Raw genomic sequence first — 144,179 nt, 5'->3', positions numbered from 1 at the left:
CAAAGTTCCCATGTGCACAATATAAACCTTACTGGAAAGTTTCTGTATGCAAAGAGACCAGCATGCTAATCGTTATGGTTGGGGTGATTGGGTTTCTTCTAGCTCTTGCTGAGGTTCAGAGGGGAGACCAGAGCCCAGCCCACTCTGGCCACTGCTGCTCTGCCTCAGCCACTGGCCAGAAGCCAGTGAGGGCAGGGCTGGGGCAACCCCTCCTTGTCCTCCTCAGAGCTTCCTTACAGGCTCTGATGGTTACAAGCTTGTTTCAGCCCAGAACCTTAAGTACTGTAGATCCCTATCCAACTCATATTGGTTTTACGCTGCTTGCTGTTGCAGCTGCACAGATTCTGCTTAATAAATAGTTGATCCTTTTTGGAGCCTTACTGAACTTCCGGCTTCAGAGAGACTGTGGCAAGGAGTTTCACAACTATTTATGAGCTATCCTAAAAATAAAGGTGGGGGAAGAGGAGAAGAAAGTATTTCCTTCTCTTAGTTTCTGAAGCTGCCACCTTCCAGATTCCTAATGTTTCCTCTATTCTACATACTACATGCGAGACAGAGGGAAAGGGTGTAAGCTCCTGCTCTCAATCACCCTCAATTTTTTCATTGATTCCCAAAGGCTGGAAAGATTCAACTTCAGTTGTACTTTTTAATGAACATGAGAAGAGAAAGTAAATACAAACTTTTAACTTTTGTGCATTTTTACATACAGATCAGTTCATCTAGTCTACTGTACACTGGAAGAATGCCAGGAGAAATTAGCCTAATATGGTATTTCAGTCAATATTTAAAATATGTCCTGGCTTGCTTTTTTTGTTACTCTTCAGAACATTAAAGAAGCCCTCACCCATCAGTATTTTTTGTTTAAGGATGGTTAATTCTTCACATTTTATTCAAAACAACAACAAAAAAACTTTTCATAATTTTCATTATATCCATTAATCTGTGCAAGATGTGACACTGTTAGTTACAATATCTTCCCTGTCATGTACCCAAATACCCACATGGGCTTGAATTACTCATTATTTATTTGTACACATTTCTTGCTAAGACATTGTTAGTAATTGCTGGGTATGTGTATTTGCTCTCATTTGTTGTTATGTAGAAAGGGAAACTGACCACAGCAGGGTTCACTGGTGCAAATCTAAAGTTTCTAAGATTAACTCCTGCTTTTTCTCTTGGATTACACTTTCAAAATGCTTTTTCTGAATGTATTTCCCTGTTGTGCCCCAAGTTTTGAAGAGCAAATATCAAACAAACACAAACAAACAACAACAAAAAACAGAGTTCCTCTGTACTGAGAACTGGAATACACTCCAGATGACAGAATTAGCTTTCTAAAAAGTGATCAAGGTGAACGTAGCTGTCTGGGAATCCGAATGCCTAATTAGCAAACCAAATTCTGATGGCTACAGGTAAATCCCCTTGGTGGGATAAGGTTAGGGTTTATGCTGATTTGGGGCTAAGCAAATGAACCACATAGGCAAATCCAAAGCATTATAAAAATAGGTAGCACTTTGAAAAAGTTTAAGATCTGAATTTTCATGGTCCAAACTTGGAAGCACTGTGTGAGGATAGGAGGAGAGGTCAGGGAGTATGGAGAGCTGCGGAATGATTCAAGTGTTGCCCAAACCACTGGGCGAACCAGAGGTTTTCTCTGGCTGGGCTTCACCTAGCATCTTAATCCATGCTAAAAACAAGATGACAGAGTTTACATTTCATAACTTTGCACAAGTTAGTCATTTAAATAAATACTGACTGTCCATTGGATGCATCTCACTCTGGACTGCAGCAGCACAAGTCAAAAAAAGACAGCTCTTCATCTGCAGGTGTGCATTGTATAGCAAACTTGACAAATGGTTTTCCTCCAGCTCGAGAAAGCCACCCAACAGAGAGCTCTGTCTTCTGTGACAGCTGCTGCTTCTCACTGGCTGGCAGCTGGAGAGGAGGTGGCAGTAGAAAGACAAACCTCCCAGAATGAATACAGCAGTGCTGTGCCGGTGCTGCTGGCTCTCTTTTCCAAAGTGAGATTGATAGCAAGAACTCGGAGAGATGCTTGTGACTGGAGGCATGCAGGGCTCTGAACACAATGCTCCTGAGAGAAGGATGTGAAAACAGGAGAGAGGCTGGGAGGAAGAGAATTTGCAGGCAGCCGAAATGGCTCAGCAGTGCTAGAGGGAATAATAGAGTGATAGCTGTTCTGATTTCCTCCCACTTCATATATAAATGAATCAAAACCAGAGCTGTTTTGAGTTGGAGCGGATGATAATTCTTTGAAGTACACTGAGTCTGCTGCTGTTGTTCCAGCTCTCATCTCTTTCTTTCTCTCTCCACCTTGCCAATTTAATGTAAGAGAACTTGCAGTTGTCTTGTCGAGCCAAGATATTACTTTGCTGTGGAGACAGCTTTCACTTTGCAGCTGAGTGTTGCTCATGAAGATCTAGCCTGTGCAGCCCCATGGATTAAGTGAAGTGACAAAACACATTGTTGGACAGAGGAATTGAGATGAGGGGCTCAAAAACATGGTCAGAGGAATCAGAAATCTGGTAGCAAAGGAGCCTCACTCAACAACTTGGCAGGTGCTCTCCCCTTCTCTTGGATGTAACAAATAAGCAAGTCATGCATCACCATTCTAGCCCTTTAGGGCTTCATCTTGTTTCCTTTGTTGCAGTGAGGAAATCACATAACACTGACAGGATTTTCAGCTTGGGGTGTGTGTGAAAGCTCAATTTTTTCTCTGAATTCAAAAGTTCAAGAGGTTCCCAGCACTCTGGATCCTCATTACTTTGTAAGCACAAACAAGTTATCAGGTGATGAGGATTCATAGATGCAGCAGGAAGGAGAGACTGGGGAATGCAAATAAAGATGTGCCCACCTCACAAAATTGGGGGTGACAGAAGGAGCAAGTCCACATATGAAAACTGGATTCTAAAATCAAAGTGTCAAAAAGAGGCTGTGTTAGGCTTTTGTTTCTCTAAAGTGATGGACTCTGAAAAACTACAGGAAGGATTTTTGTTCTGTTTAGTTTTGTTGGTGTTGGGGTTTTTTTGTTTGTTTTTTGTTGTGTTTTTTTTTTCTCTGTTGCAGATGTCTGGGTTTACTCTGTGTTTTTATTTATTTATAGGCATTTCTATGGCACTCATCACCATAGTATGTGGGCAAATCATCTTTCCTTTCTTGTATCATGTAATTAAATCTATACAAAATACATATGTTCTTGGCAGAGGAAAAAGAAAAAAAAGTTAAGCTCTCCTTTTGGAAGGGATTTGTGCCCTGCAATTAAACATTGCTTTTGCAATACTGTGTCTTTCCACATACACATAAGAGAGGAAAAATAAGACTTTGCTGAGTCTGTACCCCACACACCCACTATCCTGACATGGGGCTGTGGCAGGTACTGTGGCAATTCTTGGAGTTGGCACCTGCATGGGGATCCTGAGGAATGCTGCAGCCTCCTTCCTTTTTGCATTGGAAGTTTGAGCAAAAGCCTGCACATTGCACCAACACATTCAACCCAATGGAAGTGTCAATCTGCTAGTACTAAGGCCAGCCTCCTCCTGCACCAGTGGAATGAAGCTGCTGCTGTAGCAGTGCAAGGCCCAGGGATGAGCTGGCAGTACACCAGCAGAGGTGGCCATCCTACAGGTGGGCATTAGCGTGGTAAGGCCTGGTATGGCAACACATCAGTACCCAGTGCAACAGGGTGGCCCTTGGAGCCTGCCTCCCTCCAGCAGAGGAGCTAATCCTCTGGGCCACTGGCACACGACCTGGGGAAGAATGTGGAGGAATTTTGTCAGTGTGAGACCCACATAAGTACCAGCTGTGATCAGAATGAACACATGGCACATTTGTATTGGAGGAAATGAATCTGTCCCTTTCCCTTCTGAGAGCAATTTGTTGCCCACATTTCAGAAGGAAGTGGTAACAGCTCCGCTTCGATGTGTGAAGGGTGTCTGATATAGAGCCCTGGCTTTTCAGAGGCAAAGCAATTGGCCACTCTCATAACTGCATATACTGCGCATACCTCATCTGCATCTTCATCCTCTAAGACATCCAAAACCATTAGTCATTCGTGAAAACCTTCAGCTGTGTTTGTGGGTTTGTTCATCACACCTCAGGGACTGCTCGCATGTTTTATTACCTGGTTGAATCTAGCCCTGCGGAGATGCAGCTGTCCCTGCTTTCTGAAAGCCACATGAGCAGAGCTTGGCACATCGGAAGAGCCAGCAACAAACAAACAAGAGTTACTGCCTTTATCCTGGGTGGGAAAGCCCGTGTGTGGATCTTTGTGAGTGAATAACCACAACACTAATTGAATGCTGAGAATAATCATTTTTCCAGATGTTTGGGTTGTATGTGTTGCTTGTTTTGTTGTTTGTTTTGTTGTTTGTTTGTTTGTTTGTTTTTTCTTCTTCTTCTTTCCTTTTAATGATAATGTTTTGTGTAAGGAGAACATGAAATATTGCTGCTAGAACATGAAAGAAGGCATTAATACAAGGTACCACTTGCCAGCACTCAAAGGCTGGATGAAAGCCTTCTAGCAAGCATTAACAGATCAGACAGCACTTCGCATTCACATCTGTCTGGCTTGGCAATACTGCGGTATTCCAGAAGTCGGTTTTAGACGAGGTGCAAACTTCACCATGGGTCTCTTCCTGCAGACAGAGCGAGGCAGTGTATCAGGAGCACCCGCGGGGCCCGGCGCTGATGAACGGCGACGTGGTGCCCCCGTGAGGACTGATCCCGGTGCTCGAGCGCCGTCCGCAGCCCGGCAATACTCTAGCAATGCTGAAGCCTTTTACGGAGATCTGCGCTCTTTTCCCTTCTTCAGTGGTGGCACAGCCAGCACCCGTTGACCACAGCCTGTTCATCTGAGGATAGAGGCTTCGTCAGGAGCTTGGGCTCTCCCCGTTGTTTTAGGTCAGGATTGGTCTGAGTCAATGCACTGAGCTGGTTACAAGGCGCAGATGGTGCGTGCCCTGAAGTCCCTGAAATATGTGGTGCAGATCACATTAGCACAGCGCAGCTGCCCCTTCAAGACATAGGAGATAAGAAACTTAATGCAGCAGTACTGTGCCTGCATAAACCAGTGCCACACCATAATTCTTAGCTGCATGCTTCACCAATACACAAGATTCTGCACATCATGCTGCAGGATTCATTGTGAGCTTGCATTCAGCTTTTGTTTGCTTAGATCTCTTTTAGTCATTTCTTGATGAGTAAAATAAAACTTGTTTTTTCACCTTGTCCCTCCAAAACTGGCCAAAACAAGAAACAAACTTTCAGTCGCTCCGAGATACCTGCTGTGTTATCCCTATGCTGTTTCGAGAGGAAGCGTGCATAAAGTTAAAAACAGGTTAAGGCACTGATATGAGACTCCAGAGACCTGGCGTCAGTTCCCAGCTCTGCCACAGACTCCCAGTGTGACCTCAAGCAAGCTATTTCCCTCCCAAAACACTTTCATAGTCAGAGAAGGCAAAATCCTACTTCATGTGAGTTTTGCCTTTGACTGTATGGAGCCAGATCTCACCCACGCATGTCAACTTAAAAATAAAGTACAGGCTTAAGCACCTTGCTGAATTGCTGCCAGAGTTTCCCCAGGTTTCAGTTTCCTACACCTAGAAGAGGAACAAAGATCACTTCCCTATTCCCACTCAATTTGCATGCTTAAGCTGCAGCCTGTTTGGCATGGGACTGAGCATAATGACTGGGACCATTCTTACTTGTCTGCCTGTTTCCCTGCCAGGCTGCAGTTCAAGCAAGAACTAGTATTGTCGGGGGCTTTGTGTTTGGCCATGCTTAGCTGGTGCTGTCACACTTTGCCAGCCTCTTTGTGCTCAGAGGGGCTTTCTCCACAGCTAGCATCTGACTGGGAACTAATAATTTGCCTCACTCTACTAGAGAATAATTCAAGTGTCTCTGCCTGGACAAATCGTTACGTTTCTAGTGAGGGGCTCCACTACATGTAATGGCTCCTAGCTTTTTCCCTGAATGCCTGCTGTGACAACAGACAGCTAAGTTTATATAACTGGCTCCTTCGAGAGCACCACTGAACAGGATATTCCTGTTGGCGAAGAGCTGCCTGTTTGCTTAAACCAACAGTTGTAGGCTTCTGCAGCCCTTGACAGGTACAAACAAGAAACCACACCGATAGCTGAGGGGAGAAGGGATTACTACACCTAACAAGAAGTAGACTTTGGCATTTACATGTATATCACGGATATGTCCTACAAGGTAAACAAATACTGCAGAAAAGCAAATTTGGCTATTCAAATGACCTGATTGTTCCTATGATGATGATGTCTCCCGGCATGTATTTAGTAACTCACTAATTGAGTTTTTATGCAACAGGAAGAGAACTTTTCACTGTCTGTTTCAGTACAGTTTCTGACGACACCATCTTTCAAACTTCGCTCATTTATTTATTTTGGAGAACTGCTTGAACAGAAAACAGATTCTAGTCCTGGCTGAGGCTCAGGACAGCCTGTGCAGGCACTCAGGCCTACAAGACCACACAATGAGTGGCACTCAGCCGTGGCTGCTCCTGCATACCCAGGTTCTCCTCATGCCCAGCAGGGCCAGGCAGACAGCAGCCATATCAGAGCGGCTTCCCCTTATGTCCTGAATAGGCAAAGCAGCAGCCCAATGAGCCCAAGTGAGACAGGTTCTCGGAGCCTGAGGTAGGCATGCATGGCTCCGACCTGACGGTCACAGCCAATGCCAAGCCTGTGAGTGTGGTGGAGGCCCTCCAGGACATGCAGCGAACTACTCACCCTCTGCACTGAGTTTTTGATTTCACTATTAGATGTGTGTTCATCTAGTTCTCATGAAGAGGAAGTGAAAAAAGGCAGAAAGTGAATTGGCCATTTAGTGTATCAGCCCTCCAGGCTGCGGACATGCATTAGGAAAACAAATGAAATTTTTTTAGACGTTGAACTGATAAAATGGTTATTAATGATTTCATAGTTGTGAGAATATCTTTGTTCTAGCCATATGTCAACAATCAGCACTGACTCACAACCAGCAAAATAAATACTTGTGGTAAAATAACCTTTGCCCGTACATTTGAGCAAAGTGGGTAAAATGAACCCAATCAGCTAATTTACTTTACACTTGAGTGAATTTACAAAATTCCAGGAACTCACAGTGAATTTCCCCCCCATTTTAATTTTTTCTTCTGTTTTGAAGGTTATCTTCACAGAGAAAACAGCATGGGTAGATAATCTGCAGAGATCTAAAGAGCACTGTAACAGTGGACTGTGGGGTAGTAGAGCCATGGTCACACATCTGATCCTTTGCTGGTGGCATGGTATCCAGATCTTTAAAAGCTGCCTGGATGTGTTTCTGTGCAGCCTGGGCTGAGCGGAGAGGCTGAAGCAGATGAATCCAGAGGTCTCTGTCAGCCTCAGCCATTCTGACAGCACTTCCCTGGCAACTTGAACGCAACTGTTGAGATGTTTCACCGGCCAGTACCCAGATGCACAGGCAGCTCCAGCTCACCATCACCACAAACAAAAACATTTCATACACAGTTGTGCTCACAGAGCACACTAATGTGTAGTTCACAGACACACAACGAATTTGTGTTGACAGTATATGAGCAGAAACCTGTTTTTTTTGTCCGCTATTTGTAGGGGTTGGCGAAATTCAGCTGAGGGCCCACAATACTAACCTGTAAATATTTCAGCCCTGTTACAGGACTTCAGGTTGGATAATAGGAAAAATATCTTCTCAGAAAGAGTGGTATGCTATTGGGACAGTCTGCCCAGGGAGGTGGTGGTGTCACCATCCCTGGAGCTGTTCAAGAAGAGGGCAGATGTTGCACTGAGTGAGCTCATCTAGAGCAATCACAGGCAGGGGATGATGACTGGACTGAGTGATCCTATTAGTCCTTCCAACCTTAACAATTCTATGATTCTGTGACATATAGGGAAGGTGAAGATAGCTTGCTTTTTAGAAACAGACCTGAAGTCTCACAGCTTGTGGAGACTGAGATGGAGTGATGATCAACATAACTCATCTCCATCCAAAACCATGGGACTTCTTAGAAGTGGAGAGGCCCTGCACTGCTGTTGCCTCTCCTGTCATGCCATACAGTCCGGGAAGCACACTGACCAGCAGGGAAAAGGCATTTAGGAAGAAAGGAAAGAAAATAAGAAATGGGAAAGGGGTATAAAGTTTGTTAGTGACTTCTAAAGTCATTGTAAGGGACTGCAACCAGCAGCCCAGCTTTAAAAGATGCAGTAATATTTTTGAAATTGCAGCCCCAACTGTGTACATAGAAAAAGCTGTGCACAGTCAGTGGGGCTGTAATATTATTTGGTTGAGGGCACTGCCATCATAAAAATAATCACTGAACATTTCAAAGCCTTTGAGAACAATTTGTTTTAATTTTACATTTTAACACCGGGAGTAGGTTAGGGTTTAGGTGTGGTGGTTTCACATATTTTTGAAACCTGTTTATCCATCTTTTATTAAGAAGGTAGCTCAAAATACTTTCAGTGACTTCAACGATGCTGTAATTTCTGCTTCTTTGTTTTCAGAATATGATTAAGCTAAATTCCTGTCTCCATCTCAAGCTGTTTCCTGGAGAGGCACTTGGAGGCCAGCACCACAAGGCTTTGTTCTGTTTGGTTTGATTTCAGATCAACAGCTGAGCTGCTGAGCAAAGAACTGACTACTTATTTTATAGCCGGCATATCTTACATGTGCCCTAGCAACCTGTTTTCAAGATACATTTTGTATTTGTCTTCTTTTACTTCACAAATGAATAATCATCAGTAAAGTATCTCCTGTCCTCACGATGCCTGCCGCCCTTACATTCCTTAACAAACTGGCATACTTTTAGCAGTGGAAAATCAGCACTGCAAGCTATCAGCCTGCAAGTCATCACCAGAGCTGAGCCTTCATAGTGCCTTCTGCCATCGTTGCCACACCTGAGGCAGCACAAAGGACTTGGTCTTTCTCTCATTTGGCACATTCCCCTTTTGGCTTGGGCACCTACAAGGTGAACACCAAGACCCAAGCTGAGGAACAGCATGGTGTGGGGACTGAGGCAAGGAGCCTTTGAGTCTGAACTTTTGCACTGAGATCTGGCCCATGGCCAGCAGCAGCTCTTTTCTCATGAAATGGGGTTCCTGTGATGTGCCCTACACCCCTCCAACACTGTGAGTGCTGCAGAGGGACAGGAACCTGCTGCCACCACTGCCTTGCGCTCGCAGCTACAGAGTAAGCGGCTGCAGAGGCAGGTCAGACTTCTACTGACATCTGCTGCAAGAGAGTCATGTGGCATTTATTTTAATAGATCGATGTTTTTTTTTGTGTGTGTGTGGTTCTGTGTGCATGTTTGAGTTTCATTCTTGTCTCTATTTATTTGTTCTTCTGTTTTGCTTTTTAAAGTGATGTGGGCCTGGAGGAACATTATTTCTACTCGCAGCCACGGTGGAGCTTCTGATTGTTTTTGAACTGTCCAAATGAGAAACAGTGCGTTTTGAAGGAATGAAGTCTTATGATGGTTTTTTCCTATGCAATTCTTCCTCCAAAACCAGGCACAAGTGGCACAAACCCAGCTTTGTCGCCATCTCATTGTTCACAGGACCACAGGCTCTGAAGGTACCTTTCTGTTGCCCTGGCTCTGACCAGGGGCTGATAATACAGACAACTATGCACAGTAGGAAAATTGTTAAAGCATAAGGACAAGTTTTGCTTACTACTCAGCACAAGGGAAATGCAAAGAAAATTCTATGCATGTAAAATGCACAGTTTAGATCTGTAATAGTCTTCCCCTATTAAGTTAATTTTCTGCCAATATTAGCACAGAGCATGAGTGTCCGGGTGATCATCAGTCATTAAGCCCAAGCTCCTTCCCACATGACAGATCTTGCCCTGTTTGTGGCTTCATAACTAGTCACAGATACAAACCACCAACAGGTCATCAGGAGCTTTAGCTGTCTTCTGCCTCATTGTTTTACAGTAAGTTATCCTAGGTCAGCTGCTCCATGGATCCTGACTCTCATGCCATTCACATCAAAAGCTGTTTTTCATAACAGAGTAAATTACCCCAAGTGTCAGTGTGGATGCGATCCAACAAAACACTGCACAAAGGCATTACCAGTTCACTTTCTTCCTGTGTCAGGCAGAGTATGTACAAAACTGAGGTTCTCAAAAGCCACCTGAAGCACTGGCCGGCTGTGAACACTTGGTTCCCTACCTGCCTGTAAGTTTGCCAGAAAATACTCTCATTTTTATCTTCATCTTTCACCCAGTATGCTAAAGGTACATGCAGGACTAGTAACTGCAGGTTGCCCCCACCCTGTGGTAGTGGACCCAGGGACAGAGCCCCTTGCTTGGACTGAGCAAGGCCTTCAATTTGAAATTATTCTGTACAAAACCTGGCATCTTCAAATGTAGAATGAATTGTAATGCTTGCTCTTCTGTTTCCCTCCACAAAACATGGTGTTTCTGTCCACACACAAGTCACCATAATGAGAACAGTCAGTGCTGCAGATGTCCTGAAATTCTTTGTGATTCAGCTTTATTCTCCAGCATTTCCCCTCTCTGGAACATCAGCAGGATGAAACAGAAGGGATCTCCTCTTCCATTGCCCATAGCAACAAATCCAGGCAATGACCACAGTGGCCTGGGCATCTTTGGGTCCCTCCCTCTTAGGTCCTAAAAGAGCTACACCATGCACAACACTGAGATGGAACCCTAAGCACAGCACAACAGTCTCTTCTTTTCTGAGGCAACCAGGGCAGTCTGCAGCTCACAAAGACCTTGCCAGTTAAATTCTGTCAGGGCTTCCCTCTGTGGATTTTCCTCCTTCCCTCCCACACTCTCGTCCTTCTCCCTGCAGCAGGTGGGTATTTAACATTTCCTTTGCAGTGAGTGTTTGAGGAAGGGAACACTACCACCTTCAGAGAGTTGGCGGTAGAGCATGTGAAAATGCACGAGCTGTCTTCAAGCCTGACAGAGAGAGCTGAAATCAAAAACCCAATGCTGTTGCTAATTCTTCTCTTTGTAGGACAAGGTTTCTTCAGCTAACCCTATGCCAACACTGGTAGATCTCTCTTCTTAATTCTGTATTTTATGTCAAAAGAGCCGCTAGATATAATTTAGAGTATTTTTAAAATAGCCAGATTATTTTTGTTGTATAGTAGGATTGGTTGGTTTCTGCTGTTTTAGTTTGTTTTTGTTTTCTTTATTGACAGTAAATGCATGAATTTGCTCACAAAGGTCTGGCTTTTCCTTACTGAGGGTCCCACAGGGTATCTAGAGCCAGCCAGGAAACAAGACCAAGGTATAACACTCCACTATCAATCTCAGCTAGCAAAATCGGTTTCCTTCTTGCAGAACTCAAGCTTCAACAAGAGCTTCTATTTGCTGTCCTGATATTTATTGCATGTTTGCAAGGGTCAAATCCTGTCTGCATGGTAGTGCTTTGCACAAGGAGGTACTGGTCTATTATGATGCTAGTAAGAAAGACCCTCAGACTCTGTTAAGGATCATTTTAAATGCTGTTTATTAAAGACAACACTATAAAGAAAGAGATAGAACCACAGAGTTATATCCTCTCTTTGCTGGCAATAATAAGTTGTGCAGCACTGCACAGCCTTCCTCCAGCCCATGCCCAGTCGGTCCTACAAATCCAGTCATGGTAGAATTGCAGTGTTTTGGTCATTTGAGCTATTACAGGGCTTTTCTCACAATAAAACAACTCTATTCATCATCTCAGCTGCCGAACACAAGATACTCAGACAAGAATTCTGTGCTGCACTTTTAGATGAAAAGACAGCTTTGTAGGTGCTGTGATCATTGGCACTGCGTGAAGCTGCCCATGCACTCTGGGAGGGGGAGAGGGGAAAGGAGGGGGAAGAGAGAGAGAGAGAGGGAGGGAGAGGGAGAGGTAGAATAGAGGAGAAAAAATATAGAATATTACCACGTGAACTTGGGCAGCTGGTCAGTCATGGATGTTCTGACAGATGGCTGCTAAACCAGCATGAACAGCAAATCTAATGTGCATTTAGTTCATAAGTTCATAAGTTCATAAGGTTGGAAAGGACCTATAAGATCATCTAGTCCAACCATCCTCCTATCACTATCTCTACCCAACTACTAAATTAAATCCTTTAGAACCTCATCTAAACGCTTCTTGAACAGCGCTAGGGATGGCGCCTCAACCACCTCCCTAGGCAGGCCATTCCAGTGCCTGACCACTCTTTCAGAAAAGAAATGCTTCCTCAGGTCTAATCTAAATCTTCCCCGGCGCAACTTGTGGCCATTCCCTCTCGTCCTGTCGTTATTTATCAGGGAGAAGAGGCCCACCCCCTCCTCACCACAACCCCCCTTCAGGAAGTGGTAGAGTGCAATAAGGTCTCCTCTGAGCCTCCTCTTCTCCAGACTAAACAATCCCAGCTCCCTCAGCCGCTTCTCATAAGACTTGTGCTCCAGACCCCTCACCAGTTTTGTTGCCCTTCTCTGAACACGCTCCAGGGCCTCAATGTCCTTCTTGTAGTGAGGGGCCCAAAACTGAACACAGTACTCGAGGTGCGGCCATACCAGAGCTGAGTACAGGGGGATGATCACCTCCCTGCTCCTAGTGGCTACACTATTTCTAATACAGGCCAGGATGCCGTTGGCCTTCTTGGCCACCTGGGCACACTGCCGGCTCATGTTGAGCCGAGCATCAACCAACACCCCCAGGTCCTTTTCCTCACTACATTCTTCAAGCCATTCTGCCCCAAGCCTATAGCATTGCATGGGGTTATTGTGGCCAAAGTGCAGGACCCGGCACTTGGTCTTATTGAACCTCATCCCATTTTGCTCAGCCCAGCTATTCAGCCTATCCAAATCCCTCTGAAGGGCCTCCCTACCCTCAGGCAGTTTGACACATCCTCCCAACTTGGTGTCATCTGCAAACTTACTGAGCATACACTCAATTCCCTCGTCTAGGTCATCAATAAAGATATTAAACAAGATGGGCCCCAAAACTGACCCTTGGGGGACACCACTCGTAACAGGACGCCAGCTGGACTTAACAGTGTGTCACTATAGATAAACACGGGCAGTTCAGTGTGTCACTATAGATAAACACGGGCAGATTATAGAGGGCACAGTGAGTTTCGATCACTTGCTATTCTTTGTCTCTGCTTTTTTTTACTATTCTCTCACTGACTCATTCCCCACACATATCCCTCTCTGCTCCAGAAAGCATATATGGATATACCATATAGAAATGACATTCACTGTTTAAAGTCACAGTGGTGGAACACCATGTTTTGCTTCCAATCTGTCATATAAAAGGTGGGTGGATGAAGTGCCAGGATGATGCTGTTCATGAAGTTACACTGTAGCAGAGAAAATGGCACAAAATACTCTTTCTAAGACTTTTAACACTTTGGAAGATCTTTGAGTGTCTGTTCCCTTCTAGACCTTCCTTTAACTGGAAGATGTAGTCTCACATTGCATGAGCTTCTTATAGATATAGACCAGGAATACCCACAATGCCTAGAAAGGTTGGAAATTAAGAGGACACAATCACCAATATTCCCAGGATAGATAAGAAAGGAAGCTGTGAAGAGACTGCATATCATGGACAGATGCAGAAGGCTCTTTCCTGGAGCACAGGAAGGCTCTTTCCTGGAGCACAGCTCACACAGACAGAGAGACATACTCAGTAATAGATCAGGCAACAACTATGATCCTTCTTCCTGCCCATAACATCCACTGTTACACAACTCACTGTGGTGGAGAAAGTGAGGCCATGCTAATCTGAGGAATACCAAGCCATGTATTTCATGTTACTGTACAATAACTTAAAGCAAAGACAACAAAACCTTTCAGGGTTGCAATTGCTATCTTGGCAAGCTATAGCCTTTTGTGTTATATTTTTGGAAACACAATGCAAAAGATGATAAAATTGTCACAGCATTTGTGTGTTTTGAGGCAGTAAATGCTGAATCCAGTACTCTGGACAGGAAATTGAAGCAGAGGAAAGCACTAATTAATTGCACAGCAAGACAGGCATAAGAGATCTAGCCAAGTGCATGCGTCAGTCACCATGTGCTTTCTTCTATTATGACCAACACCATCTGCTTCAAAAGAAAAACAAGGCATATATTGTTATGTGGAGACTTATCAGAAACCCAGCTTTACTCATTTGAAGACTTGAGATTCCTCTGAACTACACTACAAAGAAAATAAACTCAGACATTTTAAAAAAGAAGGGTATGTCACATTTTGATGTATTTAACAATTTAACTGACTAGGAGGAACTAAGAGCTGAAAGCTCAAACAAGGAATGAGGACCATGTAGTGAGAAGGGTAGCTGACCACAGTAACCAACAGTGGAGGGAAGGAACAGACACTGCCCCTTGGCACCCTCTATTATGGCAGACTAGGAAGATGTGTACAAGTGAAAAACTAGTTACTGATCTCAAAATACTGACCACTGGGTGTAGTCTATCAGCTGTTGATAAAGATCACTGCCAGAAAATCTAATGGTTCTCTGTTTCAAATTCAATGAAAAGATCATTTCTATTCAAAGAATATCCTCTTTTTCCCTACATTTATTGCCTCCCTGTCAGCTGGACTCCAAATCTATAGCTGCTTTTATGCAGTACATGTGCTCTGTGGAAAGGAGGTGGATATGTTTGCAGAGGACCTGGGTGTGGTGTGTGCAGTTCATCATTGGTGGGAGCGATGCAAGATTCTGCTCCCTCAAGGCATGTTCAGTATGAGCTCTGCCTTTAGAAATGCCAAGGCCCATTCCCACCAGAACAATATAATTCTCCTGAATTAATTCCTAAGTTTTATTTCCCTCATGGACTACAGTAGCCAGATACTGGTAAATATCAGAGCAGAAGGTATAGAGTCTCCATGACATCCATCAGTGAAGCCTTAGGAGAAGCAGATAAGTGCTCATGCTTATCTCCAGAGCTGCAGAGGCTATTACGCAGCATACATGAACTATCACAAAACAGTCATGTAGCAGAAAGCTAGGAGATTCTAACACATTGTCTGTTCTGTAATTTCCTTTGTGAATAGTCAGAAGTTGTTGTGCAACCGTTCACTTATTCATGGTGGTATATGAAGCTCAACTGATGTTGAATTGGTTATTGGCAATGAAACCATGCAACTACATCACTATTACTTCTCATGGAGAGTATTACCTCTCATACGTTTATGAAGAAAATGAATCCAAATCCTTCAAATAAATCAGTAATGGGACAACTGCTACCAGGACCAAGATCCTAGATCATACTCTCAGCTGATATCAACCATGCTGTGCCATTTCTTTGTACTTTATTTTTGACCTAAATAGGAACTTAGTCCTTTGGTTTTGTTCTTTAGCTCTGTCAGCTCCTCAGTGTGAAAGTCGCTGGTGAACTCCCCCAGAAAAGTACACTTCCCAGTCAGGCAACATTTGATGAGCTGATCTTTTCTCTTAGCTCCAAAGCCTGAATATCCAAGCTAGCATGCAAAAGGAAATCAGAAAAAACCAACGTTTTTGCTACTGTAGATTTTCTATAAGATTTGGAAATGGTTATTTGCTGTCATCTTCCACCAGTGGCTGCTGAGAGGATACAAGAGACTAAGCTCCACCTGATGGGACATCCACAGGAGAAGCAATGCATCACTGCATCTTGCCACTGTTCTGTGACTTTCTGACACATCAGCTTTCGGGATCCTTCTTTTCTTTTGTGCTGCTTTAAATTGGGAAAGTGAATGATGGAGTTGCATGCTGCAAGCAATAAAATAGTGAGATGGTGGACATTACAGACCCTGAGATAACGAGCTGTTGATCAGCTGTGAGATGCTCCACCACCAATCAGCATTAACTACAAGACATCAGCCAAATTTGAGGCAAGTATAACAATGGGTCTCTGCTGACCTACTGGAGGCATTGCAGTTGTGAGACAACACACCAACTTAAACTACAGTCAAGGATCAGAGGTGGCTTGTACAAATCACATTGCCCAGTTCCCTTATAACCCTGTGATTTCAGACTCCCAGCTCTGTGTAGTGGGGGCTGCCTTTGCCATAAGTTGCTCACATAAAGTCACCTGTCTTGGTCTCAGGCCAGCTGCTCAAGTGAGTGAATGAACAACTCAAAAGACACAACCATTCTTCCCTCTCCATATAAGCCTCTTCCCCTACTGTTTTTTAATCTTCATTTTATATTGAAGCCTAATTGTAATTATAGGCTTCAAAAACTGGTTTCATTCCACATCATCCCTGCTATTAATGCAGAAGCATCACTGGCTTCATCGTGGGAGGGCTGCTCCAGCAGAAATAGAAAGACTGACTGATCTACATGCATTTTAAGTGACTCCTCATCACGTGGAGCCCAGCATGAGTGTGCCCACCAGCAGTGTTTTGCTAAATTGCACAAGTATAGATACGAAGGGTGGACTATTTGGTGGATAAATAATTGGTTGGATGATCACAGCCAGAGTGTTGTGGTCAGTGGTTCTACATCCACGTGGAGGCTAGTCATGAGTGGTGCCCCCTGTAATCTGTCTTGAGACTGGTACTCTTTACCGTATTAATCACTGACATAGATAATGTAAGTGCACCCTCAGTGAGTTTGCTGAGGACACCAAACCAAATGTCTTTCCAGTCCTTGGATGGAGCTTATATGCAGAAGGGAGTTGACTTTTTACATGGTCTGATAGTGATAAGACAAGGTGGAATAGCCTTAAATTATAGGGGAGATTTAGCTTAGATGTTTGGCAGAAATTCTGTATTCAGAGGGCAGTGAGGCCCTGGCACAGCTGCCCTGAGAAGCTACAGTGCCCCATCCCTGGAGGGACCCAAGGCCAGGTTGGATGAGGCCCTGGGCAGCCTCAGCTTCGAGGGGGGGGGGGGGCAGCCCTGTCTGTGGCATAGCGTTGGGGCTGAGTGGGCTTTAAGGGCCCTTCCAACCCAAATAATTCTGTGATTATTTCACTCCATTGAGGGTCATGCTGTTGGTACTATAACAAGCTGTACTGGCTCCCTTCTCTGGTCTTTCATCTCACACTAAAGGAGAAGTGACAAAACCATATATTAGTTTACTAGAATAGATCAGCCAGGGAACGAAGTCCAGAGATGTTGTCCTACTTCCATCCTTGGAGGGGGCTCAAGGCTGGAGAAAGTTTGGGACACCCTGCTCTGAGTCTAGTGCTGACCATGCTGCATGGGAGGTTGGACTAAAGACTTCCTGAGGCTCATGCCCATTTGAAACAATCTAGGATTTTTTCTGGAAAAAAATAAAAAAAGTAAGGTAACAAATTACCAGTTTCAATCCATTCATAAATAATCAGTTACAATACAGAGTTCATGTGCTTGTTCAGGGGCTGTTCACTGCTATATTAACTGTGGTCAGCCAAAGCATTCAAAACTTGGTCAAGGGTAAGCCTTCAAAGAGAAATGGTCAGAGAGGGATAGGCAGGGGGAATACCTAATCCTTTATTTTCTTAGGAAAACTGTTTAAAAATAACTCTGCGTGTAAATAAGCACTTGGGTTTCCAAAGAGCTGACCTCCTGTGAGAGATTGGCCCCAGGTGCTGCATGATGCTGATCTCTGCAGTCAGCCTAAAGACGATACTGGAAGTCCTGGGGTATCACCACCTACCTTTTCTCTTAATTACATGCTTTACTCCATCTATTTTTGTTGCAGGGTAATTACGAGGACAGGAAGCCTGCAGAAAATCCTCATTTGCATTATGGAGCCTTCTCCCTCTGTAGTTTCGCTAATTGATGCATGTCATGTCTAGGTATCTCAGAGGACATCTAAAAGACGTTCAAGTAAGCATCAGGCATTTCAACATTTTCCCCCCACACACACGAACTGGAAAGAAAATTACAGTTGCAGAAAGCTACAATGCAAAACAGTGCAGAAGCCACCCAGTGTATGGAGCGGTCCTGTCAGAAGCCTGTTTCCTGTAAGGTTTTGTTATGGTTTTATGATTTTGGTTGTGTTGCTGATATTCCACATCATGACATCGTGTGGTGTATTGGGAGTTAAGGAGTTAATGCTCCAGCTCCGTGGATCATCGATAGTTCTGGGTGTACCTGTCACAGAAGAGAAGAACTACATTCCCCAGAGGACTTTACAATGCTTTGCATTTTTACATATTTCCGCTCAGAGGGAAAGATAAAAACTGTCTGCGGTCATGGAACTCTCTCTTCCCTTCAGGACCGAGCTTGGCAGTGGGTGTTTGTTGCAGCTGTCCGCCTTCAGCGTTAGCATAAGGCCTTTGGTTTATCGGACACTCTCTCTCTCTCTCGCTCATTTTATTTGATTCATTTTCCTCAGTTCCAATTATATTATATTATATTGTGTTATTTTTTTCCTTTCTGATATCTTATTTAGTAAATTAGCTTTCCTACTCAGATCGTTGCCGCTGTTTTGTTCTTAGGCTCATCTCCCTTCTTCTTTTTCCCTTTTCCCCTTCCACGGGGTGTGGGCCCGTGGGTCCCCTGCCTCAATTATCATGGAACCGGGTCAAACTGTCCCGCAAAACGGTGACAGGTTTCAATATGGCTATACTGACAGCGTTAAGTACAGCATCTCTTGATGCTGCACACACATGCTTACATAGCTTCCTATTAGAGCATGCAGCCTGCAAATACCCACCTGTGTGTTGCTATCCTTCCTACTACAAACACATCACCCAGCAGCACCTACTGCAGTCCTCAGGACAGTCAAGCAACATGCAGCTGTGAAGCCTTTGGTTGGCAGGACCAGTGAGAGGACTGACAAGGGGATGGGGGGATGTTTTTCCCCCTTCTTTCCCACTTCATTGTAGTTGGTTGGTGGACAATTGCAGCAGAAAGGAGTGCTTGGTACAGGAATGCTTTTATTATTTATTTTCTTTGTTTTGTTTTTCAGGGAATGAGCAAATATTTTCTAATTGTTGGAAATCAGCAGACAGCCGGCACATGAAGCACTGCCTCGTTTCTGGTACATGAGCTCCAGTCTAATGTCACCTGCAGGGAGCAAAATGAAACAGTTGCTCCTGGGACATACTGACAGAATCTCACTGACATAACTCCAATCAGAATGCCTTATGCAATAAGCATTTCACTTCAATTTCATTTCATGTTGATTTGATAAACTTGAATTTTCCAGGGTGTCTTACCTTACAGTATGTTGCAAGACTTTGCATTATGGAGGTTTTATAGAATAGACATGATAGGAGTAAGCACCTTCTCCACTAACCATTCAAGTTATCTGGCTGCTAATGAGATCATGAGAACTGTGTGGGCCTGTTTTATGAACATCTCCACATGCGATCCTTGATGCAATATTGTTTTGTATTCCCACTCTCTATTCACGCAACAATGCCAAATCTTCACTGATGAAGTCAGTGGGCTACTGAGGAGCTGAAGGAAAGTAAAACCTAAGAAGGACGGGTCATCTCTACAGAAGGAGACACTTTGTAAATGGTCACAAGACAACAAAACCACATTTTTGTGGAGCAAACAACTAGGTGCTGCCTGTGGGCACAGAGCATATTTCACATTGGTAGGGTGGGCGGCTGTCCTGTGCCTCCTTAAAGCTTGTCTAAGTCAATTCTGAAGAGCTCAGAAGACAAAGACAGGCCCAAAATGGCCATCAGTTTGTAGAGAGCAACCCAAAAAAAAGGTGCAGAGGGAGAATGGGAGCCACTGTGACTGAGACATAAATCAGTCCAGATTCTGCTGCCACATGGAAAATACATCAGATGCTAAGGGATGTCTCATGCTTGCCAACAAAGATAGCTGTTGAAGAAGCTAGGAGTTGAAACCTGCCAATTCTGAATATTTTGGCTATACATCTGGATGGTACCAACTATAAACACTGGCCTAGCTTCCACTGAAATTCCCCACATTTCCAACATCCTTTTCCACCGTACTCTCCTAATTTTTTTTTTACCAACAGTTCAGTGCTTGAGTTCAGGTAGGAGAAGCAGACAGGATGTTAAAACCAGCCAGGATTGGTGCTGAGAGGAAACATATCCTCATTACACTTTCAAAGTCAGACAAAACAAAACAGACTGTTTATAGATCTGAAGAAATTACTGCCCCACTGCAGGTCAGACTGGCACAGGCACAGCAAGTGGGCTGTTTCCCCTCTGCATTATACTGCATAGGTTGCCAGAGAGCATAATGAAGCTAAGCCTCAGAAACCAAGTCCCTAGGACTTCATCTCCCGCACTTGGCATAATTTAATCTCCTAGAAAGGGTAATAAAATTGTTCAGGATACAGAGCAGGAGGTATTTTATTATAATGCTGATTAGTATTCCTGGTTTCCAGTTCTGTAGTCCTTGTGGCAGAGAGACCGGACAGACGGCTGGGCCTAGGGACTCAGAATGACCCAGAAGCTCAAAGGATTCATGCTGGCAAAAGAAATGCATGATTTCAAGGAAATTAAATACATGAGGACACCAATTTTCTAAAAGTGGGCCTGATACCTACTGAAGTCCATGCAAGAAATACTATGAAATCACTGCTCCATTCTGAAAATATGACTCAACACCTTCTTTCTCACAGACTCATTCTGTGTCATAAAACACGTGTCCCTTCCCTTTCATGTATTTGACTTCACAATATATTACAAACTGATGAAACTAGGATCTGTCATTTTGAGAGAGAAAAAATAAAGTTTCAGACTTAGATTGGAAGTGTACGACTCCCAGAAATCTCCATCCAGAAAACAGGTCTCAGATTATTAGATTTCTGCAGTCAGGATAACTCATTCTGCCATTCAGTCTTAGCCCCTGTTTTGCAGCCTATTGGAAAGAAATCTCAGGCTGCCTGGAAATGTTTCCCTGGTTCAGCTTGGGAAAATAAGCCACCCAAAGAACAGGCTTCATTTTCTATTCAGTACTACATGGTTTTGTAATTATTTTGAGACACTACTGGCCGCTGAGATATAAGCAGGATTGTTCATTCTTTTGAGAATTATACCTCCCTCACACAACAAAATTAAAATAACAAAGCCTGCCGCTTAAAAAGCATTTGCCCCAGGACCAGAAACACAATAACATAGTTTGACTGCTAAAAGAGTGTTGTGGTTTTGTGGTGTTGATGCCGGTATTTCACACCAGAGCATCACGCAGCAGTGAAGGAGTTAATGCTGTGGGGGAGCAGCAGAGGGGCGGAGCTCCGCACCGGATGCAGGCGGCGCTCTGCCTGGGCGCGTTCCTCTGGGCTGCCGTGGAGGTTCAGCACGTGTGCTTCCCCTGCAGGTCCTCCTTAACGTAAGCTCACAGCTTTTGGTTTGGAAACTTCATTTTTCTCTCTCAATTGTTCAATTTTATTGGATTTAGTAAAGTTACTGTTCCTTCTCAAATCGTGCCGTTGGTTCTTTTTGTAGACCCATCTATTCCCACTGTTTCCCCTCCCCCCGAAGCACGCAGCTCTGCTCGGGCGGCTGCATGGCCACTGATGCAGTTTTTTTTTCTTTTTCTCTTCTCTCTCTCTTCGGTTTTCCTTTGGGTCACTGACACAGATAACACCATGACAATTATTGGTGGAGAATGCGGGCAGTGCAGTATTTGTACTCTATTGTAAATCTGGTGCAAAGTGGACTAAGGGTTTTCATGTACCTTATAGCATGCTGGCGTCTTTTAAAGCTCCTCATGTTCAGCACCAGAGTCATATCTGCATACAGCTACTTTAGTGTGCTCATGGGGTTACCTGCCTCCTGCCTAAACACCCTGGCTAATGTGACAGATTATACAGCATTTGGATTGGTTTCCAGGTACTCTTTTCAGGTCTTTACCTATATTCAGGATGCCAGCCTGGCAACTGTGTTATCTGTTTTTCTGAATGCACTCTCTGCAACAGTAATTTACATCATGTGGAGGAAACCTTCCTCAAAACCAGAGAGTGTCGAATGGCAGGGAAGGTGGAAAAAATTAGGAAAGAAATTAGAAGCGTGGGGACCCCCAATGTTATGTGATTTTGATCTTGAGCACCTGTGGCATCCTGAGAAATTCAGTGAGTGTTTAGGTAAGGAATCATGTGACTCAGGAAGATCTGAGAAGGAACGGATTGTTTGGGGTCTGGCTTGTGCTTATCGAGCTATAATTGATATTCTGGAGAGAAATGGTTTCCAAACTGAGGTCCAAAGCAAAAATGAAAACCTTGAAGTTAGACCTGACCAATCACAGGAAGCACTAGCGTCAATGTCAGTTGCCCCTGCGGAAGGCCAGAAATGGAAATGAGTGTCCTCACACCTAGAACGGAAAGAAGAAGAAGCAGAGAAAGAAGAGGAAGATCCAGGCGAGGGGCCCTCCTCAGCACCACCACCACCACCACCACCTAGAAAGGCCACTAAGAAAAGTGAGAGACATGGAGAAGACAGCGATGATGATGAAGTCACTGTTACCACTACTCGTTGGCCCCTAAAGATGACTGAAATACAAGGTTCAAGAAAGGAGTTTGTACGGTGCTCGGGTGAATCTGTTATCACCTGGTTGCTGCGGTGTTGGGACAACGGTGCCAGCAGCGTGTCCTTAGATGGCAACGAAGCTTGCCAACTGGGAAGTATTACTCGAGACCCAGCTATCGACAGAGGAATTAGCAGATGTCTGAATGGAGTCGCTACCCTCTGGGAATGAGTACTAGTGGCTGTAAAGGATAGATATCCTTACAAAGACGATCTGGAGCCTAAGGTGGTGAGATGGAATACTGCGGAGAAAGGCATCCAATTTTTGAGAGAAACGGCTGTAGTAGTGATGCTCTATGATCCCAATTTCGTCCCTAACAATCCACACCAGGACTGTGATCCTGAGAAAGTAAGGTGTACACCTGATGTATATCATAAGCTCTCAAAAACAGCACCAGAGAGGTACGCAAGTACACTGGTAGCAACGTTCCATAGATATGAGGGTCAAGACAGAAGACTCCCAGTTTATGAATTGATTATTTCACTTCAAAACTTTAAACAACAGCTTCCGCCATCACATGCTTCCATTGCAGCTGTGTCAGCAGTAGCAGAAGAAGTAGGTGAAGTGAAGAAGACACAGAAAATTATACTGGAGGAACTGTCATTACTGAAGAATAGGGATGAACCTGTGTCAGTATTGGAAACACCTGATGAAGACGAGCATGACCCAAAGAATCTGATGAAGCAATTGATCAAACTGATGAAAGTCTCAGCCACCAAAGGCAACTGCCTGTCTGCTCGAGCAAATGACAGCAGTAACATCATGCCACGTGTGGCCATGTGGAGCATCCTACGAGAAAACGGAGAGGACATGAGGAAGTGGCATAAAAAACCCACTCCTGCACTGCGAGCACGGGTGAGAGAACTACAGCAGAGATCAGCCACCAACGAAATTGCTCCTGTCACTGCAGGTAACCAATAGAGGGGCCCTGCCCTCAGCCAGGGGAGGGAAAGGAATAATAGAGTGTACTGGACTGTGTGGATTAGATGGCCTGGCACATTAGAGCCACAGAGATATAAGGCACTGGTGGACACTGGTGCACAGTGTACTCTTAATGCCCTCGAGTTATAAAGGGACAGAATTGATTCATATTTCAGGAGTGACTGGGGGTTCTCAGGAATTGTCTGTGGTGGAGGCTGAAATAAGCCTCACTGGTAAAACCTGGCAGAAGCATCCCATAGTGACTGGACAGGGAGCTCCATGCATACTCGGTATTGATTATCTCAGAAGGGGACATCTCAAGGACCCCAAGGGATACCGATGGGCTTTTGGAATAGCTGCTCTAGATGCAGACAACATTCAGCAGCTGTGTATTTTACCTGGCCTGTCAGAAGATCCATCTGTTGTGGGGGTACTGAAAGTGAAAGAGCAGCAGGTAGCTATTGCTACAAAAACAGTGCACAGACAGCAGTACCGCACCAACAGGGATTCCTTGCTCCCCATTCATAACTTGATCCATCAGCTAGAGAGCCAGGGAGTGAAAAAACTCACTCACCGTTTAACAGCCCCATATGGCCGGTGCATAAAGCCAGTGGAGAATGGAGGCTGACGGTAGATTATCGTGGCCTGAATGAAGTCACACCCCCACTGAGTGCTGCTGTGCCAGATATGTTGGAGCTGCAATATGAACTGGAGTCAAAAGCAGCCAAGTGGTATGCCACCACTGACATTGCCAATGCATTCTTTTCTATTCCTTTGGCCACAGAGCGCAGACCACAGTTTGCTTTCACCTGGATGGGCGTTCAGTACACCTGGAACCGTTTGCCCCAGGGGTGGAAACACAGCCCAACCATTTGCCATGGGCTGATTCAAACCACACTGGAACAGGGTGGGGCACCTGAGCACCTCCAGTACATTGATGACATTGTTGTTTGGGGTGATACAGCAGAGGAAGTTTTTAAAAAAGGAGAGCGAATAATCCAAATTCTTCCGGGTGCTGGTTTTGCTATTAAACGGAACAAAGTGAAGGGACCTGCCCAAGAAATTCAATTCCTAGGAGTAAAATGGCAAGATGGACGTCGTCACATTCCAGGAGATGTGATTGACAAAATCACCAGTATGTCACCACCCACTAGCAAGAAAGAGACACAGTCTTTTCTGGGTGTAGTAGGTTTTTGGAGGATGCACATCCCAAACTACAGCCTCATAATAAGCCCCCTCTATCGAGTGACTCGAAAGAAGAATAATTTTGCATGGGGTCCTGAACAGCAGCAGGCCTTTGAACAAATTAAACTGGAGATAGCCTGTGCTGTGGTCCTGGGGCCAGTATGGATGGGACAGGATGTAAAAAACATTCTCTACACTGCTGCTGGAGAGAAAGGTCCCACTTGAGGTAAAGAGCCTCTGGGGAGACCCGAGGCAGAGCATACAGAGGGTCGGAGGAGTACTACACTCCAACTGAGAAGGAGATCTTAGCTGCATACAAAGGGGTTCGGGCTGCCTCTGAAGTAATTGGCACTGAGACACAGCTCCTCCTGGCACCTCGACTGCCAGTGCTGAATTGGATGTTCAAAGGAAAGGTTTCCCCCACTCATCATGCTACCGATGCCACCTGGAGTAAGTGGATTGTACTGATTACACAGCGAGCTTGGCTGGGGAACCTCAACCATCCAGGAATCCTAGAGGTGACCATGGACTGGCCTGAAGGCAAGAAATTTGGAACATCCACATCAGAGGAGATACCACGTGCTAAAGAGGCCCCACCATATAATGAACTACCAGAGAATGAAAAGACATATGCTCTGTTCACTGATGCATCATGTCATATTGATGGGAAGCATTGCAGATGGAAGGCTGCTGTGTGGAGCCCTACATGACGAGTTGCAGAGGCCACCAAAGAAGAAGGAGAGTCAAGCCAATTTGCAGAGGTAAAGGCTGTCCAGCTGGCCTTAGATGTGGCTGAACGGGAGAGGTGGCCCATGCTGTATCTTTACACTGACTCTTGGATGGTGGCAAATGCTTTATGGGGTGGTTGCAGCAGTGGGAACAGAACTAATGTCAACGGAAGGGTAAACCTATTTGGGCTGCTGAACTGTGGAAAGACATTGCTGCCCGAACAAAAAAGTTGGGTGTAAAGGTGCATCACGTAGATGCTCATGTGCCCAAGAATTGAGCTATTGAAGAACAAAAAAATAACCATCAGTTAGATCGAGCTGCCAAAATTGAGCTGTCAAAATTGAGCTGCCAAAATCAGATAGATTTGGACTGGCTGAACAAAGGAGAGCTATTTTTAGCTCAGTGGGCCCATGAGACCTCAGGCCATCAAGGAAGGGACGTGACCCATAAGTGGGCAAGAGACCGAGGGATGGACTTAACTATGGATGCCATTGCACAGGTTATCCATGACTGTGACACATGTGCCATAATTAAACAGGCCAAGAGGATTAAACCTTTCTGGCAGGAAGGGCGATGGGAAAAGTATAAATATGGGGAGGCGTGGCAGATTGATTATATCACCTTGCCACGATCTTGAGATGGTAAGCGTTACGTGCTCACCAAGGTGGAGGTGACCACTGGGTGGCTTGAGACATACGCAGTACCCAATGCTACCGCCCGAAACACCATCTTAGGGCTCGAGAAACAAGTCCTGTGGTGACATGGTACTCCAGAGAGAATTGAGTCAGATAATGGGACTCGTTTCAAAAATTCTCTTGTGGATATCTGGGCCAAAGATCATGGCATTAAATGGATCTACCGTATCCCTTACCATGCACCAGCTCTGCTGGTAAGATCGAGCGCTACAACGGGTTGTTAAAAACCATGTTGAGAGCAATGGGTGGCGGGACATTTAAGCACTGGGAAAAGCATTTGGCAGATGCCACCTGGTTGGTCAACACTAGGGGATCAGTCAACCGAGAGGGTCCTACACAGTCCAGCTCCCTACAGACCATAGAGGGAGATAAGGTCCCTGTGGTACATGTGAGGAGCATGTTGGGAAAAGTGGTGTGGGTCCTTCCAGCCTCTGGTAAGGGCCAAAACCCCTCCGCAGTACTGTTTTTGCACAGGAACCTGGGTGCACCTGGTGGGTAATGGATAAAAATGGGGACATCCAATGTGTTCCACGAGGGAATTTGATGTTGGGGGAGTGAAGTCTGTAATTCCATGTATATATATAGGTGTATATATATATGTTTATATGTAATTTATGTTATTAATGTTTTGGTTCTGTATAGATATGTGTTAGGCATGATGTGATGATGTGGAATAAGGAGTTGGAATGTTGTGGTTTTGTGTTTTTGATGCCAGTATTCCACATCAGATCATCATGCAGCAGTGAAGGAGTTAATGCTGTTGGGGAGCAGCAGAGGAGCGGAGCTCCGCACCGGATGCCAGGCGGCGCACTGCCTGGGCGAGTTCCTCTCTGCAGCATGTGTGCTTCCCCTGCAATTCCTCCTTAACATAAGCTCACAGCTTTTGGTTTGGGAAACTTCATTTCTCTCTCAATTGTTCAATTTTATTAGATTTAGTAAAGTTACTGTTCCTTCTCAAATTGTGCCGTTGTTTCTTTTTGTAGACCCATCTATTCCCGCTGTTTCCCCTACCCCTTCCCCCAGTGTGCACAGCTGTGCTCGGGCGGCTGGATGGCCACTGATGCAGTTTTTTTTTTTTTCTTTTTCTCTTCTCTCTCTCTCTTCAGTTATCCGTGACAGTGACCCAAGGGAAAACACCGTGACAATTATGTGAAGAGTTTACCTCAGATTGTAGAGAAAGTCAGTGGAGAAGTTAAGTATTGATGTTCCCCAAACACTGAACCAATATCCTGTCTATAGACCCAACAGCTCCTTGAACAGTGCACTCAGACTGGCTTCAAACCCAAAAGATTCCTTAAGAATTGTTGCTTATTGCCTGGTAATGGCTGTGGCTGAGGACTGTGAGCCCAGCAGTGCATGGAGATGTTTTATTTCACTTGACAACTGCTGAGAAGCCTAGGAACACCAGTCCCACCTTGCTGAGGTCTTTGCATAGGGTTAATCCCAGCACCCAGGTAAAAGAGTGGCACTGAGTGTTGTTCCTGTGCTCAAAAGGTAAGTCAACACCTTGAGTATGTGAGGATCTTGCCCACAAACCATAGAGAGAGCAATTAACGCTACACTCAAACACTTTGCTCCCTCAACTTCTGAGCTCTCTTGGGAAAATAATAATAAAATAATAATAGAAGAACATTTTTGGATCAAAACTCTTCTGATGTAAAAATTACTTTCCTTCTGAGAAGGTAGTTATCTAGCACTAAGGTTGTATTCTCCTCCCACCAGCTCATGAAATCCAGCCAAGAAGCACATGAACAGAAATCACATCACTGCTGCCTCCCTGAGTACCAGAGGCTGTCAGAGCCATTTTGGTCTCAGCTTCAAACAGCAACAACATTGTCACCTTCTTTGTGGCTTCAACAGCAGACAAGTAGCTCTATCTGTGGGTGTCCAATTTGTAGCTTGCTCTCCTCTTGGAATATTCCAAACTTTCTCAGAAAGCTTCTTGCTCTCTAAACAGTGCTGCAACGATACTGCTGGACTAAGGACAAAGAATCACAGAGTCACCAAGATTGGAAAAGACCTCTGAGATCAGCCAGTCCAGCTGTTTACATATCACCAATATTTCCCACTGATCCATGTGCCTCAGTACAAGATCTAAACGTTCCTTGAACACCTCCCAGGTGAGTGACTCCCCCGCTTCCCTGGGCAGCACATTCCAGCACCTGACTCAGAGAAGTATTTCTTAACATCCAACCTGAATCTCCCCTGGTGCAACTTAAGGCCATTTCCTCTACTTCTACCACTAGTTACACAAGAGAAGAGGGCAGTTCCCATTTCGCCATAGCATCCCTTCAGGTAGTTGTAGGGAGCCAAAGGGTCGCCCCTAAGCCTACTCTTCTCTAGACTATCAGAAATATCCAAAATAAATTTTAGAGACGGGATCTCTGCTGAAGAAACTTTTAACTCACAACTGCAATGGCGGGCATCCTGTCAACAGGAGCGCACTTCCAGGAACATTTCTGCAGCTTTTTTACCTGGTCTCCCCATGCTCACCCCCTGCCCTGCTTTCCTATTGGCTGGGTACGCCAGGTTCAAGATCCTACCAAAAAGTTACATTTGTTAGTTACATTCTGACTCTTGCTAATTCATATTCTAACATTTCACCAGCTGGTAACCATCCTGCTGTTTCCAAGGAGTCTCAGAACTCATCATATTGACATGGAGATTCTCTCCAGGGCCTCTTCCATACTGCCCAAAGGACGCACCGGGGGTGTGTGCATGTCAGGTCTGCCTGATGCCTCCTCACACAGGCAAGTTCCAACTTGCCTCCACTTCCTTGGGCATGGCATGCAGCAAAATATTACATATGTACTCATACTGACTGAACATAAGTTGTTACTAGCTATACCTTTACACTGCTCATCAATTTGCAATCTTTGCTTCTAATTTCTGTGATGCTAGATCGCAGCAGAGTCCACGACATAAAATTCTTATCTTGTTCTCATGCAGAAACAATATTCTATCCCCACAAGACTAAGCAATCCCAGCTCCCTCAGCTGCTCCCCTTATGACTTGTGCTCAAGATTGTCATCAGCATCATTGCCTTTCTGTGGATACATGCCAGGGCCTCAATGTCATTCTTGTAGTGAGGGGCCCAAAACTGAAGACAGTACTCGAGGTGCAGCCTCATCAGTGCTGAGTACAGGGGGACAAGTGCCACTCCTGCTGGCAACACTATTTCTGATACAAGTCAGGATGCCATTGGCCTTGCCCTCCTGGGCACACTGCTGGCTCATGTTCAACTAAGAGGCGACCAACACCTCCAGTTCTGTTTCCTCTACACAGTCTTCCAGCCACTCCACCTCAAGCCTGTAGCATTGCTTGGCGTTGTTGTGGCCAAAGTGCAGGACCCAGCACTTGGCCTTGTTTAACCTCATCCTGCTGGCCTTAGCCTGTCCAGACCCTTCTGTAATGCCTTCCTATCCCCCAGGAAGATCAACAATTCCAGCCAGCTTGGTGTCATCTGCAGACTTACTGAGGGTGCACACAATGCTCTCATCCAGGTCATCAGTAAAGTTATTGAACAGGACAGGACCCAATATCGGCCCTAGGGGAGCAACACTCATGACTGGTTACCAGCTGGATTTTATTCCATTCTCCACCACTGTCTGAGCCCATTCTCCACCACTGTCTGTTCAGCCAGTTTGTTACCCTGCAAAGAATGTACTCCTGTCATGGTGTTATCCATGACAGTGACACAAGAGAAACAGAGAAGGGACAGAGAGAGGAAAAAAACCTGCACCATCGCCACGTGGCTGCCCAAGCAGAGCTGTGCACTCTGGGGTAGGAAGAGGAGGAGTAAATAGATGGGTCTACAAAAAACAATGGCACGATATGAGAAGGAACAGTAACTTTACTAAATCTAATAAAATTGAACAATTGAGAAAGTTTCCAAACCAAATCTGAGAGCTTACGTTGGGAAGAACTGCAGGGGAATCGCGTACTGAATCTCTGTGGCAGCAGAGAGAGCGCGCTAAGAGAGAGCGGGCCTGGTGTCAATAAAAAAGACAATAAAAAATCTTTTTATAAATATATCAACAGCAAAAGAAGAGTCAAGGATATTTCTCATCCTATAATTGATACAGCAGGGAATGTGGCCACTGAGGACAAGGAGAAGGCTGAGGTCCTCAATGCTTTCTTTACAACTACCTTTAATAGCCAGACCAGTTATCCGCTGGGCATTTTATGCCCTGATCTGGAAGTCTGGGACTCTACTCAGAATATACCCTCATCGATCCAGGTGAAGACAGTCAGAGAGCTTCTTTTCCTTCTGGACTGTCACAAGTACATGGGACTGGATGGGCTACACCCTCAGGTGCTGAGGGAGCTGGCAGGGGTGATTGCTGAGCCCCTCTTGGCCATCTATCAGCGCTCCTGGTTAACTGGAGGGGTCCCAGAGGATTGGAGGCTTGCTGATGTGACTCCCATCTTCAAGAAGGGCTGTAAGGAGGATCTAGGGAACTATAGGCCTGTCAACCTTACCTTGATTCTGGAGAAAATAATGGAGCAACTCACCTTGGGTGAAATTGCATGGCATGTGCATGATGTCCAGGGGATCAGGCCCAGCCAGCACGGGTTCATGAAGGGCAGGTTGTGCTTGACCAACCTCATCTCCTTCTATGACTGGGCGACCAGTCTAGTGGATGAGGGAAGGGCTGTAGATATAGTCTACCTAAACTTCAGCAAAGCCTTTGACACGGTCTCTCACAGGCTTCTTCTGGGGAAACTGGCTGCCCGTGGTCTGGACAGGTATACACTTCTTTGGGTAAGGAACTGGCTAGAGGGCCATGCCCAATGGGTAGTGATTAATGGAGTTAAGTCCAGCTGGCATCCCGTTATGAGTGGTGTCCCCCAAGGGTCGGTATTGGGGCCCATCTTGTTTAATATCTTTATTGATGACCTAGACGAGGGAATTGAGTGTACCCTCAGTAAGTTTGCAGATGACACCATGCTGGGAGGTGGTGTGGATCTGCCTGAGGGTAGGGAGGCCCTACAGAGGGATCTAGATAAGTTGGATTGCTAGGCTGAGATGAATGGGATGAGGTTCAAGAAGGCCAAGTGTCAAGTCCTGCACTTTGGCCGCAATAACCCCAAGCAGCATTATAGGCTTGGGGATGAGTGGCTAGATGATTGTGAAGAAGAAAGAGACCTAGGGGTGTTGGTTGATGCTCGGCTGAACATGAGCTGAAAGTGTGCCCGGGTGGCCAAGATGGCCAACGGCATCCTGGCCTGCCTTAGAAATAGTGTGGCCAGCAGGAGCAGGGAGGTGATCATCCCCCTGTACTCAGCACTGGTGAGGCCGCACCTCAAATGTTTTCAGTTTTGGGCCCCTCACTACAAGAAAGATGTTGAGGCCCTGGAGCATGTTCAGAGAAGGGCAACAAAACTGGTGAGGGGTCTGGAGCACAAGTCTTATGAGGAGCAGCTGAGGGAGCTGGGATTGTTTAGTCTAGAGAAGAGGAGGCTCAGGGGGGACCTCATTGCATTCTACAACTTCCTGAAGGAAGGTTGGGGTGAAGAGGGGTTCGGCCTCTTCTCCCAGGCAACGGACAGGACCTGGGGAAATGGCCGCAAGTTTTATCAGAAGAGGTTTAGATTGGACATGAGGAAGAACTTTTTCTCTCAGAGAGTGGTCAGGCACTGGAACAGCCTGCCCAGGGAGGTCGTGGAGTTGCCGTCCCTGGCAGTGTTCAAGAGGCGTCTGGATGAGGAGCTGCGAGATATGGTTTAGTAGCCTGTGGTAGAAGTGGTAGGGAGCAGGCCAGTCCATGATCACCTCTCCAGGATTCCTGGACAGCTGAGGCTCCTGATCCAAGCTCACTGTGTAATCAGTGCAATCCACTTACTCCAGGTGGCATCGGTAGCATGATGGGTGGAGGGAACCTTTCCTCTGAACATCCTGTTCAGAACTGGCAGTCGAGGTGCCAGAAGGAGCTGTGTCTCAGTGCCGATTACTTTAGAGGCAGCCCAAACCCTCTCATATGCTGCACAGATCTCCTTCTCAGTTGCAGTGTAGCACTCCTCCGACCCCCTGTACGCTCTGCTCCAAAATCCCTGGGGTCAGCCTCAGGTCTTCCCGGAGGCTCTTTGCCAGACTCCAAGTGGGACCTTTCTCTCTAGCATCAGTGTAGAGGTCCTGTCCAGGTCACACTGAATGGCAGCACAGCCTTCCAGCGTGTCAGCCATTCCCATCTTACAGACCAAACTGTATTCAACATCACAGTAGTTCATTTTTGAACCTTCAGATTCTTTTCCCTTACACAATAGTAATTTCTTCAGGAAAGCTTGGCCCTTGCCCTCCTTCAGAGATTATTTTGATCTTCTCTCAGCGAGGGTTGCAAGGATATATTTGAATGTTTTTTTCATGCAACCCTTTAGCAACAGTTTCATGGAATGGTTGTTGTTAGCCAAACAGTCACATGCTCACCTCAAAAACAACCACTCCTCCTCTCTGTTACCTTAGTAACTCAGTTATGAGTTATACATGAACTGGTGTCTCAATGCTGATATAACTGGCAACAAATGTTTGGCCGAAGAGAAAGGAACACATTTACTATTAAAAGAATAATACTTGTTATGAAAATGTACAGTGGGTATCTTCAAACTTAGTCTCTACCTTATGTGGCTGTGACACACTGGAGTAGTGTTTATGGGTTTATATATAATTATTATTATTATTAGACTTTCAACATTCAAAGACTTCAAAGGTTTCAGGTGAATGCTATGCCTTCACATCTTGGGCCAAGCTTTAGTGAGGGACTCAATTTTTAGAGGTACAACTAATTTCTAGTACTAGTTGTATAGTTTGGACAGCTGAACACATCAGCAAAGCCATAAACCAAGCAAGTTCCACTAGGTAAGCAAGATAGAGGGATGAGATTTTTTTGTTTTGTTTTTATGATTATACAGTTCTCTCATCTATCACATCCCTTTACTCATTCCTATATGAAAGGACAAAGCACTGCTCTTCACCTCTGAAAGTTTACTTAATGTTCATTCTATGAGGCCTGAGCCTTGCAGGAATAAGTTTTTGCTAAGATTTTTCTTAAATCACAGGGCTATCCCCTCTCAATTGAAAAAAAAGCACATGGGGGACAGGAGCACCTGAACCCCTAAACATGACCACAGCCACCATCATTTACTTTAGGAAAGTGGCTTTTCACAACAGGGCTTCTGTCTATATTTTGCCTTCATTCCATGGAGAAGCCCACAGCTGAGAGGTAATTTTATTTCGGAACAGGGAAAATCCAACCATTCAGAAGCAGATATGCAGCTGGTGCCTCTTCAGTTCTCCTGCGTCTAACTTTACACATGACCTCTGCTGAGGTTTATTTTATGCCGAGCCTTTTCAGGATACTTCCAGGTTTAAAGGAAAATAATGGTGCTTGTTGGAGCAATTAAATACATTTGAAGAAATTGCAGTGGATAGCCATGCACATCTTGAAATTTGTCCTTTCATCTCTGCCACTCATACCCAGCAAAGGATTTGGACATGTGGAATATTGGAGACACCAATATTAGCCAGAATCATAATGAAAAGTGTACCAGAACAAGAAAGAGCAGCCTACTGCATATTGAAGTGCCTAGACATTATGGGAACAAAGGCCAGGAAAGGAACAACAAAAATGGGCCTGGGACAACCAGTTCCTAGGAAGAAAAGATGAAAGACTCCCACTAGCTTGAATGGAAGTTGGGTAAAAGGCATGTTTGTTCTGTGTTTGCTGTCATGAAGCAATGAAGACAAAAATGCAAGGCTGCAGAAATGTTAGAATCAGACATAAGAAGGGGTCTACTTCAGATTGAGGGGGCAAGGAGAGCAGGATTTCTTAAATGGGTAAGAAGCGGAAAGTTAAACATACAACAGATTATACAAAATAACTGCAAAACTTCTGTCAGAAGTAAGGAAAACAACATCCACCTCAGTACTTTGGTGGCATCTAATGCTTTTGACCCAAGCAGGATTACTTGCCTGAATTAACTGAGTTGTAATGTTCCTTGCTTGGGTCACATGGACTTACTCTCAGAGTCTGTAAACCGAGTCACTTGAGCCTTCTGAATACAGAATACACCAGTAGATATGCTGTAAGAACAACCTTGCACCAGCACTTAGAGGTCTCAGTTCTCAGCTCACAAGATGACAGCATGTCCCTCTCTTGCCACACTTAGTCCCAGTGATTGACTGGAGCATCACAGAAAGGCAGGAGGCTTAAAGTCCATCCAGCGGTGAGACAGGCTGCCCCTTGCTAACACAGCCATGAACCTGGCCTCGTCCAGGCATCTGCTTGGAACCAGGAGTGTCCCTCTGTGCATAGGAGCTGGCCATTCCAGCATGAGGTGAGTGAGGCATCTGTCATGGATGTGAGGTCAGACTGGTCAGACTGGATGTTCTAGCAGGAGCCTCAGACCAGCCAGAGGCTGATTTCAGCCCTTCTTCAGGACTCAGGAAGCTATACAATGCAATACATTCTATCATGTGAAAAGGAAACAAAATATCTTCACTAGCAGGTAATGGGATTAACACTGGGAATTTCCATAGTATTCCAGAAATAACACTAGTGTGAATGTTCATGGTAAGGCTTCAGAGATTACACTGGGAGACACCACCCTAATAGACAAGAACACAAGAGTTCATACTTATATTATATGTATTATTATATGCAACACTGCATATAATTTTGGTCATGTGAGTAACCGCTTTGAAGTCTAGGGATCAAGTTATATGCATACTCAATCTGATAGCAAATGGCAATAATTTGCATGTTCCTAGCTTTATTTAATTTCTAAAGCCAGTAATTACAAGTACAAAAAAAAAAAAAAAAAAAAAAAAAGCCTCATATTTAACAAGATCACCTGCCCATACAGTCACAAGTTACAGCAACTGAAAGTTGCTGCAAACACATTCTAAAATTAACTATAACACATGTAATCTTTTATCTTGTTTTAAAGCAAGCCTTCAGCACTTCTATCGATACAGGAAGTAGCGATACCTTTTTGTATCTGTCAGAATTGGTACATCACCAAACCATCTCTCAGTGGCACAAACCCAGCTGGGATGAAGGAATACAAATCCTCTGGCAAGTAAAACCATGTTAATTTACATCAGCAGATGCTCTGGTCCCTGCAATAGCCTTTGTTGTTCTATTGCAAAAAGAGAATTAATGTCTGTGTTTGTTATTCCTCTGCACTTTAAACAGCGCCTGATTCCTATTTACACTCAGTCATCCTTATATCACTCCAGTTTTGGAAAAGGCCACTGAGGAAGTGGGGTTTCAAGAAGGGAACCTCATGATCTTTGTTCCTGTTCCTCGTGGAAAAATAAAAATCATCTGGAACTCACACAGAAGCTAGCATGTCATTGTGAAATTCTATGGGGTGCTGAAAACAACTACAGAGGGGTTAATGGAAGGCATGGAAAAGGTTTTTAAAAGATGTCTGTACTGCAATTCTGCAAACAGATTGTTCCACACTCTAGAGTGAAGGTCACTGTATCAGCCACTTTAAAAATAAAACAACAAAAACAACAACCTTCCTGGGAAGGGCAGTGCAACTGCAGAAGACACTCAGCAAATAGAATAGTTGAATAACAAGTATTCACCCAAAGAGTTTGGATGGACTTAAGCATTTAATGTGGAGGAAACTTGTGGAAGTTTGCAAAAAACACACAGGGAACTGATGGCAACAAGTACAGATGTCAATAAGGATTTGGGACTTAGCTGTTGGGTTTAGCATTTTTACTAGTATTCTGAAGAGAATTTTGTTTCCTACAGCAGTCACATCAGTGAGATTGACATAATTATTTGCTGTTCTCACGTCTATCCATTCAACCAATTCAGTCCTACTAACTCAGTCAACAATTTTGCTGCGGGCAGACGTTTCCAGCCTAAGAAAGAAATATTTGTAATACTGCAGAAAAAGTAAAGCTCAGTGCAAAATGGAAACTAAAGTGGTTAGAAACCAAAAGAACAGAGAGAAAAAGCTTCCATGAAGGCTTAACATACATCAAGAGCCACAAAACCATGGACAACCTGGCTTCAGTATTTCTGACACTTCATGTTAATCATTTTTTTTATTTCTGCTGTTACTTGAATTTCAGTAAAATCTATTTCCTCAGTTTCCTCTCAGCACCCAACTTCAGATGGTTCAGAAGACAGCCGGGATGATGTGGGTTAAACCAGAACAGAAGTACAAATTAGGCTAGCTGTCACTTGTCTATTCTTTACAGTACATTTTGTCCTTTGCTCAATTACTAAAACACCTGTAAAGCTAGTTTGCAGTTGCACTCTTTCTAGATCTCCTTTTATGAATGACAAAAGACACTGGTACTATAGTTGAAGAGATGAGAAACAACCCAGATACCAAGAATTTAGCACAAATATTCCACGTTCTGTGAAAATCCCATCTAAATATCTTGTTTTAAAACACCAAAACCCCCAGGAAGGCTAAACTGCTGTTTGAACACTGAAAGCCTTCCACTTCCTAGGATCTACAAGTCACATTCAAGATAAGATGTTATTCAAGCGCCTCTTAAGGAGTCTGACCTTGCTTGTTATCACACAGGTAAACACCCTATCAGGCTGACAACTGCCACCACAAGAACAGCTCTGGGTGAGCCAGCTCCCTCTGAGATGGAGACCTTCGCAACGACTTCAGGTTTCAGGGACAAAAGAAGATCTAATACAGTAGGGCCCATTACTATACAACAACAGAGTAATACTCTAGGCCAACTGATTTAAAACACACTCCTATTTCTAATTAGGAACCACCAGCTTCATCGTAAGGCTGATGCACCAGCAATTACTTGGGAGTATTTTGGAAAGAAGGGTGAGGCAGAAAAACATTTTCTGATTTCCTAAAGAATCAGATGTGAAGTGAAATGCACTGTGCAAACAAACCAACAAACCTGTGCTTTACAATGTGTAAACCTCCAAAAATCAGAGAAGACTTCTTCTGGACTCTCAGACTGCCATAAGGGAGCAGCTTAACAGTGCTAATTATTCCAACTGTGTCAGAGTTGCACCTAGAGACCTTCATAGTATCAAGTACATTGCTCACACAAACAGCAGCATCACTTGTTTTTCCTTCCAGCAAATGCTCTACAATATGATACTGTCTGGTCAGCAGATGGCTCTTTTCTCTCTCGATTACTCATCTAGTACGTCTTGTTTCTTTTGAGTTACTGTCTTCTCCGTCTGCTCACTCTCAAATCCAGAGAGAGCCCAGACAGGCAGGGACCCAAAACACAGAGCAGTGGTAGCACTTCACTCAGAACACAGCTGAGCAGCCCTTCAGCTTGATTTTTCCTTTTCATATCCACTGTGCAAAGTTATGTTCACTGATTTGTCCATATAATTCTAGCACTCATGAATGAACTGTAATTTTTGGTTTGAGTTAGCGCACACTGTGAGCATTTGCAAGACACAGGTTTGAGAAGCAAATGCTTTCCACTATCCCCCCTTTCTCTCAGTGAGAAAGGTGCATGGTAACTTCAGGGCTGACAACGAAGGGGTCCTCTGAAGTAAGATAGCAGGCAGCTAAAAGCACCCAATTACATGTACTTTCCTGCCCTGTCATTCCAACATATTCATTTCTCTTCCCACTATTCAGTCTGCTCGTAATTGTGCAGATATTATAAATGGAGAAATCCTCTCAGAAACTTCCATACAGACATTCATTTTCACATTGCCATTTTTCACTGGAAAAGAATATTTAATACCAGTGTTTTAGTGGCATGAAGACCAAAGCAGTTCAGCCTAAAAAAGGATCAGATGTTTTAGCAAGCATCTCGCATGATGGAAACGTATTTTTCTTGTGTACTGCCCGAAACACCATCTTAGGGCTCAAGAAACAAGTCCTATGGTGACATGGTACTCCAGAAAGAATTGAATCAGTTAATGGGACTCATTTCAAAAATTCTCTTGTATGGGCCAAAGAACATGGCATTGAATGGATTTATCATATCCCCTATCATGCACCAGCTTCTGGTAAAACTGAAAGATACAATGGGTTGCTAAAAACCATGTTGAAAGCAATGGGTGTTGGAACATTTAAGCACGGGGAGAAGCATTTGGCAGAAGCCACCTGGTTGGTCAATACCAGAGGATCCATGAGTCACGATGGTCCTGCCCAATCCAGATCAGGATTTGAGGCAGGCTAACTATGACCTTGTGGCTATTACAGAAACATGGTGGGACCTCTCCCATGACTGGAATACTGGGGGATTGATGGCTACAAGCTCTTCAGAAGGGATAGACAGGGAAGAAAGGGTGGTGGCATAGCTCTCTATATCAAAGAGTGTTTTGATGTTGAAGAGCTAGTGGTTGGAATTGACAAAGTAGAGTGTCTATGGATAAGGATCAGGGGGATAGTCTTTAGGAGTGACATCGTGGTGGGGGTCTGTTATAGACCACCTAGTCAGGATGAAGAAATAGATGAGATGTTCTATAAACAACTCGTAGATGTTGCACGATGGCCAGCACTCGTTCTCATGGGGGACTTCAACTTCCCTGATATATGCTGGAAATACAATACTGCGCAGAGGAAGCAGTCCTTGAGATTTCTAGAATGTGTGGATGATTGCTTCCTGACACAGCTGGTGCAAGAGCCTACCAGGGGAGATGCCTTGCTTGACCTACTTTTCACTAACAGGGAAGGACTAGTACGGGATGTGAAGGTTGGAGATTGTCTTGGCCAGAGTGACCATGAAATGGTGGAGTTTGCTATTCTGGGTGACGTCAAGAGGGTGACTAGCAAAACTATTACCTTGGACTTCCGGAGGGCAGACTTTGACCTGTTCAGGACACTTGTTGCAAGGGTCCCTTGGGACTTGCTCCTGAGGGGTAAAGGGGTCCAGGGAGCCTGGATGCTCCTCAAGATGGAAATCTTAAAGGCACAGGAGCAGGCAGTCCCAGAGTCCCGTAAGTCAAGCCGGAGGAGAAAAAGGCCAGTGTGGATGAACCGGGATCTTTTGTTGAGACTCCGAGAGAAAAAGAGAGTCTATGTCCTCTGGAAGATGGGTCAGGCTACCTGGGGTCACTACAGAGAACTGGCCAAGATCTGCAGGCAGAAAATTAGAAATGCTAAAGCCCAGCTTGAAATTAGGCTGGCTACTGCTGTAAAGGAGAACAGGAAACCCTTTTACAAATATATTAACAGCAGGAGAAAAACTAAGGAAAATTTCCCTCCTTTACTCAACGAGGCAGGCAATATAACCACAGATGATAAGGAAAAGGCTGAGGTTCTCAATGCCTTCTTCACATCTGTCTTTAATAGACAGGACAGTTGTCCACACGGTACTTGCCCTGACCTGGAAGTCCGGGACGGGGTGCATAATGCACCCCCTGTGATTCAAGCAGAGATGGTCAGAGATCTACTCCTCCATCTGAACTGCCACAAGTCCATGGGGCCAGATGGGGTCCACCCAAGGGTGCTGAGGGAGCTAGCAGAGGTGATTGCCGAGCCACTTTCTGCCATCTATCAGCATTCCTGGTTATCTGGAGAGGTCCCACAAGATTGGAGGCTTGCCGATGTGACTCCCATCTACAAGAAAGGCCGTAAGGAAGACCCGGGGAACTACAGGCCTGTCAGCCTGACCTCGGTATCAGGGAAAGTTATGGAACAGATGATCTTGAGGGAAATCACACGACACGTGCATGGCAATAAAGGGATCAGACCCAGCCAGCACGGGTTCACCAGGGGCAGGTCGTGCTTGTCCAACCTCATCTCCTTCTATGACTGGGTGACCAGACAGGTAGATGAGGGAAGGGCTGTTGATGTAGTCTACCTGGACTTCAGCAAGGCCTTTGACACGGTCTCCCACAGTATTCTCCTAAGGAAACTGGCAGCCCGTGGTGTGGACAGGTTCACTCTTCTCTGGGTGGAGAACTGGCTGGAGGGCCGTGCCCAGAGGGTAGTGGTTAATGGAGTCAAGTCCAGCTGGCGTCCTGTTATGAGTGGTGTCCCCCAAGGGTCAGTTTTGGGGCCCATCTTGTTTAATATCTTTATTGATGACCTAGACAAAGGAATTGAGTGTACCCTCAGTAAGTTTGCAGATGACACCAAGTTGGGAGGATGTGTCAAACTGCCTGAGGGTAGGGAGGCCCTTCAGAGGGATTTGGATAGGCTGAATAGCTGGGCTGAGCAAAATGGGATGAGGTTCAATAAGACCAAGTGCCGGGTCCTGCACTTTGGCCACAATAACCCCATGCAATGCTATAGGCTTGGGGCAGAATGGCTTGAAGAATGTAGAGAGGAAAAGGACCTGGGGGTGTTGGTTGATGCTCGGCTCAACATGAGCCGGCAGTGAGCCCAGGTGGCCAAGAAGGCCAACAGCATCCTGGCCTGTATTAGAAATAGTGTAGCCAGCAGGAGCAGGGAGGTGATCATCCCCCTGTACTCAGCTCTGGTACGGCCACACCTCGAGTACTGTGTTCAGTTTTGGGCCCCTCACTACAAGAAGGACATTGAGGCCCTGGAGCGTGTTCAGAGAAGGGCAACAAAACTGGTGAGGGGTCTGGAGCACAAGTCTTATGAGGAGCGGCTGAGGGAGCTGGGATTGTTTAGTCTGGAGAAGAGGAGGCTCAGAGGAGACCTTATTGCACTCTACCACTTCCTGAAGGGGGGTTGTGGTGAGGAGGGGGTGGGCCTCTTCTCCCTGATGGGTAATGACAGGACGAGAGGGAATGGCCACAAGTTGCGCCGGGGAAGATTTAGATTAGACCTGAGGAAGCATTTCTTTTCTGAAAGAGTGGTCAGGCACTGGAATGGCCTGCCTAGGGAGGTGGTTGAGGCACCATCCCTAGCGCTGTTCAAGAAGCGTTTAGATGAGGTGCTAAAGGATTTAATTTAATTTAGTAGTTGGGTAGAGATAGTGATAGGAGGACGGTTGGACTAGATGATCTTATAGGTCCTTTCCAACCTTATGAACTTATGAACTTATGAACTTATGAACTTATAATTTAATACTCAGCACTGGCAGAAGATATCCTTTACACTCTAATCTCCTATTATAAAGTTCTCAGCAATTTTAGTAAAACAGCTCAGTCTAAACATTTTTAGTGTCTTTTCTGATAACATTAAGAATTTGTAATTCTTCTTTGCATCTTTTCAAGGCATTTCCAGACAAGACATTGAACACAGTAGGGCCCTGAATGGTGACCTGCTAACTCCTAGCCATGTAAGCAGTAGAAACTGTAGGTATCAAATGCTTGTGAAAAACTGGTGCATTAAAATACATGTATTTCAGAGTACGTTTTTAATCCAATGTGGGGAAAAATTGCAAAAGGAAAAGAGTGAAAAGCAAGCTGAGTAAATATAATGTTGCACTTAGCTGCCTGACATCAAGCCATCTTACTTAGCAAGTCTGTAATGGAGGAACACTGTCATCAGACTCTGAGTGCCAGCAGCATCCAGCATCATCTATAGAATGCAAAGCTGATACTGGAAGGTTACAGAGGTAGTAAATTGGGTTTATTAAGCTGTTGCAGACTGTTTATACAGGATGCTCAGGGGAAAATAAAGTCTAGTATCTAATGTCACATTGGATGCGCTGCTTGCACAGCACAAATTAGCAAATTTGGATATTATTTTTGTTTATCATTCCTCTGTCAGATTCATTTCAGCATTTCCCTGTAGCACGAACAGCTGGCTGTACAGCTTGTCTCCCCTGTGAAGATGTGCCTCAGCAGTAGATGCAGAAACTGTATGCATCTTTTTGCTTAGCCAGTAATCACTTACATATGGGGAGACAAACTGGTTTATTTACCCAACTTTCACTAAAATAATGTGGTGTTCAAAGAATACATGTCCGAAGGTCATTTGATAAGCAGCAAGCACTTCAGACTGTTGTCTTGCCAGTGAAATTTAAAATCTGCCAATCTTCTTTGGGAGGTTCAGTGCAATTTTTGCTTCAATCTGTATGGCTACTGGAAAGGGTGTCTGCTTAACATTTGACACAGAACATTACCTTTAAAAGAAAATGACCTGTCTACAGCCATGCTTCACTGTCAGTACAGATATGTGCCCAATTCCTAATGTATAGCCCCAGCTATATTGCCAGGTGGCCTTGAGTACGTTGTGTGAATATATTCTCATGTTTAAAGAGGTGTTTCTTTTTTGTGATGTGATATGTTAACAAAGCATCTGCCCATGCAGATGATGCTAAGTTCAGAACAGAGACAAATACAACAGGAAATTCCGTCAGCGAGCATCATCAAAATAGAAGGATTGGTTTGAGCCTGTAATGAAGAGGTGGCACACCTGGTTTGTGAGATTAAATATACTGTCATAATAGTAAGTTGAGTCCTTCGGAGTAAAAACAAGGCTTCATAACCTTTCCACACTCCTGAGCCAGTCAGGAATATTTCAGAGCTGCAGGTATAAAATGCAGATAGGAAAGAGCAAGAGAACAAGGGAAACATATGTCAAGAGATTAACTAATTAGAAAAATATCAGAAGCAAAGATGAACATGTGAATATTATTTTCAGAAAAAGGTTTTCAGTAAAGTATATATATATTTTCAATAGACGGAAAATACCTCAAGCTCAAGCCATGCTTAAAAGCATAACCATATGGGACGAGAGTGAGCAACAGCTGCACTGAAATAGTTTCTTAAGAAATGAACATACATACTCACTCTGTGCTATATCAAAATAACATTTCTGTATATCAGCTTAGTTCACAAGTGCTTTTGAAAGGGAGACATTGTTTGTCCTTTCTGAAACCATTTTTAGCTGGAGTCATCATTGCTCACTCTTCCCTGGTGACGCACAGTATGCTGGATCCTCATAAGCAGAGTAAAATATCCCTTTTCTGGCAGTAAAGAGGGCATTGACCCCTCAGTATTGCCTGAACAAGGAGAAAGTTCTGCCTACACCATTTCAATATTTATCCATCCCTGAAATAAACATTCAAGTATAACATGTTAAAAATAATGTTCAAGATCTTGCTCATAAATACATTATTTATGGCTTTGAAAATATAAGTTGGAATGTCAAACTGAAATATGTCGTGCACTTACAAACATATATTATACAGCGCCATAAATTTACTGGGCAACTTACAAATACAGATATTTCCCCTGTCCCGAAGAATTTATATCTAAATCAGGAATGACAAACGGAAGGCATGGCAGAGGACAATAGTTCAAAAGAGGAATGATGAGAAAAGAGTAAACATTGTCTAAAGTGACAGGCTTAAGGGGAAGAGAAGACAAGAAAAAGGTCTCTTTTTACGTAGATGAAGCAGGGAGAGTCTTAATGTTAAACTGAGGTCCGTTCCCCTGAGAAAGACAAAATGCAGCTCTAGGGGTCTTTGTTTACGTGCTTACTGATAAGGTCTCTTGCTGAGTTTTGAAGGTTTGGTTGGAACTTGTCTATGTTTTGATTGCTGACAGATTATTATTGTAAGTCCACTTTCAGAAGCACACTGAATTTACAAGTCATAGCTTTTGGCTTACTAACAGAGTTAAAAAGCTCAGTTGGAGGTAGCAGAGGGATTTGTTTTGCTCTTTATTCCTGAAGGGCCTGTGCAAAGCATAGGGAGGAGCCACAGCCAAAGTGCAGACCTGACTTCAGAACATGGATGGATAGTCAGCAGTATCTGTGTGAAGCTGACTATGTGGGAACCTAACTGGCAGTAGCCACTCAAAACTAACTTCATTGCAATGTCCAGCTAGCAGAAGCAGGGCTGATAAAACACACTATGGATGTACTGTGGAGTGGGATGCAGTGAAGAGGTGTGGGTCTTCACAGAGTGGACACTTGCATGATCCGTTGCCTACCGAAATTTAAAGAGTGGAATTTCTGTGAAGTGATGAATGAAACTTGGAGTGGGACAAGTATTCAGAACCTCAGAAATATGAGCGATAAATGAGCTCCAGACTGACCCAGCTCTATCCGCAGGGTTTTGAGGGAGACACTACTCAATATGCAAGTTAGAAGCATGGGGAGTTTTCCAAATTTTCTTTGTTGATCTTTTCATCCCTCTACAATAATACATGAATTTCCAGTTCTTAATGAATGCTTGGGACTGGTAATAAGCCAGATCTGTTCCACTGCACCACAGCACTGGTGTTATAGCTGATACCTCATGGGAAACAGTACAACTGCAGCAATAGAAGACTAGATCCAGTTGCTTTGACACAAAAGCCTACTGCATTTTAAGACACCCTCATACACTTGAAACCCTTGCAAAGGACTTTTCAGAATCCTGTGATCATCTGGAACAGCAGCTGAAGGCAAGGTGGGATACCCCATAGCATCAAAAATAGCATCAGGCAATGATGTTTAGATAACCAAATCCTTCCCGTGGTGCCAAACAGAAGAGGAATAAAACAAAAAAAAAATAAATGAGTTAATATATGAAATTGGACTAACTCTTTATCTCAGCCATTTTTCTCCTGATTATCATGAAACAGTGACAAATCTAAGTGAATTCTCAAGCTGCAAAATATCCTGTTCATCTCCTGACAGCTAGAGTCTAAGTCAAACTGTTTGAAAGGGTCTCTTGCCCTATCATTCCCATCTTACCTTTGGACTGGTATTGGTAAAACCAGCCTCATTCTGTTGGTCTTCAGCACTTTACTAGTAGAGTAGTATAGCAACAATGAAGATACCAAGTTTCCAGAAGAGTAGAAGCTGAGCAGTATTGGTCAGAGATGTGATGTTCTTGTTACTCCTTAACAGACAGATGTACACTGCTGTCAGCATACAGACTAGATGAGATATGCCTGCAGCATAGTGAATATTTAACCCTCTTGATGGCAAGAGGTAGCCATTGCTACCACCAACTTGATAAAATGTCCTAGTATGAAATCTGCTTTACATTAGTGGATATGTAAAAAAGCAGATGATTTACTTCTACTGAGAAAGACATGCTAGACAACTTTTTGAGATTTCAGTGATATCCTGTGGCTTCCAGTGGGACAAAATTTGTAGGTATGACACTTTAAAAGATGGCAACAACTAATTACCAGAGCAAATGCAAGCTTCAATTGCAGATCCAGATCCAGGCTATTGCTGAAACTAAAGAATTCCGGAATACACCTATTTGTTGAAATCATTGCTGTCCTGATTGCCTGGTTTAGAGACAATGCTTAAAGCTTTTTACAGGTTTATGCTATTCTGTATTCTTTTTGTGCAATTCAAACTAAGGATTAGGAAGGATGTGTTGTGCAACTGAGCAAATCACAAAAGAACTGTGCCTGACAGGAAATTCTCATCTTGGAACGTACAACAAAATTTAAAAACGTAGCGGGAACAACTAGGCTGCTACGTTAAAGATACATCATAAATGAAAAGTTGTGGTAAACTAGCTTTACCTGTGACAGTGTCAGTACTACCTACAACAAGTCTAACCTAGTTAGACATAGTGACAAGCAGAAGAAAAAAGCCACTGCACTCTGTTGAGATGGACTAATGAAACAACAGGCTCACTCACTACATTTCTGCTTAGCAGTAGAGCCATGCAAACTGCCAACAGTGAAGCACCTGAGCTTACCAATTGGCTGAAATGTGCAACTTACATTTCATCATTTTCATTAAACTTTAGTTGCTCACATTTAACAAAACACCAAGTTTCTACAACACTGCTATCTGTACTTACTACGTTAACTACATGTTACAAGCGTTACGTATCACATGGGAAAATTTCATCTATTTTTGAAAGTTCTGCAAGATATAAAACAGTAATATTGGAGCAATATTTTTTCAATACTACCACAGTAATCTAACTCCATCAGTCCCATGATTGATGGGGGTATTTTAGCATTTTATTCCATTTTGGAATACGCTTAATTTCAAGCCATTGCAATTTCCTTTAGAAGAGAAATCCCAATCCCCAACCATTTCTGTTCCCATTGTTCCTGTATCCCTGATCCCAGCACCCAGAGGTTAAACCTCTTTTCCAGCGCATGTCCTCATTCCACCTCTCCATCCTCAAAAGCCCTGCTGCACAGTGTCTCACAGACTCTATTTTTGAGCGGGCCTACGCAGACAGCATATGCACAAAGCCCACTGTTGGCAATATAGCTGTATTGTATGAGGTTCCTGTGCCTAGGGCTCTTTGTTGGAGGATCTCCCACAGCACTGAAATTCATTGTCTGGCACTGTTTACCCCAAGGAGAGGCCCAATGGACTACATTACCCAGAATCCTTGACAGTGGAGTCATCAAAGTGGCAAATGTTATGTATTTTTCTTGATTCAGAGTTACTGACCAGATATACACTATGGATTATGGTGACCATAAAGCTAGACATAGATTGCACTTAGATTAATCTCAGTAACAAGTGCAAATTCAGACCCCTTCTATTCAGATCCATCTCACCAGTTACAACTGGAAAACTTACTTTTCTGAGTCCCATCAGAAATAAGAAAAAAATAACAATGGTAAAATTCTAATTAAAAAGTCAAAGTCCTATAAATAAAATACCCAATGAGATTACCCGAAGTGGGACAGCAGGATAGTGGGAGGCAGTGTTTTAACACAGATGAGTCTCCAGACCATGTAACAAGACGCCCATAATGATTTCATCACAGGCACAGCTGGAGAGATGGCAAACATCTTCTCTGTAACTGGAGCAGGTGACAGTGAATCTTGGTCCTTCCCTAAGCTGCTGCACCACTGAGAGCTTGACATCTGCACTCTCTTCTACCAGTTCTTTATGACCAGAGCACTGCTGCTTTCAATGCTGACAGCAGGCATCCAGTTTCAGAGACAGATCGCTATACTTTAAAAAAAGCTTCCTTAAAGTTTACGATAATGGAGATGTCACTTGGCTTTTGATGTGATGCAGTACAAATGCTGTAATCATATTTACAAGATATAATTACACATGCTGTGCTTAAACCCTTTCCTCTAAACTTTCCTGTAAAACAGAATCACCTTCCATCTCCCTGTCTCAACTACCAAAGTATCCAAATTAAAAAGAAAAATTAAATTGGCTCAAACAGAGTGAATGGCCCTGAATAACTATTCAAGAGCAGGAGCTCTGAATTTGGATGTGCTGAATTATTATAACATATAAGTCTGCAAATAAGATTTTTGTTTGTTTCACTGAACCTAGACTCATGCTCCACTGAAAACTAACATGAGATCTTTAATGAATGCTCAGGCTCACACTAAAATTCTTCACTTGAATATTGCTTTCCTTTTGTTTTCAGCAGTTTGAACTCACTGATACAGAAGTCACTCCTGAGCATAAGGATGTAGGGGAGAAGCTCAGGAAGGGGCTGTTAACATCCTCAGCTGCTTCTTTGCAGAACAGTATTCTCCCCGCAGCTGCTAAACCACAGTAACCCCTAGTGACTTAAAAGTTAACATAGCCAACTGTGCGGGCAGGGAATTAGTGAACTCTGTTACTATTATGTCTCCAGAGTTGGTGGGGGATAATGTCTAACACAAGTGAGTGGCAGGTAGCATTGGTTAAATACTAAGGACTTCCACTGTATTCTTAGCCCATAGAAGCCTGTGTGTGAGAGGGGAATGTTTCACACTGAGGTGATCTGTTGTGATCACTTGTTTTGCTCAGAACACCTCTTACCAGCAAATTGTAAATCCTATGGAAGAAGATGGAAGTCATCAACTCAGACAAAAGGAAGGCATTCAATTCTTGTAATTAGGCTTGGTGGGAAAAATCAACCACTGGAAATAAATGCAACTATACTTTAGTAAAGGGAGAACACAGTAAACAGTCTAGTAAGCAATTCCAGCAGGAGCAATAGATCTCAGTATACATTTGTGCTGCATCAGATTTGTACAAGATTCTGAATTAAGACTATCAAGTAATATATATTTAAAGAAACACCTCCAGTTATAAAACAATCAAATTCTGTTTTTGAAATTCTGTTATTGAAGTGTATTGTTTTACTACTGTGTGCTTGAATCAACAGTCAAGAATATCTGAAATATACTCCAAACTTTTGAGCAAATAGGACATGAGGTTAAAGTTGATGCAAAATCATCATTCCCAGGAGTCTGGCACATGGCAAAGTTGTGCTGGAATCATTTAAGACATCAGATTATCTTGTGTAGTAGTGGGAGACACTTTGAATGGTGGAAGGACATCCAATACTCCAGATGTTAAGATAACAAATATTTTCAAGGCACTTTGAAGATGAAGTACATAAATAGAAGGTTTCATTATTAGATATTAAGAAGAGTAATAAAAATAAATATAGTTAAAACTAAAGAACATCTGAAGGCTCTTTTATGAGACAAAACATAGAGGTCTTTTCAAAGTAATGATTTATTTTTTCACATTATTCCTTTTCATTAGCAGGGTTCAGAAATTAATTTGACAATTTCTGTTTCATTTGATCCAGCATTTTTTGCTGAAAAAAGACATAGCTAGTCAGCATAAAAGAAGTTTGTAAAATCTACTAGACATAGAAGCTCACTCAATTACTAACAGCACTGATTAAATCCAGAGCCACAATAAAAATGGATAGACGATATATGCCTTTACCTTAAGCCATCTCAAATACCACACAAAGGAAAAGGGGGCAAAGCAGCACAAGAGTGTACTGTAGAAAGAGAAAATGAAATCCATTCACACAGCACCTCAGTTTTGAATAGTTGTGGAAAACATCTGGAAGCTGCAAATCCTGAAGAGCCCAGTAATTCCCTAGTCTCCTGTTTTACCTAAAGACACCATATTTGTTCTGTATGAACTAAAGACCAGAAGCAAAAGGAAGAATCACACATCCGATGAGGAGCATGAAGAAGCAAGAGATTCACTGGCTTCTTTACAAATCAATCAATTTTCTGTGTGGTGGATGAGAAATGTCCTACAAATCTCTGGTTGCCACAGTAGTATATTGCAAATTCCTTTTTTTACATGGATAGCCTTTAGGAGGGAAACCTAAACCCTCAGGCTGACAGTAAGTGGTATCTTTCATCCATATCCTTATAGGTACTTTAAATACATCATGTCTCTTGTCAACCTTATTCTTTTCCAGTGATGATTATATGTAAAAAAAATCTTCAAGAAGTGAAATCTGAGTAAGAGCAACAGAATTGCTTTTGAAGTGAGGAATATACTGAATGCTAGCCATTAGAAATTATGAGGTTCCCTTTATTGGAAGAGAAAACTGTGGTACTTGATGAACCTGAAGCGAGGCATGCTTACCTTGTGGAGAAAGGACTGTGTTAGGAAAGGAATGTAGTGTTTTGCACACAGTATGAAGTAATTTTTATGAATGCTAGTATTACTGGAGAAATAACTTCATAGAAATATCAGACAAGACACCCCCAAAAAGGATAGGTCAAGGAGCAGGGGAGTTGAAAATGAAAGAAGATAAATAACCATCAACTGGATCCGCAAATGACTGCTTATAGAATGAAAAGTGAAATCAAGGTAATGACAGGACAAGGCTACAGACTGAGAAGCTCCTGATTTTCCTTTTGATTTTTGGAGGAGAGATTATGTGTTTGAGGGCAAATAAATACTGATTCCAATTATTTAGACATAAAAGATGAAATCACTTAGAAACCTCACAAACACTTTTCCAGAGAAAGATAAGCTTACAAATATAAGAAATATTTTAGGATCCTCCAATTAGGTTTAGGACTGTAAGGACTGAAACACAGAGATATTAAGAACAGTGATATTTTGTATGCATAGTGCACACATGTAGAACTGAAAATACACAGTGAAGCTGGGGATTCTAGTCTTTAAAGAACACCAGAACCTCTAACACTCATAAAATCTTCCTTTAGTTTACTTGTGTGTGTGTGCCTTGTAGTATAGTGAGGGTTTACGGACCAAGATGCTAGTTACAAGTTTGTGTCATTCCTGTTGTTCTGTGTGTTCCTTTTGCATAATTCAGACAAAACTCTGAATAAAGGATTGCTAAGTAGCTTGCAGGTCCCTCTGTTTTACTTCTTGTTATAACACTTCATAACTCCACAGATAGCAATGACATGAAACTCTGAAATGAGGGTCTATTATAAAAGATGGGAATTAAAGCACTGACTGATTAATGTCCAAAGGGTCTATCTATTTTGAGTGCCTAAGATTTGTGGCTTTTTCTTTGTCTTTTTTTTTTTTTTCAGATTTTTTAACCTTAGCAGGCATCTTACACTTTCCATACACCACCTCCATTGACAGCATTTCATGACACTAAGTTCTACTAGATTCAATACCATCCATTTCCCTTAACAATAAAAGCTAAAAAAAGATAGTATTCTTCATTAAATAGTCCTGTCCCTTGTGCTAAGCATTCAGTGCTCTGAACAGAATCACTCAGACTGTTACCAGAAACAGTTACTCCTGCAAATGGAAAATACCAGTTTTATCCTGTCATTGTAATGGGTTCTCTCCCTTTCTCAGAGAATTTCTACAATCTCACTAAAGAAAAAATTGAGTCAGGAAAGCTGAACTCTGTATTCAACAATTTCTAACTTGGCAAGATAAGGGGATAGAATCTGGAAAATATATATCCAGTGTGCATGTTAGTATTCCAGTTTCCAGGTGATTAAAACAAAACAAAACAAAACAAAAAAGTCTACTGGAAATCAGATTTCTTGTTTCTGAAAGCATATGCAAACAAATAAGAAAGGATGATAGAATGTCTCTTCCAATGTCTTGTGTTCTTGATATAGAAAATATGAAAAATTATATAGGAACATTTGGGATCCAGTTAACAAGATTTGCTGAGTATAATGATCATCTGAAGGCTATTCAAGCATGTCACTCTGCCAATCTTGAAAGCATAAAACAGGGTAAAAGATGTTTAAAGTTCCTGTATCCAAAGTATGTTTTGTTTCACAATGAAAAGCATGAACTCTAACGGGTCTAATGGTCCATTCCAGCCTTAAACACTGAAACTACAAAGGAGATATTAGAAATTACAAGGCATTAAATTTTTCCCCTTAGTTGCATACAATTACGTTCATACATTTATATAAATATATAAATATAAATATATATATATATATATATGTATATATATATATATAAAAATAAATATATATATATATATATATATATATAAATGTACAGTAATTCTTCTTGGAACTGTTGGGTCAAAATCTTCGCAAGATTTCACTGTTCCTTAATGCGTGAGACCTGTGTTTGACAGAAACAATCATCTGAAAATACAGCCTGGCTACTCTAACTTGTTTTCAACAAGAAGCAGCTATAACCACCTGTTGTGCACTAGTCGATCCATGTGTCATCACAATATGGGGCCATACTAAATGTTGCACCACCATATCAGAATATGCCATCAAATGGCCATCCCAAGTTTCTTGTCACTCTTGGTGCCTCCTGCTTCCACTGGCAAGTAACTGATATTTTCAAGGTTGACTGGTGGATTGATATGACTGTAATTAACAATTGATGCCACAAACAACCATATTTCTCTGTCCTTCATAGAAGGCCTTTCATGTATACCTAAAAGACTCAGAAGTTGGTTGTTTGCAGGGAGAGAATACCATTTTCAACAAGCAACTCTTAGTAGGTGTCTAGTTCCTCCAGCATCTGAAGGATAAGTTCTGCTCATGTTAGATCAAAATGGAAGAACAGGAGAGGCCTTCCCCCCCTTGGTGTGCCTCTACTCTGTATGAGAAAATCATTTGTTCACTTTTCAGGCAAAGGTGATACCTTCTTTGAAAACCACATCCTCCATGGACTTACTAATTTTGATCCAACTCTAGCATACTTGAAACAGAAACTCAATTTTTACATAACAGGGATTCCCTCTTTGTTATTTGCCCTAAGTCCTCAGGCCCAGGAAACTTCCAGTGCCCATGCATACCTGCAGAGAATAATGGGTGATTCAGAGCAGACCTCAGGGTGGGGGGCAGCGAGGAGACATGGCACTGCATGGAGTTTCTGTGTCAGGAAGTCTTTATATTCTGCACTGCAGCAGAACACTGCCTCTCCCTGCCAGAGAATGCTTCACTCCTGTGTTTCACAGCACAGCTCTAAGCCCAGGTTTTTTACAACTACATGTGACCTTGTCAGTAATAATACCCAAGAGAAAAAGAAGGATTTCCCTGTTTTAAGATGCTCATAGCATCAAGACTTTTTGCACATTCGCTCCTTGGGTGTCTTTGGTAGCCTGGCTGTGAAGTTAAGGGAACAGTGGAGTAGTACCGAGTGCTGTTTTAAGTCTCATTTTGAGGTGATTACAGTTGTGTCATTGCAGCGGCTGTAGAATTGCTACAGCATCTCAGCCTGTTCTGTGTTGTCACCTGCAAGCTGATGAATCAAAAATACCCTCGTATTGTCTTCCAGAAAGACCACTATCAACATGTATATTTTTTGAATTTGCCACAGTTTCTAGAAGTTTCTTCAAGGTTCCTTTGAACCAATGAGCATTTGCACTGTGAGGCTGTTTCCCACTACAAAAGGACACCGTCCTTGAATGTGGTCTTTGTGCTTTCTCTCTCATCCCAGTTATTTGTTGCACAGAAGACATGTCACTGTTGCAGTTCCCTGGCATTTTTAGTTGTGATCTAAGCCAGTAATTTCTAGTGCGCACTTTGGGGCCAAAAGAGCCAATAGCTCCTTTTTGATTGCCTCCTTTTGCATACTATGCACTAACCAAGTCTGCAAAATAGCACTGAAACTCTGCAGATACATACAGTTCCTTTATTTTTCTTAACTGAACCAGTCAGAATTTCCTTTGTTTAATCCTTTCTGTTCAGAGGCTTTTTTTTTCTTTTTTTTTTTTTCCCAACAATGTTCACTAAATAGACTCCGAACAATGTTCTGTACAGCTTTGTATCTCTTCTGTCTTTTGTGGGGACAGGGTGGGACAGAGTGGTACAGAGCAAGCATGAGAAGCTACACAGATAACTTTGAAAGTTCTCATCAAATGTTTGTATGTTGCTATCTTCTGCTGCAGTCTTTTAATCTGATAACATCCCGAATGTACTGAAGAGTACATGAAACTTTTGACAAATAACAGATGATTGTGCAAATTCTGGTGTTTCAATGACATACTGTGCAGAACAACAGTATAGGGGAGGAATTAGAGGAAATCTTTCTATGGGAGCAGCCATGCTGGAATAATGAACTTTTCCACACAAAAATGGGATCTAATCCTACCAAAGTCAAGATGAGATTTGCTCTAGCTGGCATCTGGATTACTGAAATATTTGACTTATTTTGGTGTTATTGCTGGAAAAAGGGTTAACAGAGCCTATGATAGATGCACACACTGCCTTGGAGACTTTACTCAACATTTTGTTGCACCTGGTAACATTTGCCAAATGTGCATAAGCGGGAACTGTGTGAAACTGTTGAACTGGCATGAACTGGCAAAGAACTGTGTGTGAGAATTTGGTCAATAAGTATGCCAACTTAAATGTTAAAATAGCATTTGACATCAGAATTATCTCTAGATGAGGCTCATCTCTACACTGAACCTCTTGACATTCACCTTAAAGGGAAAAGGAGAAAATACTATAAGCATATTCTATGATCACCATTCTAGTAGGCATAGAGGGAACAAAAATTCATTTGGGTTGAGGTCTAGCAAACCAACTTCATTTCAGGCAGAAAACTGCCAACAGGACAGTAAGAGATATCATCAGTAAACAAGAAATGTTTCAACTGGGCTATAAACCAACCATCTGGAGGGCAGGCAGTGGGCTAAGATAGAATTGAGGAATTGGAGGATGTGTGCTGCTTGTGCTAGAGATAAAGGCTACAGATGACTTTGGAGCATTAATTCAGGGCTTCAAAAGTACAAAGATGCTTGCCATGCTGTAAATTTACAGAAAAGTACACCAAAACAAAATGCATGCTTAAGATTGAAGAATATCACAATGTTCCCTGAGAGCAGTTAATGCTCATAAACCATTAGCAGTTCTCATCAGAAAGCAGTTAACCTTTCTGTTCAGTGTTTTCTCAGGTTTAATGCGTATATCCTGAAAAACAAATGTAGAACTTGGGAATGAAGTAGAAAATATATCAAAAACTTAAAGGATGTAGAAAAATCAGAAAAAAAAAGACAAGGAAAATATGCTCCTTTCTGAGAATTTCAGAGCAATGGTTCATTTGTTTGTTTGTTTTTTTACACCCTAGTGTCACACTTCACACTGAGTGTGACGAGATTCATGAGAAGACTCATCATTCAGGAGATTTTGAAGTACAAATAAAAGTTATAGATAAAATGTTGTATTCTGTTTTCCACATTTCTCTCTCTCACGTACCTCTCTGGCACATTTTCAGCAGAGCTTCTCACTTCAGTGGTTGAGAGGTGTTTATTGCCAGTATATTCTACTCTTATTTCTTCAAGCAGAAGAAATTGCCCAGGCAGAAGGAAAATCGTAGAAATGAGAAAGAAAAGAAAGGTTTTTCCAAAGAGCTAGAAAGTCTCGCTGCTTAAAAGCCTTGCAAAATAGAAAAGCATTACCTGGCAAGACAGATTGAAGAGTAGGCTATAATGCTTTAAACCCCCAGGCTACTATTTCAGCTTTTGTATAAGTTATCCCTCTAGAGGCCAGCAAAGTATCAAAAAACAGTTACCATGCATAAGACTATAATACTACAGTACAACCAATTCTTACCCAAATTATTAACATTTAAAACTCCTTCCATCTGTCCAAAGGCTGCCTTTTGTACTCAGACTGAACTGTCCCACAATTACAGTAAGAACATAAAGAGCTTGCTATAGTATTACATTTATTGTAATCTGAATTCTGTGTGTAGGATCACAGGTGTTAGTACAAAGTACTAAAACATGTACCTCCCTCATTTGTGACAGTAATATTTGCTCCTTGAAGAAGCATTTGTGAGATTAGCACATAGTGAGGGGAAACTGTACTGTGGATAGAGCCAGGAACAGGATGCTGCTTTACTCTGGCATGATTTGCTTGTCTCCGAATTTTCATGTCTTGGTTTTACCATCTATAAAATAGATACAGTTTACAACTGATCTGGGAGAAACACGTCCTGTTCCACAGAAGTTGTGCAAAGATTAATTGCTGTAATCAATACTCGGAACAGCCTCAATATAAAGTGAAATGGGAATGCAAATCAATGTAAGACCTGGCAAAAGAAAAAGGTATACTCGTGCCTTAGTTTTAGGGAAGAACATGCACGCTGATCTAATGTTTTCATTTGGAGCAGGTCTTACTTCAAGGCTTGTTTCTGCAGCCCTCACACAGCCGCACTCCCAGAGAAGTTTGCTTGAGGAAGGCCTTGAGATCCAGCTTTGTGTGTTTTGTCTCGATGCCAGGAAATATTATCCTTTTAATTAGTAGGTCCATTTCTTTGATAAGTGTTCAAGTGGCTTCATTGCAATTTCATCTCTTCAGTTGTCATCCAGCACCTGGGAGGTAAGGAAAATGAAGCAAGCATCGAATTTTTCCATCATTTCTAAAAAGTGATATTTCGGAGACCACTGTACTTGTGTGGGTGGGCAGATGGATGGATGGATAGACAGACAGAAAAGGGAGTTTCCTTTATGGGATTCCAATAATTGGTATGTGGTTTACATTCCATTCATCTGAAGGCCTCTGATTTTAATCAGAAACAGGTTTGGGCTACTAAACTACCTCTAGTGTTCAAAACATGCCCTGTTTTCAGCCAGTGACTTTTCTCAAGTGCATCTTTTCTTTGACACCCACAGTCCCCAGAGAGTAATGTGGTCATTTACCACCAAGAATTGTATGTCAGGTCTGATAATAGGAGCTGGTTCAGAGCCTTCTTCCTGGCAGAGGTTTTCTGATTGCTAGCTTCACAAGTAGGAGCACTTCATAGTGCATTATTTGAAACCGGCATTGATTTCATGAAAATGTTTTTTCTCCTTTTTTTATCTTAGGCTCATCCAACTCTGGGAAAGCCTTGTCTGGACAGTGTCATGGAGGTCTGGCAGCACAGCTTTGTCTTAATAGCCTGACACTAATGCAGACAACTGTCAAGAAAAGTCCCATATTCAGCAGCCAAACGTGCTGTGCATTAAGCACAAACGCATGAGGGGCAAACACCTTGTCCAGAACTAGTCAGACTAAATAAACAACAACACAAGATGAATTTCAGCTTAAGAGCTGGTGAAAATGTGGAGCGCTTCCACATCAACTGCTGTTGTCTGAGGCCAGGGTAAACACCAATGAAATTCATACCACACTGCAGCTCTATACTATTCAGAACACAATTTGTACCATTTGTGACTGGCCTGCAGGAAACCTTAAGCATTTCTTTGGATCCTACCTTTCCCCCTCAGCTAGCTTATTAATTTTTACATATCTGTTTAGCCTTAAATTAAAAATTAAGTTTTAATTAGATATTTGCTGAGCTTGTGTTGACTAGCCTGCGTAGGTCATAACTGCACAGATTTTGGAGATTTCTGTACCAAGTGCTTCAAGTCTCCTCTTCTGTGCTCACTGTTTGGCCAGCCAACTAACACAGTGGAAGAAATGCTGCACTATGACAAACAGTCTAACAAAGGAAGAGGGGCTTTGCAGATCAGGGCTCTGGCAACTCTGGTCCAGTACATATATTCACCTTGTGCCTCAATTTTCTCTTTGAGGTGAAGATAACTGGAGACAGATGCAGATTAGACATCAAAAGGAAGGCGAAGCCTACCCTCTGCCTCCACAGAGCAGTGCTGTGCTATGGACACAGATAAGTAATGAGCAGTGTTGCCTGCTCTTCCTTCTTTGCCACATCCTGTGAAGCCAAGGGACATGGCTTTGGAAGTTCAGCATTTTTCAGCCTGCACTGGGAAAGTAAGAATTGTTGATGTACTGAAGGAAATGAAAACATCAAGCACCTTTTCCTGGTCCCTTGTTCTTCACCAGCCTCTTGACATTCATTTCTTTATTGTTTATTCAGAAAATGAGACCTCTGGGACAGCCTTGTTCACTGGATCTCCGATATAGGCTACTAGAAGCCACTTAGCAAACTCTAACAAGGCAAGACACTGGCACTGGCAGATGAGAAGTATTCAGTATTGCTCTTTGGATTGAAAAAGACTCAGCAAAATCCTCCACCTTCAAACCAAGTACTTCCCCTCTAACGCCACAGTGCAACAGAATCTCTCTCTGGCAAAGGCTGATAGCCCTGTACTCTACTTTAAGAGATGAGACTCAGGACAAGAAGATAAAGAATAACATAGAATGGCTTAGGTTGGAGAGAACCTTAAAGCTTCCACCTCTCCTGCCAGAGACACCATCCACTAGACCCCCCACAAAACTCCATCCAACCTGTAAACAACAGTATATACGCAGCTCCACACCTGTCACTCACTGGATTGAAAGATATTACAGTGCTTCACCCTGCACCTTTCACAGACCCTACTCTCAGGCTTCAAGATCACAGTCTGAGGATTCACTTTGAAAGATTTTTACGACTTTGTTCAGACAGATATTGAAATTAATTCTATAAACATATGAGTTGGGCAGTGGTGGCTTAGCAGCACTGCTGATTTAAAGTAAGTCTATCAAGACCAGTGATAGTCTACAGGACTGAAAACAAAATTGCAGCCTTAAACTGGCTAAATCACTTCCAATTAGAACAGTAACATTGTGTCAGGATCCCTGTTGTCCCATCATTTAGATGTCATTCACCCATAGCTGCTGGTTTGGTTCATTAGCATTATAACTGCATTTTTTCTTTCTACCATGAGAGAAACCATCATTTATTTTGAATGCTGAGATTTAGTACTGAAATAGTCTTTGGTACAACTGTTATTTTTTGCTGAACACCTGTGGTTTTCCAGGAGTAGCACCATTTACTTACAATGGACACCAAAACAGCCTGACACAAAAGGAATCATTGGATTCATCTTTTTAGGGGTTACTATAGTGGATTTGCCAAACATCTGATTTGGGGAAGGTTAAATCCTGAAAAAAACTACCACCAGCACACTACAGGGGACTCTGAGCAGTGCAGCCAGTTCATTTAGCCATGCTCCAGTGCACTCCTTGGGCTGATCAGACGGCTTCTTTACACATCATGAACTATAATCCAGCCTTCAGTGTTAATTAAGGTGTGACCACATAAACTTCTGCATTTTTTCCCCTTCTCTTCCCTTGGTTGGCCACAACTGTTCAAGTGCTGCTGAAAGTTATTATGTTTAAGTATTAAAAAATGCTTAGCTAAATAAGTCAGCTTATTTGCTTTTGCTGATAGTAGCAGTCCACCCACAGTGCCCTTTCAAATCTCTTCAGTGTTTTGGAAAGTGGATAAGGGATTTATTCAATGACGTGCAAGTTATGCCTGAGCCAGGAATGAAGCGTGCATTTCATGAAATGAGAAATAACCTCAGACCACACACACAGTGTAATTTCTGAACTTCAACTCATGCTCTCTTCCCCTCATCCCTGAACACACATACGCACACTCCTGCTAAAAAACAAGATGATGACTGACATCCCCAAATCCTCTAAGCATTCTTCTACATCTAACAGCAGAGGGAGATTTTCAGAGCTTAGGCGGCTCATTATTAGCAACAAGCTGATGAAAAAATGGATTACTACAGTATGTGCATACCATGCCAAAAAGAAGTAGTGAAAAGCCTATGCCATCTAAACACAGCTTTCAGGAGAAGAAATGGCATCTTAAAGCTATTTTTACTGCATAGGGAGATGACAAGAAGCCCTCCCCACGATTTTGTTGAATAATAATGTTGGTTCTGACATGACTTGTTTAGTTAAGCTAAAACCAGTGAGCATTTCAAATATTACTTTCCATTATAATCCAATGAAGTAAAACAGACAGATAAAAATTGTTGCATACAAAAATCTCTCACATCCTTTCCTCTCTCAAGCACAGGAAGGTGCTCACATGCCTGGTGAGAACAGAGTAGGCAAAGGGCAAACTTTTCCACAGCTGTTACTCTCTTGCTATTACATCATCCCTTGAGTTTAATTTTGGGTCCTGAAGCAAGTGCACATAACCACAAACACACTGGCCAAACCCTGCTTGGTTCTCCTGGAATATACTGGCCTAAAGGAAACCTCTTCACTGTGGCCAGGTAGGGAGTTCTGGTGCTTTATAACTACATTGTCCCCCGAACAGCAGAGCTTAAAGGGAGACAAGGAGAAGTGCTGACTAATTAAATTCTGCCTCTCATCACTGTGTACTTGATCAGCAACACCAGGATCCAATAGCTCCTCTGGTATCTGCTCTATTATCATCATACCATGCTATCTGTATGTTGCTTATGTTTAAGTGTGTGCATATAATGTATTTCTTGTATGTTATTGTTCCTTTCTCTAACAGTTCAACTTAACACTTTCCATTATAGGGCCCTGCTTTTAGTCGTTTATAACTTTGCCAAACTCTAAGTGCTCAAGCTGAATTTTTTCTTGCTGGTTGTCCGTGTCAGGCTGAATTTTTTTTTCTGTCGAGTTTCAACTTAAATATTACAGCTGTTCTGAATATGGGGTTTAAGTATAGCAATCTCCTTCTTTGTTATGTTTTCTTTTGTTTGTTTTTTAATCATAAAGCTATTGAGAAGTTATTTTCTCTGCATACTTTGGGAGAAACAGTGAGAGAGGAAAGAGGGGTTTCTCTGCTGTAAGAGGTTGGACTGTCAGAGCCATGCCTGATATCAGCCTTCTGAAAATCTGCCAAATTTTGGCCAAGATACAAAGCTCTAAAACCTGAGCCTTGCTTATGCTCCAAATAAGTTTTTTAGAGAGTAGCACCATTATGCTTCATATAGTTCACTTAAATTTGACTCCCACACTTCCTCCATGTCCATCAACAGACATCCCTCCTACAGATCAGCTGAGAATCCTTTCAATCAGGAAAAGATATGTCTGGCAGTTAGAGATGTTTTATGCAGTTTCTAGTTCTGGCCCCCAGGAGCTGCTGTGGCACCAGCACTGAGCAGATAAATTCTGCCAGTTGTACCATCAATTGGTGGTACCCATGCTGTGTATTTCAGAAAACTAGTTAACTTGGAAACAAGCTGATGAGATTGGGGTAAAAAGAAAGAAAGAAAAGCAGGGGAGACTCTACAGGCCCAGTGCAACAGGACAGCAGAACAGACAAGGCACAATGATACATTGCATTTTAAATACACAATACAATCTCCCTAGATCATAGAATGGAAATAATAATCCACAAATGCCAGCACTCCTTTCTATTCAGCTAGTATCCATGACATCTACTAGCAATTAAATCCTTTTTTCCTGTGAGTGGTTGGTGCATAGAAGAGACTGCAACCCATTAGCCATTCCAATAGGACAAATGACAGAAATTGTGATTCTAAATGTTAATGATGATTCATGAGGGAATCACTCACATCTGAGTAATTGAATTGTTTTTCTGCTGTTTTTCTTTTTTCCTTAAAATTTTCAAAAAGATCACATTGTCAAAAACACTCAAAAACGTTTGTGCAAAACGCTTCATTTGCATTACAGTACAACCTTAACTATATTCTCATCAATGCTACTTCTTTTTCCCCCTAGGATATCACCTTTTTTATTAGCACAGAACAAGTTTCTGTAAAAAAATTTTTTTTTTCTATCCCTTTCAGATCTGCAGCTCTTCTGTACAAACAGTGCCAGAACAAAGGCAAGGATGAAGAAATTCCAGTTTGCACCTCCAGATCAGCTGCAGGCTCCATGGCTATGAATAGGCCACAGCTGCACAGTATCTTCCATCCCAGCTCATCTAAGCCAAGCTACTGGGTAACTAACTTCTTCTAGTCCTCAGTTCATTCCTGGTTCTCTACATGACCTACAATAAAGATAAAGCCAGATGCATGCATCACAGATTTCATGACTGTTACTCTGTGATCCTAACAACACTAAAAAATATTTGAGGCTAAAAATTTTGCTGCACTGTGAAGAGCATATTCATTGCAGCTTCCCAAAAATTCTCAACACTCACTTTTTGCCTCTGAAGGACTGATACAACTAAACACAGTCCAGTGACATGCTTTACCTTTAGTAATTCAAATTAAGACAATCTTATGTGTTTAAAACTCAGATATTCTGAGTTGGAACAACATTCTCATAACATATTCTAAGAAAATAAAGGTATTTCTCTGTAGTGGAGCATGGAATTAACAGAGATTTTAAAGCTCAGCCAGAATTTGGCAGGTTTTTAGAAGGTTGGTACCAGACATGGCGCAGTCAGTTTTATCCTTTGGAGCAGGGAAATCCCTCTTCCCACCCTTTATATCTTTCTCCAAGCATGCAGTCAACATACTCCTCTACATTCCCTCAAGGGACTGTTAAACCTCAAGCAGTGTATTGTAATTCAGTAATATGTATGTTCAGCTACAAAACCATGGAGGGTGGGTAGAGAGGCAAGAGGATCCTAAGCTGTTCAGTGCCAATACAACTTCTGCATGTAGAAAGGGAAGGAAAATCCATTTTCACACCTGAACCTACTGTGGGCATGATAAGACCAACACAGAAAAAGAGAAGTTCTGCATAAGCAGCTTTCTCAGCGACACATAAATTATATTCCCAATTAGACCACAGCATGAATTTGTTTTCTTTGTCATTGAAATATAAATCAGGATAATTAGGAACTGTGTTGGAACTTCCATCAGAGCCTTAATCACAGAGAGGCCAGTGCTGTCTACAGTTGTGAGCATTTACCTCAAACAATGTAAACATACATCTGGTGTTTGTTTTGAAAGTAATTGGCATAGAATGATTTTCAGTGATACAGGAGATCATGTTTACATGAATGTCCATTTGATGGAAACAACTTAGTATCAAATCATAGGGGAAGAAAATCCCTTTAGCATAAACAGTTCTGGTGAAGTAAAACACAGATTCATTCTGAAATGAGCTGGTATTTGTTTAGCATCTGAACTATCCACATTGCTTCACCACTGTCTTCAAGGAGAGCAGTGGTAGGGATTTTTAGCGTTAATATCAAACATATTACCAGTGTTTAGCCATTGATTCATGTTACTGTGAATTGGGGAAAATTCTAATGTAATTATGCTGTGTGTGTGTGTTTTCAGAAAACAGTGCTTAAGAGCAACAGACCTGTGTATGCTCCAATTTGTGCAAAACATTGGGTGTGCAATTTTGAAGACCCACAGACACATGGTCACACTGACCACTTGATTTCATCTTTTAAGCTAAAGAATACACATGGAACTCTCAAGTATCATGCATACGGAGAATACTTACATAAGCTACTTCTGTCATTTTGGAATTGAGTCTTCACATGATCTTTGGAAAAAAGCCAACTTAGCCTTTTGAATGCCAACTGAACAAATGCTAGGATGACAACTGAAAACCTTTGAAGCCTACCAATTATTTTGTTTAGATTTACTTCCCTCCTCTTTTAGAATTGACTTCTGTGCAAAATCACACACAAGACACAGATAGCATAACAAGGATACTCCATGCATGATCTGTAGGAATAAGGTTGTATGTCCAGAATTACCTGAAACTCTGGCTACTTCTCTCATGTGCTCAAACTATGTAGTTGTCCTAGTTAGATCCCAGAAATTAAAGTGTGTGATTTATCTTAAGTTCTCTTTATCAGTGAGTTATCTTAATCAGCCAGGTAGTCTGGTATAAAGGCTACTTACACTATCATAAATCTTTCTCTACAGAATATATTGAATCAAGGAGTACTGAATCATGGAACAGCAAATGCAAGGAGAACAAGTTTTCATAAGAATATTACCTCATTTGTTGCATAAGGTGGAAGGTATGCAGTGAATAAAATATGCACAGCACTCCTGGAGCAGAAAAAGACTTAAAAGCAAAGGCAGTAAAATGCTTCCTTGGAAGCACAGAATCCTCTTCTCCCACAGATTCTAAAGCATGTAATAGTATTTTTTTCATACGTGGTAAATGTATTGTCATCTTTGCAGTACCTAGTGATAATTTTTAAACTATGATTATGTTGTTAACGATTTCCTTTCCCTCCTACAAATGCTGCTCTCTGCTGCTGAAGCTGCAGTGCTGGTAGCATTGTCTTTCAGTGCATGAAAACATGACCCAATAAAGCTGAGAAAATACATCATTTCAAATTATCTTATTGTGTTCATGAAACGTTTGAATGCACACCGATTTTCTTAAACATTCTCATTATCCAAAGTTACACATTCATCCTCCCCAAGATCTGTGTATCACATGGCTGCTCCCAAATCCAGTTACAAGCATAGCTACAAGTTCTAAAACATGCTTAAGATCCCAGCTATGCTTACAAATCAGTATTTTTATTTATTATATTTATTGTATTACACACAGTATTTTTAAGTGGGTCTAGTGACTTTCGTGAACAGGTTGCTGAAAGGACTGCATTTACTGCTGCAGGCAGCATTAGATTTCTTGCTGTTTCACCAGCATCCCATTTTTTTCCCCAAAGAATTTCCATTGAAGTCACTGGGATCCATTGATAACTTCTGTGGCAGATCAGAGATCCAAAGCCAGAACCATAGGAACCCTACTGACTACAAGAGCAAGGAAACTGCCAAAAAGACCATTCAAAATCCTAAACAACTCCAAGGTCATCTTCGTGAGAAACGTGGTCAAGAGGCTGCTGACAGCCTTCAGGAACAAGTTTGGGGAGATCAAGGAGTACCAGCAGAAGTATGAAGTGGAGATAGTCAGACATTATTGGAAGAACAGCGGGAAGTCAGTGGGTGACAATGTGACCTTCTCTGAGTTTCTCTGCTACTAACTGGACAAGGAAATGAAGAAGATGAGAACTGGATGCCCACCTACAACTGCGCCAGCCCTGCACTGTGCTGTGCAACTTCATAAGCTTCTACAAGCAGCTGAACGAGGATGCCACCTGTGTCCTGGAGGAAGTTCAGGTGCTGTCCTTTGTCTGCTTCCCAGAAAGTCAGTTTTGGTACAAGCCTGTGACAGTGGAAATACTCCATTACTACCTGTGCGACACCCGGTGCAGGATGAGAAATGAGCTGATCCAAAAGTATATTCTGTATTCCATTCTCTTTGCCTACCCCCTTCCAAACATCACCAGTGAGTTCTCCAGGCAATTCAGAATCTTGTGTAAATTCTGCATGGTTTAGCTAAGATAGCAGTGAAGCATTGCCACAAGGCAGGGGAAGTTTGGGTTGGATAATAGGAAAAATTTATTCTCCAGAAGAATGGACAGGTGCTGGCACAGGCTGCTCAGGGAGGTGGTGGAGTCACCATCCTTGGAGGCTTCCAAGAAATCACTAGATGTTGCCCTAAGGGACATGGTTTAGTGTGGAAATTTTGGTGGTAGGTGGACAGTTGGACAGGGTGAACCAGGAGATCTTTTCCAACCTTGGTGAATTATGTGGTTCAAAAACTAGGCACCTACTTCAGCTGAAAGCAAGGATGAAAAAGAACTCTTCTCCTTGTGGCATATTTATGCAGAGATCAGGTGATTACAAAACCATCTCCTTATGTGAGGGGCTGTTAAAATTTCTCATGCCCCTCTTCAGTCATGTAGGAACCTATGAGTGGAAGATGTGCAAACCTCACTCAACCATAATCTAAAGCTATCTTTATTTTTTTAATAGCTTCATATTCATCCTTTTAGAATTAATTCATCTTCTGAAAAACATATCTTATTCATGACAAAAACATTTTATATACACATCCTGAGAGCACTAAATTGCAGTATTTATGCATTATGTTATACTCCACAGTAAAATAAGTTAAATTTGCACAGGAAAATGCAGAGTGACACAAATCAGACTTCACAACATCATCATGTAGCTCAGTTTAATTACAGATTAAAAAAAAAACAACAAAAACCAAATAAACAAAAAAATGCCCACAATTTCCACAAATAAACTAGCTGTACTCTGCATACATGTGAATAAAGCATACACTTCAATGGAAGTTTTGGCATAATCATTTCATCACCTTATAGATGAATAACTATGTCCTCATTATTTAAAACAAATAAACAAACAGCAATAAATGAACAAACAACAACAATGAAAAAAACTGATTCCTTTCTTACAGGAAGTACAGAAATCAGCCCTATATTTCATTCTTGGACCTGCATATTTCTACTGCATGAAATGTTATCTTAAAGAAATGAGAAGGGAAAAAGGGAAGAAATCTTGACTTAATATGATTATTGTCCTCCCCATTATCGATTTAAACTGAAAATCCAGTGGTGCTTAGGTGAAAACTTTCCAGCACCCTGATATTAAGCAAAATAAACATGATTATTTAGCCTCTTTTCCCCCTCATATCTTTTTAGAAGCTTCCAGCTCTTCCTTCTGACCTATGGCCAGTTATATCTATGCAGTTTTTAATGGATACATGTCACTCCCATACTTAGCAATCTAGTAGTCCTCGTTAAGCCATCTATTACACACTCTTAGAGATTTACTCTTAGAGAGCTGTCCTGTTGTCTAATTTATCTTTTAAGTAAGTTGAAGTAGTTTAAGCCACTCATCTCTTGTCCATTTATGACAGATATGACAGAATGATGACTCTTAGCAGCAGTTTTTCTATGCATTTAAAGGCCATATTCTTTACCTCCCATCTTTAGGATAAGCAGCAGCAATTTGCCTCTTAAGCTTAAGAATGCTGATCTGTAAAGAAAATCAGTATTATTACCAACAAAAAAGGCCTTAATTTATGCCCTACTGAGTAACATCTACAAGAAGGTCCAGGTCTATCTTCCTTCAATTGTACACAATTTAAATGCACAAATGACTAACAGTTTTATGGCCTATTTATTTTCTTAGTCAAGATTTTTTTAAAACAGCTGCTGGAGTTGAATATCTTGAATTTCATTTTGTACCTAAACTGTCATTGGGTATAATAAAATTGTAACATAACAGATTTAAGATGAGAGAAATGATTGGGGAATACATTTATCTTATTCACATTAGTTGTTTCCAAGGGCCAAGCTTCTTGTGATTTACCATGTATGTTGAATATTGACTTCCTTGTTCCAGACAGATAAGTCAGATTTCCCAGTAAGTTTTTAGATCACTTCCACTTACAATAAGCACATAACATTTAATTCAGGCACCAGCAAAGCCTACAACATCTTCCCATGACCTAAAGTAGAAGCTGCTCCAGATGAAATTTAAGCTTATTTTCCAGTGGGCAATCATCCAGACCACAAAAACCACCACCATTCACAGACTGCTGCTGTGCAGCTTGAGTGTCCAAGGTCTTAAAATTTCATAACATTTACCGCTTACATAAAACAATTTATACAGTATACTCAATGCAAAACTCTAATATTAATATAGCATTAAATTTAAGATGTCAAAGATTACAGGAATCAAAGATTAGGGTTAAGGTTTCCAGAGCAACATGAACTTCTGGCCTCTTTTGGCTGTATATTATGATAGGGTACTTCCTTCAGGTGATACCAGAGTATCAAAAAAATGTGATAGACTATTTAGCAAATGACACATGATGTTACTTACCTTATAACCACTTCTAACACTTGTGAAAACATTTTCGTTTGGAGATTCTATTACAGACAGTATCCTAGGAGTAAGATGACAACTTTTGAGCACGTAAAACTATTCTTTCTCTGTATATACTGTATTGCACAGTTTCAAAAATTGACACCACTGCCTCCTACTTTCTGAAATATGGGTAGTAAACTATGTTTTGGAACTAAAATAAGATCCAATAGCTGTTTTTCCTTAAAGTACACCTTCAGAAGAATGCACCGACAGAGATGCAACATTTATGCTCTGCACTCAAAATATTCTTAGGTCAGGTTCTTTACCACCTCAGTAGAACAAACAAGTATGTTCCATGATGGAATGAGTTGAGTATGTTACATCCTGTCTACCCCCATCCTGTATCATGACTGGATAAAAAAACTTCATGATGCATCATTCTATTTGATGATGTGTGTGTTTGATACATGCATCACAGATTCGTCTTGTAGGTGAACCTTCAATCCTAGTTCTACATACCCTTAATTTGAAGTGCCTGGGTCTACAACCTTACATAGCACTAGTGTACTCTTGGGTAAAATGAATGTTAAAAAAACTCAATGTAAAAGTGATTTTGCCTGAAAATTCCGAGTGAAAAGTAATGATGTTTTGAGAAGTGTTAATTTTAAATATACAACATGGTCATATACAAGGCCCATTTTGACTCCTGGATATAAGGGTGCAGTTAAATGCAGAAGACACATGTAAACACTTTATTTTCTCTGTCTGAAGCTGAGCAACTAGAGCAGAACAGGAATTCAGCGGATGTCATGCCAAGATGAAAAGAGCACATAATACCTTGCATTTAAAGCCTACATGGAAATCTGCTTACATGACAGAAGTTAAAATGCCAGTACAGTGCAAAGCGCTGTTAGTGCTTTCCTCACGTACACACAACCAAATAAGCCTCTTATGCAGACCTTGCAGTAGAACCAACAGGCATGTTGTATGCAACAAAGCTCAAACATGTACCACTAGATAATGTGTACTCATGGAAAGAGAACACCATCCAGGCAGCCACAACTGCCTCATTTTACCTACTTGAAAATAGGCAGAGGGTAACCAAGCTAAACGAAGGATATTCTCATGCTTTCAGAGGTGAAGATATTCATGGTGTGCATGTTTTCTGTATTCGTGTAATTTATTCTTTGGATTGCTTATCATATGTGTAGATGACATAATGGACTGCCATGATATGAAGGTCCGACTTGAAATTGGGTGACTGAACCTGTACAATCAAGTGTGACAGATTTTGGGGAACTCTCTAGGTGGCAGCTTTGGACAGTTCTTGAAATTGCCCTAGCAATCTCCTGTTGTCCAGTCTAGTACATTTAAAGTGCACAGATTAAGTAGCAATCTCTGAGGAGTCTCCCCAAGTTTCTGCTTCAGAAACAACTATGTATCATACTGATGTTGCACAGTGTCTTGCTGAGATCATTGAGAGTGAGATGGGAGTTTCTTTGACCTACCGAGAGTAGGACTGAGACACAACTGGGGTCAAATGTTGGCCAACCAGTTCATCATCAATTAAAGTTACGGGGAAGGGAAAGGCTGGTGTTTATCACGAATTAGGACAATAGGGAAGGGAAGGCGAATAGGAAAGACAGGAAAAGAGCAAGAATTATGCAAAGCGCAGAAAATCACCACTAAGGATCCAGCACTGTCCTGTTGTGCACTGTTCTGTCGGCCCAAGGCCAATGCAGAAATAAAGGCACAGGGGGAGGCAGCAGCAGAATGGCTGGCCTTAGGCAGCAAGCAGGTAAACAGTAGGCAGCCAACAGTGGGCCCAGGAGAAACAGGTAGGCCCCAGGTAGCAGGCCCAGGAGAATCAGGCAGCAGGCAAGTATCATGTCACGAGGCATTGCATAGTGGGCACACACCTCCTTGGTTGCAGGTGCCTTTTTTTATCCTCTTCTGCCATCACAGTATTCCTGGGCACTTAGGATAGAGTCACAGGCAGCATCTGTGGGCATGCAGGCCCTCAGGATGGTGAGATGTGCCCATAAAGGGCTGCACTTTGGCTATTTAGCAGTTGCTGAGGACTGCTTATCTCTAGTGTCCCCTGGCCTGCAAGTCTTCAGACAGAAGATTTCTTGGATTTGCCCAAGACTTGCCTGGACTTCTCCTTTTATTGAAGTCCTCCAATGGTAAGCTTTCAGACAAAGGTGAAGAAATAGTCTTACACCCAGCAAGAATTATAACTACATAACTGTATTAATTATATTACACATAACATGACTGTCAAAACTTCTGACCACTGGCAGAAGCTGAATGTACACTTTTAGAGTAGTATTCAGTGCCAACAGCAAAACGAATTCAACAGATTAACTTCCCCAAAAAGTTAATTCATTGCATTTTTAAGAGCACAAGCCTGAGTTAAAAAAAATAAAAAATAATCAGTCTGTCATGTAGTCTGTTTTTAACTGCACACGCAATTAGATGCCATATTTAAATATTTTATTTACAATTTAAAATGCTTTCAGTATGCAGTGCTCACAAAAGGAAATATGATTCATTTGTGTAGAGCAATAAATTTATATAGACAGAAGTCTATATAAATGAATAAAAGAGAGGAAGTGTAATGACAATTTGACATCAGACATCATTCAATATGCTGTAGATTTTGCACCAAGAGATAGAGGGTACAAACACAAATTGGCCACCCTTCACAACATCTAAGATGAAGAACTCACTGCCATGTAATACCAAAAAAAATCAGAAGCTCCACTACCTTATAGTTAGACTGACCAACATCACGTTAAATTCTGACAGGATGTGTGAAGGGGGGAAATGTGTGTGAAGGGGAAAAAACTCTTAGTACTACCACCAACTCTAGGAATATCATCAGGAATAGTAAGATCTAGAATTATCATCATTCAATAAAGCAAGTGCACTCAAAACATTTAAAAATAATTTAATCTCAAATTAGTTTGTCATAGCTTAGTAATAATACACAGTACAGGCAATATAAAATGTAAATCGAGGTTATCATAAAAAGGAATTCATCTCTTTTCCTTTAAATTCATGGAGGTATCATGTTTTGCTGTATATCACTCAAGTTGCACATACTTTAATGTTCATTAAATAAAACAACTCTAGCACGACATGTAGAAAACTCATCATTTTACTACATGAAATGATGTAGCAGAGGGTGATTCATCTGAATCATCTGGACTATATTTTTTCCACAGAAAGTTTTCATTTTTTTTCCAAAGAGAATTTTCACACACGTCTCTCTTTTCTTTCAGTGGTGGATGAGGTGCTCTTTCACATAGCTCCTTTATAACTGTTGTGTCTGTGAGCTTTCTGAGGCTTTCCTCGTTCTGCTCATTTAGCATGTCCCAGAAATCTTTTGGTTTCTCCTTTGATTTTTTTACTTGCCCTAAAGGGATTCTCTGTGGTGATTCTGTAGTTTTTTTTTCACCATTTCTGAAGAGAACATTGAGAATAGAGGTATCTCCAAGTAAGTCCACAAAAGCTGACTTCTCAGTCTTAGCTGTTCTTTCCCTGTCTTCTGACTGAGACAGTGATCTTTTTTTAGGCAGCTCTGTTGGCTCTGGGTCCTGCTCTCCTTCAGAGCTTTTTACAGACAGTACCTCAATTATTTCTGATTTACTGTTTAATGAACCAGATGCCATAAAATCCTCAAACGACTGATCATTACTCCTGTCAATATGCTGAGTAGCAACAGTGGGTGACTGTTTACATTTTGCATCAACACACATAGTATCTTGCAAGCATGAGTCACAGCGAAATTGCTCTACTTCATGGCTTTGCTGGTTCTGCAGTTCTGTATTTCCACTCAGATGAAATTCTTTAGCTGATGAAAGTCTAGACTTGCATCTTCCAGAATTAACAACACATTTTCTTTTCCTTGATTTTCTTGCAGCCACATCTCCTTCCTCAGAGTCATATGAAACTTGTGCTGGTACTACCACTGGAAACAAAGACTCAATTTCTGGATGCTTTGAAATGTAAAATTCCCTCAACAACTTCTGTCGTGTTTCTGATGTAGCTTTTGCAATATGTTCTGCAAGTTCTTCCACTGATCCCATTTTAAAATGGGATACAATTTCCTCAAATTGTCTCCTGTAATTAATCAGAAGGGGAAAATGCTTTATTCTGACACCTTAAAGTAGGAACAAAAGCAGCATTTAAACAATTCATTACACTGTTCTACTTTATGTACTCCAAAAAGTAATCACTGAAAGTAACTTCCTTATTAGATGCTGTGTTTGTTGTTATCAGAGAAGAAAGAATAGTGACCCTAGAAGAACTAATTCTGAAACCCAAGATCTCAAGCGATTTCCTGAGCTTATGATCTGAAGACATATACACTTCCAGTGTAGGTACAATTACATGCCAAAGGGTCAGAATTCAGAAAGCATTTATCTGCTAAAAGGATTTAGATAAACAGTAGAATTTTGGGGGGAGGAGAAGAGGCAGAATAGTTGTTGATACTCCTTAAAAAAAACTTGCAAAAGAAAAGCTTGGTGAATACCATCAGAGGAGGTAGAGACTGTCTCCTCCACTCTTTCTAGTTAGCTATGGTGTATTTCTCTTGTGCTAAGAGTCCAACGTTTAATTAAAGATGACTCTAATCAAGTTTAAACATAGTCTGGGGTCAGGCTAATCAGCTGGAAGGCTGGAGGTGTGAGTTTATGCCTCCTTGTTAGAGACAGGATACAAAACACTGCCTTTCCCATAAGAGGGCTCCAGTAGGCTGAAGACAATGAGATGTAATCCTCCTTACAACAAATACTGCTTTGCTGACTGGCTCCCACTACCCTCTGTATGCACAGCCACTGCAGGCAGATTACCAATAAATCTTACAACTACAGCAGACCAAGCTGAGGAATCCTGTCATCTTAATTCATCATACAGAGGATTTAAAAGTATTACAAAGTCTAAGTGCAAGCCAGGTACTAACATCTGACTCACTAAATATTTAAGACAATGTGTTTAACCTTCTTGCTGGATCTGACTTAGCATCTTGTAACAAAATCCTTAGTCTTTCCATTGCCTTTGATAATTGTATCTCAATCAATTACTGATAACAATAATTACAGTTTTGAATATTTTTAGAGGGGAGAGTTCTTTTCTGCCTACCTCTTGCAGTTTTAGAATTTTCAGTACCTTAATAAGTCTGACACTTCATCAGTAATGGTTTGGGCAGCTATTATCAGTTGGCTAACGTGAAGGACACTGAAGAAGTATTATTTGGATACCTACTATCATACAACAGTTTTCTTATATATATTTTGAAATTGGTTTTTGGACAGGTTCTCAGTACTATAAGGTTAGCCTAATAAACAACAGTTTTTTCCTTTCTTTTTCCACATATTACCTGGATTTGTTATTGAATTTCTATCTATGTACCAACGGAAATTAAGCATCAGTATTAGTAGAAGTAACAGCTTGTGGAAAAAGGAAAAGTGAGGAGGCAGCAATGCTCTTATCTTTCCAAAGATGGGGAGGGAACTTATTAAAAAAAAATCAAAAAACATTAAGCTCCAAGTTAAAAAAATATATAAAAAGTTTAAGCTTTTTACAGTCTTTTAATGAAAGTGATGACATCTAGACAAAACCAGTAAGCTGTCAGAAGCTGCCACTACAAAAATTTCTTGTTTCTATACAGTTTAAACATCAGTTTGTTATACCGCATGGTATATACCATGAATACTGCAGTGATGACATCTGCACAGTGATGTAACTTGTGACAGATCAAATCAACAAGTTAAACTGATTTGTGGGTTAAACTCATTTTACTGATCAATTATGCTACTTTATGTGAAGTTAGAGAGGAAGTTTCCTGTTAGTTCTGCTCTTGTCACAAGAAAAAACACATCAGAATTCCCTGGGAAGGGCTGAAACAAAGAGAACACTAATTTTCCAAGCTTAGAATTATTTTACCTTCATCTCACCAACAAAGTCTCACCTGCGAATTTCTTTGGGTGTCTTTCCAACCAAGAAGGTGGTTGAACCCACTCTGTGTACTTTAGTGCTTCTCTGGGTCACAGGATGCAAAATGAACAGGTGATGTCGGTTACTGTTCACTGTAATTCCATGCTCTCTCTTCATAATGCTCTTCCCTGCTATCACTTCTTCTGGCTTTTCTTCAGCTTTCTGTCAAAACAAGAAATGAAAATTGTCAAAAAAGCTGTGTCTGACAAGATGATGTTATGACTATGTCTGTCTTTGCTTGGACTGTACAGTTTGTGTGCTATGACTGGGATTCAGAGATCCACTGAAAACTCCCTACTTTGTCACAAGCTTCCTTGGGTCTGTGAAGGGAAGTCTCAGTTCCCTAAGTATAAAGCGGGATATTTTTACAAATATGTTATGAAAGATCATGAAGTTCTGTTCCCTTAAAGCATTAAAAAGTGTTATATGCAAATATAATCTTATCTCAGATCAGAGATCTTAATCTCAGAACCTCTAAATATTATTGTAAAATAGAAAAGAAAAAGTATGCACCTGTTGCACTCCAAAAAAAGTTGCACTCTAAATACAAGCCAGGGGATGAAATGATCGAGTGCAGCCCTGATGAAAAAGTCCTGGGGGTAATGGTGGATCAGAAACTGGACACAAGCCAGTAATGTGCCCTCACAGCCCAGAAAGCCAACTTTATCCTGTGCTGCATCAAAAGAACCGTGGCCAGGAGATCCATGGAGGTGATCCTGTCTCTCTACTCTGTGTTGGTGAGGCCTCAGAAGTACCATGTCCAGTTGTGGAGTCCTCTGTACTGGACAGAAACAGACCTGTTGGAGCACATCCAGAGGAGGGCCACAAAAATGATCCAAGAAGTGGAACAACTTCCCTACTAGGACAGGCTGAGACAGCTGAAGACAGTCAGCCTGGAGAGGAGAGGGCTCCAGGAAGACCAGATAGTGGCCTTTCAGTATCTAAAGGGGAACTATAAGAAAGGTGACAGATTGTTTAGCAGGGTTTGATGTGATAGGACAAGGGGAAATCACTTCAAACTAAAAGAAGGGATATTACATTGAATATAAGAAAAAAAGTTTTGCTTTTTTTTTTTTAAGTGGTAACTGGCTCTGGAAGGACCCTTCTAGCCTAAATAATTCTATGATATCTGAGTTTTTACTTTTTTTTACTCTTTTATACTGTCAAACTTAAGTGTTATTTTATGGTAAGTATCTTGGCAGATACCAATTTCCAGCAGTAGTTCCCATCTGACATCCCCACAAACAGCTGAAGTAGTTTTACTGGCTTTTCTCCACACATGAAACCACCACTGTTAGACACCCAGGATAGCATCCATTGCACATTTTCACTGTTTGCTTTCATTTCTAAAACAAACAGGAAAGGCCTCCTGAAAACTATCTGCTTTGCGGTTACCTGATTTACAGAAAAGTCTGAAAATACTGAATTCAGTACAAATGTCCTTGAAAGTAACTCAGCTTGCAACAACTACTAAACCTGTATGCCACAGTCCACTTTGTATTTTACCACTACCCTTAGAACCTTGGAAGACAGGAGACTATGCGGATGTATTCTCAGTTTCCGTGACATTGCCTATTCTAGTTATAATTCTATATTATTTCAACTAATCTTTTTTTCCTTTTTTCCTAGATTTCTGTGCTTTTTCCTGGGAGCCTTTTGGATAATATAATCCATTATTATGACCTTTCTATGAGCTGTTCTTGAATATATGCTATTTTTAGATATTGTTTTTATTTTGTTGGCATTTTATACTTGTCTGGTCATTTAATACATAAATACTCTGAAATGCATGCTACCTGACCATTCAACATTGCTCTTATCTTTTATCTTCTACACATACCCATATCAAACAAGAATTTATTCCTAAATTATTTTACCCATCAAGGAAAACAAAGTATAATACTGTCTTCAAAAATGTCACCTAGCTTATTTAAAAATGAGATCCCCAGTCAAAATCAAAGAAAAGCTAATCAACCTTGAAATTTTTAAATATTGTAGGACAATTATATTTAAACTTTATGAACTAAACAAAACTACTCTGTATGTCTGCTGTGAATTCCATGACAGAGATAACTAATACTAGATAATATCAGAGCAGAATAATCCCTGAAATAGCATCCAAAAAGTTAGACTTGTCTACTGTTGCAATTACTTCCCCAAAAGATTCTGCTAACACACACAGCAGGGCATACACTTTTATAGTTACTACAGTATGGAGCTATGCCTGCTGACAAATTTATCAGAGTAATATGTAGAAAGTTTCTCTTGCTTGTAATGGTCAGCTTTTTTGCTCAAAGATGTGGAGTAAGGACTCAGTGAATTCTAAATTCTGCTTGCTAGGGGAAAATAGACTACTAAGTCACTTAAGGATGGATTATTTTCTCTTTGTTCTACTTTAAATTCTAAGTCACGTTGTTTCTTCTCCAATCATTTAACTGCAAAAAAATTCTCACCGGAGCAGTTTCATTTAATCTATTGACTTGTTAACAAAACAAACATCTATAAACCTTAACACCTATTGCACTGAACACTTAACCATAAATTAACACACTTATTACTGTTGAGATGAAAAGAGATAGTCAGCACTGTCTCAGAATTCATAGCTAAAGGAACTGTTTATTCCAGATGTCTGTGGATTTGTAGCTGCCTTCTTTTGTACTCCCATCCCTCCATTAAGCAGTACCAAAACAAGAAGTCAAGCAAATACATCACACAGATAATGCAACTACATGCTTCATGGAATATCATATATGAACTCATCCAATTTAAAAATATCTACTGAAAGACATACTGAAATAGTTAATTCCATTGTAAACTGAAACAGTAATGTCAATAAAGCAGCATTACAGGTCGGCCATTTGTTAACAATTATTTTAAAGCTGAATAACCTTCCCTACCCCAGAAGAGCAAAGATAATGGAATGTTATCTCCCAAAAGCCTACTCATTGTAAACAACTATCTAAACTTGTTGAATCTAAAGCTGTACAAACAAACTGCAATCAGAGTTACTATAACTGATACAAAGTCTTTGTTTAAATAATCTACAAAATGTCAGTGTAACACAGATAGGATAAAGAGCACTTCTTAATAACACAACTTTTGTATTTACAGTATTCTCAACAGCACTTAAGTCTGCACTGGGAATACAAAGAGCATGTTTTTTTCATAGGCTGACAGCGTGTTTAGTTCTCTCATTTACACCACACTGCAATAACATAAAGAAAGGTTTACCATTAATCCAGGTTTTACTACAAAGCATCTCTGTCAAACACCAGAGAGACTGCCAAAAGTCTGTCATCCAATTCAGGGGATTAAGTCTTTTCTTATAGTGAGATTCTTGTACCAATTTACAAAAATACAGATATAGTTTCTTAGAGCTAGTCACAGTCTATATTTTGGCCTGAATTCATGCCACAGAGGTTGAATATGACAGCTGGCAGGAAGCAGAGGGGAGAATACATCCTCCCCCTTTCCAGTCACCACATTTTTGTTGCCATAGTGATTAATCCTCAATTGAATGGCTGTCTTTGTACATTTCTTTTCAGTAAAAACTAAGTAAACTTAAGTTGAAAATACGCATTTCACTAAAATAAAAGAATTTACATATTCAACAGATATAGTAAAAGTTCTATGTGACTAACAGTTTTTCACATATTAGAAAGTGCAAGTTAGCCCTAATGCAGGATATATTCATTTTTTCGACTTATTCAGTACGCCCTGTTCATATTTTTGAATTTTTTATAAAGCAACCAAACTGTAAAGTCTTCCCCATACTCCAACCCCCGCCATATCCACCAGATTCCTACTGAAGAAATACTTCATAAGTTCAGCTTTACAGGAAGTAAAGGAAATCTACTTCAGACTTCTGTACCTCTGTAAATTATTTCACACAGGTTGTTTCTGCCAATTAACATGAAAATTATACAAAAAATTAAGGAATGCAATTTAATTCTGAATAGACAAGAGATATTATAAGAAGATATTTAATCTTGGTCCTCAGAAACTTCTACTTCTTAATGTATGTAAGAAAAAGCTGCTCCAAAAACAGTGCAAGTTATCTAAAAAATTATAACAACCTCCTACACCACATGCAGCTTTGTAGCATGGAACCCACTAGCAAAAAGCACCCTAGAAATACCTAATAGATTATTAAGAACGTTGAGAATATATCAAGACTTTAATTTTCTTCCACAAAAGTAATAATGTCAGAAGAATTATTAATAAAGTACCATGTGAATAATTTTCCAGGCCTTTCTGTTGTTGCTTTTTTTGGAAGACTAAAATAACTGTACATCTACTCTAAAAATTACATTCTAGCTTTAAAAGAACATGATGTCTAGTCTAAAGATTTCATTTGCATTTTTAATTTTAGAATTTTGGTTTCCAATATCCTTCTTCAACACCTTTTAGTTATACAAGATAGCTGAACGCCAAATATTTTCATAATAGATAAAACAACAGAGAAACATTTCCACTCATTTGATAAGTGAGTTTATAATAAGGTCTATTTGCATGGACTTAGAAACAGATTTTAACTGAAACTAAATGCAGAACAAAGATGACTGAACATCATTCAGTCAGCATAAAAGCCACACAGAAAATGCATGAAAAACAGGTTACTCACTCTTGTATATTTAATATAACTTTCTTCCCTTACACTTCTACAGAAGATCACTTATTACAAATAATCTTCTGTGAAATAACAGATTAAATGTCCTCAAATGAATAAGGGAAGGGATAACGACCAACTTTCAGTTATCTTTACTGGAATATCTGTCACATTAAACTACAGTAATTTTCCACTTTCAGGTGCCTAGAACACTGAAGCCTGATGTGATACCCTGTGCCTGATGGTACCAGACAGCTGACTCTCATTTGCCAGACAGCTGTCTTCAGTTTAGGACTATAAACTGCAACCTAAGAGATACATTTGACTGGCCAGAGACACTGAGGTTCTGAGATATGCAATGTATTTTCAGAATTACAGAGGATAGATTTAGTGAAAGTTACTTCACATGCAGTGTTATACTCTAACAGAGGATAATCTGTATCTCCAAAATATTTTCAGCTATCAGCCACGTATCTGCACAGAACAAAAATCCCTGGTTTTGTTTTGATTACTGAGGCTCTTGAACAGCTCTGATTATTGATGCTCCAGTGCCTTTCACATTAAAAGCACTATCAGAAACACGAGCTGTTTGGGGAGATTATCATAGAACAGCAAGTTACACTCTTCCGTCCCTTCTTCTCAAAATGTACACTGATTTGACACAGCCAGTTGTGGCTGACAGGCAGAATTCGGACAATTTTCAGAAACAAGACAGTAGGTATGATTCATGAGTTGTTGATTAAAATACTGTTACCATAATTCCAGTTATTTCTCAAAGACAGAACACGATGCATCTTGTTTATCTAGAACACATTATTTCTAGTCTTTTAAGTACCTGTCAAATTATGTTGAAAAGTAAAGTAGTTATCCAGTACTACAGATGTATACTTATGTTAACTCCTTCTATAACAAGAGAACTGTCTTCCTCTTAGAAAATGCCACTGCATCTTATCTTCACAGAAGATAACAGAAACGAAGATTTACAGAAACGTCTTCCACTTTTATTAATTCCCACATTATTCGGTGGTAAAGGGAAGGTATTCTCCAAAATATGATAGTTTATTCAAGAGCACGTGATTAAAAACCACTGCCTATTGCTACTACCATCATATACAAACTATCTTCAAATAGTTTTTCTTCTTGAATTCAGATAATGGACAGTACTGACTTCGACCAGTCATCCAAGATGTGGATTACTTCTGTGTGTCCAATTAATGCACACTTTATACTGTTACATTTCAGACTTCATCTCATCTTTCACAGCTGAGACCATGAGAGCTCTCATCCTGTTTCATTTCCTGACAGCAGATTTTACATCTAATTGCTGTTACCTAACTGAATTTTCAGTGGCCAAACATGAAGATACCGTATTATAAATGTGAACATTCTAACCAAACTAGTCAGTTTATATAATTCATTTGAAAATAAGCAATAATTCAGAGTATGTCCACACTAATACCATTGCAAAAAGATGAGTCCAAAGTTTTACAATAGATTGCTCTGATTTCACAGAATCACAGAATTGCAGGGGTTGGAAGGGATCTCCAGAGATCGTGTCCAACCCCCCTGCAAAGCACAACCCAACATTAGCACAAGCAACATTAAGGACAGACTGACTGCCCATTACTCAACAGAAAATATGTTCAACTGAAACATAATCTTTAAAACTTGACTTAATACCTACTGTCCAGCTCTAACACAGACCTTCTGAACTCAAGAAAAGAAACTATCATCCAGGCACTTTTTCCTGTCTTAATGTTCAAATCTTACAGTTTTTATAACCAGTTTAAATCCAAGATTATTCATTCATTAGCTACTCATGTTCTTAAGTAAGATTTTCTACCTATCTGCAAAGCTTTAATTTGACAGATAAAAACTCCCTGTCTCCATTCTTTCTACCTTGGCTTCTGAGGAACATCTCATTAACATTTCTTTCTTTGAAGGAAGAGTCTTCTCATTTACAGCAATCTGTAGGTAACTTAAGTGCTTACATTAGTTTTCATGCTTCAGCAATAACGAGATAATAAACCTACTTTATCTACTGCAGGCAAAATACAAGATTACTTCTTTTTAGTATTACTTCCAGCATCTTAATTTTTGTTAATCATTTTCTCCTAATTTCCATAATTTTGTTTAAGTTCTTTAGTGTCAATGGCTGAGATTAAAATGCCATGGGAATTTAGTGAAGCCAAAATGTAAGTACTCAGTCAACACCAAGAATCCAACAAAATGTCAATATTCTCAGATGAGGTTGTCTTAGTTATCACCTTTTTTTCTTATTACTTATTATTTTGTCATTTATTACTCCTGTCATTCTAGTTTCATATGTGAGCAGAAATAAACATGCTTCACTCCTGATCTTCAAGATCTGCAGGAAAAATGGTATTTCCAAACATAAAACACATCTGCATCAATGGAATACTTCATTGTCTTTTAGTATTCTTGCATTTCTTTCCCAGAGATCATTACATGAAAAAATCTATTTAAAGGCAGAAACACCTCATTACAAATGCATTGAAGTACAAAGCAGGAAGACAAAGTTGGTAATTAAGACCTGCACAGCACAAAGGGATATTATACTGATGTCCAAAAGCAGCCTGTCTATGAAATGAAAATATCCTTTTGTGACTACTCCCACTTAGATAATTTGGTTAAATAAGCTTAAAATCAAATCACAGAATCACAGAACTGTAGAGGCTGTAAGGGACCTCTACAGATCATTGAGTCCAACTCCCCAATTATTAAAGCATCATTTATATGCCATCAAATAGAACTTCAATGCGCTAAAAAATTGTTTAAGACTGTGGTAATTCAAAGTGAACAATAATGGCTACACAGCCATTTTAGAAACATTGTTAGAATAATGATGCTAGAAAGCAAAAGCAGTAAGAAATTTGAGCTGATAAAAATTTTCCTTTTAAGAACTACTACGTAACAGTTAATATTCCAGGGTTTGATACCATAATTATTTCATTAAGACAGTGATGTAATATTAAAAATGATGTGTAATTGTTTAAATTACCATATAACACCACTTTAATCTGTAGAATTTCTTTTTTAAATTAAACTTTTCTAGAAATCAGCACTCGCAGACATTCTGCACTAAAACCATGAGAATCAAGTAAAAAATGATCAGTAAAAACTGATGGCTGAAAAAGCAATAACAATGTTTCTCTCAGATCAATGATTTTCAGAGAACAGCTTTTGAAATTAAAATAATGAAGAAAGAAAAATATTCGCAGTAGTGTCCTAAGTATATAGTTTTTCAAAGATTTCTATATGTTAGGTAATGGCTCTTTCTCAATGCATAGAACAAAAGGAATGCCAAGTTCCAGGATTAAGAATAGGCAGCGATTTAGGGATTACTTGAAGATTAATGCCCCTATGACAAAGAAAAGAAAATTAAATCAAGAGGCAGACTTTTCCATAATTACTGATTATTTTTTTCCTGCCTAATTTGGTCTCCAAGATAATTGCTACTACTGTAGCTTCTGACATGCCTTAAAGTGATTGACAAGTCGATAAAAAAAAAATAATTTGCAATATTTCTAAGTTATACAAACTTTAGGTAGTAGAATGTAAGTTACTCAAACAATACAATTGAGCTCCCACAAAACAGTTTTGGAGACAGATGGATCAAAAGACACTTGCCCAACATAGTCCCTTTAAAGTATTAGTTTGTTTATACTGAATTTTACTTGTTGCCAGCCACTGCCATTATGTAAGTATCTTTCCACAGTATACCTGAGTATTTTTGACCTGCTTTTCTGTTAAAATGGGATATTCTAATGCAAATGTCCTATAATTCAAGAGGTCTCACTTTTCATTGGCTGGTCTGGTCTGATCTTCCCAGTGAAAAAATCCCTGCTAATGGCTCAACTAATTAAAGTACATCAGGGACAGCAGAAGAAACTTAGCCACTGCAGATGTTCATCACCTCAAATGAAAAGTCTTATGTCTGTGATTTCTATCGTGATTGTCAGTATGTTTGTAAAGACTGAACTGCATATTCACCAATTACTCATTCTATGTCTGTGGTTTAACTTACAAACCAGTCCAGAAAACTGCAAATATTTATTACCAGGCAAACAACACTGAAGTGTCCAGATAATCAGAGATTAAAAACACTATATAATAAGAACAAAACCATACAAACTGTACCTGAATTTATCCCACATTTTACGTATTCCAGATGTAATTAAACAAGATGCATGAGCAACGAAAACCACAAAATACAAGTCTTGTTGCAAGAGAGCTCTTCCACTGAATTCCAGTTTTATGTTTCAGACATTAAGAACAGGCTATAATGACCATTAATTTAACAGATTATAGCAACCATGTTTCCAGCCTCAAAAAAAAAAAAAAAAAAAAAAAAGCTTTGATCTGACTTATGTTTGATTTTGTGTGCCACGGAGATTCCTGCACATGCTGTGGAAAGTGGAATTTTTGTTAACTAGGTCCAGTTCAAACTGAAGGTTTATGTTTCAAATCACACCAATATGGCACAGAATCTGATTACCATTTCTCAGTCTAATCCTACCATCTCTTTCAGAAAAATCACAGGAAGGGTGCTATGTTGCACCATTCCCAATTCTTTGAGAGCTGACCAATGTGAAAAACAAACAAACAAACATAAAGGTAATTTACTGGATCACTATTTGAGTCCCACTCCTGACTCTGATCATCATGTAGGTTATTAACAGAAAAACAAGTGTGTTAGAGCTTCCTATGATGAAAACTGAGGATAAAAATAGAATAAAAACATTTCCCAATGTTTGTCTTTACCTTGGCACTACAGACTGCTATATTAGCGGGGAGCTGGGAAAACTGCTTCAACTCAAATACGTCTCGCATTGCCCACCGGCTCAAGTGACTCTCAGCCTTGCTTGATCCAACCACATTCTGATTTGAGTGCATATACGCCACTTCTTGAACCCCATCTGATACATCAGAAAAAAAAGATCATCAAATATTTTGGTTATTCCAGAACTCTCAATATATATGCTGCTGCTGTCATTTCATTATGGGGCTTTTTCATATAGAGAAAAGAAAACTTTCAAAGCATTTACTGGTTAACGACTACGATACTTATGTTTAAAGATAAGCCACTAATCAAATAAAATCTTCCACATGGTATTTCAAACTCTTAAGTCACACATATAAAATTTTGGGAAAGTAAAAAAAAAGTGCATACCATTCCAGTCAAGAGGTTTCATGAATATTTAATTTGTTAACGCTTAATTAACCTTCTATCTCAGCATCTTTCAACAGATAAGTAAACATTCAATAATATACTACAGAGAAGCCCATTTCCTTGTCAGATAGAATATGTAACGGGTAAAAAGATTAAATAATGTGTCTACTGCTATGTTAAAAGAATATTTATTAGTCTATTTTAACAAAATAATATTTAAAAAGAAGAATTTAAAATCTGCAGTAGAGACACTACTATTTCAGGTTAAAAAAAAAAAAAAAGCAAGGAAGTTAACAGCCTTGTTACCTAAATATCTGTCCATTGATTCTACATTTTGATTCCGATGATCAAACTGAGCTCTCTGTGTAGAACTTCTACGCATAGCATAATTGCTAGACTTCGTCTGTGCAACAGAGCACATCCTATCCTGAACAGAGTGGAGCTTTTTAGACCTGAACTGAACTCCGCATCTCTGGCTTTTATAGTTTTGCTCTTGGGTATGAATTTTTTCAACGGGTAAGTTATCTTCAGAGGATGAAAATTCATCTATATTCTGGGAACCACTTTCTTTTACTTTTCTACTGGGCTTCTTCCTTTGCAGTAGAGATTTTGAGAATTTCCCTAGTGCACTGCTAGGTGTTTGCCTTTGTTCCCCTTTTGTGAAGCTCAATGTTCTTAACTTTTCTGATTCAGAATTACAGGGAACTTCAATATCATCAGATTCATCACTTATGTCGCTTGCACCTTTCCAATCTCTTTTCATGCTGCTTTCCATGTTTACAAAAGACATGACTTTGCTGAAATTTGATTCAGTACCATGGAATCCAGATTGCCTATATTCTTTCTTAAGTACAAACTCATCTTTTTCTTTCAGTGATCCTCCAGAATTTTCAGACGCTGACCTCTGTATTCCAATTTTTTTAGTATGTACTGCTTGAGGGCTTGATGGAAATTGGGTAGGAAAGATGACATCACAATTTTCCTCAGAACTGCTTTCAGTTTCCATTACTACATCACTTTGCTGTGAAATGCATAGATCCTCATTTTCCCTGTCCGCTTCCTCTTCAGAATCTGATAGACAATCTGCAGTATGCATGTCTTGTTTATCATTTCCACTTGGTGACTGAGCAGCTTCCCTGTGCTCCAAAATATGCACATAGCTTCTACATTTCTGAACATCATTACACTTGCCGTTGACATCTGTTCTTATAGTCTGACTATCAGAACCTGAACAGCGAGAGTCATTATTACCACCTTTTTTGGTAGTTTCAATTTCTCTCTGCAACAAGTTAAAGAACCCACACTGCATTAAGGAAATCTGTCCCTTTGCAGTCATTAAATTATTTGCCCTGCAAGGCTTCGTTCTGTCACTTTTTTTCTTGGAAATTTCCAGAATATCATCATCACTAAAATAATCATGAAAATCAGTTTCTTCTCTCTCTAATTGTGCCTTAGTGCTTGAAGGACCTCTAGCTCCTTCACAGCCTGGTTGCTCATACTGGAAAAAAAAAAAATAAAGAAAGAACAGTTATTTATACCAGGTAGATACATGCAAGTTTGGCAGATCAAAGTCTTAAGCAGAACAATAACAAAGATAACACTAAAAAATTATGTTTTCAGACAATATATGCTACCCACTGGTAAAACAACCTTCATTTTCCCAATCCAAACCAAAATTTATTTTTTCTCAAAGCTTGCTGCATTTTTTCATCTTTTATAAGTTTGAAAAGTGGCATCATGATGCACGTGTTAATACTGTGCAATAAAAAAACCCACCTCAGAGTACAAAGGCAAACCTCCTTGTATATGCCTTGCTAACATTTTAAGAGCTATAAGTACTTAGGATTCTGCTCTAGAATTATTTAGAGCATATTGTAATCTAACAAAAATTACATTAAGGCCACCTAAAACACTTATAAGCTACTGAAGTCCAAAATACAGCTCCAAAACCATGTACTTCTGAAACAAAAATTATAACAATATGGAAATGGAAATACCAAACTTCTGCCCATACAGAGAAGTTTTGCAAATTAAAATCTATATAACCTTGCTTGTGAGAAAGTATTTACCAAGTCCACTGCAAGTTCATGACCACACACCAACTGCATTCCCCTCCTTATTAATTAAATAACCAAAACTCTTCCAAAAAACAGTAGGTGCAAGACTCTCAAATGTATTCTTGGCCAAAAGGCTGTTACATTATATCAAGTTTTAAGACACTAGACAGCAATTCTTCAGTCAATAATGTTGCTCTATTACAGTATGATAATTCATTCATAAAGAAGGTCAACACCCAAGTATTGTAAAGGTCACAGAATACTGCAATGACAGACATTAAGAATAGACATTTTTAAATACAGACAGTAGGACATTATTTAATGCTTTACAATATGTAAAATAAAACACAGCAACTGCAGTCGCAGACAAAAGCATTACCAGCCTAAAAATACACTACAAGCATTTGCCACTGTTAGACTACACAGACTTTCACACTCTAGCTTGCATCCTGAAAAGATATCTCACATTTTCCGAACTGCACTGAGGAGGTTCCTCTTTTAGCCAACTAGTCACCGTCATGACTCCCGCTTCAACTTGTCCTTCCCTCTAAAAGAAAAAATAAATAAATATATAACTAAAACAGTATCTGTTCAAGCTAATGAAGGTGGTCCTAGCAAAAAAAAAAGAAATATAATTTTTACCATAGAGGTATAAGTATCAAGAGTACAACCACCAAACCCCAGAAATAGTTTTGCATTTTGACAATGAATTTTATGCTCTTTCAACTCAACCCATAAACTTTAGGACAATTTATATACTGTATAAATTGCATCTTACACATACAATATTTTTACACTTTTTTTCCACGGCAGAACATCTTCTACAAGATTCATATTAGATGTCGTATTTTAATTTATATTTTATTTAGAGAATTTTTAAGCTAAACATCCCCAAATCACAAGTTTTCATGTCTTCATATTGTTCTGGCTTGTATGGTATGCTTGTACTGCTATTTCACATTATTCATACTCCAGCTTCTCTCCAGCCTCTTTGTATGCAGCTAACTCTGAAGGTAATGCCTCTTATTTCCATGGAAAATATAACAAAGAGCACAATAATACTATATGATAGAGCAACAAATTCTCATCTAATATTTTTCAGCATAGGCATCACCATTAGCTATGCATTTATGCCAATAATGAACAAGAGCCTGCATGCCATGCTTTTAAAAATCTGTACCAGCAAAGGCAACCACTGACATTGTGGCTGAAATGCACCACACACCATGTCACAGACTCGAATGTTTGGTTTCCATAAACATTCAGGAAGTGTCAGTGAAGATTAAGGGGTGCCATTTTTTCCTCATGGAGAGATTCAGTCACACACCTTTGCTCCACATGCATTTCCATGTCAGGAACCACCATTTTGTTAGACTTCCCCTTTGCTGGAATCTGTCATATGACAACAAAATGTTCCTGAGTATTGGTGGGATGGTTCAACTTTTACTGCTGTACCACCAACATTCACCTCTGATACCACGGACCAACAAAGTAACACAGCAGGTATTACTTTTGGAGCAGTTGCATAGTACAGGCAAACAAATAGTATAAGGGGAAGGACACAAAAAAGGCTAGAATAAAATTATAATATGCAAGTTTGCTGCAACAAAGATGCAGAGCAGAAAAAGTATATACAGTACACATACTTAAATTGAATTTTCACTATATGAAAGCCAACAGTCTTTTTAAAACATTGAGCCTCCATTGTAAATCTCCATCCTGTATTTTTTTCTTTAAAATAAAGCCTTCCATTTTATTGAACAGTTTTTGCTTATGAATGTAAGAATATTTTATAATGGGATTTGTGGCTTAAAATGTCAGTTTACGCCTGTGATGAATAAAACTCACCTGTGCATAAAGTTTTTATTGTTTGATACAAGGAAGTTTTTTTTTTTATAAATCAGAAATTACATGATCTATTTCCTGTAAGCCACTATACAAACAAGTACCATTTAAGTTTCATCATTCTGTTTTATAAAGTGGTTCCATTCAAAACTATGATGAAGTACTTCATAAGGAGAGAAAAAAATGTAAAACAAATATTGAAAAGCAAAAGTGAAAGACTTCACACCTCCAGGATGTCCTTAGTAAGACAAGACCCATGAGTCCTAAGTTTGAAAAGGTTATGGATCCCAAAAAGTTCTCCTTGATGTTCCTTTGATCCTTGCACTGCCTCAAAATATCGCTTGGCATTTTCATTTCCAACCACTGCACAGTGAAGTTGCTAAAAAGAGCAACACAAGATATTTCAGAAATGTTTATTCCAGTAACATATTAGAATTTCCTAGCATCTTTCTTAGCATTTCCTAACATTTCGTATACACATCCTCAGTTGGAAAAGGCAGAAATTCCTAAGAGGATATTTTGCTTTCATTTCCCTGTCAGATGTCGTTACAATAAGACAATGGTATTGTATGAACATGCTTGGTTTTACTGTATAAGACTAACGATATCTTTACAGTCATTTACATCCCTGTTGTCTTATATCAGACATATACTATAGAAATTACAAACAACTTTCTGTATCTTAATTACTTAATTACCTCAATAATAAATTCTTTTTTTTTCCATAGTCTTTGGCATTGTACACTTAATAAACACTAAATAAAGCCACAAGATTATTTCTATTGATACCTGAATATTTTAATTATCATGCATTTATCTAAACTAGCTTGAAGAGAAGATAATAAAAATCTTCCATGCAGAACAAAAAAAAAGGTAAGTAAATAATCTGTCAGGAAATTTTCAAGCATTTTGCTTCATTCCAATAACTGGAGACCTTCATAACTGGTATTCCTGACTTTAAGAAAGAATTACAAAACTATGGTTTTATGGATACCAGACCTGCAATGCTTTTCATAGCAGTCTCTAAGCAGTTGGTAGTTCCTGAGTTCTAGAAGCTTCTAGCTCTAGCACTGAACAAGTATTTTTCCAGACAGTGTATCTCTTGAATTACGCAGTCTAGTAACTACACAGACAAATTATAGTTTATCTTCAGCTACACACAGTTTACATCTGTCTTGAATTATGTATGGTATTTACAGAAGTTAAAATATACGTAATTTATTTGAATTTCTATACATTAAATTTCAATTTTATTTGCATTGAGCTTTCAGCCACACACAGGTAAGTCAGACAACCAAATGCCACTGATAAAAACTGAAACAGATTAAAAGAAATTCCAAAATTCTTGATTTGTCTAGTTCTGAACTTTACCTGCTTATAAACTTGTCGTAAGTACATCATCTCCTCCACGGTTCCCAAAGATATCAGCCTAAACACTTTAACATCTTTGCACTGACCAATCCTGTAAGCTCTGCACAGAAAGTGGATTATTAAAAAAATTATATTTTTTTAAATCAATAAAGAATACAGAGAGCCTTTAGGGTAGTAAAATAAAAATCACCATTACAATAAACGATTAATACTTTAAATCATTTATGGTTTAAAAAGTATATTTTTTCACACGCCCTTCTATAACAATACTTGTCTATTGAGAAAACCTCCACTATTTCTTCAGGAACTTTTCCCTCTCCATCTGCATCTGCTCTTGCACGTGATATTATTGTATTTGCATTAAAGACGAGTTAGATCATGGATTACTAGCAGCAGTCCTTTCTCAAAGAAGTTACAACATCATAAAAACAACCAACAAACAGGCAGTAGAGTATCTAAACAGTGAATTCTGTGACTTCTTATTGATTATATTCAAAACTCTCATTTTTTAAAATTCATGAGAGGCAGAACCATTTTATGGAAATGTGAGCTTATTCTTTAAATTAAGGACAGTCTCTTTCAATAACAATTATTTCTGATAACTGAGTGCAAATAAATGTCAATCTTAAAGATCAGTGAAAGTAGAATTACATAATTAGATGGGGCAATATAAACAAGTTCATTTCTGCTCACAAAAACATATAGGTCTACTGAATTTTCAAAGCTGTCAATATTCTTTTACTTGACCTATTCAAATGTATGCCCTGACCTCCTAGGGAATATCCTGTGGCTACAGTCTGAAAAGAAACATGCAGATTCCTAGAAATATTCCAGAATGGGAGAATTTCAGACATGGAAGGTAGTGCTGCTAAGACTCATCTCCACAGGGATGAGATAGAAAAATAAACCAATGTTTTTCTTAAAGGATTCTGGAATTCAAAACATCACTCTAACTAGGGTCAACTACAATGTACTTTGCTCTGCAAATCGTAGGAAAAATTTCATCTGGCTAAACACATGCACTTGTTCTTAAATCACAGAAAGTTACAATAACTATCAAATATTTTTTGGAAGCCACTACAACAATGCCATAAAAATAAAATGGAAAATAAGAAAAAATTCAGGGTTAAAAACAAGAATATCAAAGCTAAAAAAATAACTGGAGATTCCTTAAGTGTCTTGTAGACACATCAGACTATGTAAAAATTTCTTCCTTTAAGAGAATCTTAGTTGGATAATTAGGTCACATAATCAAAATAGAACAATATAGACCAAATTATGTGTTTTGAGAATATACCTGTCAATAGCTTGCAGATCATTTGCTGGGTTCCACGTTGGATCAAACAGTATAACAACATTGGCACCAACAAAATTAAGACCCAATCCACCAGCCCTAACAACATAAAAATGAAACAAACAAAAAAGAGTGTTTTTTCAGTGTATTACATACATACAACCATACTCTTCGCTGATATCATAAAACAGCATAATAGTGGGGTACAGCTTTGTGTTAATGCTGAGATGATAACCAAGCAGTGCTGTAAAATGAAATCTTCTCACCCAAGTAGAAATATGACTACTAACTATATGACTCAGCAAGTCATAACTAACTGCCATTACCTCCATTATAGTAGAGTTTACTGAAACTCACAACCATTTTTATGCCAGTTAATATTATAGAAGCATGACATATAACCATAGTTTAAATAAAGAGGGACTTAAGAATCTGCATTACATTTTATTTCTTCTAATCCCAGCACACAGTTTTGAAAATAGCACCATACATCTTAGTCTATATTATGACCATTTGAGTTGCATGTAGAAAAGTAAACTCTCACCAATCTATTTGTACAATATTAAAACAACTTAAAAATATAGCTGTTCACACAGTTGTATATTAGTACTTGTATATCACTAAAAAGTCATTTAAGAAAATTTTCTACAGTGGGATGAGAGTTGCAAAGGTACTAGTTACATCATATTCAACCCCTGTGGCATGCTTATAGGTAAAGTCTGCAAGATAGCAAAGATTTGGCATGCACATACCTGCACCATTTGATAGAAAACATGGTGAGGAAAATGTCGCTTTCCAGTTGCAAGAAAAGCAAATACTGTAAATTTTTTTATACTGGCTCTACCAGTATTAAAAAAATTGATATTCCTATGAAGAGACAAAAGCTCTTACACAACTGCTAAACACATGCTAAATAATACTATGTAACTTCTAAACTAACTCTTTACATTGCCATAGTGGTACTAATTTCATAAGCGCATACTCTGAGTGACACATGCAAAACTGAGAACGTCAATTTAATTTACCAAGCAACTGTTTTTAATATATATTCTGCCTATTTAAAGCAGTGGGAGAGACAAAGTTTATAGGGAAGTACATGAATGGAGACAGAAACCAAGACAGAATGGAGACCCACCACCTCCTGGCTTTCTAGGATATATATTTTTAATGTAAATACAGTTGAGGCTTTTTCCTACCAGTTGTAATGTGATGTAGTGTTAAAATCTGAAAAGAGGATACAGAAACCTGACAGTATTAATGGAGGTTTCTGAAAAACAAGCATTCTTGGTTTTGAATGCTGAATAAAAATATCTGCATTTTTTCCAAATAACTTACTGTGTTTTGGAATTTTATTGTATTTCTTTTTTAGTGGCAGAACTCAGATACCCACCTACCAAGCCAGCTGTGCAATCAGACTGAAGAATAAGTCAACTTAGTTTTATAAACGCTTTCTCAAAAAAATGCAGTATTTTGAGCTAAAATATAAATTAAATTTCAGTGAAAAGCCTTAATGCAAGTAAAACAGACTCTTTATTATAAAAATAACTTAATAAGATATAATAACTTAAAAAACTTTGTTTTTTAAAGATTTTATCTTCTAACATATGTTTGCCACAAAAATTGAGCACTCCAGAACAGAAAATCCAGCGAGTCTTCTAATGCTACAGATACAGTAATTCCTTGCTGTCTTCAGGGACAAAGAAGGGTAACTCAACAAGATCTTAGGAAGCTGATGACCACTACCTGCAGTTGAATGAGGTTACAACCAGAGTTGCATGACCAGCACCACAAATCTCATAACCCTACTTGCATGCTTCAGAGGGTACCCAAAGACAGTTCTAAGATGTGCTTACAGTGTTTTTTAAGATGAAGTATGACTTCTATTTCCATGGGGTAAGTGTGGACCTTTCTATGTAAAACCCAACACACGTTTTCATCAAAGGACAGAAATAGCAGTACAGATAAACACGTGACTGCGTGTTTCACAGTTTCATCCACATTCCCTCTGGGCAGGAAGATTAAAGTTTCTCCTGGTTCTCTTTATACCTTTGCCTGGTAACAGACTTAATGTAAGATGAAATACAGGGATAATAAGAATAACAAATCAATAAATAGTAAAATCAAATAACTGTTACCATTTTTTCATTAATTTTACTTGAACATACTGCTCTATGTCAAAGAAAAATTTCTATAATAGATTTATAAGTAAAAACAATAGGTAAAAATATTTCCATCAGAAAATCTACTGCTTGAAGTATTTTGGACAGGTACATATTAATGAACCTGATTAATAATTTATAGCAGCACCATGACATAACCTTCAAATTCAGTATAGTATTTCATATGGTTTTGGGTCTGCATTGCACTTCTGAAGAGTTAATCATGCAACACACTTCACCTCCTCTTGGGAGAGGGAAGGAAGAGGAAAAAATCTGATTGAGAAAAAAGAACCTAATTTATTAAAATGAATATGAGGTAATACAGAATACTTAAGAATAATAAATCAAATGAACCAAAAATAAATGAGAAGAGAGGGAGAGACAGTCCAAGTCTTTATCAGCAGACCCTCAAGGCTGGCCTCCCAGAAAAGACAAGATAGCTCTTCACCATCACCTGGAACTAAAAATCAGGTGTAGGCTGTCAGGAAATGCAGTACATCATAGTGTATCTTCCTTTTTGAGAGTCAGAACTTATGTGAGACCAATAGAGAAACTAGAAAGTACAGCTCCTCAGTGCACTAAGCCTGTGCACCCAATAGCCTGTTGCATGATGTCATGAAATGGAATACTGATAAAACCAGGACAGTCTGTCTAGCATGGAGTGAACCTCCCCACAGCATCCTACATAGTGCTCTGCTACACACTTCTAGTCAGAACAATAACCCTCAGATAATCCTTCCACCCCATGAAAGCCATAAGGCAAGGGATGGGCAAGAGAAGGAACAGTAACAATATTTAAATGGCAGCTTATATGAACTCACCAAAGGGATGTGCCCCTGCTGATGGCATGCTTAGCAATAAAAAAAGGGAAAGGGGAAGGAGAAAAGGGGGCTCTCTTTATGAAAGCATCTTCCTTCCTCAGCAACCACTAAGGGGATTCACAATCTAATTCCCAAGATGCAGCAACACTTGCTGATCAAAAGCAGAGAATAAATGTTTTCCCCCTTTGATTCCACATAGCACTTGCTTTTTTCTTTTTCCTTCCTTCATCTTTTTCCTGTATTTAAACTGTCCTCACCTCAAGCACTCACTTGGTTTCTTTGGCTTCTTCTTGTTGGTAGTTGTTGGTTTTTTTTTTTTTTTCCATTTAATTAACATGTCTCAACCTGATTTTTTTTTTTTTTTTTGCCTACATTATATTCTCCCCCTGTTCTTGCAAAGGAGACAGAGTGGCATAGTGGAGTTTAGCTAGTTGCCAATTTGAAACCACCATACATTTATACTCACTTGTTTGTTCTACAAGTACTGTACAATAAATTAAGACTGTCTACAATAAAGTAAGTCTCTAGTGGAACATGATTTGAGTAAGTGCTTCCTGACTTCCACAGCAATGGAGATGTGAAACTGTGATTCAGAGGATCCGCCTGTTTCTGATCTTAACTAACAGAAGAGATGGAAAGGGTAGAAGTCTCTAGAAATTTTCAACTGCCTCAGTTCACAGTAGTTGGTCCATGTTTGCCAACAGACAAGAAAACAACTCACTCTCTCAAAAAAGTAATCCCTCACACGATCATGAAGTAAAATGTAGAGCACCCAATTTTCAATTTAACAGAAAGGGAAACACAAAGATTAGAATTTAAGTTTTCTTACATTGTAGATACAAGGCATATGTTAATTTCTTGAATTCTGTTGAACTCTCTCACAATTCTTATCCTATCTTCTGATTTTGTATTTCCATCAAGTCTTCGGAAATCTAGCCCAGATGCCATACAGTATTGCTCCAGGACATCTAGCAACTGTGTGGAAAAAAAGAAATCAAGTCTTGGTGTCTTTTCAATTAAACGCAGTAATTGGAGGCATGTTTCTTGAATCCATTTTCTAATAAACAAAGAACTGAAAATAAAAGCAAATCTTCTCCATAACAGTATGCACATCCTAGGCAACTTAAAACAGTTTTCTACCACGTTAGCAAGTTAAATGACTTAAGTATAGTAAATAAGCAGCAAGGCTAACACAGAGAAACAGACTTGTATGCAGAGCGAGAGTTCATGAGGATGGAGTAGAAGAAACAGTAACCAGCAGTCAGACTGGTCTTGAACACTGAACTACAGCTTAAATCATCTAAATACTGTAATCTTCCTTCAAGTCACAATATGATTCAGAATTGTCATCCACAGTATTCTAATGATTTTTCAAACAGCACTATCATTCAGCTAAAGAAATCTATGTTAAAGGTTGCTCCACTTCAGGGAACATACTATTCCACAAAAAAATAATTACATAACGTGCCTTAACACAGCTCCTACTAAACAGCCTTAAAGCTCAAACAAATTGGTATGGCATTTCAGTCTCAAGGGTAAGGTTTAAGGAAATGTTACTACTTTGCAATGCTAATGTAACAGTTGTATACTTCTGTCATAATCTGTAGTGATCCCTCCACAAGTGAAGATGCATCAAGTGTATTTGGTATGGGCCATATATACCTGAAGTACTACAATTCTAAAAGGCTCTACAGAGGGAAGCACAGCATTACATCTGTTTTACTACCATCATTTTCATCATGAGACAACAAGGTTTCAACATGATTCTGGATTAACGCACACTATTTTTCCCATCATCATTTCCCCTAGTGCAGAAAGGAAATGTGACTGACAGTTGCTTATGTCCTTTACACTTCAGAACTTACTGTTGTAGTCAAACTGATAGAAGTCATAAGCAGCTTACCTTCGTGGAAAAGGAGAAAAGAAGAACTTTATCCTTGTTTTTTCTGAAGTGACTTAAAAGCTGCTGAAGGACCTGTAAATGAAGTACAGAATGCAAATGAAGACATTTCACCTACAGGTCATCTCATGCACAATCACTCATTTTTACAACACTTAAACAAGCTATGTTAGCAAATTGTTTGCAAAGCCAAAGAAAGGCATAACAAAATGTTTTTTTCAAAATAAAGAAACATTTAAGCTAACAGAAATGTTGCATGTATTCATTTTTCAGTGAATCCCATTGAAACCCCACTGCAAAAAGTAGTCATTAACAAATAAACTCATAAACTGTTTCTATCAGTGTACAGACTATAACAAAAAACCGTTCATCTCATGCTAGGTCAGAATCACAAAATCACAGAAACTCAGGTGATGGAAGGGACCTCAGAAGATCATCTAGCCCAATCCCCCTGCAACGCAGGCTCCCTAGACCAGGTCACACAGGTAGGCGTCCAGGTGGGTCCTGAATATCTCCAGAGAAAGACACTCCACAACTTCCCTGGGCAGCCTATGCCAGTGCTCCACTATCCTCACTGTGAAGAAGTTCTTAGGCACATTTGTGCAGAACTTCTTATGCTTCAGTTTGTGGCCGATTCCCTTTATCCTGTTGCAACATATCACTGAACAGGTGTGTGGCTCCAGGCCCTTTATCATCTTTGTGGTCCTCCACTGGACTCTTTCAAAGAGATCCCTGTCTTTTTTGTGCAGACACACTACTCCAGGTGAGGCCTCACCAGGGCAGAGTAGAGGGGGAGGATTAGCTCCCTTGGCCACGCTCATTTTAATAGATCCCAGGATCCCACTGGCCTTATTGACAACCAGGGCACACTGCTGGCTCATGGCCAGCCTGTTGTCCACCAGGACCTACACGTCCTCTGCAGAGCTCCTCTCTAGCAGGTCATTCCCAACCTGTACTGGTACATGTAGTTATTCCTCCCTAGGTGCAAGACTCTACACTTGCTTTTGTTAAATCTTATCTGGCTCCTCTCTGCCCAATTCTCCAGTCTCTCCAGGTCCTGCTGAATAGCAGCACAGTCTTCTGGTTTGTCAGTCATTCCTTTCAGCTTCGTATCATCAGCAAACTTGCTGAGAATGGACACTATTCCCTCATCAAGGTCACTGATGAAGATGTTAAACAAGACTGGACCCAGCACCAAACCCTGGGCAACAACGCTAGTCAAAGGTCTCCAACCATACTCTGCACCACCGAAAACAACCCTCTGAGCACTGCCAGTCAGCCAGTTCTTAACCCAATTCACTATCTACTCAACTATTCCTAAGTTTTTCAGCTTCATTATGAGGATGCCGTGGGAGACAGTATCATCAAACACCTTGCTGAAATCAAGGTAAGATGACATCCACTACTCTCCTCCCATTCTCTTCCAATTGCCTGGAGATGGCATCTAGAACAAGCTGTTACATCACCTTCCCAGGTACATAGGTGAAACCGACTGGCCTGCAGTTTCCTAGATTCTATTTGCCATTTCTGAAGACTGGAGTGACATTGGCTACCCTCCAGTCTTCAGGCATCTCTCAGGAATTCCTGCTGCCCTCCCCCGGCAGCAACCAGCTCTGCAGCCAGAAACCTGACCAGACACATTTCTGGGCAGCCCCTCTGTCTGGGTCACCACAGTCCTCTTGGTGCAAGCCTTCTGTTTAATGGAGATCATATTAAGCCTGTTGTCTCAGAGACTGCCAACAGGAGAGCTGGTCTCCTGAGCAAAGAGGGACAGCATTTCAGCTGCTGTTCAGGTTATGAACTTTTGCATTTAATAAATGTGCTCAGCTCCTCTGAAAACAGGAAAGTCTGTTTCAGTTTTCTGTACTACATCTGAGTTCAGAACTTCATGGAATTTGTCTTTAGAGCGTGAGACATTTGCCCCTCCCTGCTCCCATTCTCATCTGCTACTCTTTTTACAGTAGGATCCAGCTTCCCAGATTGTGCATGGACCTTGAAATGCCAATCATCCTGGTATATAAAAATACAACAATTTCTGGTTGTAAAGCAAAAATCTAGAGATTATGTGTAACAGCAATACTGTTATTTTCTATAGAAGCATGTCCACATCTGGCAATGACAGCTCAAGAGTACTGTGCAGAAGCAATACACAAAGGATAAAGAAGAATTTTCTACACCATCTGTGAGTTGGTGGACTGTGATGAAATTTTGCCTATCACATCTGAGAATATTGCATTTGCTTGTATACAGATGTCCCTATTAGTCTATGGGATTTTTAAGCTTTCAGAATTGTCATTCTGGGTTATGTTTATATTTTGTGGTGGAAGTTACAGTTATTTGCAAGGTTCTCCCCACAATCTTCCATCTTCTTACTAAAAAAGTGACAATAAATAGAAATAACTATAGTGGACTAAGAGATTCATATTAATAAAATAGTATTCCAAAAGTGGATGTCTGTGGAAACACTATATATACAAGTTGTTTTTATAAACTGTTATTTCAAGTGTTTTGTCATTTAGTAGCCCTTTGTAATAAGGAAAAGTACAGAGCCACTCTTACCCAGAATTTCAACAAACTTACAGAAATAATCAGATAAAATTCTCATGAGAATTACTGCAGGCTTTAAAAATACGTTTTGATTCATATGCCTGAATTCTTTTTTTTTTTTTCAAATAGTCCTTGATACTCTTCTGAAAGCAAAGTGCCACTAGAGCAAACTGCAACAGAATCATTTGTCCTCACACTTTGTAGTTCCCCTCTTTTTACTTTACTATGGAGAAACACTCCAAACAAAGCAGTTCATTCCTTTTACTTCCATTCTCACTGCTATGCTTGATACTCACCTTGCAATATGAAACATAAAAAAAGTGTTATGAAAACTATGTTCTGCAGTCTGACTGAAAATAAGCTTATAATTCCACAGAAATAGCTGAAGCTCACACCACTTTAAGATCTACCTCCCACAATAATCAGGACATACTAGAATCATGTCATTGTACACTTGCACCTCTATATTTAGATTACAGTGATTCTTTTTTTCCTGATTACAGTTATAACCTTAAATTCAGAATGGCAGACCCAGGATGCCACATAGTCAATGCTACAGCTTGCAAAACACAAAGAATGAATACAACAACAGCAGATGGTAGGACATGCACCAATACACCACTGTCATATTTACATTTAAGCAATTATAGCTTGACTTTTGGCAAAAAGCACTTCCCCTAGTATAACAGCTTCGTTTTCTTACCAAGCAGAAGTAGAATACACACAGGAAAACAAAGTGCTCTAGAAGAACGTCTTAGTTCAGGTATTTTTGCTCACTTTACTGTTCGCTACAATATCAGAAATAGGTTCATATGTTCATAGGTACATTAGGTTGTAAAGGACCTACAAGATCATCTAGTCCAACCATCCTCCTATCACTATCCCTACCCAACTACTAAATCAAATCCCTTAGCACCTCATCTAAACGCTTCTTGAACAGCACTAGGGATGGTGCCTCAACCACCTCCCTAGGCAGGCCATTCCAGTGCCTGACCACTCTTTCAGAGAAAAAATGTTTCCTCAGGTCTAATCTAAATCTTCCCCGGCGCAACTTCTGGCCATTCCCTCTCGTCCTGTCATTATTTATCAGGGAGAAGAGGCCCACCTCCTCCTCACCACAACCGCCCTTCAGGAAGTGGTAGAGTGCAATAAGGTCTCCTCTGAGCCTCCTCTTCTCCAGACTAAACAATCCCAGCTCCCTCAGCCGCTCCTCATAAGACTTGTGCTCCAGACCCCTCACCAGTTTTGCTGCCCTTCTCTGACCACGCTCCAAGGCCTCAATGTCCTTCTTGTAGTGAGGGGCCCAAAACTGAACACAGTACTCGAGGTGCGGCCGTACCAGAGCTGAGTACAGGGGGATGATCACCTCCCTGTTCCTGCTGGCTACACTATTACTAATACAGGCCAGGATGCTGTTGGCCTTCTTGGCCACCTGGGCACACTGCCGGCTCATGTTAAGCTGAGCATCAACCAACACCCCCAGGTCCTTTTCCTCTCTGCATTCTTCAAGCCATTCTGCCCCAAGCCTATAGCATTGCATGGGGTTATTGTGGCCAAAGTGCAGAACCCATCACTTAGCCTTATTGAACCTCATCCCATTGACCTCAGCCCAGCTATATCGCATATCCAGATCCCTCTGAAGGGCCTCCCTACCCTCAGGCAGATTAACACATCCTCCCAACTTGGTGTCATCTACAAACTTACTGAGGGTACACTCAATCCCCTCGTCTAGGTCATCAAAAGATATTAAACAAGATGGGTCCCAATACTGACCCTTGGGGGACACCACTCGTAACAGGATGCCAGCTGGACTTAACTCTATTAACCACTACCCTCTGGGCACGGCCCTCCAGCCAGTTCTCCACCCAGAGAAGAGTGAATCTGTCCACACCACGGGCTGCCAGTTTCCTCAGGAGAATACTGTGGGAGACCGTGTCGAAGGCCTTGCTGAAGTCCACGTAGACTACATCAATAGCCCTTCCCTCATCTACCTGTCTGGTCACCCAGTCATAGAAGGAGATGAGGTTGGACAAGCACGACCTGCCCTTGGTGAACCCGTGCTGGCTGGGTCTGATCCCCTGGTTGCCATGCACATGCCGTGTGATCTCCCTCAAGATCATCTGCTCCATAACTTTCCCTGATACCGAGGTCAGGCTGACAGGCCTGTAGTTCCCTGGGTCTTCCTTACAGCCTTTCTTGTAGATGGGAGTCACATCGCCAAGCCTCCAATCTTGTGGGACCTCTCCAGATTACCAGGAATTCTGATAGATGGCAGAAAGTGGCTCGGCAATCACCTCTGCCAGCTCCCTCAGCATCCTTGGGTGGATCCCATCTGGTCCCATGGACTTGTGGCAGTTCAGATGGAGGAGCAGGTGTCTGACCGTCTCTGCTTGGATCACAGGGGGTGCATTATGTGCTCCGTCCCGGACTTCCAGGTCAGGGCAAGTACCCTGAGGATAACTGTTCTGTCTATTAAAGACAGATGTGAAGAAGGCATTGAGAACCTCAGCCTTTTCCTTATCCTCTGTGGTTACATTGCCTGCCTCATCAAGTAAAGGAGAGAAATTCTCCTTAGTTCTTCTCTTGCTGTTAATATATTTGTAAAAGGATTTTCTGTTCTCCTTTACTGCAGTAGCCAGTCTAAGTTTGAGCTGAGCTTTTGCATTTCTAACTTCCTGCAAATCTTGGGCAGTTCTCTGTAGTCTCCCCAGGTAGCCTGTCCCATCTTCCAGAGGACATACACTCTTCCTTTCTCTTGGAGTCTCAACAAAAGTTCCCGGTTCATCCACACTGGTCTTTTTCCCCTCTGGCTTGACTTACGGGACTCCGGGACAGCCTGCTCCTGTGCCTTTAAGATTTCCATCTTGGGGAGCATCCAGGCTTCCTGGAACCCTTTACCCCTCAGGAGCGAGTCCCAAGAGACCCCTGCAACAAGTGTCCTGAACAGGTCAAAGTCTTCCCTCCGGAAGTCCAAGGTAGCAGTTTTGCTCGTCACCCTCTTGACATCACCAAGAATAGCAAACTCCACCATTTCATGGTCACTCTGGCCAAGACGATCCCCAACCTTCACATCTCCTACTAGTCCTTCCCTGTTAGTGAAGAGCAGGTCTAGCAAGGCATCTCCCCTGGTAGGCTCTTGGACCAGCTGTGTCAGGAAGCAATCATCCACACACTCTAGAATCTAATCTCATGGACTGCTTCCTCTGCATAGTATTATATTTCCAGCATATATCAGGGAAGTTAAAGTCCCCCATGAGAACAAGTGCTGGCCACCGTGCAACATCTACTAGTTGCTTATAGAACACCTCATCTATTTCTTCATCCTGACTAGGCGGTCTATAACAGACCCCCACCACGATGTCACTCCCAAAGACTATCCCCCTGATCCTTATTCACAGGGACTCTACTTCGTCATTTCCAACCTCAAGCTCTTCAACATCAAAACACTCTTTGATATAGAGAGCTATGCCACCACCCTTTTTTCCCTGTCTATCACTTCTGAAGAGCTTGTAGACATCAATCCCAGTACTCCAGTCATGGGAGAGGTCCCACCATGTTTCTGTAATAGCCACAAGGTCATAGTTAGCCTGCCTCACAATGGCTTCAAGCTCCTCTTGTTTCTTGCCGACGCTGCATGCATTGGTATAGATGCACTTCAGCTGAGACATCTGCCTCACCCCTTTCTCCAGCATAGTCTCCTTAGGCTCTTTACTGGTGAGCCCTGTTTTATCCCCTTCCCCCATCACAGCTAGTTTAAAGCTCTCTCAATGAGTCCAGCTAGCTCCTGTGCTAGGATTCATTTCCCACTTTGAGACAGGTGCATTCCATCAACAGATAACAGGCCAGGAGCCATATCATACCCTGGCTGAGTTTGTGATCTCAAGGAATGTGGGCCTAGCAAAGAGTGGGATCAGGACCTGAACTCTGGGAGGGCAAACTTGAGGTTGTTTAAGGAACTGTTGGATGAGATCTCATGGAAAACTGTCTTTAGAGTCAAAGGAGTGGAAGAAAATTGGCTACTCTTTAAGGATGGCTTTCTGAGAGCACAAGAGCTCTCTGTCCCTTAGAATAAGGACATGGGCGTGGGAGGCAGGAAACCCACATGGCTCCTCAAGGACCTGCTGGCCAAATTGAGGGAAGAGATTTTATCAGCTGTGAAAGCAAGGGTGTATCGCCTGGGGAGAATACAGGGATGCTGTCTGGACTCGCAGAGAGATTAGGAAACCCAAGGCACAGATGGAACTGAATGTGGCGAAGGATGTTAAAAACAACATGAAGGGATTCTATAGGTACGTTGGCCAGAAGAGGTAGGCCAAGTAGAGTTACCTCCTTTAGTAAATGAGAAAGGAGAACTGCCTACAACAGATATGGAGAAGGCTGAGGTACTAAACAAGTTTTTTTTGCTTTAGTCTTTGCTGGCAGCCAGGTCTCTTGTATTTCTCCCGAAATTTCCTGAAGCTCACATCCCTGGGGCTCTAGGTGGGAACTGTGGGAGTAAATCCCACCCACACTACAGAGCAATTTTGAGTCCACCTTATGAGACTGAATATACATATGTCTATAGGGAAGGATGACATGCATCCTACATCTCAATTTTTTCAGGCTGTAGAATCATACTTGGCTGCTTCTGCTTCTCAGCAGTCACCATGTATGTCTTCTTTGAACCTTTTCAAAGCGTAACACATGCTCTTTAAGATATAGGAAAGGAGCTAGCCACAATATTGAAGGTAGCACAAGTTACTCAATTCCTAATGATTTTCTTTTGCTTTCCATTGAATCGATGGTTCCATGAAAGCCCATGATATAACCCCAAAGACTCACTTTTGAGTGACCTAAACTAAATCACTAAATATATGAAGTTGGTACTTTAAGGCATCAGTCTTAGCACCACGAATTTCCCTTTTCTAGTCTTCGCACGATGGCATTCTGATCCTGGACACCTGATCTCTGCAGTGGTACCACCACTGTAAACAACTGATTAAAACAGAAAACCTATTAGGCATGCGTTTTCTTACACCCATATACTACAGCAGATCTATTAATACTTATTTTTGTCTCTGAAGAATATATTTACCTTCATCTTTCCACTATACTTCGGATCTGAAATTGTTTCAAAGGCTGCATCTTTGCTTAACTGCATGAAATCTGGAAAACTGGAAAACACCTCATTGCAAACCCGTTTTATATGTGTTTCCTGAAAGAAAAGCAGAATTTTCAAAATTCATCAAAAATCAGAACTACACTGGGTAATAGTAAGTCATAAAAGGAGTTTAAGAGACTGAAGTAATCCAAACTGACTACTTATCTATTTTCATTCAGTCTGTATGGAAACATTGGAAACACATTTTCAGTGTGTTCTGGTTTGCTTCATTTGAAACTGAGAGAGGAATGCAATCCAAAAGGATAGATTCCAGTTACTTGAATAAGAGATGGCCAAAATTTCCTCCTTGGAGCAGAGACTGCTACAGAACTACCAGTCCCAAGAGTTGTTGGCTTGATAACTGCATATCCTGGCACTTGATAATGACAAAAAAAACAATATGGGAATTGCATTTAAACTACTGAAAAGTCAAATAAAACTTTACTGCTAGAACTGGGTAACTCAAGAATTAGAATGCAAACACATGCTTTAAATCTCCTTTTCCACAGGAGCAGACAATACTTCATCTGTTGCTCACGGATCACTCTGGAATGTTTTTACGGTAGAAGTACACATACAGTACACAGAAAACACTTGAAAAAATTTGAATGTTTACAGTTTATGACCTTGGAGTGCTAGCAGTAAAATTTCCTAAAAACTAAAATTCCTTTAATGGTTACTTGCCAGGAAAATTAGATAAATCAACACTGTACTCTCCCTGTTCTATCAAAACATATTATTTAGAGAAACTCAGCTCAGAATATAGAATTATAGAGAAAAAACATATTCTCATTGTTTATTATTTATTTGCACAGAGACCCACATCTCACTAAACACTTCTCATTAATGCAACAAAAATGGGATTATTAGGAATCACTAAAAATTATTTTCTCCTAAAGCTCTCCATTAAGATAAACCCTATTTTCAGATAGTCATCAACTGAAACTAGAGATGCATTAAGATCTTTATCTATTAAATAAGGGCTACATTATCAATTACTGATCTGAAAAATTACTTTGCAACATCTCTGAATTTCAGAAAGTTAAGACTGAAAGAGAATCCAACAGCAATTTTTATACAAGAATTTTCATCTCATTTTCCAAAGGTTCACTTCATAGATACTTCCAAAACTAACCTGCTGCCTGCTAGTGTTGTCTGTCTGCAGCAATGCAACATGATTTGCAACTTTCTGTAGGATCGTCAGGTAACTGAATTGCAGTGACTTGATTGTTTCACCATGGGAATTCATCTACAAAACAGAACAAAACCAAAACAAACAAAAGAAACCCAACAAGTATACCTAATGCTTGTAACAACAAACATTCCTAAAAATAGAAATACACTAAAATACTATTTCAAGAAGATTCAGTGCGTTCAGAATTCTAAATAGTACAAAAACTGATTCTAAATGATGCACTTAATAGTAAAAAAATGAGGCAAGACTTTCTTCTCAACACTGTGATTCTATTAATTGGAAACATCTTTTCAAACAACAAAAAAAACAGCTATGTCAATTGTGTGATAAATATTTCAGTGACATATTCAGACATTGTTACAATGAACCAAGAATTCCTTGCTAGGAAAACAGGCAGCAACTTTACAACTTAAGTCAATTTAAACCCAACTAGAGCTGTTAGAATTCCTTCTTAGCCTGTAACTGCTTACTTTACTGAAAAAATTTGTGTACTTTCATAAACATCTCAAGTAACCTAAATCAAACAACTGCAAACATTGCTTCTATTCAACTACTCCATTTTCTGTTTATATTTGATTGATTTATCAATACTGGTCTCTTTCCCTTCTCAAGTTACTAAATTTTATGTTTAACTTCAGAATAAGACTGTCCATAAGAGTAACACACGTATCTGCAGGTCTGCAGAGTGTGAATGAAGCTCAATGGCACCTTCTTTCTACAAAATGTAATGATAAACAAAAGCTTGCAAAGAGCTAAGCCTAGTTTTCATGGCATATTTCAACGGACAGTAGATTGTTTTCAAATAAAGATGCATAAGACTAAATAGACTACATTACTTGGGAAACAAAAAAATAAAAATTAAAAACAACAAAACTGTACACAAGAACCTGAACAGTTTAGAAGAAAAAGAAAATACTTAAAAGGCACGTTGAATCTACTAAGAGATACAGAAAAGCAAAAACAAAGCTAGATTTGTCAGTGGTGAAGAAGTCCAAAGGTCTCCAATTTGCAGGTACTGTACTGGCCATCTGAGGCACATGGGAACTGCATACCTGGCAAGTATCACATGTCACAATGAAAAACTCCTTCCAACACCAACTGTGGGACAGGTCCATTTAATACCATATATCCCAAATATACTGTATCAATAATGACCTTCTGCTCAGAGAATGCGAAGTAGCCATGCTGTAATTATCAAGTTCCTGACTTCACCATGACACAATTTTCCAGTCAAGATTTCACAAACTGATGACTTATGACCAGGCAGTCCTTCAAGCAGCTCCTCATCATCAGAGGACATACTGAGGTATCTCCTGCTCAAACCAGAAAATCTACTGTTATAAACTTCGAACAGTGAAAGTTCTTACTTTGTAACAACAGTTCTTCCTTTTACGGCCACTGTTGCAGCTGCAGGGCTCTCCTGCTCTTAATACTAGGCTTACATCCTCTGTCTTCAGCACAGCCTCATACACTGCTTTCTGGAATTCTGTCAGGGAACAGTACACCATCTACAAAAGTGGAAAGTCCGAAAAATACAGTTATATGCAGCATAAAATTAAAATCAAAGAGCACTATAAGTAAGGTAGAAAACAGTAATATATTTACACACATATTGTTATCCTACTCAAATAAAACAGAGTCTGCATTCTGACACAAAAGTATTACAAAACTGTATCCAAAATTTAAGTAAGATGATTTTAACCCTTCCCAAATTTTACAAAGAGTATCAATATTAAGCTATAATAACCTGTTTCTACAAACCTCTCAGATGGGCTTTTGTGAAAGACTAAAGAGAATGAAGTCTGACAGCAGTAAATGCATAATTGTAACACAGGATTCCCTTGTTTTGCCAGTTGCTTTATTTGATCTTTCTTTACTTTTTTTAGGCTCTAGCTGTTTCCAGGGCAGTGCCACAGGCAGGACAAACAGAATAAGCACTGAGAATGCGATGCGCATGACTATGTCCAAAACTCTAATTCCTCCTCAGAGACCATGGATGGCATTTCCATGACATCTTTAGTCTTAAACAGTGGGAGACAGAAATCTCAAGATCATTCCCTAATCTAGGCCACCCACATTGCAACGGCCCCATGCTGAGCTACAATAATACAGCAGTAACTTGAACATATACTCACATTAACAAGAGAATGAAAAGAATAAAACCTGCTAGATTTATAAAGGCAACTGACTGATGTTTGTGTTAATCTCTCCTGTAAAAGGCAGCTTAGATGACATTATTATAATCTACAGATAAAGAACAAATACATTTTGAAAACAAAAACATCTGGAAATTAATGTGTTCTCCTACTTAGAAGGAAATATATCTAATAAGAATTAATAATCAATCTTAAGTGCACATAAATAGATCTGTTCACCACTAGCCAGAAGTTTAGCTTAGCATTTTCATGCTTAATTAACTCAAATAATCAATCACAGTAATTATATGTATAATGTACATGATCTTACAAGCATTTTCAAGGCTCTAGATTCTTCTCAATTTCACAAGTCCAAAAGAAAACCATAAACTAGCAGAAGTATGATGAAAAAGAAAAAAAAACAATGAAAGCAACAAAAAAGAGATATTCATTAGCACTATGTTTGAAATATTTGAGCACTCTTACTCTGTCTTCCTTTTTTGGTAACTGATCACTGATAAGCACTTTTGTACGTCTCAGAAACCAGCTAGACATTTTTCTTGCTAACTTCACCATCGCCTTACGACCTGTTGCCAGCTCTCTTTTAGTTGCAGTGTGCCTCTGGCCACGTTCCACTGGATCCGAAAATTTCTTCTTGAAATGCATTCTACTTCCCAAAAGTCCGGGTACAGCCCTATAAAAGAAAAACAAACAAACGAACACCAAAAAAACACCCCATAACAATAAAAAAAAAAAAATGGAAAGGGGTTGGTTATGAGGGATTTGCAACATTTTCATTACTCCAAGGCTACTTATCCTTTTCCAATGTTTAAAAGCATACTCCATGCTAACAATAAATGTTTCTGGGCTAGCAAAAAATGTTCAACTATCAGTAAGGAAATGAATAAAAATAGTGTATACAAATAGAAACATATACTACTTCCAAACATTCAATTTTTTTCCACTGTAATCCTCAAATGTTAAAGAGATTTCCCTTAGATAAAGAGATGCTGATGCCATTTCCAGAAATTACAGAGCTCAGCAGGCCAAAAGAAGTCACAAGTAAACAGTACCTCTAAAACTACTCCTTCAAAGCCCAAATAGGAAGGTAGTTAATCTCATTTTCAATTTTTACTGTTTTTATTAGATACACATTACCTCTATATTGGAATAATACATCAACATCAACACTAAGCTTAGTGTTAAAGACTTTCTTCTCTGAAATTTGACTTCAGCCTGCACTTCCTTATATTTAAAGGAAGTTTGCTTTGTTCCCCAGTTGTAAAGTATTCCAATAAGACTTTTAAACCTAGACTGATGTCTAGGATTATTTCCACCCTTAGAAATTTCCCTGACCAAGACTGTTGCTTTGCAAATATATGCATTGCTGCATTTTGAAAAACAGCAAAATATTATTACTTTTAGCTTCCAAGTAAGAAAGAATGACCTGCATATACTGGACAAAACAAAAGCACAATGTTGTCCAAAGTTGTGTAATTCTTAATCTAGCAAGGGGGAAAAAAAAGAAGACGTGGAAAACAAAGATAAAAAAATGGGAAAAAAATAAGTACTGCATTTTATTTACCAGTCCATGACACACCAAAGTTCCTTCATATTGTTTTGAAGAATGGTTCCAGTAAGTCCTATCCGAACACTGCATTTTAAGGACTTCATGGTTTGAGTTATTTGGGACTTTGGATTCTTGATTCTGTGTACTTCATCCACTATGACAGCAGACCACTCTATACTGGATAGCAAGAAAAAAATTCTCCCTTTACACAAATTACATATCTCATCATTTCACATATGCAAAAATTGACATCAGTCACATGTACATCCCTGACTATTATTGCAAAATATTTATTTTTTTAATTTCTTATTATATATACATATTATACTACCCACTTTCTTGACTGTTCAGTAATCTCAAGTGTAATGGCTAAACTACAGAATAAAATAGATGAACTCCTATCAACTGCATCAAATATTTTCTGTGAAGAAAGCAGCTTTTCATCTCTGGACACACATCTTACCAGCACTAATTCAACTCATAAGTAAGACTGAGAATAACTAAATAAATCTCTTAATGTGAACTTCTGAACCATGATCAGCACAGGTGCGTCTCAGTTTTCCTAACAATATCCATCTAACTAGAAACATGCTGAAGCCGTTTCTTCCTGCAGTTTATAATCTGAAAGCATCTGAACTACTTTGAGACCCGTATGACACCAATATGGTGAAGGAATTGTAGTATTTTGTGATTTTGAAACCAAGATGATCATAGTCAGAAGTAGAGATTGAAAGATCTGTAATCTGTGATGTGAACTTTAAATAATCGAATCTCTAGGAAGAAATAAATTTACAAGACTGCTTTATATGCAAGAGTATTTCAGAACAAGTTAATTTCTATGCTGACATTACTTGCAGCAGTTATGTTTAGAAATAAATCTCTTTCTGGAGCAGGCTTCATGAATTTTAGATGACTATTTTGAAAACTGATCTTGTGACATGAATGATGCCTGTTAACTACTTTCAATCAAATCTGAGTTTATTATATTATTAAAACCTGCTAGTCATTGATAATTGATTAAAGACCAGTTTGAGGCCAACACATCGTTCTCTCTAAGCAAAATGCACATGTCAAATGAACACTGTGTGCCAATCTGGAAATATGTTTGACAGATAGTTTAGTAAATCCTTACACTGAAGCAGTGCATTCATTCACACATAGGTCCTGCTGCACTGACATGGGCTGTGCACACGTATTTATTTCCCAGCCACCAGCTATTTAATGTTTCATATTTGCACTTCTTTTTCAGACACGTGCACAGACGGAACTGGAGATCAGAGTTTCTGGTGATGGTTATTCAGAACAGTCGGACACTCTTTGAGGCCCAAGGCCCTTTCCAATCACCTAGCATGGAAACACCTGTAAGACCAAGGGCAACACTAGCTGATGGAGGCAGAATGCTATAGCACAGAGATGTTCATGCAGCTTGTATATATTTCCAAGATGAAACAGTGAAAGGGATCATTAGGACCAAGTAAGGGATTAAATATTCTCAAACATAACAAAAGGAAGGGCAAAACTCCTCCTTTTTAAAATACCTGCAGCTATGGGATGAAGTAGGTCTTATTTTTAGAGCTTAGGAATTCAATAAATTAATAATTACAATTATCTTCTGCCATACAATGAGTCATACTTACTTGTTAAATTCATCTAAATATGGGCGAAGAGTCTCATATGTTGTAAGGGCAACTTCACATTTCCCTTGCTTGATGCGATTCAAGTCATCTTCCTTTTTACTGCCATGTAAGACAGAGACCTTAAAGTATCCCCATGTGTCTAACTCATCCTTCCAGTTATAGAGCACTGAGAGAGGGGCCACTATGAGGAAAGTCTGAAAACAAATAGCTGTTATAGTATTACTGGAAGATCTACATATCACTGTGGAAAGTCACAATCTTAAGCTTTTATTACTTCATAGTTTGAACTGCTAAATTCTGCCACTTCAAAGCACAAGATAGAAAATACCTGAATATTTATAAAAATTCAAAAGTAATGAGTTTACTGAGTGTGCAAATACTACAGAAAAGATACGCTAACATTGCACAAAGTACCCAAAGTTGTACTGGTATTATTTAACTGCTGTAAGATATGATGTACTATCACACTGTTTTGTTACACCATCTATTACAAATACTACTCAATGTTTTAGAGGTTGAAAAAAATAGATAAGAACTTCCTCCAATCCATAAATCTATTCAATACATGACAAGAGGTATCAAAAAAGGTTAAAAAAATTTAAGACAATCTGTACAATGCTATCATAGAATAATAAAATCAGTTTCTAGTCCAGCTTTCTAGTCAAAGAAGAGGCAGCATAAAATTCCCACTCAGGTCTTTAAAATCCTCCGAGGATGGAACAATCCACAACCTCTCTCTGTTACCTGTTCCAATACATAACTGTCCTCAAAGTAAACTACTTCTTCTCTTACAGCCAGTCAGAAGTATTCACGTTTTTTCACATAAAGTGATATCCTTTTACCTCTTTCTTCCTCTTTGCCTGTATTTCACAAGGAACAATTTTGTTCACAGAAATACAGTCACAGAATCATTCCGACACTTAAATATTCCAGTAACATAATATAGCAAATTAAAAGGAAATCAGGAGTTGCATTGGTCCTCTCATGGGAAAAATTATAGATCTTCATTTGCCTCACTCACACAGTTTTTACATACATCTCTATTGAAACTGTATTTGATTAACTATAACATCAGTCAGCCTTATTTAGGACAATTAACAGCCACTCAAGACTACAGGCAAGGTCACAAGATACAAGGGAAGTTCCAAAAGTAATGCCTCCTATTTTATTATGTTGGCCCATTATGTCAGAGATATGGCAGTAGAGGACGAACCTTCCCACCAATGCTTCATTACAGTGTTCCTGTGTGACAAAGGGATCATGATGAATGAAAAATTGGACATGAGCAAGCAGTGTGCTTTTGGAGCCCAGAAGGCCAACAATATTCTGTGAATTATCAAAAGAGCAGTGGCCAGCAGGAAGAAGAAAGTGACTGTCTCCCTCTAATATGCCCTTGTGAAGCTCCATCTGGAATACTGTGTCCAGATCTGGGACCCTCAGTACAGGAAAAATGTGGGTGCAGAGGAGGGCCACAAAGATGAGCACAGGGCAGGAGCATCTCTCCTGCAATGAAAGGTTGAGGGAGCTGAGCTTGTTTAGCTTGGAGAAGATAAGGCTCTGGGGAGACAACCAGTACTTCAAAGTGGAGCTTATCAGCAGGAGGGGGACTGACTTTTTACACGGTCTAACAGCAACAGCACAATGGCGAATAGCTTCAAGCCAAAAGAGGCAAAACTTAGGTTAGATGTTTGCAAGACATTTGTTACTCAGAGGATGGTGAGGTACTGGAATGGGTTGCTTAGAAAGGTTGTGGACACTCCATCTTTGGAGTCAATCAAGACCAGGTTAGATGGTATCCTGGGCAGCATGATCTAGTGGCTGGCAACCCTGTCAGAGGGATCGGAAATGGATGATCTGATAAGTCCCCTCCAGACTAAGCTATTCTATGACTCTGCAGCAGCAAAGAGGCCACATGACATGTAAAGGTGTATCACTGAATCACATGTGGAAAAGGTGTGCCACACATCCATGTGGAAAAGATAATATCCACTGACATTCATCAACGCTTGATAAACATTTGTGGAGATCAAACAGCCATTCAAAGACAGACTGCGTGGGTGACATTTTCCTAGCAAAGATGCCATCATAGTAGCTGTGAAACAGCAAGTCAGCTCCACTGGTGCAGATTTATATATGAACTTCAAGTAGGCCCTTTTTCATTGCTGGCAAAAAAGCATAGCTGGTGATGGCTTTGTTCAAAAAGAGTGAGTGTTTTGTAGCTGAGAATTTTCTCTATCAAACAGTGTTATTTTGCTCCTTGTATCTGTTGCAGTTTCCATGGAAATAAATAGGAGGCACTACTTTTAGAGTGACCTACAAATACGTGTTTGTCTGAAATATTTAAATATATCATTAAAATATACTTTTACATATAGATTCATACCATGTCGTTCAGAAACAAAACTGAAGAAAACTAACATTTTTTCTTAAACAGTACTCTAGCCACAAATCTTGCACAGATATTTCTAAGCATTCTGGTATGGATTAACAGTGTTAACAGGTTTCATAAATAGCTAGATAATATACTGTGACAATCTGGAAAACAGAAGGCTTCCCTAGCACTTCTAGAAAAGTCATGAACTCCTACTCTGCTAAACTAACCAAACAGTAAAAATGAGTATGTGTAAACTCCCAAAGCGAGCAAACAAACAACAACAACACAAGTATTGCTTTTTACCAAAATTCCTGAAGTTGTATGAGTAAAAAGCTGTACCTTCTTAGGGTCGCATTTTGATTCCTTTTTCAGTGTCCTCCGTAAAAATTCTGGCATATTATTTTCAATATCTTCACGTGTTCCTTTTTTGTGTAATACTGCAGCCAAAAATGAAATCACCTTCAGAAAGAAAACAATACTCAGTAATTATGTACAAAGACGCAGACAGAAAACAAATTCCACTGAACATAAACATTTCAGACAAAATCATTAATAGGATTTAATTTGCTAATATACATATATTTTTTAAATAAATCTCATTTTTAACTGAGAATTCTATGTTTATGATAAGCTTAATTGCTCCATAATTTTCTAAGTGGAAAACCGTCAGAAATTCAGTAGAGAAAATAAACGAGACAGGAAGAGGTAAGACATGTCTTGCAGTTTTCCTGGAAATGGCAAACACATGAATCTTAGATGAGGAAGCAGCAGGAAATTATGCAAATTATACTCTGACTCTACTTTAGCAAGAGGAAGTTTAAGCAATAAGCTACACTTTTGCTAACATGGTTTTCTATATGTTCCATCCCCTCAGAATTCAAACATAGTTTATTCGACTGTGTTTAAGTCTGTATTCATTCAACTGCCTCAAACCAGTCAGTGACCTTTATTTCCCTTTCATTAGGAGAAGTCATTTATTGTAATACACCACAGTGGTGACAAAAATTCTAGCCAAACATTATTTCGAGCCCTCCCACAGTAACCCAAAGCAGGAAGAGGACAGAGGTATTCGGCCAGAACATTTTGATCTGCAAAATCCAGTTGGGATAAAGATCCATGGAGCTAAGCTGCAGCAAGAACCAAAGGTGTCCTCAGAGATGTTTCCATCTTTTGAAGTTCAACAGGCCCCCTTCTACTCAGGATGGCCCAGTTCTTCTGCAGTCACTACACAGATGCTTGGTGCAGGACAGAGGTAAAGCAGTCATCTGTCAAATTAAATATTTTTTTTTCTCCCCCCAATGATGGGAGGAAGAGCCAGGAGTGTAGAGCTGGTTAAAAAGCATCTGAGGAGGGTGTAAAGGTATTCAAGGAGAAGATAGGGAAACTCAGCATAGAGGGCTAGGTGGCAAAGAGACACATGGAAGAAATTAAAAATACTTTAATGCACAGTATTTCATATAAGCTGAGAGACTAGGAGGCTGCTGCAAGTTTGCATGTGTTGTTTATTTAGCACTGTTTGGTTGAACTTTATTATTCTCACTAGGATTAAAAACAAAATCTTCACACATCTTCCAGATCCTCCATTTTTGGAAGAATTACACATCACAAATTTCTACTAACAGCAAAGGCTGTAAAGAGGCAATTCTGATGAGAAACCTTTGGAGCTTTCAGATAAAACTAGTCAGCAAGTAAAGGCCTTGTAAGTAGGCCTATTCTACCTACCTTCTACAACTCAAAACGAAAGAACCTCACACTAAAGCCAATCCAAACAAATAGTAGAGTAGTCCTTCAAAAGTAGAAAGAACATTACAATCCAAACAAATAGTAGAGTAGTCCTTCAAAAGTAGAAAGAACATTACAATACAAAAATCTTAAAGAAAAGCCTTCATCTCAAGTATCACACTGTAATTTAGAAATCGTAATATTCAGCCAAGTGATAAGCAAAAGCAACATTTTCTATAAGACCGTAAATCAGTCAAGATGGTACTCAGTGAAGTTTAATGAATATATATTCCTTCAAACATGATAATATATGAAACAAGTGGACTCATCTATTAATTTAAATCTTCTGAGCTACTATCCACACTTCACTTGAGTAACACAAACATCCTGTTTTACTAGGAAATAACTAAGATATTACTAAAAAACTGTATTTTTGTTCTGCAAAGTTCACATTGTGATTAAAAGAAACAACCATTGCATGCAAATTCTACAAAGGAATGCACAGTGACTGTGTGACAAACATGACTTGTTCATTAGAGAATCAGCTATGAAATTCAAGAAAATAGGTGGAAGCAGGACAGTTTGTTTTTTCTCCTGATTTTCTGTCTTATACAAATGTTTCTTACAATATTAAATCAGATTTCTGCAGTTCTTGAGTAAATACTGAGTTCCTGGGCTGCCATGAACAAGGAATAAATCTGAGGTAAGTTGAAGCACGAGGTAAATGCAGTTTGTTTAGTGGTAACTAATACATTAACAGATCAGCAGCAGCTCTCTTCACACATGATACTCCTCTAAACACTCTATTCAAACAAGATCTGCCTATTTAGTTCACTCACTTCTCTTGTAAAGTTTGCTACACAACAAGCATCTGTGCAAGCATCTGTGTTATCAGCTGACATTTTCCTAAGAGGATTCACAAGACACGCTACAGCCAGCATTTACTAACAAAGAAATGAGCTTGCATTTCACACAAAGAAGGAGTAAGGAGAGATGTTCAAGGACTATTTGCAATAGGACTCCAGGTACTAACTTAAAACCAAACAGACAAAAGAGAATCATTTCAAATGTCAAAACACCCTAATTTTTGCAAAATAAATGAATCAATTGGGTTGCCGTTATTCAAAGCATAATGAAAATATCAAGTCATTGAACATCTAAGTACTTTTACCAGATGGCAGAGTCCAATTCCCAGATACAGTCAAACTGCTTGTTTTCAAGGAAAAAAGACATTTTATGACATGTTAAATGGTGTATGTACATACAGCATTCCCCAGTGCAGCAAATTACTTTCATGACATGTGAGTATCAATTCATAAATACATTCAGCATAAAGCAAACACAAACATCTTAACTACCATAACTACCAAGCTCTACAGTACAAACGGTCACATGCCAGTTTTGTGGAGCGTCAGAAGCTTATCTTAAATCAGCAATGACTCATGCCCCTTAAGTATCATCACAAACATCCACATCCTGCCTACTCCAACTTCATGTCAGAAAGAGGAGAATAAGATTCAACAATACGGATTTTACTTAATAAGTAAATTTAAAAAATAAATGAATACTCTTTACAGAAAACACACTGTCAAAATGCAAACAACATTTTTTTATAATAAAGAAATACCTGTACTGTCTTTCCAAGGCCCATATCATCTCCAAGAATGCAACCCCTTTTGTGAGCATAGTGATCATAGAGAAACTGGACTCCTTCCCTTTGATAATCACGCAGGTATCTATTAATTGTATATGGGATAAAATCACCATTATCAGATAACTTAAAACCAACAGCTGAAGATGGAAGACTTTGGTCAGGAAAATAAGGCTTTTCCAAGTCACCATCATCAAATATTGCACTCTTCCAGGAACCTCTGCCAGCTTCAACTCTAGAAAGCTTAGATATTAGTATTTTCTTATCTTCAGATTCCAAGAATGATACAATAGCAAATGATTTTCCATTCTTGTCCTTTTCAATAGACAATATCGTTCCTTCAGAAAACTTCCCATTTTCAGGACAAGGTGCAAGGCATCTCTCCCCAACATGCCATTTATCTATGGAAACAAACAAAACAAAACAAAACCAAAAGAAAAATTGGCCAAATGCACAAAGTATTACATTTTTAAACACAAATCTAAATATTAGATACCGATTTATTTAATGAAAGGCATATAACTTAAGATTTTATTTAAGGCAGAACTAGAATTATAATACTGATCAGTGGTTAGAACCAAATTCCAAGATAGGCATATTACAGTTTGTACTGCTGTTTTAAAAATACCTGAAAGTCTGTCTGGAAAAAATCTCATTTAAACACTGATTGCTAAGTTTCTCCTGAGCTCACACTGACAAATTCTCACTGACAGGGTGTATGGGAACTGTTGAATCACGTCCTGAACCATTGATTAATCATCTGGGGCGAGCATTGGTAAGCCACAGGAACACAGGTGAAGACAATCTACCTGTGCCACTGGAAGGGATGGAGTCTGATTCCACCTCTCCTAGACTCCATTTAAGGGCTGATCACCACTGGGGAAGGATCTCTTATTGGAGACTGCTCCTTTGGAGTTTCCTATCACAAGCCTACGACAAAGGTGAGCCTTTTTCCCTTTATTTTCAATTGTCTCTTTTCCATCACCTTAATCTATAAAATAGCTCAGATATAATACCACTTGGTTTTATTCATTCTGTTAACCTTACACAGAGCTAGCATCCAATTAATAAACATCCAATTAATAAACCATGTTATTGGTTCCATAATATCATCTACAACAGACAATGCTTGTTATCTACTTGAATCCACAACTGCAACTAAATTGTTTTGCACATTCAACCATGTATGAAATACCACATTTTTCCTTATAACATCTAGCATTAAGAAAAAAGAAGCAACGGAAGTGTATGCCAAGAACATATAAAAGCACAGCATTTGCCTATGTTGCTCTCCAAAGTGGGTAACTGAATTCCTTATGCAGCTGAAAAGTCTCAAACTACTAAAATCTCTTTCTCTGTTTACAGTATCTGTAACATCTTACTTCATTGATACCACATATCAAATATTAACAGAGAAGACTGATTTGCTTCATTTCCTATATCATTTTTACGTTTCATGTACAAAGATAATCTTTAAACAGTGCTTATACTGCTAATAGAGAAAAATATAAGAACAGCAGTGAATAAGTGTTAAAAGAATCCGTATTGTATTGACAAGTACTCAAGAAAATATTAGAGAAAGAAAGACCTTCATAGTGAGGGGAAAAAAAAAAAAGACCAAGCAGACCCAATAAATACTGACCACATGCAAAGTGTTTCAAATCTGAATTGAGAAAGTGTGTTTTTGAATGACTTGAAGTGTGACCATGGAGATTTCCTTGGCCAGGTACAATTACTGTATTTATCAACAGTAAGCCTTCCTTCCAAGTAGCTTTGTTCTTCCTTCAACACACAGATTTTCTGCACTTGGTGTCCTCCAACTATGAGTGTCACACATCTGCTCTATAATGTGTGACAAGATTTTGTATGCTATAAACCTGCATTCTAAGCCAATGGCCCACTAGTTCTTACACTAGTTACCTCACAAACTGAAGTCTCTCAGATTAATGTCTCTGTAGAGCATTCATATCACTCTTGCTCAAACTAAGTTCCATCCCACGTGCCCTGCACATAGGACACCTCCAAAATATCGGAGGCTCAAGGTAACATTTTGAGGCAAAGGGTTAAGTAAGACAGTATATTAACTAAAATATAGGTAACTACTCTCCTCTTAAAGTATTTGCATATGTACTGTCTCAAAAATATGACCAAATTAATACACAAAAAATATATGTTCTTCTCTTGGTACCATCTAAATCTTTCAGCTGTTTCTCAAAATTAAGGCAGAAGACTGAAAAACGAAACCAGAAATATAAAGATATTTAAATCAAAATTTAAAATAGAAGCATTTTCATTATTACTCCCATTCACAGTAATATCTGAAGTGACACACAGCATTTAAAGTTTCAGGTTAATACTATAATTAGACATTGCCTTTGTTTCTTAGCATTGAGTTTTATGAGCTGCTTATGACTTGTCAGAATTGGGGTTCTAGGTGCAGAGCAGAATAAAAAGTACTGGACAGTAAAATCAGTAATAAAGAATTTCAAACTAACAGGAAGGAATGAGAAGAATGCTGCAAAACAGCGGTATTAAGTACCGCAAAATCCCAGAAAATAATGCTGTACAAACCAAAGTAAAAACTGCTACACTATCTTCTTTTTTTGAACAATCACTTATGTAGGATAAAGCCTCTACAAATCAGGACATTTATCTGTTGTGGCTCCCTATCATGGCCGAAACAGACAGCATTTAAGATGCCTGCTTATATCTAGTCTGTTACCATATATGAAGAAGTGCACTGTGATACATATTGATCATTCCGGATGATAATGGCCTGCTATCACAGATGAACTCATTTCACTACTCCTATACAAAACACACAAATAACTACAAGTGCATTGTAACTACTGAGGTTTGACAACTTAAAGAAGAGCGTAAGATTTTTTATACTCCAATAAATCACTATAAAAGCAAACTCTTGATATCATAAAGTATTACCTTTTCTAAATTTGAAGCCCAACTTCAAAATCGTTAAAGATATGAGACTAATCAACATGCACTGTAAATGATGCTTCAGCATCTACGTTTTATGCCCACTTTAAATATGCTCTCCTGATCTTCCCAAGGAAAAAAGACAACAAAATAGTAATATCTGCTGTAAAGGAACGTTGCTAAGCCACGCACACTGCACTGCTGACTCCTCACAGCATCGTTCTGCTGCAGAGTGAGGCGAGAGTCTGTCAGCACGTCCCAGGGGCAGCTACTCCATTCGGGACGACTCTGCCCCGCGGCCCACACTGTGAACGAAGGGCAAGAGACCCAGTGACACTTAAAACCTGGGAGGCCACGTCAACCCACTTACCTGGCCGCGCATCACCCATCCCAACCGACGTGAGTGCAGGTGCGGCGGGACCGGGACTCGCGGGAAGGCTCACGCTGCCGAAGTGCAGCTGAGAGATGGGCACGGCCCACCGCCCCCGGGGCAAGGCACGGGCATGTTACAGCGCTCCGCCTTCACTAGGTCTGCCGCATCGGTCGGGCGCATTCGCTTCCGACCTCTAACACGGCCCCGCGGCGCCCAGCGGCTCGCTCGGCAGGACAAGCCGGAACCGAAGCGACGGGGCACAAGTGATACCGCGAGAAGAGCTGGGCCGGCGCGACCGTGGCTCTCTGTATCGCGAGACTCGCGTTACTTCTCGCGAGAGCTACGGGAACGCTGGACTGCTTTTGGCGGGGGGCCCTTGGCTGACGGGTTTACTATGTAACGCCGGGGGCGCGGTTTGTCGCGTTCGGGTTCACCTCCGCCATTAACAGTCTGTCGTTGAGCTGTGGTGCCGCGGCCCTTCGAGGGCACTGAACCTTTGGACTGCCCCATGGGGCTGTTTGAGGCCAGTGATTGGGAAACGGCTGCTTGGCAGCACCTCCCGTCTGCACAGTGTGTGACAGGATGCTGGTACCCAGACTAACTTAAAGGCACTTATATAGGAAGTGTGTAGAGTTGGACTGTGGTACTATGTACTATGTACTGTGCACTGCTACTGTGCAGATCTATGACGGAACGGTGTTGCCTTGCACCTGAAGAGCCCCTGAATGGAGTGTTGCCACACTAGTGCAAATTATTAGATTTCTTGATGCATACTACATATATTTTAAATGAATTTCCTCCTAACGCTGCTGTTATTTGTTGCAGCATCCATAGGGGAAGAAAAAAAAAGAAGAGGTTGTGCCATCAAGCCTGTAGGGGAACGAGCGGGCAGAATAGCACTTGCTGCTCTGAATAAAACACAGCAATGGATTCCTCCAAGTGAGAATCTGTTTGCTCTTCTGCAGGTAGCAGCCATCTGCCTGCTACGAGAGTAATGAAGACTCAGCAGAACCTAAAGCAACATAGAGTTCCTTCTGTACGTCATCTTTGCTGTTGGCCAGAATTTCTTTGTAAGACACTAATGTAACACGTGTGGTGGTTTGTGAGCCAGTGGTGTTAGACTAACAGAAAAGTAGCAGGCATGAAAGCACCAATGGAGTTGCTGCAACAATAAACTACATTAATACTGGGCATGACATATGTTGGGGGAGGTTGTTCAAAAATACAGTACCGATAAATTAAACTTTTAAAAATATACATGCAGTCGTGTTTAGCTACGTTGATTCTAAAGGAATGGGACAATAGCCATAACATCATAAAAACAAAGCTGGAAACAGCATGACATTTTGAAAATTTGGCAAAATAATCAGCATGTTACCCTCAGGAACTTAATGAACCTCAGCTCTCAAAGAATCTTAGAAAATTCTGAAAGAACTTATAAGCTGTGATTGTAAGACGAAGTTTTAAACTGGATCGTGTTTGAAGATAAAGGTTTGTTCATACCACAAGGTGTTTACTTAATGAGTATTATGTTACATTTGATTATTACAGAGATAGTTCTGCTTAATGAGGATTCTTTCCTGTGGAGTGCAGCTGTTATTTTACTGTCATAAACACAATATTAAACTTCACAATAGAAGGAAATAAGAAACACATTAAGCTCTTGCTTAAACCCTTCATTTTTTCTAGTATCAGGGGCTAATGTTCTGCCTCTGCTCCAGTGCTCCCATTTTTCGTTTAAGTCCTTGGTAAGACATCAATGGTTTAGCTGGAGACAGAACTGAAAATCCAACTGATGTTACTAAGATTGGTCTCCTTTACAGCCAGGTACACTCTTTTAAGGCTTTCTCTCAAGCAGGGCAAAAGAGGGAGGAACACATACTTAACATAAGCAGTTGGTTACCTTTTATGTCAGTAGATAAAAATCTTCTCACAAATTACAAACAGATTCTGTATCTTTACACGACTTTGGGTGGGAGGGAAGGAGGCTAGAAAATGGAAGTTGGCCCATTGAATTCAAGACCTCTTTGACCAGGACATTCTTAAAAGACTAGACCCATAATAAAACTTTTCAGAAGTTTTCAGAAGTCAGTGTATTACTTCTGTAATTTATCTTTTAAGCTTTTTAGAATGTAGAATTCCTTCCAGGAAATCTTTCTAGCTCAAGTTAAAAGCTATTTTCTAAGATATTAAAAAATACTTCACACTGTGTTTCTGCAGGAAAAGACTCATGAAAAGATTTTGTTTTGAAAAGCTGTTGCTGTTACTGAAAGGTTTAATATATCTAAAGTCCATGTGAAAATTTGAATTTTGCTCATATTATCTTTGGATTTCATAAGAGACATGTTAGATAACAGCCAAAATGAATAGGATGATGGGGATATGCGCTTTTATAATATGTGCGGTATCCCTGAAATGTTTGTGTGTAATACTGTCAAAGAAATTGTTCAGTTTGGTGACATAAACTAAGCACAGCAGCATTAGAAGTGCTACTGGGAGGAACCTGGTTTTGTGATGTGCACTGAACAGGCATTTCAGAAGGCCTTTTTTCTGTGCCAGATATTTGTCACACTGTTTAAAACATTTCCCCTAAGTGGTATTCGAGAAGCTTTCACAGTTCTTAGTGGAAATCAGCTTAGCAGGGTATCAGAAGATTCTGTACACTAATACATGTGGCATAGGGTATCAAGAAGACAAATTAAAGTCCTTGTGTGCAGCTGCAAGGCTGACAGTCTGGCTGGAATCACGGAAATGTGGCAGAATGTCTCATGACTGAACTGCTGGTGAGGACAGATCTGGGCAGTTAAGGACTTATTGTCCAGGACAGTGAGGAGTGGGACTGGCAGTTAATACTTGAGAGAGCTTTGGCTGGGGACAGATCCCAAGCCAGCTGAGACTTTATAGGTTAGGATTAGAGAGAAACTAAAGAGGGCAACACTGCAGTGCATGTCTGCTACAGTCCTCCAGATGAGAAACGGGTAGTTGAGGCTCCTTTTGGAAGGCTTGCAAAAGTCTTTTGCTAGCAGGCCCCAGTAGTGGTTAGAAGAGTGATACGATTGAGTGATACAGAAGGTTTCTGGGGCACACTGATGAGAACTTCTTGACTTTTGTGATCAGAGAAGTGACAGATGGAGATGCCCTTTTGAGTCTGATGGTTGCAAAGATCTGGTCAGAAATGTGAAGATTGCAGGTAGGATTGCCCATAGTAATCATGAGGTGGTGGAGTCTGGGATCATGAGTGAAGGGAAAAAGGCAAACAGTAGGATTATAAACCTGTTCTTAGGAGGTCAGATCATGTTTGACCAACATACTAACTAAGCAGGTCTGAAAATACTGCACAATGCTTACATGTGTGCAAAACATAAAAATAGATAACAACTTGAGAGTTTAACTCAGTAAATCAGGTATATGTTGTGTTACTAACTTCTCTCTCAAAAATATGACAGTCCTAAATCTTCTTCGCTCTTAAAAGCTAGGGCAGTATAACTAATAACATGCTGCAAAATTGTCCTTTAAAGTTTGTCTGCCAGGTGATGTGGTATTCAGATTGAATAAACCTGAGGCTGATTCCACAAGTGTTACCATGTATTGATTCATTTCCTTCAAGTGTCTGGTTAAAAGGTAACTTGAGGGAAGTTTTGTCCTTAAACAAATATTGTATATAAATGGATCATGTCAGCAACACTCAGGTTTCATGATTGCCTGTACTGGGAACTGGATAATGAGACTTGTCAGCTCTTTTGAATATGCAGCAGATACTTGTGTAGAGCAGTTCTGAATGTTTCAGAAAAATATGCGAGCGTTCAAAAGGCTGTGGAACAGTTTCAGGTTTACTCTGAGCCTGTTTAAACCAAATCAGTATAATTGTTCTTCAGAGGGTCATTTATTATGTGTTACCCATTTCACTTTACAAATAAAAACTATTTCAGAGATGGAACAGAGCTCTCCATTTGGAGTAGTAGTCATAGAGAAAGTTTATGGAGAGTTTGGTTCCCGTAATCCTTTTTTTCCTCAGGAAAAAATAAAAAATTTTGCTTCCTGAAACTTGATTTCACTCCCTTCTTTCATTTTTTTCTCTTGCTTTGCCTTTGCCTTCGCCTTTCTTCTTGGGGAGGGGTTGTGAGGGTGGAGATAACACAGTAAAGTGTACTCAAATGATCCAAAAGTCATTATTTAAATCTCCTAAGCAGAATGCAAATACAGTATAGTGTAGGTGAGTGGACATGAAGCTTTTATAACTAGAAACACTAAACCTGAATGTACAACCCATTTAAACAGACATCTAACGTAATCATCAAGTCAAACCTACCCAAGATGCTGCTAATCAAACAAAACTGTACAGTTGCCTTTCAGATGTGATGCCATCTGTGAATTATTAGGCTTCTACGATGATCAAAAACAAAGAAAAACTGCATGTAGCTATCAGCATAAAGATGAAACCTATATTCTTTCTGATTCATTTTAGGCAACTTGCCTCAGTTGTGTGAACCATAGCCTGATTACATTTTTAAGGAAAAGTCCAGAGACATACTCATATAAAAACAAAAGAAAAGAATATAAACATGCTGGAAAACAACTCTGAAGTTCCATTAGAAGACATGACTCCTGTTTAAACAAAAAATCCTGTTTCAATACTGTGAGTACAATGTAGTGCTTAATACAAGTTATTTCCTGTGTTTCTTCTCTGCATTTTTCATACAGAACATCTATCACATGGGGTGGCTTAATGAAGTGGTAGTTTTTAGAGGAACATTACAGCTGTGTACAAACATGTTAAAAGATGCAAACTGAAGCTGGACGAGCTGAACTGGAGGCTTGTCAAATAATTCACCAATTATGTCCCCTAAAAGATGTAAGAATGTTATGTCCATGCAGAAGGCAAGGATATTTTTGTTCACAGGATATTTTCCCCTGATATTAAAGTCAATTAACCTCTTTTACTATGAGGATTTGACTGCTACTGCTGCCAGAAACCACAAATGTGTGGGAAAAGTACGTCTGAGATTATTCCTGCTGAATCAGCTCTCAATATAATATATCTATTAAACCAGTACCCTGAACAGAGAGACATTTCACAGTGGAAACTACACTGCAAAGTGTGCCTTTGATTTCAGCAAATTCTGAGCCCTTTTCCAATAATCACTGTTACATAACGAGGGGAGGGGAGGGGAGGGGAGAAGAAGGGAGGGGAAGGGAAGGGTGAGGGAAGGGAGAGGGGGAAGGAGAGGGAGAGAAAAAAAGAAGGAAGGCTGCTATTAACTCAGATGAGGTAGTAGGCTGTTTTGACAATGTCATTATCATATTTATATATGTATATTTCAATTTCATTCAAGGTCTGATCCTCCTCTGTCACTCCAAAGGCTTGAGGACTAGTAATTGTTCAAGTCCTCTGTGGATTACTCCAGTCCTCAAAGGCATGAGAGCAATTCCAAATTAACTTCCAAATAAATTCATGTAAACTGTGTGTCCTGTCTCAGAAAGAATAATCCACTACATTCACATATAAACAGAACCTTTAAATATGCAACAGATGTTCCATTTTTTTGTAAAGCTCTTGAATTCTTTGACAGGCCTTTGGCTAAACTGATGAATTAATTTGTTCAGGGCAGATTTCATAAATCCTCTAATAATTCTTGCCCTTACACATCTTGACTTGATTTCTGAGATCTACAGCATGTGTTTTAAATGTTTTAACCTTTACTACTTTAATCAGGTAACATTTATTTCAGGACTGGATGATGATCGGTCACTGAAAGATACAGTTGACTGGGAAATAAAATCCAATTTGTCAGTTAAACAAACGTCTTCTGCATCTGAAATAAGAAGAAATCAGTCTGTATTATTGGATCCCTGAAATGCTTAGTGGTTTTGATGTCAATCTCCTTTTCAAGAATATGCAGTGCTGGATTGCTAAGTATTGCTGAATGCAGTACTAGTATGCAGAAAACCGCTGTCACTATGCTTATGGAAAGCTGATTTTTTGGGAGAAGTTTCAATGTAAGCATTTAACTTTATGCTGAGATTTATTTGTATCTTTTAAGGATATATATATTTTTAATACTCAGAGGTTAGGAACCAATTTAAACAGCAATGAAATTAAACAGGAAAACAAGTTTTGTTTAAGATACTTGCTTCATCAAAGTCTTCTACAATAATGCCTCCGATGTAATTATTTCAAATAATTTAAGGTGGTAGCATTGAGAGTTGTGCAATAAAATGTGTATATAGAAAGTTTTTTTTAATCTTTCATTGCTAGACAACTGTCATGCTAACTGTCCACTCAATAAATCTTTATATGTTTTCTATAATGGACATTCAGAGGTACAAATCTACAGTCTGTAAGATATGGTAGGCATATATTACATGTGTAATATTTTTATTTCTGATGAAAGCCTTTAACAGATCAAAAGGTCATTTTTTGGAACCTTCCATAAGATCTGTCATTCTTTGGAATAGATGTTCAGTGGACTTCTGAACCACCATAAAAAGCAGCCAAAAGTACACAACCAAACATTCAGAAACAGGAGATCTAACAAAGCTTGTTCATTTTTCCCTTCATATTGTTCACCAGGTTACTTCTTGACAGTTTCTCCATTGCAATCAGAGGTCCTGAAGAGGTCAACTGAAATCCGGTGTATACTTTATTTCATATATCATATTTGGCACCCTGGTTCTAATCTAGAAGCACTGAGAAGCTGTTATACTTCAGAAACGAACAGCTTTTGTCGTATGCACTACAGGGAATATCCTGCAGGGTACATCTAGATTTGTTTTCTCAGGGATTGGGACTGATGCTAATGTGCTGTTCACATTACAATAAGGCAGACAGATCTCTTGCCTTTGAATTGCTCTCCAGAAATCAATGTAGCCATGGGGGGAAAAATGCCTAGAGAAATTTGTTGTCAGGCACTGTAGTCTAAAGGTACTTCAGTATGTTGTAGAAACAACTCTGTAATTAAGCAACTGCTGTATTACCAACTTTAAAATATATTAATGCAAAATAGGTGATAGAACAAACCTGCTACTGAAAACTGAATACAAGATAAGCTGTAAGAATTTGTTAATCACATATATAGTTTTAAATACTTGATATTAACAACGTCTCCTGTCACAGCATCTCTAATACTTAATTAATAACATTGCTGCAGATACTGAGGACAGCAAAGCATTTACTGCTAGGCAGCCAAGCGTGGGGAGGTTTTTGTGAAAGAATGCCTCAGAGAATGAAGAATACTTAGAGCAACAAAGGAATAAATAATCCTTTGAATCTTAGTTTCTCATTTCAAAACTCCAGATTCACCTTGCTAAACTCAAATTATAATATCAATTTGTATTTTTGTGTATTATTTCCATCTAAAAATTTGAATTTAAGACAAACGTCAACAAACCACAAAATCAAGGCAAGTTTAGCTGCAGACATACAAGTCTTCAGTGAAATAGCACAATTCATTCCAAAATTAGTTAAAATAATCATGTACAAATGCAGAAGTCATCTTCTTATATCAACTGCAGTGGGTGTAGTCATTTGCAGCAGACCATAGAGAAGATTGTATTGTCAGTGATTGACTCAGTGCTCTTAGTTTTGGAATGACTGTGCCTCTGAGCAGAGAAAATGGAGTACTATTTCAGTGTGCATACCATTTTCAATGGAAAGATACTGCCACAAGCAGCCACTGTCATTTAACACAGGCGTTTCACCTGACAAAACTAGTTAGTCTGCATGTATGAAAAGCTGAAAACTTTTGCAGTACTGTGATATAAATAGTATGATATCTAACAATACATTTAGACTAAAAATTACTGGTATAATTTGCCTAAGTAAATAGGGCAAGTTATACAAAACAAGTCATCTGTTGTCAATCTGGAGACTGTGTATAGATCAGAAGAGTCCCTGTGTATATCTATAAAGATAATTGTGTTAGGAAACAAGCCCTTCAGCATACTTACAATGACAGAGTTTTAAATGAGACAGTTTGGCTATCAAGTACCTCATCAGCTCAGTTAAAGTGGGTAGCTTTGCAGTCTGCATTCTGCTCTGACTTGTTGAAGAATAAACAGAAACTGCATGCAAGCAAGCCAGTTTAAGAGTAGACTGGACTTACTGTCCAATTGAAACTCTTAGCTGTGTATGGTGACAATATATGATACATGTTTTCCTGTGCACCATAGCTGTAGCTTCTTAGGCTGAGCAATAGCACATGATTTAAGACCATGAGAGAAGACTTGTCCGTGTGGTTAGTTCCTATAGAATCAAAATTAGGTATTAAAAAAGAAAAGAAAAAGAAAAGCCCTATTGTAACTTCTAATGCATGTATATGTAAATACTAAACAGCATCTGTGATGAAGACATAGAATATGATCTCACTTTTATTTCCTTCTCACCTTTCCTTTTCCTTCTTTTCCTTTCACTTCAGAAAAGATTCCAGAGGGGAGCTAGAATTAGAGGCCTAATGTGTAAAATCCAGGCTTTCAAAAAGACCTGCAAGAAAGGCCAGAGCTGACACACAGATCCATACGCGTGGAATCATAGAATCATAGAATCATAGGGGTTGGAAGGGACCTCAAGAGATCATCGAGTCCAACCCCCCCTGCCAAAGCAGGTTCCCTACACCAGGTCGCACAGGCTGTCTCACAGAATTATTTATGTGCAAGCTTCCTACAGATGGAGCTAGCATGCAGTATTAAGAGCTTGCTATCTTTCACAGCATTTGAAGGGGTGATATCCCCTACAAACAGACTCCTTGTTTAGATGCCTTATGTTCTGTTTCCAATTTATTTATTTTTTTTCACAAGTACTTTTCAGAAAAGGTGAATTTTAAAGGTACAGCTTTTGCTAAGTCAGGTTTCATGCCCAAAAAGTGTTTATTCAGGTTGTTGATGCTCATTTTCTTCCCATTTAATGCTAAAATATTTAGCTTATTACTTCTTTCAATCCTTTCTTCAATATGGCAGAAAGAGAAAAAAAAGAAAAAGAACATATTTGAAGTAAACAGGGCATTCTCCTTGATACAACATTTTGCTATAGTTGTGCACCTTCTTATATTTTGCCTTTTCTGTTCCCTGTCTATATTATTGGCTTTTTGGATCAAAGCCATTCTTTCTGAAATATAATTATATGAACAATATTGTAAAACCGTTTGTTTCAAAAAAGGACAGTTGTCAGTAATTTGATTTTTCTCAGATTTCTCCAGAAGACTAAAGAGACATATTAAATTGTGTCTTCCAAATTCTTCAGTTGTTTTATCTGTAAGTATTCACCCTTTATTTGTTTGTTTGTTTGTTTTGTGCCACTTACTAGCAGAGAACAATAAAGAAAATGGCTCACCGGACACTGAAGAGTCTCCCAATAATTGTAGTGATTGAGGCTTTTAGCATGACACTCACAGCCATTTCTTTTTTGGCTAGTGGTATTCTACATATTGCTTTTGGCTCACTGCAATATCCCATAGTTACATCTCATAACCACATGCAGCACTAGCCATCGCATTCACAGAATCCACAGAATCACAGAATCACATGTTGAGGGTGGTAGGGATCTCTGGGTCCACCTGGTCCAGCTCTAACCCCTGCCCAGCTAGAAGCACCCACAGCAGTTGCCCAGGACCATCTCCAGGCTACTTTTGAAGATCTCTGAGGAAAGTGACTCCACAAACAGAGAGGAGGACTCTAACCTCCCTTAGATTGAGACATAATTGATGAGACAAGTAGAAGTTTCCAGTTTTATTTTCTGCAAGGAAAAAAAACCTAAAACAACAACAACAGAAATAACTGGAGCTGGAAGACATTTGTTGCACTTGTTGGCCACATATAGCTTTACATCAGTCACATCTGCAGGACTTGTACATTGAGGTTCGCAGAATCAGATACATGTACAGCTCATCTCTGAGCTTTGCATCCTAACTCAGAGCCATGTATTGAAGCATTTTACATATGAATTTAGGATCTATTTTCTTTAGTGTTGACAGACACTGGTGCACTCTAAAGCCCTCGAGTTATAAAATGGCAGAACGGATCTATATTTCTGGAGTGACTGGGGCTCTCAGGAACTGTCTGTGTTGGAGGCAGAAATAAGCCTCACCGGTAAAACCTGGCAGAAGCATCCCATAGTGACTGGACAGGGGGCTCCATGCATACTCAGTATTGATTATCTCAGAAGGGGACATTTCAAGGATCCCAAGGGATACCAATGGGCTTTTGGAATAGCTGCTGTAGATGCAGACAACATTCAGCAGCTGTCTATTTTACCTGGCCTGTCAGAAGATCCATCTGCTGTGGGGGTACTGAATGTAAAAGAGCAGCAGGTACCTATTGCTACAAAAACAGTGCACAGACGGCAGTACCGCACCAACAGGGATTCCTTGCTCCCCAGTCGCCAATGAATTCTTCTCTATTCCTTTGGCCACAGAGTGCAGACCACAGTTTGCTTTCACCTGAAGGGGCGTTCAGTACATCTGGAACAGTTTGCCCCAGGGGTGGAAACACAGCCCAACCATTTGCCATTTGATTCAAACCACACTGGAACAGGGTGGAGCACCTGAGCACCTCCAGTATATTGATGACATTGTTGTGTGGGGTGATACAGCAGAGGAAGTTTTTGAAAAAGGAGAGCAAATAATCAAAATTCTTCTAGGTGCTGGTTTTGCTATTAAACGGAACAAAGTGGAGGGACCTGCCCAAGAAATTCAGTTCCTAGGACTGAAATGGCAAGATGGGCCTCGTCACATCCCAGGAGATGTGATTGACAAAATCACCAGTATGTCTCCATCCATTAGCAAGAAAGAGACACAGTCTTTTATGGATGTAGTAGGTTTCTGGAGAATGCACATCCCAAAGTACAGCCTCATAGTAAGCCCCCTCTATCAGGTGACACGGAAAAAGAATAATTTTGCATGGGGTCCTGAACAGCAGCAGGCCTTTGAGAAAATTAAGCAGGAGATAGCCCGTGCTGTGGCCCTGGGGCCAGTACAGATGGGACAGGATGTAAAGAACATCCTCTACACTGCTGCTGGAGAGAAAGGTCCCACTTGGAGTCTGTGGCAAAGAGCTTCTGGAGAGACCCGAGGCTGACCCCTTGGATTCTGGAACAGAGCGCACAGGGTTTTGGAGGAGTGCTACACTCCAACTTAGAAGGAGATTTTGGCAGCATATGAGGGGGTTTGGGCTGCCTCTGAAGTACCTGGCACTGAGACACAGCTCCTCTTGGCACAACTGCCAGTGCTGAACTGGATGTTCAGAGGAAAGGTTCCCTCCACTCATCATGCTACCAATGCCACCTGGAGTAAGTGGATTGCACTGATTACACAGCGAGCTCGGATGGGGAACCTCAGCTGTCCAGGAATCATGGAAGTCATCATAGACTGGCCTGAAGTCAAGAAATTTGGAACATCACCAGCAGAGGAGGTGTCACTTGATAAAGAGGCTCCACCATATAATGAACTACCAGAAGATGAAAAGAGATATGCCCTGTTCACAGACGGATTGTGTCGTATTCTGAGCAGCCAAAAAGCAGACAGCTCATGACTTCTGATCAGGACACTAAAGTTGTGGCTGAACCGAAGGTGCAGCAAGTACAAGAAGTGAAAGACGGTTCTCATCTAGAATCAGCCAAGGTTTCTGAGTTAAATCCTAATGCAAAGGTGGGGAAATCGTATGTTACTTTTGGAAAAAGCACCGCAGATGGAAATCTGCTGTGTGGGGCCCCACACGACAAGTTGCAGAGTCCACTGAAGGAGAAGGATCAAGTCAGTTTGCAGAGGTAAAGGCTGTCCAACTGGCCTTAGGTGTTGCTGAATGGGAGAGGTGGCCAGTGCTGTATCTTTATACTGACTTGTGGATGGTGGCAAATGCTTTATGGGGGTGGTTGCAGCAGTGGGAACAAAACAGCTGGCAATAGAAGGGTAAGCCTATTTGGGCTGCTGAACTGTGGAAAGGCATTGCTGCCTGAACAAAAAAAAATGGTTGTAAAAGTGCTTCATGTAGATGCTCATGTAGATACTCAAGAGTCGAACTACCAAAGAACAGAAAAATAACCATCAGGTAGACTGAGCTGCCAAAACTGAGGTGGCTCAGATAGACTTGGACTGGCAGAACATGTACCCATGAGACCTTGGGCCATCAAGGAAGAGATGCAACATATAAGTGGGCTAGGGACTGAGGGGTGGATTTAACTATGGATGCTATTATAATAATACTAACCCTAACCCTTAACCATAAAGCTAAACCTGAAAACCCTAATCCTAACCCTAAAACCCTAAATCTGACACCTAACCCTAACTATAATTCTTAATCCTAAACCCCAAACATATATTTAACCCCAATCACAATTTTAATCCCTAGCCCAGATCATAAAAAAAAAATCCTATTAACTCTAATCCTGACCCTAGCAGAACAGTAATAACCATAATCCTAACACCAACCTTAAACCTAAATATGACCCTAAAAAAACCCTGCTATCTCCAATCGTAACACTAACACAAACCCTATTGCTTGTTAGGTGAAGTAAAACAAGGTATGTTGCAAATACATCAAAATAAATAGTCTCACCATATCCTGATTTTTTATCTTTCCATTCCATGGGTTCAAACCCAGATAGAACCCAAATACATTTGATCCATATTTCTACTACAGCAATGGTACCTCTAAAATACCAGGAAAAAGACAAAAAAAGAAATGAAGATTAGAATATTCACTGTCATCATCATCTTCTCTATTACCAAGGCTTATTTTATCCCAACCGCCATCTCTCCCACCAGAATATTCTGAGTTGGTTCATGTGTGAAGTAACCTTCCCATGAGCAGCAGATCTTTCTTCCTCAGATGGAAGTTTAGGATGTGAGTGAGATCTTTTGCAGACATACTTTTGTTTGTTGAATCCGTACTGGTTTAAGCTGATGAATGAAGCTTTTCATGTTTTCAATCTCAAAAACTCTCTAAGGTCCTTTCCTTCCCAGTACTTCTACCTCAAACAGTCTTCATTGATTAAAAAACAGCTTCTACTGAGACCCAACCAAATGGTCTTAAATAGGTCACTTTCAGCCAGTACTCAGAGCTTCTGTGGAAATCTGCATGTCAAGGAGTTATTGGCTTTGTTGATGCTCTCCTCAGAAGAAATGAAGTACATATATGGTTTGCTCTTCATCAGTAAAATTTGTGAGTCCTTCTTTTCCAGTATTAGAGTATTCCAGTATACTTCCAACATGATAAGTACAGCGTCATCACAAGCTTATCCTTGATCCTGCTTTGGAGGATCAGGAGAAGGGAAACCAGCTTCTATGGATCAGAAACAGAAGTTGTTTCTGCTGTAGGTGGATCACTTTCTATTTTTCTTGTCTTTTAGTTTATCTTAAATTTGCATTTCCAGCCATTTCTGTGATGAGCCAGTCTTTGCCCTGACAGCTAGCCACTGAAATCCAGCAGAACAGTATGGAGGTTCCAGTGGGAGATACTCAAATGTCACCATGACACGCATGTGTCATCCCTATGGCAGCACTGTGCAGTGCCCAAAGGCTGGCTGGCTGAAGCAGCCGCAGCATATGTCACTAACCAGTGCCTGTTGCTGGTCCTGTGAAGAGCCATGGGTGTGTGAATTGAGCCAAGAAGTAAACAAAGTGTTTAAAGGTGATTATTCCTTGCCTGGATCTTACTTCTCCTTCCCTGTGTGGTCCCTGAATAGCTCCCTTCTGACCTTACTATCCTCATTGTTCTCCAAATGGGGATGGAAATCAGTTTCTCAAGCAATACTGAGAGAAGAAAATAGCAATCTCTCCCTAGTTTAATGTCATTGTTCGCATATATATGTGTTTTCAATAGCACTGCTTCTGCAAGGGTGTCACTGTGTACTAAGGCAATGCTTTGCAATGACAGCCTCCCAGAGACTGCTCTGTAGGTCCAGCTAGGAAAATACACCAGGTAGGTTCATTTTGCTGATGGCATAAAAAGGAGATGTGCAACTCCTCTTTGATTCTTCTTCTTTTATTTGATATTTTAGAGATTTTGAAGGCAGATAAAAAAAAATTGGTGACGTTCTCTAAGCCTTTTAAATCACATCCCTCTCTACAGGATCCAGTGATTTGTCTGTAAAGGACAGTTTTCATCTGGAAATGGTGTCTGGATGCAGCACTTCAATGGATGCTAACTTTGAAGACCACATTGAATTGGAGGAGATGTTGACTACCTCAAGGGTAGAGAGGCACTGCAGAGAGATTTGACAAATGGCAAGGCTGGGTAGTCACAGACAGCATGAAGAAGAACAAGAGCAAGTGCTAAATTCTTTACCTGGGTGAGGCAGCCCTAGCTGTAAGTACAGACTGGAGGATGAGGTGTTGGAAAGCAGCCTGCAGGAAGGGATCTGAGGGGCTCTGGATGACAGCAAATTGTATCAGGGTCAGCACCTTGGAGCCAAAAGGGCCAAGCATACCCTGGGTTTCACCAGACCCTACACTTCTAGCACGCGAGGGGAGGGATTGTCCCCCACTACTGTTTTATTCCAGCAGAAAGTAAAACACACAAAAACCATGCTAAGATGTCTAAGGGGTGACATAACCTTAAGTAACCCATTCTGCCAGTACTGACTTACAAGCTCATGAGTCAATTAAAAAATACAGCCACCAGATTAGGTTAGGAAAAAAAAGAAAGAAAGAATAAAAGAAATTCACAAAATTTTGAAATCTTAATCTACAATTTCTTAACTGAAGACAAATTTATGTTTTCAGGAATTCCTAAAATAATAACAGAGAATACAATCTAAGTGTTTTACTCTCTGACACACTATTACAAGTGGTATTTACCCACTGAAGAAGAAAAACAAACAAACAAAAAAAAAAAACACAAAGAAAGAGAAAACAGTAAGATGGAAAAGTAAAGCTCATCGAATACAAAGTCTTGCATGTAAGCCTGTAAAGGTATAAAAAATCGTGTTGTAAGTCCGAAAAGTATTCATCAAGTATTGCTGAGAAAACAATGTTATGAATACATGAAAAAATATGATTAGTATGTATGAAAAGTAAAGGTTCATGTTGCAATTTATATCGAGAGCAAAGATGTTAACTTCTATATGCTCACATAAACCAGGCTGTTTAATCCAGGAGTCCTCCAGGTATGTTTTTAGCAATAGCTGTTGCTCTGCTTTTGATTTCACAGAATCACAGAATCGTAGGGGCTGGAAGGGACCTCTAGAGATCATCTAGTTCAACCTCCTGCAAAGCAGGCTCCCCACAGCAGGCTGCATTTGTGGGTGTCCAGGTGGATCTTGCATATCTCCAGAGAAGGAGAATCCAAAGCCTCCCTGGGCAGCCTGTGCCAGTGCTCTGTCACCCTCACTGTGAAGAAGTTCCTTCACATATTGGTGCAGAACTTCCTATGCTCAAGTTTGTGGCCATTTTCCCTTGTTCTGTCCCCATGGACTGCTGAAAAGAGGTTGGCTATATCCCTTTGACTTCTTCACTCAGGATATTTATAAACATTAATAAGATCACTTCTGAGTCTTCTTTTCTCAAGGCTGAGCAGACTCAGCTTACTCAGCCTTTCCTCATGCTCCAGGCAGTTTCATCATAATCTCTTCCACAAGTCCAAAGGCAGACTTGCCCATGCTTCTGTAAGATTGAGGAGTAAATGCTAGTACCCTTCTATAATAGAATAAAGAGCATAAGAAAATAACTCCTGTAAAGACAGCTCTAAGTGACCACATGTGAATCTCTCAGATGTACTCATTCTGCTGCCCAAGCTAAATGAGAAAAATGCAAGTCAGACTGCCACTTGTTGCACATCAAAAAAAAAAAAAGTAGTGGAATATTGGGGTGAAGTTTCAGCCTCTACTGCTTATATCACCAACGTCTATCTGCCTTAGATGCTGTGGGCCAACATCATAAAATAGGAGGCATTATTTTCATAAGAGCCCTCATAAATAACTCTTACTGCCTGAAATTATCTCTTTGTAGCTAAATTTAATTCATCCGTAATACTCCAAACAATGGAAATGCTTTTATCTATACAGGGAAAAAGTGTGATTAGAAGTCACAAAATATCTTTCAAGTGAATTTTGTGAATTAATTGGATATACAGGCTTATTAATCTTGTGTTCTAAACAGCAATATTACAGAACCTAGTAATAATTTTCTACTGAAAACGAACTCCTCAAGATGTAAATCACGGAAGATCTGAATATTTGAATTGGAAGTGGTCTTTGATTGAAAGATTCAGTTGACACTGAAACTTTGTGTAATGCTGTCTTCAGGAAATTTTAGGCTCTGAGAATCTCCTATTTCATATATTTCATCCCATATATCTTGAGTTAGAACAACTCTTCCTTCTGACCTGAACTTTCACTCATGTGAGGTGAATACACTAAAAACAGCTCTTGTTGATGATACCTGTAAACCTTCTCTGACAGTTATTACTGAGTGTATGAACCAAAGGTAATTTGATGGTGTAAGAATGTATTTTGCTCCTTGAAAGGCAGCTTGCACTGATAACTTATCATTTTCCATATAAATGATATTAAAATTTTATCTCCCAGGGATATGCTCCAAATGTAGAACTCAGGAAATTTTCAGAAAACAAAAATCTCCCAGAAAATAAGATATACAATGTAGTTCAAGTATTGGCTTTAGAGATCCTGGTATTTTTTCTGTGTTGCAGTAATTCCTGAATATTCTTGCCTTTCCTTCTCCTTGCTGCCTGATGCACTGGTAGTTACCACTGCAGTGCTCTGCCTTTCCTGTTCATAGTCTGTACATACAGGTTTTATTTTGTGATGGCTAGTGAATGAGGTTTAGTAGTAAGACTGGAATATGTAGGAGATGTTTTTCTGAACGCTGGTAGGAAACGTGTTACAGTTCAAAAGCTCCTTCAGCAGTAGAATCAGGATATCCAATGAGGGACTACCAAACTGGAAAACAGACTTGAAACAAGAGGAGCAAGTTTCATGTAGCTTCCATCTGCTTTCAAATCTTTTCTGGCTTATGTTGGAGAAAAGATCTGCAGCCTTCATCAAGAATCTGAAAATGCTGTGTGAGCTTCTTATTGGTACTGTTTGTGAAGTTTACACTGTATAAATCAGCTGGAAGGCTGAATACTGCGGAAAGGTGGACTTCCACAAAACTGAAGTAGCTGTTAGAAGAGAGAGAAGGATGTCCTGTGCTAGATTCAGCTTTGTGGGTTAATTATTATTGCCCATATTGGCCTCTTCAAAACATATGGTATCTGCAATTCACTGAAGAGCTTCCTGTTTTACTAGAGAAGTTCTTATGCCATCTATTGTAATTTATACAATTTACTACGGTCAGATAGTCAGCTTTATCAGTTCTAATCTACACAGACATTTGTCTCTCTTTTTACATTAGGCACCTTATGTTCCCTAAGTTTAACATCTTTGCTTCTTGCTTATCAGACAAGTACAGAGGGCTTGAAGCTGCTCTGTGGTATTAAAATAAAAAAATAAAATCACCATGAGAAGACATAACGATTATTAAACATTTGGTGTCAGCATTTCCTTAGATCTTCATGGCTTCAGTAGCTGAGGAAGATTCTTATCTAAACTTCATTGGAAGTCATAACGTCTGCTCCTACTGCTATCAATTAGATGTGTTTCACTAGAAAACTTACGAGGTCCTGGATCTGAACTTTATAAGTACTGTTCAAATTCCTTTAGCTCTACAAGTTTATATGTATGTGCATTCATGTGTTAAAGATTTGGTTTCAGATTAGAAATGTAAGCTACAGAGTTTATTTCTGCACTGAATAACTTATCTTTCATTCTTTGTGCCACATAGACTCCAGAAGAATCCTTCTCAGCAGCCAAAAGAAATCACTCTGCACTTGCCTGACATTTAACACCAACATCTAGGAGGGCAACCTAGGTGTCGAGTGAGAGGAAGTAGCAACACCCCATTTAGCTGGAGTGCACCAACCAATCTTACATCTCTTTTCTGCTTCTTGTCAAGCAAGTTTTCAATTTTGGTTTGAAATGTCTACTCCTTTTCCTTAATAAACAACTCCCTCTTGGAGGGTGGAGTATTAAAGCACAAGCTTAGGGTCAGGAAAAAAGCCATTCTAACTTCAGTGAGTTAGCACAGATAGCATCTTAGTACAGAAAGATAAGGAGAAAAGGCTTGCAAATGATCCTCCAATGGATCCATGCCACATTAGTCTTGAGAAAGATAAGGGGTGATAAAAAATGGGTCAAAATGGGTGAAAGGGAAAAGAGAAAGGGGAGTGAAAAACAAAAATTACCAGGAATAGAAGCTACATGCAATAGGGGATATAGAGGTCACTCAGGCACTTCTATCTTACTTTTCTTTTAATCTAATATAGAAATAAAAGCATCATTTTTTTGTATTAGTCACATTTTAAATGATGAACCAAGCAGAATAAAAACAATTAACATATACACTATACAATTCGGTTTTGTTTTTTTTTTTCTTAAAACTTTTACCTTATCATGAGCATAATTTCCATTACAGAATATTATATTTCCTGTTCCTGCCTGCTTCTTGGAAGGAAGGAGCCTTTCAAATGTAGACTGATTTCAGACCTCACAAACTTCAGTGTTGTTTGGAGTGAACTGAATATGCTATCTATCTTTTCTTGTTTGGATTTGCAACTATTGAGTCTAGAGAAGAAAAGAGTTTGGATAATCCTACCACATATGAATTGCACAGAAAGCACTGTTAGCCATAGCAAGAGTGGAAGGCTGAGGGCAGCGTCTACTTCCAGAAGGAATGCATAACTGAGGAAATGATTATTTTTTCAAAATGATTGTACTAATGTAACAAACTTACAGGATGTCTGCTGGGACTGCAGTCTAAGCATCTCCTGAGAAACGCATGCAGTATACTTCGTGAGTATCAAACCAGAGAAAGCAAAGGCTTCATATGTATGTCTTTCCTCAACTGTGGTTAGAACTTCCTTGCTGTAAACAAGTATGTAGATCAGGAAGATCATACTGCATGCATCTAATTAAATTTAATGGAATATTCAGTAAGTGTCAGACAATTAGATACTCTGGACTGGAGTTTGGTCAGAAAGTCATAGGCGCTATCCCAGTTCCTTAAAAAGAACAACAAACCAGCATTCATGAGTCCTTTAATTTCTGTAACTGTTTTAATCTCACTTGAAAAGTGAAGTCTACTGTGTCACAATATTTGCAGTATTTCTGCAGAATGTTGAAAATATGAGTTAAGATAGGAGTTTACTCTCCAAGTGCTGGTCAGGACCTACTTTGATCTAAACAAAATCATTATTTGGCTAAGGATACCCCAAACACTTCATTCAGCATAAAAATTTAGCTTATATTTATTTTTTTCCAAACAGATTAGCAAAATACTTGCTGAAAAGCTGTTCTGTTACTAAGACTAAGTAACCTTCTGATATATTATGATTCACAATTACATCATATATAGGAAGCAGCCAACCAACACTGGAGGGCCGTTACTTAAAGCTCTGGCAATGTTCTCTTATTTGGAAGATGTGTGTGTCATGCATGGAACTAAGATATCTTGGCAAAAACTTTTAATACTAATGTTCCTTAGCATGTTCTTGCTGTCACAGTATTTCTCTCTTCTGTACCTGTCATTGCTGAATAATCCACCAATAGGAACAAGCACATGTGATACTCTATTACATTTAAGAATCAACATGGACACAATCCCATGATCTGAATTGAAGCTGGCACAGCCCATATGTAATATGTTTTTCAGTAAGTAGCAAAACAAGCCAAATATATATATAAACAATGCAGATTTTTTTTTTTTTTTTGCAACTTATATAGTAAGTTGGCTTTAGAAGGTACTGATAACCTGAGGCATTGTTTTACATGATAACCTTTGATACTTAAACTTGGATTGTTAGGGTAAATCAACATGCTGTTGTCAACAAGTCCCAGTATCTTACTATGCAGTAGCACTGACATATGGAGTTCTATGCTGCCAGAGCTTTAGATAGAGACCACCTTTATATGTTATTTCTAATTTATGATGATTGGAACAGTGAGCAGAGATCTCAGAATCAGGAAATCTCATCAGATTGAACCCTTTGTGCACCTACCTCTGTTAACCTACACTCTTACCTGTTTGGGTTGTTATAGTTTGTACTACAGCAACTCCAGAATGAAAGCTGTTCAGTCTGATTACTGCCACTTGTCTATATTTGTAATTTCCTTGGTAAAATAAGGTGTTTGGGCTGCTTGTTCTCCCATCTCTCCTAGCACTTTCCCTAAATATGTTTTTCTATATGTGGTAAAAGTATTATTGATTCAATTTAAGACACTTGTTAAAATTATTTGCATCAAATTTTGTGGTGTGAACTGTGCATAATTATGTGGACTTAATTTTTCTTCTGGTAGAAACACTTTTTTCTTTTTTTAAAACAAGGCAGTTCACCTTTATTTTTCTTGAATCATACATTTTAAGATTTGGACAACTCAAACAAATGAGATATACAGTGAGTCCTAATTAGCTCAGGAGAAGACACTGAGACCTGTATGAAAATTCTAAAGAAGAAGCCTAACACTGCTCTTTTGTTATGGTTTGTCTGTCTGTTTGTTTGTTTTTAATGGAAAAAAATATATATATTTTTTTAATATCTGTTACCATGGGAATAAAAGCACTGGCTCAGTGCCAGGACCTGATAAAATTGCTCCTTGTGGAAAGGTAGAGCTTGATAGGAGATGATTGCTTATTTGGCTGCCAAAAAACAACCTAGGCTTGCCGGAATCAAGGCAGGACAAAACTGTTTTTAGAGTCTAGCCACAGTAAAGGATCTGATGAAAGTCTGGGCCCAAAAGGGAAGAAAGACTTATTTTTGTGTGTGTTTGTTTTGGACTCAACATATCTAAGAAAGCACGTAGTTTTATATGACTCTTTAAGAGAGCTGCCAAAAGCACTTTAGAGGCCAGATATATCAACTAAAAGAGCAAGAAGGGGAAAAAAAGTAGTCACTGTGCCATGCCAAGATAGAACAGACACAAATTTTGCACCATTCTTCAGTATCATTTTTTAGTTCAATTCGTATCTACATACATGAGTGACAAGTAGTGAAAAGGATTATCAAGATAGTGATTTCTTTTTTCTTTCTACTGATAAACACAGAAGACATATAAACTCCTGGACACAGAAATGTGCCATGAAGAATTTGCCTCTGCTGTTTATCAGGTATCTATATCCATATCCTAAAACACACATTCCCAAAAAGATGTTCTTTACAAACGACAGATTATATGCTTATTTGATCAGCCAACATCATAGGCAGAATAGTCTTCTGTGACAAATTAACGTCTTCCCACCTGTTCAGAACCATGAAATGGATCAAATAAATAAATAAACAAACAAATAAATAAAAAGCCCCACAAAAAAAAAAAAAGAACAAATTAAACAAACGAACAATAAACCTTACATCTCCAGCCAGAACTAAGGTTTCAAGAAAGAAGGATGTTGCTCTGTTAGAGGAGAGGACTGCAGTCAGGATCAGCCTGCATATAAAAAAAGGCAGGTACATCAAGTTTAATTTTGAAGTCGAAAGCAAAGTCAAAAGCATATCTAAAAAATGTAAATGCATGAGTAGTGAAATAGAGAAATTAGGTGCATGTTGGATGGTAAATCAAACTCCCAGGGTAATGTTTTATTTTTACTCTTTGCACAAAAAATAGTTGACAATCATGTATAAGGTTCAATAATGTCAGAAACTTCAGCATTATGGAAACAGTATTCTGCAGGAAAAACGTAAAAAATATGAGCAATATGAATACCAAAATTTGGTAAGAAGCAAAGGTTATTATGTACTTTATGTATAATCTAATGTTACTTAAACAATTATGTACATATAGACGTTATTATTTCTTTAACTGAGTTAGAATAACACATTGTTTTTCCATAACTAGTGTCAACTTTGGATACTGGGTGGTTCTGAAGTAGAGAAGAAATGAAAGCAATGACATTCAGTTGTGAGCATGAATTCATGAAGTATGTAATATTAAAAGCTGAACCTTTTCTTGTAAAAAGTGGAGCCTATATGTTTAACAAGGAGAAGGTAAAACTCTTTATATTTTATTTATCTGCTCAGTTGTGAGGAGACAATAGTGAAACAAAAATTCATAGAAATCCGCTGGAGACAATATGAGCTATGTGGTACTCCAAGAAATTCTGTGAATAATAATCTTCTCAACTTCCTAGCTACAAACTCTTGGGAAGACAGCTGGGAAATAACATAAGTAGACTAAATCACTATCCAAGATTTAAGCCATTACACTAAATATGAACTGAAGGGTCCAAGAATTCACATGAACACTCAGGTCCTCTTTTTCAGATACACCAATCATTCTAAATTCCAAGCCAAATACTCAGTAAAAAAATAAAAATAAAAAAGACATCAAGGTCCAAGAGTGTCTCCAGAAAGAGTATTATAACTTCACTGAATTTATCTGTCTCCAAAGGGAAGCAATTAGAATGAGCTATCTGCATTAGCAAGCAAAATTTATTCATTACCATCTCAAGTTTTTGTTCTGAAGTCTGAAATCTTTCAGCTTGAGATCTTATCACATTACTGAACAAAAATCAATAATTGACTCATTTCCTATGACACAAAATGTTTTCACGCTTTCCCAAAAAACTGAGCACTTTTTCCCCAACTGCTGATGGTAACAGAAGAATGATAACAGTTCAAATTACAGGGATTTAAATTAAGTCTGCTAATACTTTCTGGTAGAGGTCTTTATATCATGCATAATATAATGATCACAGTAGGCTTTCTTTATTAGCAGAATAACTCCCATAGTGTTGTAGTAGGCATGGCTGGGACATCAGGATGTGACGCGATAAGCCCTCCCTTGCTCTGTGATTGATGAATGACGTGTGCTTTGGGGGAGTAGACAGTGACAGATATATGTATATAAAGAACTGTCATGCCTTATTAAACACCATTTTTCCATTTTCTACTCATCCATATGGGTGTCTGTGTCTGGCTATGGCCCTAGGAGGGGGAGATTGCTAGCCCCAGTGGTCCGACCTTCCAGAACGGTGACAACATCATGGCGTTAACATTCCCAGAGAAATAAATAAATAAATAATCAATCAAACAAACAAACAAATAAATAAATAAATGAGTCAAAATTAGTGCTAATTTCATAGAAAATAAACTCTTAGACATGTTTTAAAATGATGAACATGTAATGTCTGAGAAGCTATTTTTAAAGTATTTTTCACTTTACAGAATTTGATGTAACTAGTGCTATTTAATCAAAACTGAACATAAGAATTTTTCACATAAGCCATAAAATAGTCAAGAGAAATGAGAAATACAAAATTTTGGTTAATTAAAGCTCAAATTAATTTTACAGGACAATAGCCTATACATTAGTTAATTTTTCTTGCTACAAAAGGGAAATGGAAAGAAGATACTAGCAATAAACACCATGAAAACATAAAGTGATTTGAGCCATATATCTGAGATGATTTAATTCCAGGTTTAATTGCAACCTAACTGTCATAGCCACTTTTTCTTCAAAAACTTTTAGAAACCTTTAAAAATATTCTTTGTCTTCTTATATGGAGAGAATTAAGGTTAAAAAAAAACGTAATTTTTCATTAGTGGCCTGAAATCTTTCATCTAACATTGAGGAGTTTTCTTATCCCCACCTTGTGATGTTTATGGAAGCTGCAGCTGAAAACTTCTGGTTCAATATAAATAACGCCAGTATTATGTCTGTGTAATCCAAGCTGCTGACAGAGGAGGTGGGGGAGTGGGTAGCACTGTCCATATGGGGGCATGACCAGGATGGTTCACAAAGATGTTGACTCCGAGTCCCCTGCCAGAGTGCTCCCATCAAACATCACATGCCCCTTCACAGTGATGAATTGCCCCCTCTGGCATAGGTGGGTTGGCTGATGTTAGGAAGTGTAAATTACTGCCCTATGGCAGCTTGTCTAAAACTCAACCTTTAATTATAATCAAGTGATGAGTACATTCCCTTTGTTTTCATTTTGTTTTGGTGAACTCAGTTCTGATAAAGGTGATAGATTAATTGCACTGGGGAATGAAGTAATAGAAGCTGGCTGAGAAATTGTTCAAACAACATTTCATAATTTTTTTCTTGAATAGTCTAAATATTCTTTCAGCTAGATCTAAAAAAGGAAAATAATCACAGGTCGTTAACAGCAGGAGAGTACTTCCCTTCTGCCATCATCCAGATATTTGTAACAAACGTTGAAATGCTATTTGTGTAGTACAGAGAGGCACAAGCCACGTGGTTTTGACCATGATCCTTGGGAGGACAAGCATCTCAGAAATATTTCAGAATCACCAGACACATACTCACACTGGAAGTCACTCCTCCCAGCCATTCACAGAATTTTCCTATTCTGAGTTAAAAAGATAAAAATCTCAGAATGTGTACAAAAGCACATTGAAATGAATAGAGAATATATATCTATGTTCGTCACGCTATAGTTGAACTGATAATTTAAAGTGGAGCTGGGCAGAAAATCCTGCAGCCAACAACAGATTAAATGGTTTTCCTATGAGGGTCTTGGGAGGGCTTCAGGACTGTGAACAAAAAGACTCATGCAGATCGGGCAATGCTGCCCTGTTCTCACTGGCACCAATAGGTGCATCTCTTCTCTGCTTCCAAGTGGGCAGAGAGCACTGAGGATCAGTAACAGAAACTGCTATACCAGGATCAGTAGACTTTAACTTATTTTTATATCTGTTAGGGGCTCCTCTGCTACATGAACTAAGCTCAGAAGGAGAGTAAGGACATGAGTATGAACAGATCATGATTTAGAAATTACTGTGGCGCATATCTTGGTCATCATGTGTTACTTCACAGTGCAATACTAACTCACAAATATTCACCTTTACAACTCCCTACACCTCAACCTGGAGAACTGTAGTAGCACAAACAAGGAAACATCTAAGCAACTGTATTTGAGATATTGAGGAGACAGCAGCTTGTTTGTGTTCAATTTATGTTATTATATACAGGTAACATAAAGAGGTAGCTTTGACCACTGGAGGTTTGGTTTGGTTTGTTTCTTTCCACATAAAATAACTGTTGCTTTCTGAGGTCATCTAGTTAATATTGTGTGTCACAGAGAATTCTACTTCAACATGCAAAGTTGAGATAAGTGACAAAGGATCCAAACTTCATGACTAAACATTTCTGCTAATATGTATTTTCCATCTTATCTAATACATTTATTTATTTGTTTGTTTGTTGTTTGTTTATTTCAGGCAAGTTTTTTTTACTGGACTACGAGTAGCAAATTCCTAGTTTTATAGCCACGTGATACTGTTGTCATTGCTTTTAGCACAGGAAATGATACATCTGTTAGTAAAGAGACCAAAAGAACTCTCCCATGAGTCACAAAAATGCATTTGCCAAAGCTAATTAAATGAATGCCAAATATGACAAGTTAGTTTAAGACCTATAACAATTTACAGTACCCCAGCTTTGAGGGAAAGGGTCAGCAGATGGGGATGAATGTAGTAAAGAGTAAGTATAACTTTGTAGAAGAGGTAAAGCTTCCTTGTCTGACATTTCTTCTCAATAATTAGTCTACCATTGCTGAGCTAACCCAATAATCATTTTAGAGCCTTTGTTTTCCAGTTGTATTCATTTATCACTGAACTGTAATTAAGGACAGGAAAACTTCATTATGTTTGAAATCGACGATAATATCATAAAAGAAAAAGAATTTAAATATTATTCTAAGATGCTATCTGTTCTAAGACAAAATTGCATTTATAATTGTATGTTAATACAGAAGGAATATTGATATTTCCCAGGACTTTACAATATTAATTTTCTAATTGATAGTTGCTAGATTAATTTAAAATTAATGTGACTTAAATGAGAACCTGCTAACCAGATGTTGTAATATTGATTTTCTTAAGGAAATTCAGAATGGAATTCAGAGGGTTTTTTAAGTATTCAACTAAGGAATACAATGAGAAGACAAGTGTATCTGGAATACAGTAAGAATGTGAAATATCCCATTAGATAAATAAGTGTAATCATAAGATTTCATAAGGGTAATGGACCCTTATGAGAGCTGGTTGGCACTTAAACATCACTTCTGTGCTCATGATTGGTGCATCCCTAAGAGTAAGAAATTGAAGAAAGTTGGCAAGAGGCCTGTGTGCATGAGCAAGGAACTTGTGGATAAACTGGGAAAAAAACATGAACGTTCATGAAATCTGAAAAAAAGGATCTGTCCACCTGGGAAGAACATAGGAATGTTGTCAGGGCCTGTAGGGATGCAACAAGAAAGCCTAAGACCCTCTTGGAATTAAAGCTTGCAAGGGAAGTAAAGGAAAACAAGAAGGGTTTTTTTTTTTTTAGATATGTCAGCAGTAGAAGGAAGATTAGGGAAAATGTGGGTCATCTTCTAAATAGGATGGGTGCCTTGGTAATAGGGGTTGCTGAGAAAACAGAGATTCTGAGTTCCTTCTTTGCTTCAGTCTTTAATGCTAAGACTATCTCTCAAGAATCCTGGTCTCTAGAGGTAGGAGAGAGAGTCCGCAGAAAGGAAGACTTCCCATCTCTAATCAGATCTTCCCAAGGAGGATTTGATTAGAGAGCATCTAGCCAAAATTAACACACACAAATCCATGGGCCCTGATGGGGTGTACCCATGTGTGCTGAGAGAAGTGGTAAAGGTGATTGCTGAACTACTCTCTATAATTATGGAAAGATAATAGCAAATGGGAGAAATGCTCAAATAGTGGAGGTTTACCAATGTCATCCCAATCTTCAAAAAGAACAAGAAGGATCTGGGAGACTACAGGCCTCTCACCATTACCTCCATCCTTGGAAAGTTGATAGAACAACTTGTTCTGGATACCCACTCCAAGCAATTGGAATTGAAGAAGGTTATAAGGAATGGTCAGCATAGGTTTATCAAAGAGAATTCATGCTAGACCAGCTAGGTAGTGTTTTATGGTGTCATCACTGACTGAGTGGATGGGGGTAGAGCAGTGGATGTTGTGTACCCTCGATTCAAGGTACTTGACACCATCTCCCACAACATCCCTGCTATGGAAGTTAGAAAGTGTGGAGTAGGTTAGTGGATGGTGAGATGGATTGAGAACTGGTTGGCTGGCAGAGCTCAGGGGGTAGTCATCAGCAGTGCAAAGCATTCCCCAGGGGATGGTGCTGGGTCTGGTCTTGTTCAGCATCTTCATCAATGACCTAGATGAAGGGATAGATGTGACCCTCAGGAAGTTTGCTGGGAAGAATAGCTGACAAACCAGAAGGCTGTGCTGCTATTCAGCAGGACCTGGAGGGACTGGAAAACTGGGTAGAGAGGAGCTAGATAAGGTTTAAGAATAGCAAGCGTAGAGTCTTACACCTAAGGAGGAATAACCACATGCACCAGTACAGGCTGGGGGATGACCTGCTGGAGACGAGCTTAGCAGAGAGAGACCTTGAGG

The 144,179-nt window shown here is 39.9% G+C and overlaps 4 protein-coding genes across 5 annotated transcripts; 1 reads left to right on the top strand and 3 right to left on the bottom strand.

Annotated features, from left to right (window-relative positions):
- Positions 1-31,817: 31,817 nt before the first annotated feature.
- On the top strand, positions 31,818-63,879 carry LOC136054295 (carbohydrate sulfotransferase 14-like). The gene is given in 5 exon segments (XM_065745486.1): positions 31,818-32,053; positions 60,397-60,512; positions 63,256-63,543; positions 63,546-63,572; positions 63,575-63,879. Coding segments are annotated over 5 exon segments (972 nt in total).
- A 5,273-nt stretch (positions 63,880-69,152) lies between these two features.
- On the bottom strand, positions 69,153-81,692 carry LOC136054405 (DNA excision repair protein ERCC-6-like 2). 2 transcript variants are annotated; one of them, XM_065745679.1, is made up of 3 exons: positions 81,626-81,692; positions 72,206-72,389; positions 69,153-70,356 (listed from the first exon to the last, which is right to left on the bottom strand). In XM_065745679.1, the coding sequence occupies exons 2-3, from the start codon at positions 72,346-72,348 to the stop codon at positions 69,387-69,389; spliced, it is 1,113 nt and encodes a 370-aa protein (XP_065601751.1). In that variant the 5' UTR covers positions 72,349-72,389; positions 81,626-81,692; the 3' UTR covers positions 69,153-69,386. The 2 variants fall into 2 exon arrangements, with proteins under 2 accessions (XP_065601751.1, XP_065601750.1); XM_065745678.1 differs by lacking the exon at positions 81,626-81,692 and adding an exon at positions 74,426-75,982 and having other exon boundaries at positions 72,206-72,433.
- Positions 79,671-84,847, bottom strand: LOC136054294 (DNA excision repair protein ERCC-6-like 2). Its single transcript, XM_065745485.1, has 4 exons — positions 84,558-84,847; positions 82,341-83,532; positions 81,626-81,780; positions 79,671-79,709 (listed from the first exon to the last, which is right to left on the bottom strand). The coding sequence occupies exons 1-4, from the start codon at positions 84,609-84,611 to the stop codon at positions 79,671-79,673; spliced, it is 1,440 nt and encodes a 479-aa protein (XP_065601557.1). The 5' UTR covers positions 84,612-84,847.
- Positions 84,848-86,156: 1,309 nt separating this feature from the next.
- On the bottom strand, positions 86,157-116,869 carry LOC136054402 (DNA excision repair protein ERCC-6-like 2). The gene is made up of 14 exons (XM_065745675.1): positions 116,757-116,869; positions 113,429-113,853; positions 110,419-110,538; positions 107,706-107,899; positions 106,084-106,245; positions 104,985-105,192; positions 103,731-103,871; positions 102,304-102,417; positions 101,103-101,222; positions 93,485-93,556; positions 92,411-92,556; positions 88,605-88,700; positions 87,308-87,407; positions 86,157-86,315 (listed from the first exon to the last, which is right to left on the bottom strand). Exons 1-14 carry the CDS (start codon positions 116,773-116,775, stop codon positions 86,157-86,159), a joined length of 2,076 nt encoding a protein of 691 aa, XP_065601747.1. The 5' UTR covers positions 116,776-116,869.
- Between the last annotated feature and the right edge of the window lie 27,310 nt (positions 116,870-144,179).

This window comes from Cyrtonyx montezumae, unplaced genomic scaffold (genome assembly GCF_038088225.1).
Source record: "Cyrtonyx montezumae isolate F1298 unplaced genomic scaffold, pur_monq_1.0 scaffold_36, whole genome shotgun sequence".
In the NCBI taxonomy this organism is placed as follows: Eukaryota; Metazoa; Chordata; class Aves; order Galliformes; family Odontophoridae; genus Cyrtonyx; species Cyrtonyx montezumae.
Note: the sequence above shows the minus strand (reverse complement) of the source record. Positions and strands in the feature narration are given on the sequence as shown.

Excerpts from the sequence above, each read along its gene's own strand:
- LOC136054405 (XM_065745679.1), bottom strand. The coding sequence starts at position 72,348 with ATGAAGAGAGAGCATGGAATTACAGTGAACAGTAACCGACATCACCTG. Across the intron at positions 70,357-72,205 it reads ACACCCAAAGAAATTCGCAG|GAGACAATTTGAGGAAATTG; the intron begins GTGAGACTTTGT and ends GATTAATTACAG.
- LOC136054294 (XM_065745485.1), bottom strand. The coding sequence starts at position 84,611 with ATGACGGTGACTAGTTGGCTAAAAGAGGAACCTCCTCAGTGCAGTTCG. Across the intron at positions 83,533-84,557 it reads CTCAGTGCAGTTCGGAAAAT|TATGAGCAACCAGGCTGTGA; the intron begins GTGAGATATCTT and ends TTTTTTTTCCAG. Across the intron at positions 81,781-82,340 it reads ATCAATGGACAGATATTTAG|ATGGGGTTCAAGAAGTGGCG; the intron begins GTAACAAGGCTG and ends CTGATGTATCAG.
- LOC136054402 (XM_065745675.1), bottom strand. Across the intron at positions 110,539-113,428 it reads GCCTTGGAAAGACAGTACAG|GTGATTTCATTTTTGGCTGC; the intron begins GTATTTCTTTAT and ends TTCTTTCTGAAG. Across the intron at positions 102,418-103,730 it reads GGAAGAACTGTTGTTACAAA|ATGAATTCCCATGGTGAAAC; the intron begins GTAAGAACTTTC and ends TCTGTTTTGTAG.